Source organism: Tyto alba, unplaced genomic scaffold (genome assembly GCF_018691265.1).
Source record: "Tyto alba isolate M040663 unplaced genomic scaffold, T.alba_DEE_v4.0 Super-Scaffold_1000006, whole genome shotgun sequence".
Classification (NCBI taxonomy): Eukaryota; Metazoa; Chordata; class Aves; order Strigiformes; family Tytonidae; genus Tyto; species Tyto alba.
The window spans coordinates 11,420,284-11,564,462 of NW_024881272.1; the positions used below are offsets into that span (position 1 = coordinate 11,420,284).

Here is a 144,179-nt window from a genome sequence, read left to right on the forward strand (position 1 = left end):
ATATAAATATATATTCAAAACTCGATATCTACAGGGAGAATCCCAAAACAATCAGACTGCTATCTGAAAAGCCTCCACATTCTAACTGAAAAGCACACACAAACCCCCAGCAAGTCCTTATGCCGCATTATAGAAGTAGTTAGTGCCCATTCTTAGGAAGGGATGAGGAGAGCACCTACAAAAGCTGTCAGGGAACAGCAAGGGCCAGCTGTACCCTAAGAGGAGACAAACTGGGAGATAACATAGACTGGGTAGGGAACTCACCAACAGAGCGCAGTCCCATGGCACAGGAGCTAGTCAAGAAGAGCACTGACAAGTCTTACCAATGCTCCAGTAGTCACTGAGTGAAAGCAATAAAATCAGTCAGATCCAAGGTCAAGCCAGTAAAGTCCAAAGAATAATTCAGGAACAGATCTCCATCCAGCACAGCTCAAAGAATAAGCTGAGTCACCAGCTGGAGCTTAAATGAACCTGTGGGCCTGGGAGCAGGGAGCATATGAGTGGGGGCACAGGTGAAGCTGATCAGGGCCATTAAGGCCTATTAGTGACCTTGGGGCCCTGACAAAACTTCTTTTTATTTATCATCCTACTATTGCTCTATTCAATATCCCTTGCTGTGTATATATACATATATATATTTGTAATACAGTATTTTCCAGAGGTCATGATCAGATCTCCATCTTAATTGTACACTGTTGTCTGGACCACTGAAAAGCATTTCAGTTTAATGGGAGGGTAGGCAGTGGTGACCAGAAGAAAGCAAGAGTAACAGTTTTAGGATGAGAAAAATGTGAGTTTGCAGTTAATAAGGGTACCTGAACATCTGTTAATATTTCCTGGTGTGGTAGAAGTATCCAGAAGTCCTAGTCTGAAACAAAGAACTTGGTCTGCAAGCAGAATGGCTGAAAAGGAGCTAACGATTTGCGTGCCACTGCAGGTGTATTAACAGACTGATTTAAAGCTGCTCCCTGAAAGTCAGGACTCCTCAGAAATCCCAGGTGTTACTGCTCACCTCATAAATATAGGTACTCCAGAGTCACCTGCATTTTTTACTGTGGTCTAAGCAAACAAAATAAAATAAGTATACTGTCTAACAAACTGTGGGTACATTGTATAAAATTATCTAAAGATATTAATTGATATGTCATACTAATCTATTATTTATGCAACTGCACTAGTAAGACTATGTTCTTGAAGGAACGAAGTATTTATCAGATCTTAAGTCTACTTGTTCTGTTTTTCACAAACTGCAATATTTACCAATAGTGGTGCCTAGATGACTTGGAAGACAATGAAAAAGCTACGTTTCTTCAGTGTGCTATATATGTTTATGAAATATATCCATTCAACAGAATGTATATGGGTTTTTATTATGAAGCTTAGATCTGAAATAGTTACTGTTCAGATTTCAGCATATGCCTCCAGAAAACAACCACCTTAAATTTTAATTTGCTACGAGAAAGACTAGTGTTCTGTTTAATTATTAGTGCTATAAACCAGAGCAATATTTACCTGCCTATAACAGAACTTAGGAAAATCCACTTATCTTTCCTGCCAGGTGCTACATTTCTCACAGTTATTAATAAAATTATCAGAAATCCTTATTTCTGAATGGCCTTTACTCCACTTTTCTCTCCTGTCCAGTGTCCTTCCCACCGAAATTCAGCTTTGAAATTGAAATAAATTGTGCACTTTCTCATTGGGAAGATAGAAAGAAGTGGAAGTGCTCCTCTGCACCAGGTCTGACCCATCTCTTGTGCACAAATCCCTGATTCCACCTTCCTCCCACTGGCGGGTGGCCCGTTGAGCGTGCATTACATACTGTTATGCAGTTCAGCAGCCTCCAGACATCCTTCTATTCCTGGTTCAATAAAAGAGTTTCAGTAAAGAGACCCCCTCTGCTCAGACATTCGATGCCACTCTGAACTGTTTTCTTTTGCCAGTCCTTCACCTTCCGTTAGCATTCAGCTTCCACTGACTCTATGGTCTCAAGCAAAGCCAACCCGTGTGCAGCATAGCATACATGCACCTTCCTTCAGGGGTAGAAATTAGTCAGAAACTCATCAGAACACTCAGCGTCTTTCAGGTTTTAGTTTTGTGAGGTAAGACTTGGTATTTCCATCCCGCCTCAAGCTAAGGTGCTCAGGGTTTTTTGGGTTGGTAGGGTGGGGATGATAACAGTGTCACCCCTGCATGTATGTGCACATCTTGAAAAAACAGAGAACCTAGCTACCAAATTCAAAAGGTATTAAATTCCACTTAAGATCCACTTTAAGACTCTTTCTCCTCTCCTCTTTCCAAAGTAATACATTCCTGATATTTTATTAATAGTGCTCTAAGAAGAAACTGTTTTCTGCTCCTGAGTGCTATGTGAGATGATGGATGAGTTCACAACACCTGTTACAGCTACATATGTGGAAGTAATTTCCCCCTGCCTGTTTCACAAAAATCTGCTCTTTTCTCACAAAGTCAAACACTCTGCTCCTATTTCTAGTAAATATCTCCTAGATAAGCTTTGAAAAGATTCCGTGAGTAACTAATTAATGTAATTTCTCTTTGTACGCCAATAAGTTAGATTATTGAAGAAAAGGAGACGTGCAAGAAATTAAAATTTAAGCTGCTTACATAGGTAGACAAACAGGTAGATAAAACTTGCCTATATAGCTCTTCTCACACCAAGAAAGTGTTTTATTTCTCCAGTGGAGAAAGCTAGCACTAAATCTGTGTCCCAACAAAGCTCATGACCATTAACTTCTTCAGTGAAGGCCAAAAGAGTACTTCTGTGATCCACAACTGTATGCTTCCTTCTGCACAGAACTGAGTTTTCCTCCTAAGCAGTCCTGAAGGTTTCCTGATTGCTCATTTAGCCTAAGAAAGTACTTACAAATGTCTGCATTTACCTCCTCTTCTAAATATTAATTTATTAGCGGAAATATTCACTGAAATAAATTTTTGTAAGTAATTATTAAGGAAAAGTCACAAGAAGCAATTTTATAATTCCTACAATTTATTATTCATCTCCAAATATGGTTTCTATTAAATTGTGTTCATCCAAACAGAGAACAGAAACATATGAGAGACTAAAATATTCTGATTAATGTAATCAGGGAAAACAGTTCTCATTTTGAACATGCTTCTGCTCACCAGAGTTGCATTTGCATATGCTGAAAATCATGAGTAAGGAGTAGCATATGCTAAAATGTATTTTAATATCATTACATTCTATTGCTGCATTGATAAACATAACATGTAAAACATATATATACGTAAAAAAACATAACTAACACAACATTTAATAGTGCAGTCATACCACAAGACCAAACAGGAACTGAGAATCAACTGATGGAAATAACTTAATAAATTAGAACTTTATATTTCAGTACTGTAATTACTTCACTGAAAAACCCAAAGGGTGAAGATCACCATGTATCAGATTCTCTTAATTTCTTTTACAGAACTACTGGAGAAAAGGCATAAAACTGTATTTTCAATGTCTTGGTTTTGCGCATGTAAAATAATATAAAATCCATGAAGGTGGAGAAAGTACACTGAAGCATCCAAAAGAACTTTAGATGTCTGTGATAGATCAGAAGGAATATTGGAATGACTGAAATGAAGAAAAGTTTTTAAAGGGTGATTTCCAGATCAAAGAACAGAGTTTGCAAATCTCTTTCCACCTAAGCAAACCTCCAGCTGAAACCAACTGGACTACTCTCAGGAGCAGACAGCTCATGCCTGGTAGGCGCCATGCCAGGGTCAATGCCACGTTTGCTCTGGACTTTCAGCAGAACGAGGATCGTGTCTCTCATTTGATGTATGCTGTGCTAAACACTTACTGTTTCTGAGATGTATTGATAATAAAGGTAACTATACCTTGAGATGGCATAGAAAGACAATAAGGAACATACTGGATTCAGAAGAGCAACATCAAAAATGTTAAAAGAAAATTACAAAATCCTGAGTCACCTCACTAAATTTACAGCAACGTATATAAATCAGGGATTAAAACTCTTTGAAAAGGTCACCGTTCATTCATCAGTCCATTTCCAGAACTTGTTTCTTAACATCCTTATGTGTCCACATGAAATGCCACTTGTGAAAATGCCCATAAGAAGAGAAATTCCTTCTGATTCCATGTTTGTGGTAAATGGTTGCAAAATAATTTGATGTGCAAGAGTCAAAGGAGGGATTGTTGCCAAGATTTTGAAATCAGGTACATTTCTTTGAGGGACATTTGTCTGAGGGACAAACATGGGACAATTTCATCATACAAGAACAGGCAAAAAAAGAAAAAAAGCACTAAAATTTTTTCAATTAATTATTTTCCTGAAAGATCTGAGACAGAAAAGCATGTGTGAAATAAAATTACCTTTCAAAATCATTGTGTCACCCTCTCAGGATGAAAAGAAGGAAATAAAATTTAAAAATTTAAAAATTAAAAAAAAAAAAAAAAAAAAAAAAAAGGGGGTGGGGGAGCTGAGAAACAGTGATACAAAATGAGTTTATGATGCTTCAACCACAGTTAGGAAAAGCTGCTCTGAATAAGATCAGTGGCTGCTTTACCAGGGACTTTACCATGAGAAAAGCTACAGTTCCAAATTCCTGACCAAGCAAAGTATTCATCCATAAACTCAGGTACCTAGCTGCAGTGGTACCACTCGTATGTCTCATTATATGCACGCTTATGTACCTTTTTCAGCTGAGGCCCAAGCATATCACTGCTAAACATATCAAGCTGCTGAATCACGGACTGATATAGATTGTCCTGGAGTTTCCCTATGACTTTATTTTCCCCCACTGGACTAGGTATAAAGAAAGGGAAAGAAAGTCTGTCTGGTTATGCACCTGGCATACATTCCTCTAGACATGGAAACAAAGTATCAGAAAGGGAAAAAAGAACATTTTTCAGTGACCCTGACATTTGATACTGATGCAAAAAAAGGAAAGGAATGACAGCATTTGAAGCCAAAAGCATGAATTTTCTTTATATTTCCTATGATTTAATATCTCTCTCCCCCACATACGGCAGATTCCTTTATAGAGACTCTTGTGTATGGGCCAACAGTGCTCCAGCAATGTCTCTGATGACACAGTGGAAAGTTTCTAACCACAGTATCCTTTGCAGCATTTCTAATTTATTTTATTCCCTGTACCCAAAGACGTGCCTTTTCTGATTGAAGAAATTATTGTTTTCATTTTTTTTATGAATAGTGTTGAAAATCTATTTGATGACCAAATGAACTAGAATAGACAGAGAATCAAATTCTTTAGGTTTGTATGAAATCTGTTGGAAAAGCTGGCTTCCAGCTTTCACTGTCGAAACAGATAAAAATATCAGTGACCCTGGACAAACACTCATGGTATCTGTTTAACCAAACTTGTAAATTATTTTTTTTTTCCTGTAATAAATAAGAAGATAGACTCACATAGCATGTTTTGCTTTTAAAGCATTTCATACACATTGCAAGCCAATAATATTCATAGCATCGCTGTGAGGTAGCTTGGTGCAGTTTGCTCACTTTACAAGTATAATTACAAGTATAAAAAAGTGGAAGAGATATCTGATTTCTGGAAGTTTGGGTACACAAATTTGTAGGATTTTGCTTGCTGCACGTATCATAGACAAAATGAGTACTTATGATTGTGACTTACTAATTGGCTGAACAAATGTTTGATTCATACACTCTAGCATGGTAAACAAAGCATACAAAATGTACATGGAATTGTTCAATAAGAATTTGGAAAATCAGGCCTTCCCTCTACAGCCTGTCATCCTTGCTACAAGGGGATCTAGAGGGGGGAAGTACTGCACAGGCCAAATGATAATTCAGGGGTCCTGGCTGCAAGGCTCAATCACTGCACAGTTTGCCACATCAATTCCATTTTCAGACTGGCTCTCTAGCTCTCATCCTGGCCAGCAGAAGCCTGAAAAGCAGTCCAGTTAGAGCATGAACTAACCTGTCTGCCACTTTACCATCAAAGTCTAACCATCACGATGAAGTATATAAAAGAGCATTTGATGCTTTACAGCCCTCTGCAAATTTAAAGAGAAAAAACTCCCTCTGACTTCAAGAGGCTTCAGATCTAGCCCACAGTGGAATAATCTCACTCTATTTTTCAAGAGACTTGAAATATCAAATATCATCTTATTACTCAGGCTTGAGCCTGATCTCACAAAGTGTATGCAGACTTAATCTACTGGGCTACAGCCACAAAGGCTGCCGGTGGCACTGCAGTGCAAGGAGAAGCCACACTGAGCTCAGGCTGCTGTAAATGCTGCACGGTGTCACCGAGGGAGCCGGCGGGCCCCTGCACTTCCTCTGGTGGGTGTGAAGGCAGAACCTGACCCACTCACCACTCAGCTGAAAAATCACCCAGTCACCTACACAGCTGCCCACCTTTATAATAACTTTTGCAGCAAAACACTTGACAGCCGTTTGACATGCTGTGAATACGTATTGTACCTCACAGCCTTAGAGCTGAGCGCAGTACTGTCTATGTATCATAATCCTGGGATATCAATGTTTAACCATGCTGTAAAGCTCTTTACTGAGAAAGTAGTGTATGCTTTCAACTAAATGGCTACAACCCATTTGGACTAGAGCAATAAAACAGTTTTGTCTGACAAACCACCACCAGTGATTTGCTGGTGCTGTTACTCAGAGTGTAGAATCCCAAGCACGTTCAGAAGCCTCCTTTAAGGACCTAATGCTTGCTTGTTTTGCCATCCAAAGAGTGTTTACAGAAGCCAAAACAACCATGCTTGCTGTCCACTGTGCAAAGAGGTGATGACATCAAGAAGACAGGTCACAAGTCTGAGTTTATAGTCATTACACTTATGTTGGTATGGCTTTTCATCCACTCAGTATGATCTTATGACCCCACAACTTTACAACCTTCCACTCTCTGGGCTTCATAGCACCTCTCCGCTCTAGGTTAATCATTTCTCTGCCATTATCTGCCAAGAGTTCTTATCTCTTTTGCTGTCACTTTATAACAGGGTCCTCTTATCAAGCTGTACAAAATCACGTGACAGTGCCAAACCTATCACAAGTTCCAATCCTTCTGATTAGAGACTATCATGAAATGGGATACATGGTTTACAGCAGGTCACTAATGCTGGAAAAAGTACAGAGTCCACTCAAAGACACGCTTGTTACTTTCTGAATTCTTGGATATTTTTTTTTGTTGTTGTTCATCACGCTGACTTTCACTGAAGGTTATTATAGCCTGGGTCTCAAGGCCAGAAAAGTTTACAGGCTGCACTTCTTCTGTACTCAATGCTGTACACCTTGCACCCAAGAGTACTGTATATTTACACCTAATAATGTCTTGTGGTTCCCACACAGCCGTCATACAGGAATCTATAAAACATGGACTTACATCAGTTGGTAAGTAACAGTTTTCTAACTGTTTTAAAGACTCTGCATAAATATACTAGACTCGGGGATGTCCAAACTGAAAAAATCATTACAATTGGGCAAAACAACAAAACTGATGAATTTGCATGTGTATTTAGGCAAAAAAGAACTTTACAATACAATATAAAAATGTAAGAAAACAGCTGATAACTCAGTGAATAACAATTTTCTCCAGAAATAATGCAATTATCAAATATATAATCAGATAATTAATGGTATCTTTATCTATTACAGTTGCTAATAACTGTGGAATTATATGTGTGTGTGTGTGTGTATAAACATTAGCAAAAAATAGATTTAAATTACTTCTGGCCTGACTATTCTTGTTGAAGAGAACCTCAGGAATGTTTTAGGGTCTTTTCTGTAATGCGTCAAAAGCAGATTTTTTTTTATAGCTAAATATTCAGCTATATCATCATTCAGTTTAGGTGGGCTGGATAATAAAAGCTGTTTAAGACTTAAGAGCAGCAAAGAATTGAATACTTCCAGTAGCATATGGAAACAGCACCTGCTCCCCATCAGAAAGCTGGCAGGTGCAAATTGCTCTGGCTCACAGGAGCGAGGGGCTTTGCACAACCGGCTGCCTCAGGCTGCCAGGGCTGTGGCCGAGCCCCAGTGGTTGCCTCTGCCTGCCACCTCCTCGCCCTTCTCCTCGCACTTCCTATCTCAGGTCAACCTATGTCTTACCAGACACTGAGAGTGAAGTGCCTTGCCCTTGGCAGGGCGATAGCATGCCCTGCCCCATCAGCCTGTGCCTGGGTCAGGGCTGGGGCTGAGTGGGGCTGGAAAAGGCTTGCCAAGGGAAACCTTTCCTTCACAGAGCAGAAGGCTCTTTGCAAGCCAGCCCAGTAGCACTGCAGGTTCCACAGTCCAGGGTTTTGCAAGTCTGTGCCTTGGTGCAGCAATTTACAGCAAGGATGAAAGTGGAGAGCCTTGGCCCACGTGTGGGAACCAGGGCTTGCTCTCTTCCTGCCCCCAAAGTGTGTCATCATATGGCAGGCAAGGCATTCATCCTGATGCTGGCTGTGATGTGGGCACCTGGCCATCAAGGGAGGCTTTGGGACATGGAGATGGAGGGCACAGCAACAGCTGCAGGAAATAGCCTCAAACTTAGCTGAAACCTGATCTTGATCTCCTGGGTGGAGCTGCTGCTTCTCCCATGGAAGGGGAGGGCACCCACAGGAAGGACTCCCACCTCAGACCTCACTGTGTCCCAGACAGCTAGCCCCCAGGGACTCCCTTCCCACCCCTTTTACCTGCTCTATACCTCCCGCACCAGAACCCTGCCCAACACTGTAGCGAGGTTTTCTGGCCTGCAAACAGATGGCTGGAGGACTAATGCCCCATGGATCACACCACCAGGCCCACGGCTGCCTGCCTCCCGGCCAGCTGTGCCTGATGCCAGCCCTGCTCTGGGGTGGGCTCCTGCTGTCTCTCCTCAGAGGGAGCCATGTGGTCTCTCTGGCAGCGTTGTCAGGGTATCCCGTCCACAACAGCCAGAGAGCACAGGGCACTCTGGAGCTGTTGGACATGGCTGTGACCAGGGTCAGGCCATACCTAGGCCAGGAGGGCTGATCCAGGCAAACCCATAGAGAATTCAAAGCCAGAGACCCTCTGGTGCTTCTCTACAGGTCTAGGATGCTCCTCCGCACAGCTCTGCCCCCAGAAACACATGGAAAAGGGGGGCAAGTCCAGCTTCCCAACTGGGCCTCACTCTCTTGGGCCTTGCTCTGACTTTTTTTCTTTCTGGCTACCAGGGAAGGAAGGGTGCTGGAGAAGCCTCTGCTCCTCTCAGCCTTCAGCATGAGATAGCAAAATAATAATATACCTCATGTATCTGAAGAGTGGTCTCTCAGATAAGGTTTCTCAGGGTGAAAAGATACAACCCAAGGGGAAGAGAAAATACGACACGCTTATCTGTCATATTTACACCAACTAAGTCCCATTTTCATGGTTTCCAAACAACTGGCAGGTCTGGGTTCCCTAAATTATGTGGCTATGAGAAACAGATTGGTGGAAGACATAAGTTAGCAGAGCACTCTTGTCACCATGCCTCCAAAATGCACTTATACATGTGCTGTATCACAGATATACCAGGACAGATTCGCAAAGCATGGGCCAGAAAAAGCAGATCTAAATCCTGCGAAACTCTCCCAAATCCTGTGTGCTCTGGGTCAGGGGGAGATTTCTGCCCTTGCATGACACAGCCCAGTCAGAGCCCATGATGGCATCACTGAAAAGCGCATCTAACTCAGCATTGTAAATGGATCACCCTTTACCTGTAAGGGTTAAATGTAACCAGCACACCCTGCAGGCCTCTGCTTCGAGGGGGGGAAACCAAATAGGAAGGAGCTGGATTCTGTTCTTATTTGCACTTGGAAAGTAATTCTTTGGAAGAAAAAGCTGTTCTCGCTGAGTGTAAGTACAATCAGTTGCAGGGCCAAGTGCTCTTAAGAGTAAATCCCATTCCTGGACTTTCGCTTTTGCCCAGTCCCCTCCAGTGCCTCCTTTGCTTTTTCCTCTCTGACCAGTGGCAGAGTGGGTGGGCTTGTGAGGGCCTGCCATGGCCTCCACAGCCTCAAACCCGCCAGTCCCTTGGGCCGGGGGCATTTGCTGCTTCCCACCACCAGGGCTGAGAAATGCCCTTGTCAGGGAGCACCTGCTTTGCAAAGATGCACCCAGTGCATTCACCCACCTGATGATAAATTAGTTTTTGGTATAAATCAGTGACGTGTCGCAGCAAGAAGGACCCTGTGTTCTGCCAGCAAGGAGGGCTTCATCCAGCTTCCATGAATGCAAATCAGACTCCACCAATTTAAACAGCAGTGGATCTGTCCCTTGGAGAGCAAACACAACCAGCCTGGAGCTAGAGTGAGTGGGCACTACCTGTTGTTAACACTTGTTTTCAGGTTTACAGTCATATAGTCAGAGGCATCTGGAATTCACAGAAATTTAACAGTACACCCTATCTTACAGATGAAGCGCATCATATGGACTTAAGAAATTTTTTATGGAAGTGCGATGATTTTTTTTCTTTTACCAGATTCTGGGGCAATACAAAGCTACTTGACTAGTTTTATCTTTCCTCTAATCCTCTTGTCTTAGTGTCATCAGGGACACTATGCAATTTTTATAAACATTAGCTATGATTATTTAACAGAAACAACTGTTTCATTAACTTGAAAATATGGTTATATAAAAGGAAAAATAACTACTTGTAGTTTCTTACTGTGAAATTTTTCAGCTTGTATAAGATTTACTGACATCTTAATTTTAATGTATGTCCTCAGGCAATTTACAGTATTGTAATTAATGCTCTTGAATTTGGCAGGGTTTGTTTTTCTATATTATTATTATGCATATATAATGAAACTTAATGTGATTAACAAAGACATCAAATACTATCTTTAAAACTTTGGATTAGGATTTTGGCCAGCAATGATGCAGGCAAAACTTCCACAGGAATGAACAGTTTGGGCTGTTTGGGGACTGCAAGCCATGAGCCATAGGTGATTTTCTTATAACAGTGAACTTTTGCTGTTATTCTTTACTGTTACCAATTTTCTTCCTGTTAAATACTTTTCTCATCATTTTACTGCAACTGAGCTGTCTACAAAAGAGGCAGTATTTCCGTTTACACCTGTTTTTCTCCAGTTAGTCTGATTTTAAATGCCCAAATACGAGGCAAAGTAACAATGATGATGCCTGTGGTCTGCAGTGGGAAACCTCCAATGTTGTCAAACGCCTCCAGCCACTTGTCCATGTGCGTAATTTAAAGGTCAGATCTTAAACTTGTCTTTATATAGGGTGAAAGGGAAGAATTATCTGCAGCAGGAGTTCAGTTTGGCTGCATTGTGGGGAAAACCGTTACAACTTCTTATGCCAGATTATTGTTAATGTCTAGAATTTACTCACATGAGTACATTATATATGTTACAGAGATATGCAACCTTATATCTTAATATATGTTAATACATTCTTATATGCAATGAACAGACATGCCTATGTACACAATCCTTATCAAGATTTCTCAATATAAACTATGCCTAGTTTATGTTCTCATGGTTTGCTTTATGAATTCATGCTTCTGTGCAGAGAAATCTTATAGGAGATTAGTTTAAACTTTTTTTCATGATAAAGATCAGCTATTAAATAAAGTTTCCAAGCTTCAAATCATAATTGGGTAATTGGGGGGAGGGGGGGAAAGCAGACCTAAAACATCTTTTTTTTTTTTTTTTTTTTTTTTTTTTTTTCCCACCAACAGATCAAGGTCAGTTGTCTCAGCAAAAGAAATTTCATTTTTAAGCCTGTCTGTGCAGGATAGAAATCAATTATCTCTTATGATACAGAGACCGGTGATCAGCCCTGACAGGAGCCTTGCTTTATATACAAATATATTTGGAGTTCTATTTCCAGACCAAGCTATAGCCTTTTTAACTAGATGTTCCACACTCGGCTCCGAAAGGGCAGTACAGGCAGAAACAAAATAAAAGTAAATAATGATCAGTATTGGAAAGGGGCGGTGGGTTAGCGGCGGAGGAGCGGTGCGGCGGGACCGGCCGCGGCCTCGCTTCGGCCGGGCACAGCCCTGCCGCGGCTCCCGCCGGCAGCGCGGAGCAGCGCGGAGCAGCGCGGCGAGCAGCGGCCCCGCCTCGGGCGGGCGGGCGGGCGGGCGCGGAGAGGAGCCCCGCTTTTGGATTCGCCTCCCGTGAGGAAGGGGCCGCCGCCAACCCCGCAGCGGGCAGGGGCGAGCGGGGCGAGCACGCCTTCCCGCCGCCCCGTTAGCGGCAACAGGTCCGAGCAGTGGGCGACTAGAAGGCGTTTTCCCAACGGAACTCATGTAATTTATCGGGGGAAAAAAAAAAAAAAAAAATTCTAGCAGAGTTCCTGTTTGCAAAACTGGATCTTTAAGTGTCCTAATGGGAAACGGCAGCCCGGTGGAAAAGGCTGCGGCTCGCTGTCGGTGCTGCTGATGCAGGGAGCCCCCCCGCCGGCTCCCGGCAGGACTCGCCGCCTCCCCGAGGGCGCCCGGGCTGACTCGGCTTTCGCACCTCCCCGGGCCCTCGGCCCGTCCGCGCCGTCCAGTCTGTTCAGCAAAATCTCCGTCGGAAAACTGCCCTGCAGCGAGAACGCGTAACCGTCCCTGCCCACGCCCACGGTCCCGTGGGAGCGGGCTCGCCCCGAGACGGGGCGACGGGCGCGATGGGCACGGCGGGCACGGGGGGCACGGGGGGCACGGGGGGCACGGGGGGCACGGGGGGCACGGGGGGCACGGCGCCCCGGGCCGGAGCAGATGGCGGCAGGACGAGGTGAAGTCTTACGACACCTCAGTGATGACTCACGGGGCAGTAAAAGCGAGGCGGTCACAGCGGCGCTTTCCCACCCGCTCGGCCAGCAACGCTCCGCACGCCGGAGACTCCGGTAGTTTTGCATCACGCTGCTGCCAGGGGTTTATAAGGCAGCCCAGCGTTCCAGTCTGCACCAGTAAGCTTGGCCGGGCTTTAAAAATAGCTTCTCGGTCAATAATTGACTGTTTGGAAACGGTTCTCTATTTCGGACCAGAGAGGATCTACATCTCCGTAAGGCAACTGTGAAAGATTCGCAGCTGAACAAAGGCAAAAGGCTTTGGAAAGCGATCCTCTGTGGTGTGCGTTTTACTACAGAAAGTATTTCAGCCCGGAGCACCCACTCTGTTTTGCTGACAGTGAATCAAAAAAAGATACGGGGGGGAAAAAAAAAAAAAAAGTATATTTTTGTGTTTGTGATGGGAGTTCTTGTTGGTCTTTGTTTTCAGTTCTCTACAGGGGACAGCTTACTTTCTAAAGCCTGAGTTGCAGGCACTACCAGCCTCCACTCAAATGAATCCCTGGGAATTAAAAGGAGTGTTTCCTCAGCAAACTGATGAGAGGAGCCCACTGGCTACGGGGTTTGGAAGGTTTTGAGGTAGTGTAGGGGTGAATTGTTTATGGCAAGGAGCAGAGGGGGAAAGACATAAGATGAAAGGGGAAGAGAGGAGAGGAGAGGAGAGGAGAGGAGAGGAGAGGAGAGGAGAGGAGAGGAGAGGAGAGGAGAGGAGAGGAGAGGAGAGGAGAGGAGAGGAGAGGAGAGGAGAGGAGAGGAGAGGAGAGGAGAGGAGAGGAGAGGAGAGGAGAGGAGAGGAGAGGAGAGGAGAGGAGAGGAGAGGAGAGGAGAGGAGAGGAGAGAAAAATGAAAGAAAATTAAAGGGAGGGGCGGGGGGGAAGAGCAGAACAGAGCCTGCATTGGATAGACTCTCCTGGTGTAAACAGTCTCGTAAAGTTGGGCGTGAGACGTGTGTGAGGTGAAGCAGCAAACTCGCGTTATAAACTTTCCCAGCTGCAGCGAGGTGCTGTGCCAGCCGCACTGCCACACGCTGCTTCCCCCGGGGCACTGCCCGGGGCCGCCCAGCTCCGCGACCGGGGCCGCGCCGGCCTGTGCCCGGGGCTGTGCGGGCTGTGCCGGCCTGTGCCTGGGGCTGCGTGGCTGTGCGGGGACAGGCTGCGTGGCAGCGACTCTCGCCCCGCGCCTGGCTGAAGCTCGGAGCGGCTTCGGGGCTCAGGGCGGCAAACGGGAACGCGCAGCGGGAGAGGAAGGCGGGACAGCATGCGGATTTCTCTCCTCCTTAAATAATTCCCACTAAATCTTTTTGATCGGTTTTGGATTTAGGCTTCCCAGCAGAAAAGTTTCAGTCCTCCGGTTCTTTCTTTCTTTCACATGCTTCTGGGAAGTTTGTCTTGAAATTCCCCTCCCATAAAAGTTCACTTTTGCTAGTTCTCTGGGAAAAGAAACCTCTGACACTTTCCGACACAAAGCTAGAACAGAGCGTGCTATTTGTTGCTCACGGAGCAGACCCTCGGAGTCGGAAATGTCCCTGCTTAGGGAAAAAGGCTTTGAAATTTGCCCAGGTTCTGTGGCCTCTTTGAAGCTGTAAGAAATTGGAACTTTCTTTGAAATATCATCATCACACAGAACTCTCTACCTTGAAAACAAGGAGGTAGAAGAAGCTTCGGATTATTTAAAATTAGACCGTGTTTTTTTAATGTAAATATACATACATTTAAATAGGGAAGTGTAAAATATTCCAAGTCTTGCTCCTCGTACTAATCAAGGCTGTTGGAGGCTCCCCGAGCCATCATCTTTTATAATTATAATTACACGCGTCAATCAAGACCTTCAGGCAAAGTCAGAACAAGGCAGGCAAACTCAGGAGAGAAATCACATTAAAAAAAAAAAAAAAAAAAGTTTGGAGAACTTAGTAAGGAATGGAGAAGAGATTAGAAGAAAGGGTAATTAAGGTTGCTCAAGGCAATCTTGAGAGCTAGAACTCCATGTTAAATTAAATGTAGCCACAAGGGACCAGGTATCATTTATAATATGTACTGGCCTAAACTGTTACTTCGGAGAAATGTGGATGTATAATAACCACTCCAAAGTATTTTCATCCATACCAATAGCTCGCGGAGTGGCTTTGCGATGGACAGTTTGAACTCGCTCCAAACCCTTCCCCGGCAGAATGACATTAAGCCCACGAGTAGGAGGGAAGAGCCCGGGGGCTGGTGCTAGGACCGTGCCCGAGGGCGGGTGTCGGTGGGGGAGAGCCGGCCCGGGCCGCCGCCGCCGCCGCCGGGCCGCGGGTTGCCCGGGGAGGGCCGCAGCCCGCCCGGCCCCGGCTGCGCTCGGGCCGGTTTCGCCCGCCGTGTCCGGACGCGGGGTTTTCTTCCCCGGCTTTCGCCTAATCCGCGGGTGTCTTTCCCGGAGCAACTAATAACGAGAGCGGCGGCACGGAGCGTCCCGGCGGGGCGTCGCCAAGCGGCGTGACCCGCTCGGCGGCGAGCAGGAGGGCAGGCACCGGCTCTTTCCCCGACGGAGCTCGGCGGGCTGCAGGACCCAGGTCCGGCGGTGCCCTGCCGCTGGGTATTAAACTTCCCACGGTCTGCTGGAAATGCAGCCGGAGCTCTGCTCTGACAACGCTTCTCCTTCGGGAAAGGGCTGCCAGGAGGCGAAGCTCCTCTGCCAGCCGCCCCCGGGGTCCCCTGGCCACCCGTCGGGCAGGCTGAAGCGGCCCGGCTGCGGGCTCGCAAGGCGGGAGGGCCCCGGCCCGCAGCCCCTACCCCCTCCCGGCGGGCGCCCGCGGAACGGAGAGGAGCCGCCAGTGCTGAGCCACTCGGGCTCCGCGCAGGGCGACGGGACACGGCGACGCCTGCAAGAGGGGTTGTTGGCAATGAGTGTACCTGGGAAGAACTTCCCAAGGGCCGAGACGGGGTCTCAGCCCGAGCTACTTCTGCCTAGAAACGAGGGCATTCCCTCGGGATGGTTTTCAGCCACCTCGCCTTAGCCATCTTAGCCGCTCCCGCAGTTGACCATGCTGCTGTGCTGAAACCTAGTCGCAGGCGAACAGCTAAACTGTGAAATTTTAACTTCAGAAATAACGTGTTGATATAAATCAAAATCCCGCCTGCTCGCACTCCCGCCCGAAGGGGAATGGGGAAAAGGTGAGAATGGAAGGAGCCCGAGAGGTCTGAGACTCTGCGCGTTGGGTCCATCCCCAAAATGTTAAACCCTGCACAGATAAGGAAAGAAAGAGACATCTTCTGCTCCAATGGTGCCGGTGTTGAGCTGGCTCGGGATCTGCGCTGAATTTAGCAAAGGTCTCTCCTCCCAGTTGCTGGATGCAAAAAGTTTAAACTGCCTAGGAAAGAGCACAGCCGAGTCCGCTCTCTGCAGGTGGAGGGCTTGTCCCACGGCTGGTCACCTTGCGACCGCCACAAGTATTTAATAAGTTACAACCAGGGTCAGTTTTCACAAACTCACTCCCAACCGAAGGGAAATGCTATACCCTGCGCTGGAGCCAGTTCTGCGCCTCACTTTCAATCGGAAGCAATTTTCACCGTCAAATATTTTCAGCTTTTAATATACACAACGGAGATGTACGTGTCAGAGGAGTACGGGCATCCGAGCGCTCGGGCGGGGGGCTCGGATGCTTTCAAAGGTGCAAATGTCTCTCATCCCACACCGCCCAACCTACGCGCCGCAGTGGGAGCGGCGCGGAGCCCTCAGGGCGCTCCCAGTGTGGGATTGGAGGGCAGACCCCCGGCCCCCGCCGCCCCGGGACCCCCCCCAGGGCCCGCGCCACGCGGGGCCGCCCGGCTCCCGCCACTGAGGCACCCGCTTGCGAGAAACGAGTTATTTGGGACAACTTGGAAACGAGTGCCGCTCGCCGCCCCGTGAGCCGGGGAAGGGAGGCTCTTGCTCAAGCTATGGCTCTGCCGGGGCATTGGCTTTTGTGCAAACGATGCAAGTGGCACCGACAGATTTCGCAAGAAGTTTAGGGGAGGGAATCCCAAAAAGCCAGAATAGGTACAGCGAGCTCAAGCGCGGCTCCCGCCCGCTGTTCCCAGGCTCCAGGGCTGCGCGGCAGCAACGTGGCAGCAAGGGCCAGGGGGTCTCCAAGCGCAGGGAGGCCCACCGCCTACCCCCGCCCGCCCGGGGGGCTAAGCGAGGGCCGGGGGTCCCGCGGCCGAAGCTGTCCGGGCAGGGGGATTGCCCTGCCGGCTCCGAGGGAGCTGGAGCCGGGCTGCCCGCTGGCAAGGAGGCACACCGCGGCAGGGAGGGAGGAAGGGCGGGCAGGTGCAGCCCGGCTCGGCGCGGCCGGTGGCCCGTCGGGCTCCGCTGGGGCGGGGAGGGGTGGCTGCAGCCCCGGCCGCCACCCCACAGCCCAGTTTAACAAGTGGGCAGGGGGGGAGTCCGCTGGACAAGCGTGTGTGTTTCTGTGCGTGTGTGTGTGCGCGGGGGGTGTTGCTCATCCCGCCTCTGCCTTATTGGCTGCAAGGGCAGTGTCGGGGGCCCCCTTCGCCGGAGCCCCCCGCGCCCTGCGCCCCCCGGGCTCCGGGAGCGCCTCCCCGCGGGCCCGGGGCTAGAGGTCCCGACTCGGCACCTCCGCACTTGTGGCGGGGGGAAGAGGGGGAGGAGGAGGAGGAGGAGGAGGAGGAGGGAGGAAGGGAGGAGGGGGACGGGGGTGGGAACCCTGTCCAGCAGCACCAGCGGCGGCAGAGCGCTCCTGTGCACTGTGCCGCTCCGCATGGATCGGGGCGCCGGGCTGCCGCCGCGCTGAGCCCCGGGCGCAGCTGCTGCGGGCTCCGGGGGTTCCTCCTTCCTCCCCGGCACCCCCCGATCTTCCTCCTCCTCCTCTCCTCTCCGCCCCCGCTGCCTGCAGCCCGACTACCGCTCCGCGGCTCCGCCAGCCGCGGGCACCCGGCGACGCTTCCCGGCGGCCGGGGCCGCTCGGTGCTCCCGCTACATCAGGGCAAGGGCTGGCGTGGAGCAGAGGGAGGGAAGAGGAGGAGGAGGAGGAGGAGGAGGAAGAGGCAGTGGCCGCGAACGCCCCTTGCTCTAGCTAAATCTGTGCTGCCGTGTCCAGGTGCTGGTGTCGCGGACGGACACGGAGCCCCCAGCCCGGCCCCCAGCCGCCTTGTCATGCTGCCCAAAGTGGAGACGGAGGCCCTGGGACTCGCCCGGTCGAATGGGGAACAGGGGCAGATGCCGGAAAACATGCAAGGTAAGGGGGGAAAGTCACGGCGCTCCCGCTCCGCGCACGCTCGCACACACACACACACACCCGGCAAACCGCCCCTTCGTCCTGCCAAAAAAGTTTACGGCTGCTGCCTGCGAGCTCCGCCGCCGCGCCCCGGCGAGCCCTTGCCTTCGCGGGCCAGCTTTCAGCGGGGCTCGGGTGGGCGCGGGGGGCCGGGGCACCAGGGCCGAGGCGACGGCAAGGCCCCGGCCAGGAGGTGCAACCGCGGCCAGGGAACCGTCCCACATTCTGGCCGGGGGACTGACCCCGGTCGGTCACTGCTCGGGGACACCGGCCCCGACTGCAAATTCGGGGGATTCGGGGGAGGCTCGGCCTCGTCCCCGGTCCGCGCAAAACTGACTCAAAACTTATGGCAGGGGGAGTTAGTTGGGGAAGTCCTGCCGAGCACCCCGTGGACCACATACCGTCCCGAAACGGGGTCCCCAGGACTCCTCCCCGCGGGTGCGGTGCCCGCGGGTAGAGCGCAGGTGGCAGCGGCGGCGGTGCGAAACTTCGCAGCGGAGAGCCCCGACGCCGCGGCGGGTTTGCGCCGTTGCGGGGTACTGGCGAGGGCAGCGGGATGCCCCATCTGGGATGGCGCTGGAAACGCGTCTGTGGGACGGGACGGGGCCATTCCCGGTGCCCCACTCCGGGCCGCGGTGCTGCGCGGAGGGAGCCGGCGGAGACCCCGGCCGATGGGCCGCAAGGGGGGGGGAGGGGGGGCGGCTCCCAGCCTCGGAGCCGGCAGCCCGGTGCGCCGGCACCACCAGCCCCGCTCTGCCCTGCCCTGCGCGCCTCTCCCGGGGCAGAAACTCGCGTCCCGGCTGCTCTTTCGAAATTACCCCCCGCTCCTGCCGGGAGCTTGCTGGGAAGCAGGGGCGGGGTGGGCCAGGGGCCCCGGAGGTGCAGAGGGCGGCCCGCCCGCCCCTTTCCTCGCTCGAGGAGGAGGCTCCGTGCCAGGGCACGGCGCTCGGGAAACCCCTGCTTTCCCACTTGGTTTTTCCTGCGAGGAAGGGGAACTTTGTCCCAGCGCCGGGCCCTGGAGCCGCGGCCGCGGGAGCAGAGGGGAGGGCCGGGCCCTCCTCCTCCTCCGCCTGCAGCCGCCCGTGTCCGCCCCACGACGCTGGCCGGCGGCAATCCCCGGCCGTGCCGAGGTCGCTCCGGCCACGTTTGCCCGGGTGTGTGCCGGCGGGTTAACGCTCCCCGGCAGCTCCCCGAGCGCAGCCCCCCCTTGCCCTGGCGGAGGGGCGCGCAACTCCCGCGCCTCCAGCCAGGCGGCCGACCGGTCCGGGGGCTTCGGGCGGACTCCCACCGCCTCGGTGCCCCCGATCTATGGCAGCCGCGGGGTTACCGGCAAAGAGGCGACATCCTAACTGGCGCCGCTGCGACGTCCGGCGCCTCCCGCCTCGCTCAGGAGCCCTCCGCTGCCGCTGCGCTTGCCGAGCGGGTCTGAGGTTTAGCAGCAGGGAAGGGGAAGGAAACCGGCCCCGCGGTGAGCGGCGGGGTTTCTTTTGGGGAATAATCGGAGCTGCTGACTGGGCTCTTTGTGGGGGGAGCCCGGCTCAAGTGACCACGTTCTGTACCTTCATTCAGCCTGTATATTCCCCCCCCGCCCCCCCCCCCCCCGTTCCCCTCCTGACGGCCGGCTCCTCCCCACCTTTTCCCCGAGTGGCAGAAACTTCGGGCGGCTCCGGCTCGCAGGTTTCCCTCCAGCCCCGGTACCGGGGGGCGCCGGCTAAGGCAGGCCCCCCCCACCAGCACCCCCGGGGACGGCGGTGCCGGCCAGCTATCCCTCTGCCCACCCGCGGCGAGCCGCGCCGGCGGGGGCTAAAAAGCGTCTCCCCCGTCGCCGCGGGCCCGCTGCTGCGAAACCCGGGGGCTGCGGGCACGGGGCGCTCACCCCCTCGGCTGGGGCGGGGGTCACCCCGAGACAACGAGTTTGGGGGCGCGGAGGACGTTGCTTTAAGTTGGTTTTGCAAAAAAAGTAACGCCTTTAACGCGGCGCAAAAGTGCTGGGTCTGTAAGATACAAGTTTAGACTAAGTAAACATCTGCAGACTGATGTTGAAAGAAAACTGTAAAGGAAACGAACTGGGTTACTTTAAATAGACAAATGACACTTACTCTTTTCATCCTACTTGTCTAAAGCTTGCCCCTGATAATTTTCGGCTTTAAAATAATTCATTTAGTTTGCGATTCCATAAACACTCTGTAAATGCAAATATTCAGAACATAAAACTGAGGAGCTGATGGGGTTTGCTTCACTCGCTAAGCATGCAGATTTGCTGTTGATGAAAAGTTGCATGTCTCAATGCAAGCTGTGTTTTTAAAATTAAAACTTTTTTTTTCCTCCATTTTGGAGTGGTATGTGTGTTAAAGTGAGCTTTCTCTCTAGATGAGAACAGTTTCAGAAAATTTGAGTTATTAATGTAAATTCTAACTGAATGTGCTATTTCTCCTTTCCACAGTGTCTCAGTTTAAAATGGTGAATTACTCTTATGACGAAGACCTTGAGGAACTGTGTCCAGTCTGTGGAGATAAAGTGTCTGGGTACCATTATGGACTTCTCACTTGTGAAAGCTGCAAGGTTCTGTACTAATTACTTCATACAAACACAAGTACAGCAAAAAAAAAAAAAAAAAAAAGTTTCAAATATAAGCAGAAAAAATTATAATTAAAGAAAACAGATGTGAAGTAATTTGGCTTATTTCTGATATGTTTCTTTTTACATTCATGTAAAAAAAATTAACCACCAAAAGCTTTAGGATTCAGAAGCCTCTTGCAGAGATCTCATCTGCAGAAATGGAAACAACTTGGACTGTTTTGCATTGTAGTTTTGTCACTGCTTTTAAGTATTTTGCTGTTGTGATGTAGTTCTAGAACAACTTTCATTCCTAATTGCCCTAAATATTGATTTTCATTGATTTTTATATATTCAGAGTATTTCTGTTCCTGGAGGATAAAGTAGGAAAAGTATCCCCAATACAGATCCGCTTTGCAAAATCTAATGCAGCTTTAAGATTTTTTCATCCTTCAATATTACATATATATTTCTGTGACTATAATGACTGTACACTTTTTGCGTACAGACTATAACTGTCAGAGCTCACTTGACACACAAAGTCAAGTAACATATGATTTGGTTTTGATTACTCATTAATTTTGAGAATAAAATATTTTAAATACAATTTATCATATTGGAAGTTAAATGTATCTTCATGGTTCTATAATACTGAAAGGGTTTAAAATAATTACACATTTATGACATGTAAAATTTGTCATGTCAAATTTTTTTAAAGTTCTTTACGGTTACTTAAGTAATGCACTGTAAAGGAAACTCCTTTGCCAGAACATTGCAATTTAAAACATTTAGTTGCATGGAAAAATTAATTTAGCACATTATATTTTAACTTTAAAATAATCAATGAGAAATGAACAAGCACTTATTATGCCTTTAGCATGTACCACTGGGATGTACAGTAGCCAGAGGTACTCTGTATTTCTGTTATCTTTGCAATGGTGTGTCCCTATTCACCTCATGTAAAAATAGTTTAAAGGGAAGACTTTAGTAATTTTTGCAATGATTCAAGAATACAAAAGGAACTGGTCAGCCTCACTGTTTCTGCTACCACTGTTGGGAGCACAGGAGACTAGAGCTAGTCGTACCAAGCTTTGACATAACTCTATAAAACAAAGCACCAACACAAGAAAACCTCCTCTGCAGTCTGGTGGTTTTCTCCTGGGTACATCTCACTGTAATTTAAAATAAACTATTCAACTTCATAAGTGCTTAAGTGGTGTCTGAAAACATATGTTACAATGATGTCCATAAAATAAAATGCTGAAACATGATATTCAGGCAAAACAGGCTAACTTTTGTATCTATTATACAGGGATTCTTTAAGCGAACAGTCCAGAATAACAAAAGGTACACATGTATAGAAAATCAGAATTGCCAGATTGACAAAACACAGAGAAAACGATGCCCTTACTGTCGATTTCAAAAATGTCTAAGTGTTGGAATGAAATTGGAAGGTAAGAGCTATAGTCTTGCTGATATTGTTAACCATCCTTATAGATTAATATTGAAAATTATAGGATTACATATGTTATTACATGTTATTTTATTTTAAAAAGCTACATATTTATCATGGTTTTGAAATTATAGTAAAAGGTGACTTTGTATGCTCAATGAAATTGTTGTTTTATAAAAAAAAAAATCTAATGAGTAAATGGTAAATCACTAACTGGCCAAAACCATAATCCATTTTTTTCATATATGTATATAATTTGATATTTCAGTATTTTAGAGTTTGCAAATGAATCGATCTAGGTAGAATAGTTTTGCAGCTTTTAAAAAAGACTTTATTTAGATTAAACATAAAATATGTAAGAAGTGTCCAGATTAGAAAAAAAAATAGTCATTGCTATGGGAACTGATCTGATTTTCTTTATATTTTATCTAGGGTTGCTTTTTTTATATATAATCTTCTGACAATAAGGCAGAAAACAGAGAAACAGATAAAACAAGGGTTCTTCTCACAGTGACTTGCCTTTGGGATTAAGGAACCAAATTATCTCTAAAGTTGTGTCCTATATTTTTATGATACTACACCTGAGATGCTGTTACAAATGAAAGAGAATAAGGCATTTTGAAGCATACTTATTGACTCCATTTCAATTTCTCATGTACAGAGAACAATGAAAAGTGTACAATACCCATTGAGATAACTGAATGCAAAATTATCAACTCGAATTTGAGAATCATACACAGTTCATTCTACCTTTGATATATAAAATATTAGCATTCAGATTTCACAGCAGATGACAATTCTGCTTGACCAAGGAGAAGCTCCTAAATTCCTTATTCTTATAATTGTACTGAAATGGCATTCACCCTAGACGCTTAACCATCAGGCCAAGGAGGGAAACCATAAAGCATTAAGGGAGCCATAAAGGATAAGACCCAATCACCTGAATCTGACAAAGGAAAGCTGTTGATATAAATGAAGTTAAAGAGAAAAATCAGCCTCCTGCAGTTTGATGGATTCAATGCTATTCTATTTGCCCACAAAACTGAGCTAGCACTGACACATTGAGCTAAACATCCTGAATCTCTGCATGTTCTTCCAAATTCAAAGAGTGCAGTAACAGGACATTCGGAATCTTCTCATTGTTGATGCTAAGAATAAGAGTAAAATCCATTTATCTGCTCCTACTTTTAACTCCTCTTAGTTGCTAATGATACAGGACCAAATTTTGTCTTTTGTGATTACATGCAGTTCCCCCTAATTTCAACAGGAGTTCCCCAAAGCATTTGCTAATCCAGTTTGGCTCACAGGTTTTTAATTGTAGAATACCTGGAAGGATGCTATGTATACAGATTTAAAGTTAATTACATTTACCAGTATGGAGATTTAATTATTTTAATTTCCTGCAATTTACTCAAAATCAACATTCAACAACAATATTAGCAGCAGCATTTTTTACTACAAATTTAAGCAACGTGTCTGTAGTTTTAAATATACTCTAGAAAAATGCACTTTAGCTTCCTTATCCACACATCCATACAACTTCTTTTCCTTTGTTTAGAAAAATGGAAGAACATGTGCTTCCATAATTGTAAATACTTGTGACATTTGTATGTGTATTTCCCTGATAGTGATATATATGGCCTTAAAGTCTAGTTCATAAATTACTATGGACCAAAAAAATCATTAAACGTTAAAGTCCTTATGATAATGTACAGTATTATGTGTAGCTAGCATTCGTAATAAATTTTTAATGTTCTACTAATCCCTAAGATAAAAAGCTCAAGAACTTAACCTCCAGCAATCTCAGCAGTCTCAACTTGTCACCAGGCTGTCAGAGGTTCCTCTTTCAATCTAATTGCCGTTGGGCAAGGTGGGCTTGGTGAGAGCTCCTTGCTAGTCCATTACATATATACCATGGTGACAGACACTGCTGTGACAGAGACCACCAGTATGACTCCCAAGGCAGCTGTTGAGGTGGATTTGTTTTAATTATTTCTAATTCCAGAGATATTACAAGCCAGAACAGTGTCGATAGTTTCTGTTTCACTTCCACCTTCTGTGTGGAAGGCAGCAAGCTGACAGCTTTCTCTCTGCACATTCCAACTACAGCTAAACATTTCTGTAGAGCTGTTCAGCTAACTAGAAATCACTGAAAGTTTTACACCAACCTGAACAGAATCATCAAAAGGAAATATTTCCTTTTTGCCAAGAAAAACGTATTCCCTTCTGTGACTACTGAACATTTTGCAATTTACGTTTCAGATGTTTTGTTGCGGTGGAAGGCAGTAATGGAATGATTATAATGAGACAATGTGGTCTGCTGGATACGTCTCAGACAAATTCTGGACATCAGCCTTTGTTTCTTAATGACATAGTAGCTTGACATAAAACCAAATATACATTGAGATCTCCACATGATCCCATAGCAGGTGTGAAATTCCTGTAGCCAACCATTGTGTTTGTCCCTGTGTCCTAATCAATGTAAAGAGAAGTCCTTCTATGTTAGTAATATATGCATGTGATACTTAAATTACCAGGAAAAAAAAAAAAAAAAGTGACATTTGTTAAATCAAAATAAATCTTTTTCTTTAGGAATAAAAAGTACAACTTTGAATTTGAAAACCAAACCAAAACAAAGGAGTTACATTTTTACATTTCTGCCCTGTCCTAATTTATGTTTCATTAAAGAATGTTGATTCCAAGTTTTAATTACAATTTACTTTCTCCTCTCCCCTGACAGCTGTGCGAGCTGACCGAATGCGTGGCGGTCGAAACAAGTTTGGACCAATGTACAAGAGAGACAGGGCACTGAAGCAGCAGAAGAAAGCTCTCATCCGAGCAAATGGACTTAAACTGGAAGCCATGACTCAGGTGATCCAAGCAATGCCAACTGACCTGACAATATCCTCTGCAATCCAGAACATCCATTCTGCCTCCAAAGGCCTACCTCTGAACCATACTGCCTTGCCTCCTACAGACTATGACAGAAGTCCCTTTGTAACATCTCCAATTAGTATGACAATGCCGCCCCATGGCAGTTTGCAAGGTTACCAAACCTATGGACATTTTCCAAGCCGTGCTATCAAGTCTGAGTACCCTGACCCTTACACTAGTTCACCAGAGTCAATAATGGGCTACTCATACATGGATAGTTATCAAACAAGCTCACCAGCAAGTATTCCACATCTGATATTGGAACTCCTGAAATGTGAGCCAGATGAGCCACAGGTCCAAGCTAAGATCATGGCATATCTGCAGCAAGAACAAGCCAACAGAAGCAAACATGAGAAGCTCAACACATTTGGGCTTATGTGTAAAATGGCAGACCAAACCCTCTTCTCCATTGTTGAGTGGGCTAGGAGTAGCATCTTTTTTAGAGAACTTAAGGTAGGTAACAATTTTACATTGTATTATCATTCAATCAAGAGAAAAATACCATTTGTTACAATGTTGTACTTCAAGTGAGAAAGCATGGAGTTTTGTTTTTTGGGGGGGTTTGGTTTGTTTTTTTGTTTTTGTTTGTTTGCTTTTGTTTTTTTTTTTGTTTTTGTTTTTGTTTTTTTTTTTACCCTGGCATCTCATTCTTTATTTATTTGGCTTGAAGTAGGCAGACTATTATGAGGAGAAACTTGTAGTTGTCTTCCACCTGAGCCTGTAATTAGCTGTAGCAAAAAGATTTAAGTTTCAGTTCAGCTCTTCTGTACTTTACTATTCATCTCAACTGTCATTAACCTCCATAAGGCCTCGCATAAATTTTATTCCTTCACTGTCAGTATTGCTTACTGACTGGCTTGTATTCAGAGTTGTAAGCATGCCTGTTACTTCGTTCTACGTTCATTTATGTAATTATTTTATTACCTCATTTAATATATGGGGGAATGCTATTTCTGTCCATCTCTGTACACTCCTTATATAAGCCCATTTTTGGAATATTCACTTTCTCACTGGGATATTATTTGGTGCATTCTTGTGTGGGTAGCTAACCATGTAGGCTGAATCCTAAGCAGGGTATACACAGAATAGAAAGCAAGGAGGAAGAAGATACCTTAAGGACTCCTTTTGGTTTTCATCACCACCAATACATGGGAGATTCGTTTAATCTACGCTGGCTACAATGACCTCTAGGCTCTTAATTTTGTTGGAGCACCCAATAAATCCACATGCACAGTTCTCTGGTGGCCAGAATTTCCCCCATTTACATTTCTCGGACTTTTTGTTATGGCAGTTTTGTGGTCTGCTGTGGTCAGGTCTGAAATTTTAAGCCAGAAATTTGGGATCAGACAATAGAGATAAACTACGGGTTTTAACCACTCTCTTGATACAGAAATTATCTCTGGAATTAATAAAAGATCATCTGTCTCAAAGAAACCCCTCAGGATGATGAACTCAAAGCACAATTGAATTTCCCTATTATATTTCTATTTACTGAATCTTTGTCTGCTACAGAGAGATGTTCTTGCCACAACTTTTTGCTGCTGAAATCTGTAAAGTTTTGTGATTAACTATAATTTCTTGCTGACTACAGTCAAGCTAAGGGAAAATAATACAATATCCAAATACAACAATTACTGTAGATGTTCACTGAGAACTGAATGTACATGAATCAAGAGCACAGAGGGAGATCCCATTAAAAAGCTGCAGTCAGGATGTTTGCCACCACAGTATTTCTATCATAACCATAATGATATGGACACATGAAATAAAGCCTAATTACAAGAAAAGCAAGCTGTATATGTTGCATATACAACTCCAGCTTCCCTCTAATTTTTCATGAGAATGGTTGCATGAACCATTAAAAACTCAGTCTATATAAAAAAGAAAGGAGGAAGTTTACTCAGAGGGGAAACAGAAAATGGATTAGAGAGAAAAAGACTGTCACACCTTTGTTTGCTAAATTGTGTACAATTTTATAGTAAGCTGTAAGCCATGCTACCCATTTTAAATAATTTAAAAATTAAAATTGTAAGCATGTTACATTTCTAGTAGACGGTGTCCTAAATATCAGGGACCAGATCTTTCGACTCATACAATGAAGATTACTTTAGTCTGGAGTAACCATGTTAAAAATCACTGAGACTTGGAGAACTACTCTTTAGTGTAAGAATTTTGAAGTTAAGATCTGCCTTAAAATTCCAGTTATGATTAAAGTGAGAATATGAAAATATATTCAAGCAACATTTACTTTTTATGGCTTCATGGCTTAATCAATAGGCAGATTTTATAAGCATTCAACATGTTATACTGGGAATAGTTTCAGAGATGGTCTTTACACACATGTGTTTACTAGTATGAACACAAAAGTTGCAGGAATTTGTTTCATGAAAATGCTGACCAACTTCTCCTGGCTCTGGACATATATGTGCACTACCATGTATATACACACTTCTGGAAATACATATATTCTAGAAATTCATTACATATAGCCTTTGGCTAGTGAACTGACTTTCACACATTTTTAGAAGGCATTGGTTTCATCTTAGTATTTGTACCCTTTACATCTTAGAAATTTAGCCTTCAGGCAGTTTCATACCTTCTGACATATTCAGATTCCCACCCCACCCCTTTTTTTTTTTTTTTTTTTATTCCTCATTTCAATTGGACAAGATCAGTTAAAACTGCACATCATCTCAGAAAAACAGACTTGGAAATCCCTTCACATCCAATATTTAGGGACCAGATTACATGCAATGCTAAGAACTTTAACCTTCTAAACTTCAAAAAAGTGAGGTGCTCAAAACATGTTTAGATCAGACTGCACACTGTAAACAGCACCAGGTAACACCATCTTTCTTTGCAGCTGAGAGGAGAGGAGCAGAATTAAACAAAGGGTTTCCAAACCTTTGCTGAACACAGCTCTCTTCTATCCCATCCATGGTTTCGGTCTCTTCTGATAAAGGTAGCAAAAGCAACTGTTTCAGATTGCTCCACAGAATATGAATACCTAGGGGGGAAATAAAACAAAAGAAGACCTAAGGATATGACAGAGTTTTTAAATGCACAAGGAAGAGGCAATTATGATAAAGATCCAATTAGACTTTCAGAAGAGCTAACTTTGTTCTCTACCTATACACAGCTGAGAACTTTGCTTGAGAAGGTATTTTCTTATTCCTACTTGTTTAAATTTAACAACTGAATTTTGAGATGTCTTTCAGATAATAGGTACATTAGCAGATCTCTGGGACTAAAGTTTTAAATTACTCGAATAATTAAACAGTAAAAAAGTATAAGAGAGATTAGTATGAAATCCATCATGATTTTGTCATAAGTCATGCCTTGCACAACTGGCTGTGAGTTATTAAGCAGCATGTGTGCAATTCTTTACTGTATCCTTTCACTTCATTCTATATTTAGTCTTACACCTTTGTCTCTTCAGTTCATATAAAACGGCAAACATTTTCATTTCTGCTACACCTAGAGAAGGACATAAAAACAATGCCATCCCAGTCCATCAGTGGTTTAGACTGCATTTACCCTAAAGAAAAAAAACACCAGTGAACTACATTTCTTAAGTTTTCTCTTTTTCCATTTATCTGAAAATTAATTTTTTTTTTAAAAGATAACTCAAGTGATAGCAAACATGTTTTAAAACTTTATTTCATTAAGGTTTTATCAGATTATGCTTAACAGAATTGTCTCACTTGTTGCTCTACACATTTTCAACACGTCTTTTGGAATGTTATATGTGTTAGCATGTAAAAGGTAAAAATATTGACTGGGCACAGCATGCACTGCCTTTTACAGGATTTGACGTGTATATGAAAGTATGTAATTTAAGGTTAATGTTCATACTTGCTAAGGAGCAGATCCTACAATCTTCATGTTGGATATCAGAAACTAGTGGAAATATTAATGAAGCAACCTACTCAGGATTAATAATGTCAGAGAAAGATCCAAAGCAGCCAGTTGCAATCCAGTGACTGAATTTAACACCTGCTAAAATATCAAACATACCTATCTGCCTTGTGAAGTCAGAAAACTTTGTAATTAGTTATTACATCATAAATTCTGGGTTTTGACGTCACATATTACTTTCTTATTCATAACAAGAAATGTTTCTGTATAGTTCTTTATACACAGATTAAATAAGAATAGGGAGATAACCTCCCAGTAGACTCATGATGAAACTAACAGTAATAGTAAAGAAGGCCTTTGTTTGCTATTCTGAAGCTGTTGAAAGCTCAGTAAATATAAAAGTAAGATATATCCATCTTATCCTCAACTAAGAAAACTCAGGAATGCCCTGGGGATGCTAGATTTGTAGCCAGCTGTCTTAGTCAGGTGAAAGGTCTTTGTGCAAAGCTAAAAAGAAAATATTGCATGAGTTTCTAGAGTCCAAAGGTTACCTGGCCCCAAGAAAGGATGCAGACAGTTCCACTGGACTGGTCTTTCTTCACCAGCCCGCATCAGGGAAAATTCAACTTTTTCCAAAGCTAAGTATTCCTGAACCCATAAAAGAAAGCAGCCTCTGATTGGGGCAGGAAGAAAACAGGACCTGCACTGTAGAACAGTCCTCGGGATACTTTCTCCTGGCTGAGGAACAGAAAATTAACTAAATGTTGACAGTTACAAAAAAGGCACAGAAGGACTTGTGACTCACAAAAAAATATTACCTTGACTTATTTGGCTATTTTAGTGAGGATGTCATAGGTCAAAGTACTATGTGAGCACAAACCTGTTTAGTGAATGATTGCAGGAAGAACTGGTGTACTTCATGTTAAAGAAACTCATCCTAGAACTATTCACTGAGTCTGCAAATTTAGGCCATTCATTGATGTCAGACTGTATCAGTTCTGGGACAGATTTCTTGCTGTAAGTAAAAATTTGTCCATGCTTACACTAACTACAAATGTGGCCTTCAAAGAAACATTGGTTTAATTATGTATCTCAAAAGAACCCTATCTATAGAACTTCTACTATACATGGTAACACAGATGTTTTAGCAGCTAATAAGCCAACAGAGGCCTAGTTTTGTATTACATATTCCCCATAAACACAACTAGATTAGCAGAGTTTCAAATTATATCTTAAAGCGGTGCAAATTTAGTGTGACTAGGATTAACAGAACTCCTGGAGTCTTAGTTTTTCTGTAAAATGTATTTAGACAGATATAGTAATATATCATTATCTTTAATTTCAAATTTCAGTTTTTAGTAATTATCAAGAACTGCATAGAAAATAAGGAATTACAGTACAGAAGTCCAATTATTAGGCTGAATTAACATAGAATAGGAAAAAAACCCAGAGGTTTTGGTTTGGGCTTTTTTGAGGAAAAAATATCAGCAGTGGAATACCTTAAAAGATCTTCTTTAACATGATGAAGAGTTGATATATTATTTAGACTTAAGTAATCAAAGGCAATTTGTTAATTTGAAGTGCTTTGGACTTTGTAATATGCATTTATCAGGACAGGAAACGTAACTAACATAGCTGATGAAACAAAACTTCTGCAGTGTTCTTTCAATCAGGGAAGCTGCCAGTAACCTTAATATCAGTAATCAGATCAGTTAATATGTTGTCATGTGCAGCTGTTGATTTTTAGTCTGGTTTTAAGTGTGTCTGGATCTGCAAAAAATATTTCTCAAATATTTAAAAAATGTTGGGGAAAGAGAAAAGTATTTATTTTACACAAATAATTCTTTGCTTTAGAATCACTAATTTAATTTCACGAATAGTAAAATCATTGCTATAGAAAGAAGCCTCAGCAGAGAAACCAGAGTTTAGTGAGGCATGGGATTATACCTGCCACATAGCCGAACCATGTAATGGAACACTCTGTTGAGAAGTTAACTTCATGATCTTCTGGCATTCCTCTGAACAAAAGATGTGACTAAATGCTGGATTTCATCATGTGGGCATGTCATTTTGCAGCCTTTCTGAACAGTTTGTTCAATGCTAAGCCTCTGGCACTTTTTCTAGGGGTAAGAAAGATGACATTCTCCTATGCCCTTTCACATCCAAGCTGGATACCTTAGTTTCACTCTGCTGTATGGTGTTAACACCTCTAACAGCAGGAGACTTGAGTTCAGTATCTCTTGATTTAGTAATTTTTCCATCTCACACCCAATATTCAGTATCATGCTGAGGCTGAGAAACATGCTTCATGTAGGTGTTCTTTGGAAACACTGTCACTTCTACACTTGAGTGGATCTACAGTCACCAGTTCACCGTAGCAGACTTACCCAGGTTCCCATGAATAGCCATGATGCAATAACAATGTTTAGTTACTTATTATTAGAGAGTATTTGAGCAAGTGACAATTCCAAATGTTGTCCAGCCCATCCTAATGCTAGTGACAAACAGAGATAGGATAGGCTGTAGTATGGATGGGGGGGAATCCCATAGCTACAGCCATTCGTGCCCCATGGCCTGGAGCAGATACTGCAGCCTTGATGGGAGGGAAGAAGCCACACTTGCATGTTCATCTGTGAATTGGAGGCATCTGTTCCACAAAACAGAAGTTTAACATTACAGTTTAATTTTTTACTTCAAAGTGTAAGTTTCCAATTTAAGTTTGACAATTGTCAGCAGTGACAATAGAAAGATTACTTGGGTGCATTACCAAATAAATATATATATCATTGCTGTAGGACAAGATGAAAAAAAAGTGCTTTTTAGATCTTGCATGTTATGACTATTCCAAAACAAATTCTAATAGTGACTGCAGTACTGGCTAAGAAACTGAACAATGAATGCTCAGTTTATGTTAACATAATCCAGACCACTATTTTTAAGTGTTATTTTCTAATGTGAGGATTTACTCTTTTTGCCAAATGATAGAGAGCTTTGCACATTAAAAATTAAACAATTCTAGTCTCCTGGAAAATCATAGTTTTGTTTCCTGGTTTTACTTAAGAAAGTCAGTTTTCTTAGTAGAATGACAGCTCTTCACTTGCAAAGAACTCATTTTTTTTGAGATTTCTGCCACAACAAAGGCCGTTTCCCCTCCTGAAAATTATAACATTTCTTACAACTAGGCAGTAAATCTTGCTACAGGAAGAGAACATGTTTCATTCAGATCCAGAGTTTTTGTACAATACCTGTATCATTCAGATCCAGCATTTGTGTACAATACCTTATGATACTTCTGTTCTATGGGATGGCTCCCAGTTACAGTAAAAGTTTGCATCTATAAATCTATCAAGGCTGTTCAGATTTAAGGATGCTCTTCTGTTAACCTGTAGCTTTTGAGATAATCTACAGTAAGGATGAAATCCTAGCCATATTGAAGTCACTTACAGACTTCCTATCAGCCCTGCTGAAGCCCTATAATAAATGTATGTTATTCTATACCTCCATTTGTAGAGGTAAGTTGCTCCAGGTCAAGGGATGATCATCTTTGTGTATACAGCACTGTAGAGTCAATAGCTCACAATCCACTCAGCTCTAGGGCTGAAAAATGCTGAAAAATGACAGGAGAAGCAGAGGAAAGTGTGATTTATGAAGATTAAGAGATGTGAATATTCATACCTTGACGAAGCAACAAATATAACCATATGGCAGCCATGTAGAAGCACAACATCGGAACAAAACAAAGACCTTGGAGAGTGAGGAACTGTGTTCTACCTGTAGTAGCACCAATAAGATGCTTTCCACAACATTCAGTCAACAGACTCATTATTGGAGAAAAGGCCTAAAACTGAGAGCTTTCAAATTGTGCTGTTAATTGCAAGATCACTCGGAACAGGTTGGATGCACTATACAGCTATATAGGCACAGTAGCATACTAGAGGACTTAAGTATTTTTCATTTCCAATTTTAAAATTATTATAAAGTGGCATTTCAAATAGAGAGAGTAAAATCAAGAGGCAGACTGCACTTAAACATCTATTTGGTATCTCTCTACTTCCAAACTTTGGCCAGTATGCATTAACATGCAGATTTTCTGACTTCTAAAACAGAACAACACATCCATTGCCATGGAAGCATGTAATTTTATGCTAGCCAAAAACTTAGCCATAGTTTTAATTTTTTTTGGTCATGCATCCAAGCTATCACAGTGTGCTCTATTCCATAGCCTGAAGTTACAAGGCTACTTCTAAAAGGAAGCAAAGAAAAATTCCATGTGCTGGAAATAAAATTCAGTTGCTTATTCCTCCCACCCTTCCTAAGCCAATACACAAAAATAGCAACCCCCAGAAAGGATGAGTTTTGGTATAAGAGGAAAGAATAGTTTAAAAAATTAGTTTAAACCTGAATGCAGTTCAAGAAATATCCAAACGAATGATAAGCATTTGGTTCAAACTCCATGACAGCCTATGTGAAGGCAGTGGCAATAACCAAAATCTGCTACTCTATTAAATGATTGCAGTACAGATCTTTTACTAAATTGAGATATAAAGTAGCTATTTAACCCCTCCCACTTTTCCCATGCCTGGCTGGAAAGAGCAGTCAAAAGCAAACTGAAACGTAACATCACTACCTTTAGGACAGCCTGTAACTGTTTTCTGATTTTTTTTTTTTTTTTTCCTAATAAGAATCCTCTTATTTATCACATTTAATTTCAACTCTGAATAAAAAGCACAGTTTTATTCAGAGTTAATGTCAGCTGAATCACCACACACTATCTTGCCACATTATAAAACTGATCTGAAACATTTGCTCTCCACACACCACAGAAACCGACAGGTGCTGCAGCCCCCGCCACCTCAGCCTGGCTGAGGGACACAGGCCTGCTGCCCCTGTGCCCAAACCAGGGCAGGCCCCAGGGGTGCCAACAGGACTGGCCCACCCCACCACCCTTGCAATAGAGCCTCACGAGCCCCAGGAGCAAGGTATGATTTGAAGGACCAAGGCAAGGGCACATATAAGCAGCAAGGGAGCCTTCCTTACCTGTAAGGCAGCCCAGGGAGGGCCAGAGCCTTGGCTGGAACTTAAATGGCGCCTGAGTGGGGGCCAGATGGGGCCGTTAGTGCCTGCAGGTGCCCTCAGGGCCCTGCATCAGGAAGAGGAGCTGCGCCCTGCACAGGACATCACCACATAACTCTGGGAGCAGCTAACTCAAGGGCTGTGGCTCTGCCCCTCTAACACATTCCTTCTCCCTGACCTGAGACTGACTCTTTGCTGTGTCAGAGGGTTATGGGTGGGCAGCCTGAGGCGCTGCACGAGGCTGGACGCTGCCCCTGGGGCATCCATTCTTTCTGCACCCATGTGGCACTCAGACCCGGCTGTGGGGCAGGGTGAGGCGTGCATCAGGGTTGGCACCCAACCCTGGGCTCCAGATGTGTACGCCCTGGGAGGGAGCAGGGCTGAGGGGCTCTAGCAGCCCACCCGGGAAGAGACCACCCCTTCCCCATGCCACCATTAGGAGTGGGCTGCAAAGGGCTGCTCTGCCCTTCGCCAATCCTGCTCTGCAACACAGCTGGTGTTTTAAAATGGAGATGGGTACATCGGGGCGCCAGTGCACTGAATGGGCCGTAGCTGTTGGGGTTTGTCCTCCACAGCAGTGCAGCACCCTTTCTTTGGCCTGTTTGTGTCTGAGTGGATGGCAGATAGCAGGGAAGGAGAAAGGGTCTCTGCTGGAAGGCAAATTGCCAATTAATCTCGCACTTTAGTATTTCCCCAAATGCATCTGCTTTCAGTAGAGTTGAAAGATACACACCACATTTTTCTCTAAAATGTTCTTTATTTGCTGTTTTGAAATACAGACTGAAAGTTCTTGCTATTGGCATCACTACAGGTACATTTGTAGAGCAACAAGAGAAGAAATAAAAAGATTTAAGAAGGAATTAAGGAAAACTAAAAAAGAGATAAAATACAGTGCTGGTGGGGAAAGCGAAGCTATAATTTTGGGTGGGCATCCTCAATGTCTTTTTTCCACTTCTGTGACAGGTAGAAGTTCAGTTATAGGTGGTTAGGTAAACATCAGGGCAGTCTGGGCAGACAAAAATTTAATACTGTGTCTTGCAAACACCCCAGTCATTAAAACAAACATTACAGACAAAGAAAGATAAAATAAATTAGTAAAAGAAGATACCAAATAATCATATTGTCATGAAAAAAGAAATGTCATTATGTCTAATTCTGGAATCGTCTGTCATACCCATCACTTGGAGAGGGAAAGAAATTAAAATCTGTTTTCAGAAATTCATAAATAGAAAAATGCTTTTTACATCTAAATACGGATCTTGCATTTGTTGAAAGAAAAGTTACTTTGATATTTGTTGCTAAATAAAATCTTGGATCAAGTAAATTTAATTTAAAATATTAGTTAAGGCAACAATAAACACAGGAAATATACATGAATAAAGTGTTCTAAAAGTCAGGCAACTCTTTTAAGACTATAAATATCACCTAAGCAAGGCCACTATAATTAGCAAAGGGTGAACAAAAGAAGACATCCAGAAATAGATGGGGAGGGGGGAGGTTGGGAGGGTGAAATGTCTTGGTTAACCTTATTCAAGTGTTCTTTCCATAGCATAGGAAATGGTTCCAGCTAGCTCATGAGTTCTGTTGGTATTAACTGATTTTTAAAAGGACATTTCCACGTTGTCTGTATGCCAAGGAAATTCTTTTACTGGCATGTTTGTTGAATACAGGAAACATCACCCTGACTAAGTGACACTGGATGTGACGAAGAATTGTATCTTTATTCTGGTGTTATAGTCAGCAGTGTCTGTTTCATCTGGATACCTTTTGGTATTTATTGGGGAATACTTACTGCAGTCTTGCAATTTGTCCTGAGTAATGAGCAAACACAGTGACAGGTGGTGCTGAGTCATAATCCCTCACCACTCCAGAAGCAACTTGCTGCAGGTCTTGTGCACCAGCTGCTTATTTAGTCTGAGGGCTAATCCAGCACTTTAGGGGAGGTAGAGACAAGGCTGTCTAGTCATACCTTAATCTACTTCATCCCTCTTCAAGGTATGTGAAGAAAAGTGTAACAGAGTGCTGGGGACCATCCTTGTCTCCATGCTATGTCCAGAATTCCCCGTACAAAGAAATAAATGTGTACCTATAACAGCTTACTCTCCTAAATAGAGAGCTGAACAAATCAGTCTTGCATATAGTAATTTTCAGAGTAAGTCAGGTTGTGCTTATGGGCCCAGTCTTGTACTGCTTATCAGAAGAAAACTTTACTGAAGCCAATGAGAATTTTGTCCAAATAAGAAGTGGAAGTTAAGATCTTGAATACTGTATTTCCAGTTTCATGAACAGCATCTGCCAGTTTCCTGTTTTCTTCTGTAAAGCTGCCTGTGTCAAGTTTTCACATTTCATTTGTTATGTGTTATTTCTAAATGTCATTTTAAAATTTGTTTTCTCTTATTTTCCTTTCTCTTTCTCGGAAATAGTACCACAGCCACTACATAGGAGGCAGTAACTACAGTTATTTGTGGCTCTGGGCTCCACTGACCTATCCCACAGAGATCTTCAACAATAGTCGGTGTGTTTCAGTGCCAACCCCACAAACTCCTTGTCTACCCTTTTGGGAAAAGGTGAAAATCTTTTGAGAAAAAGGTTCAGAGTGGGTGAGTCAGACAGGCCAGCAGCCTCCTTTCCATCTTGCTATTCCTGGCACTCAGTAAAACTCACAATAAAACCATAAAGATAGTTAATCTAGACTATTAACTTTCCTTCAGGTAACAGCAAAAACATGTAGGGAGAATAACAGGTGACAATTGCCCAAAATCTCTGGTTCTACTCCCATTTGTCTGTGCAATAGTTTTAGGGCATAACAATGCTGATGTTAGAAGGAATTGTGGGAGATGGTAGGGATGTAGTAGAGAGGCTGCTGGGAGGTGTAAGACTAAATTAGGTGGTGGTGAAAATCATGTAGTGTGCAGGTGGAAGTCAAGGCTAATGCATAGCTCATACCCAGGTCACTACCATGTAGAACAGTTTCAGCTTCTTTTGTAACCACTCCACAATCACTAATTTTCCATCTATTTACGTATGGAGAGAAGAGAGGGAAAGAGAAAGCAAGATAATCGCAAATATTGTTGGAGTATTGTTTGTGTTAGTACATATGTAAGTACGTATTACACTCATGAAAAGCAAGATCAGGCAATTTTCTGTATTTAAGGCTGAGACCTAGAATCTCCCAACAGTAATTTGAATATTGGCCATATTGCTAGGTTTTTACCGAGACTTTCTATTCTTTAAAAAATCCAAAAGTGCTATAAGGAGTAGCATCAAAAAACTATCTTTCTGATGCAGGACTTGGAAAACAATGGTCACTGTTTATAATAAGTGAATAAACAACAAGAATATTAACAACTGCAACAACAGTAATAATAACTTCAAGTAGAAATAAACACATAGCTATTACTTTACTTTGGTTTGGACCTGTCATTCATAATATAGGCTGTCATTCAGCAAGCGTGGTCAAGGACAATGTTCTCTCCTGACTAAATGAACTTTTAGGGGGAGTGTTCCCAGTAGGAAGGGTTAGGCCTCAAAGTCAGTGTTTACATGTCTAGCTCATTTGGTAATGTTGAACAGCATATATTTTTAATTTGCATGCTTTTCCTTTAAGGCAAAGCCTTCCCCTCTTGACTTCAGTGGAAGCTCCACATGTTTTACATTTGATTCTCCTGCATGCTGGCAACTCTAATTAGTGTTAATGGGGGTTTCAGCGGAGTTTCTCTCCTTCCTTTTTCTGTAAAAGAGGATAGTTTTCAGTAGTTTATCCCAGCACTGGCTGGTATATTTACAGGTCAGGAGTCAGAGCTTTATCAAACTGGCACACGGTGCCTATCAAGAATGTATCTTAATTTCTTTTCTGTTCCTACCAAAGCGGAATGTTGCCTTTTTCTCCAGGATGAATAACAAATGATGGCATGGTATAACTGTGAGAAAAAAATTACATTGGTCATTCTAGCTAACTTCCCTCAATTTTGAAAAGATTGCTTAGCATTGTCTTTGGGTTTTTTAAGAGTAATAACTTTCACTAGTTAATACAACCTTCCTCTATAAGTTGCTTAGTGCAATAAATATGAGTTAGAAAAGATCAGTTCTTTCTTTGAGACTAATGTTCTCTAGGGCTAGATCCTGCAACCCTTACTAAAACTCAGACTTCTCTGCCCTATAGAAACTGTTTTGAATTTCAGAGATATTTTGTAAAGGGACACAGTACTACATATTGAGCAAGACTGGGAGAATCTGGTCCTTTTTTGCAGCGCTGCTGGTATTATTAAAAATAAACAACACCCCACTCCCAAACACTCACCACTGAACTTCACATCTTGAAAACAGAAATACCGTTCCATTTTGAGATTTTCATCTCAGACTTGCATACCCACATGTACTGACAGAAACAATGAACAGGAGCCACTTTTCTCCTTCTTCGTAAGAACTATTACATATGGCTTTCTGTGCTAACATAACCCTCTTTCCAATATTTCAAAAGACACAGAACTTCCCAGCATGATGATAAAGTTTTCCTGTGTTCCAATAATAAAAGTTGAACGTACCAGTAATTTCCAGTTCCTCTGTGGTCGGGCAGCCTGTGAAGACTAAATCAGAAGTACCCAACCTGCAGTATCAGTGTGGGAGTCGGAAACAGATGTTCACCGGACAATACAATTTGTTGTCACTGTCGATACTATATGGCACTTTTCCCAACAGAAATTGTCTGTAGCTGGAAAAGAATGTAAGGAATGATTCATGCTCCAAATTATTATTTTTAAATGTTAAATACTCCTTGTTTTTTTTTCTTTTAAATGACTGGAACAGGGAGGCATAAGCACTCAAAAATACAATTAACTGGACTTGTAGTGCCTGTGTAGTATGTCAACCATTTAATTTAAGGCTTTTTCCTCAAAACATTATGTTATATTAAACCCAACAAGAGTCAAATCGTCTTCTTTAGAATCAGGGTGCTGTAACCTTTAATCTTATAAAATATTTGATGCTCAGTAGCTATTTACACAAAAATCACATGGTAGGAGGTAAATGGGACAAATAATCTCATGTGTATCTGAATGTGTATTTATAAAGATTATAATTTACTATATTTGTATAATAGTATTTTTATACATATAATAACATCTTAACATAGTTTCTTTATGTCTTGGAAGTTCTAATAGGCCATTTGGGCATTCAAAACTCATCAAACACTCAAATGAGCAAAATCCTCTATTAGAGTGACATATGATGCCTAGCCTTGATTTCCAAATTTCATGAATATTACAAAAGCAGATGCACTAGATCATACTTACTGTAAAAGGCAATGGATTAGGCTAGGTGCTTTTTAAATCAAATATATTATAAAAAAAAAAAAAAAGTATGCAGAAAGCCTAAATTAAATCAGGCCTAAATACGAATTAATATATTCAGTAGGAGTATCAAAGAGAGCTACAGATCTGCCTGCCAGAACTCTTGGATATATCACCTATATTTTACATCAAAGAGTAACACTCTAGGTATTTCCAAAAATGAAGACATCTGGGATCTGAATTGAAGTTCACTGAAACCAGTGACAAAACTCGCATGTAATTGCTGACAATTGTATCTCTGGCAGGCTTGCCTTAAAGATATTAAAAAGAGGAAAAGGTGTGTGTAATCACAGGACCCAAACAAGAGCAAAAGATTTTAGCACTGTAAAATCAAATGAATGTCTTATTTTTACAAATGCATGTGATAACACTTCCCAGTAACACTTTTTTAATATTAATTTTGCATTTACTGTGTTTACTGTTGCAGTGTTCTGCAACAGAGTCATTTAATGCTCTATGTCAGGCTTTAGTCAGTGGGAAACATGAAATGATTTTCAGCTGTGCATTTGTTCATAACTACTGCATGATTTAGACTCAAGTCCTATCCATAGTTCAGTTTTTGTTTACGCTTTTAGATTTAGTGAATTTAGGTATATTTTTGTAGTGGAACACTACCCCCTTCAAATGATTTTGGGTAAGAGCTTGAACTTTGTGCAAAATTTTCATTCAGCATGTGATAAGAGAGAATAAAAGAGCTGATGAGATAATGTTTAGCACACTTGTAAGCAATGTGCTGAATTTGTGTGTGTGTGGCTGCATATGTGTATTTTTATATACATCCATGGGTTAAACTGAGTTTTTCATCAACTAGGTGTTGGCAAGTGCCAAAGTGATTTAGGATTAGAACAGGATTTAGGCTGATCTAGCTACAGTTGTATTTTTTATTTCATCATCATGACAGGGATTCTGTGACAGTTCTGTTTTTTTTTTTTTAATTTATGAAATAGATAAAATTAAATGTCCATACCAGATATACCGTTAGGTTATGGGGAGTGAAAAAGAAACACTACATTAGGCCTTATTCTTTTGTTTGCATCCAGAAGAGAAGTCCTGAATGTACAAAACAGCTGGGAAACTTCCTATGCAGCACACAGCTTGAAAAATGAATTCAAGATTTCTAAAAAAATCAATCTGGTTAGACTTTATTTCAAATGATTGTTATGCTGGCTCCGTAGTATATCTCTTTGTAAAATATGAATCAGCACAGATGTGTGTTATCTGGGTACATGACATAATTTTTAATACTAACTCTACTATCACTTTAACCATCATGACAGTTGAATCCCAATAAATGTTTTAGACTTTGAAGACTTTGCAATACCAGAGACAGCATGTGCTCATGCGAAGTTTTAGTATTACTTAGCATTTAAAAAATTACTGGATTAAAACAGACCCATTTGCAAAAGTGACTATTCCACCATTTTCAGTTATACTGCTTTTTATGTGTTAATTTTTATCTGCCGAATGACATTTTGCTGTCTCTCCTTGTCAATTTAATTATCTTTTTTGAAAAAAAAAAGAGGCTTCAGGAGGAGGCAAATTTTGATGTTTAGGTTACAGGAAAGATTTCTGCAGACATGAGAGAAAAAGAGATTACTGAAATTAGAAGGAGCGTGGCCTGCCATCTAGCAAGCTGAGCGAGCAGTATTTGGAAGAGAGGAAACCCTTGGCCACCGCGCAGCACGGCTGTGTACACCAGAGTTAGTTAGAGTGCTCTGAATCTCATCTTTTGATCTCAAGCGATATTTTTCTCTGTTATGTCACAGAGGTCACCTGGCTCATGTGTGACAAACTGCCTGCATAAGTCACAGTGCCAGTGGCAGAGATTTGTAACCATGTCCCTGGTCCATTGCCTTTGAATTATTTCGCAGGCCCTCTGCTTTACATTTACACTCTGTCGGAAGATGAACAGGGGAAGGGAGTAAAATCAAGGGCAGGGTCTCATCCTGAAGGACAAGGGGAAACAGGTGGAAGGTTAATGGCCCTGGAGCGTATCCACAAGCCTCTCAGGCTTGATATATGGGCCTCAGGCCTAAAACGGGCATTGGCTTTCAAAGATATATTATTTCATTTGAGGAGAGACATTCTGGAGTTCCTGCATTTGTCTGCTGATAGATGATCCTCTGTCCACAATTGGTTATGGCGTGTGAGTTTTCCTTGGGCCTGCTCCCGTACATAAAAATTTTGCTGAGCTCTCCAACCTTTCGCATGCCTGTGAGAATGGGACGTGTGCGGGCCTTTTGGCAGGCGGCTGGATTTTTGTTGCTGCTATTTTCGTAGTTCCTTTTGAAGCGCCAGGCAAGTGGGGGATGAAAGGCGCTTCTGTTCATTCATACACGGCTGGGCAGGGGCGGCCTCACGGGGACAAAAATGGGGGAGAAGAAGATGTCAGGGATCCATTATGCGTACATGTGTCTGCAGACCAGGCGGAAGTCGCTCCATCTAATCCCATATTTTATACTGGCACATGCCCGCAGAAAGATAAAAACGGGGAAATCTTTTGCATAATTTTTCCAGCCTCTCTTATTGTATTTCAGTTCTGTTAGGGTTTTTGCACATGCTTCAGCTTATGGGAAAAAACTAAAATAGTACTCCATATTTTAAGATTACATTTATTGGAGCCCTATCCAGAATAGTTACCTCGCGCACCTCGTAAAAACGAGGCACTACTACCCACAACTTAGCAAAGCACCAGAGCACCCAGAGCCAAATCATGCTTTCACATGATTGTTAAAAATCTCTAACGGGTTTAAATGAGTAGGGTTAGATATAGAGGTCTAATTCCAGTAAGTGTGATAGGACTGCACTGCCGGCAGGACAGAGCATTGGCAGGATCTGGCCCCTGCTCCTCCTGATGTGCCCGGCTTGAGGAGGCACCTAGGCGCACACGGAGTAGCTTGGTGGCAAAGGCCTTGGTTCAGAGAGGGAGTGAGTCCTGGATTCACTGCCACACTGGCATTCCCACAGCATCTTCTGTCATTGCATAACTGTCACAAATCATGGGAAAATCTGTTTAAAAACCAAAGAGTTTAAAAAACAATTAAAATCCCTTAACATATATTACAGTTTAATGTAGCCTCCGTAACAGCTTGTTAAGTTATTCTCTTGATTTTAAAAATATACTTGCAGTAACTCTTATAGGATTGCATTTCTAAGACCTATTCTTCTATGACAGCACGATTTAAGGAAAGTGGAGTGTATATTATTACTATATAAAGTGTATTCATTTAGACTTGTTTTAATAACAAATAACTGTTCGGTTTCAGTGGATAGATTTGGCTTGAAAGAATTCACATTAATTATACTTAAATAACTCCCAGGTTTTTTTTTTTATTTTTCCTATACTACTAAAAATGCAAAGGAATCACAGTATATATGCCATAAGTTTCAATGTTGTTTGTTTGCTTTGCTTTTGTTACAGTAAAATTTGTACATCTATAAATAAGTAATTAGTAGGTTAGTAGGTTAAATTTAAGCCTAACTCATGTCTCAGTCTGAAATTGTAATTGAAGTGTTATATCTGTACGGTGTTGTTTGAGTAATTAGGATGTGGTTTTGCTATCACTGAACTCAATTGCCAGGCTTTCAGCACTCTAGTGTGAGCAGGACCAGGCTCATTCTGCATTTCAGTCAGTTCCTGTAGAAAATGTCCTGTTGTAATGCAATTATTCTCTCTTCCTTTAGTGTCCTGCAGAGTTTAAGTTAGACAAGTGAGCTAAAGACTTGCGAGACATATTTAGTGTCTCCTGCAACAGTAGGAAGGAAATCTGAGGACTCGTTAAAAGGAAAGATTTAGAAGCAGAAATTCTACAGGGAGAACTGAACAGAGTGTTAGCAGGCAGGAGGATCTGCTTTTCCACTTGTTGCTTTGATAACGGATAAAAGGCTGTCATGAGCTGCAGGCTACCAGCTGGGAGCAGATAGAGTAATCCCGGCAGAGGGCTGGCCCCAAACTACACAGGCATTCTTTTAAATCTTCAAGACCATAGGAAAGTTGTTTATCCCCTACCATCATCATCATTATTCATGATGATGTTTCCCACCCCAATTTAACATGCTGGTCTAGTAAATCTACTTTACAACACTTCCCTGTTTGAAATATAAGCAAATATCATGTAGACAAAGATATTTCAGCTATTACATTCAACTGCCTAAAGATTCCCAAAATAAATTCCAGAGAACTGGATTAGGCATAAAATACCACTGCTGTAACAAATCTCTGTTGTTTGATTGTAAAGGTATATTGTGCCCAATGTGCAGATAGTCATAGGAACAATTTGTAATGCATGTCTTCCTGGTAATCAACACACTTGATAAATGAAATCTAGGGCATGTATTACTTGTAAGAGAGTAGCAACAGAATGTCATTAGAAAATGAGCCAAAGTGACCCCTGCATGGTACAAACCCATGCAAACACAATGACAGACAGAGCCCAGCAAACCCATGCACGTCTAGCCTTACTGGTGTGCATTGTGCCACCAAGGTCATGTTACCAATATGCTTAGACACATGCAGGATTGGGCCAGTAGCATTTGCTAGAATGTGTACAGGTGCTTGACAACCTGCGTTGTTTCAACCTGCATTATTGCAGAGAAGGAAAAAAAAAAAAAAAGTACTTAAAGCTCTGATTGTCATTCTATACTGTTCATTTTAATGATATATTTAGGGGCTTAGCTTACTTTGTATTCTTATGTGTAATTACCCATATAAAAAACCACCACTCATTAATGTTCTGTTCCACTGACTTAATTATAGCCCTTAATTAAATCTTGACTAACTGGGGGTCACTGCAGTGTCAGTGGGATTTGTCACTGTTTGTCAGCAGGTGTCTGGTCACATCTATTTCTGGTTTCCCTGTTGCTGTATTCTGTTTAAGAGCATGGTCTTTTCTAAATACAAAGGACAATTATCCATTACCTTACTGTGTTTTGAGCCTCACAAATTAAATGAAACAGCAATGAATCTGTTCTGTAATACTAGCACTCTCCCAGTCTTTACATACAGGAGGTGGGGAATGAAGCAAATATAAACCTTTTCAAAACACAGTTCATTACCTCACTTGTGCTTCTTTTCAAAGACTCATTCTTCCTGCACTCAGAAGCCATGGTCTTATTAATTTATCAGATAATCTTGTGTTCAACAGGCGTAAAAATATATTGCAAATATCAATCCAGGGATACTTCTTCTTTCCCCTACCTCCTAAACATGAAATGAATTTGAAACATGACCAGCAAGAACGAGGTAAATCAATATTACATGCATAACAAATACAACATGGCATGTGCTGCTATTGCTGTGTTGCTCAGAGTCAGAAGACCGAGCGAGGCTCCCGATTCAGTGTTTCCTGAATAATTCAGTGGGAGTTCTGCATATGCAATAAGTGCCTAATAGTGCCATTTCTTTCTGTTTCAAATTTGCATGTTTTGGGTTTGTTATTTTAGAAAGTTACTTAGGGGAAATATAATTCCCATGTTTATACATATAATAGGCACCTAATGTTCATCTGAATAATTGATTAGTCAAGGCAGGCTTTCATAATTAGCTATTGGCTTTCCAGTATAAGCCCACAAAACACTTGTCAATCTACAGATATTTTTAATTTATTAATATATATGTCATCAAAAGAGCTGCAGTAGTTACCTAGAAAGCGTTTATTATTTATTCTGTCGAGGCTGAGGAAGAGATTCAATTCTAGACATGTATTTTCAATCTATTGTAACTTTCCCAGAAGATTATCTTTTTGTTCTGAAAGTTTTCATGAACGTTCTCTGCCTGTAAACACTTGCTTGCAGTGGAAAATGGAAAGACTTTTTTTTTTTGTTTTTTAAATCCATTCAGCCATTCCTATGTTACACAAAAGCTGGTGACATGTTTCATTGATTATAAAACAATGTGTATCACTTATTTGTACTCAGATACCTAACAACCATTTAAATATATGCCACTAGCAGATATACCTAATGCAGCCATAGATTCTGTGACCAGACAGATGCATCTGTTGATAGCATGTGTGTGACAGTGATATTGCAGTTATGAGTTGTGGAGCTATGTGGTAAATTGCAGAATTATAAGATAAATTGTACTTATCGTGAACTGTCATGACCTCATTTGAACTCTACCACTAATCCATTTTTGATTCCTCACTTTCCTGACCAGTTTTCAAGTAGTTGTTAAAGAGAATAAAACATTCTCCCTACTCCAGAAACTGTGCATTTTGAGCCCATGGTATGAAGTTTGTAAAACAAAACATTTGATTGTGAAATCCAGAATGAAAATTGTTCAGTAGTTACTAGAAGTATGCTGAAGACCAAATAGCTGATAAAACAACAGCACTAGAAATTTTACTGGTTTATTTTACTGGGAAACAAACTTCATATTTCCATTGGGAGGCAGCATTTACTTCTAGCACTTGTTGAGTGTGAGACACTGAATTTAAAAAAGAGATTATTATTATTATTATTATTATTGTTATTATTATTATTTTTATTATTATTATTATTATTATTATTATTAATGGAAAAGGTATTTTAGTTCTGCATATGCTGTAAGCTCACTTTTCCTTGCCCCTATTCAGAAGATTCACCTTCATTTTAGTGAAAATACATAAGCATCTGCTTCCCATCTGTGAGATCAGGACAAATGCTTCAATAAACTTGTAAGATGCTTTCCTGAATCAAAGTCCTTCTGAGGCCTGTACTATTGGATGTGTATTAAGTTCCTTGCTTTGTAAGTGAAAAGATACAAATATAATATCAGAATTCTAAAAGCCTTTTAAATCCAAACCACTTCTATTATAGAATAGCTTTTTAATTTGTTTGGAAAGAACATGATGTAAAACCCACATCATAGTGGTACAAAAAAATGTATGCCCATTTTGGTGGTGTGATTTATTTAATTGTGGTTCACCACTATGAATTATGTGGTCTCACAAATTCACACAAGTCCTTGAGCAATACTACAGCATCTTGTGTACCATACACATGTATGTATTATGCATATACACTCTCTCAGTTTCTACTTAAAGATAGAAGAAATATTAGAATCATTCTCTTTAAAATAAATTTGATAACATACCTCCCATTATAAATTGCAAATATATCTTTAAAGGTGTTATTATAAAGTCCCTCTTCCATAATACATATATCTTGTCCTAATATAAAATTTCATTATCTGTTTCTATACCCACTGCAAAATAAGAGAAAATTAAATGCTACACTGCAAACACAATATCTGTGTAGGATTCAGAGCCAAGTTTGCAACTGCTGTTGTGACTTTCTATATAACATTTTGTAGAGTGTTAAAATGTCAATCACTGTTATACTAATATAAGGATTTTCTAGTGGGATATTTTTAAACATAGAAGTTTCCACCTGGAAAATATTTATAATTTAGGCTGGTGGGCTAATTAAGGATTTGAGCTGTGTGAGCATTAAAACGTCCACATTCTCACTATTAACGTGCAAAGTTCTTACCAGTTCCCCTGCCTATTAACCTAAGAGTTCAGAAACATTTCCCAGTGGTATTGCATGGCTAGCTCGGTTCTTCCATTTAGACTTTGAAAGAGCATTGTTTTCAAAAAGTGATTTACAACTGGAAATAGATGTATCTGCTAAACAGATGCACATTTTCTTGCTTAGACAGGTGATATGATCACAAAGCTGAAGAGAGATCATATACATAAGCAATGAATTAAAACCCTGAATGAGATTTCTAAGTCTGTTTTTCCAGGTTACAGCTAAATGAGAGCCATTATGTGGGCTTTCAGATAAACTCACGAAGCTCTTATCTGTATAAACCTGATAGATCTGCCATTATTCTTAGTGACTAACAGAAGTTATATAATTCCTTTTCATTAAAAATGTATTAATCCTTTTTTAGTAACCTTCTTCTAATTCATTGATTCAATTATACGATGAACAATAAAAATGTTTGGTATAATAAAAATACAGTATTAAAATGTGTTATATACATAAATATTTCATTGCAATGAGATTATTTGGGGTTTTAAAAATATTAACAATATTAATAACATGTTCTGAGCCAACAAAGTGTACATTTTTTCAGCATCTCTGAAGCTATATATCAAAAAGCTTAGTCTTTAGAATGAGAGGTCTTAAATGGTTGCTTAGAGCATTATTTGCAGTCACTTCGTGTACAGACTTCTTACAAAGTTGTTGACACTTATCAGCATAGGTTGATTAAGGGACAGGAAAGGGTTGTAGGATGTATGCATGTATTGCTCCTAAATATTGTGAAGCCAGGCTTCTCTGATCAGATCGAGTCACTGGCCTTTGGCCTAAATGAAAACAGGCTAAGACTCCCAGGGTTGGACCTTAAGTTGATGCAAGTACTGGGAACATTTTGCTTGGTGGGCTGTATGCTCAGTATGTGGCAGCATTATGAGCAACCTCCAAGCAGTGGCAGCTACTGCGATCCCAGTTGCACCAGCTAAATCATTCAGACCACCAGGACTCCAGAATAGCTCTTGATCGGGCAGTTCATGTAAACCAATTGGAGACTTTAATCAATTTCAACACAGCTAGTACTTTTTATTGTTTTGTATTCGGTTTCTTTTATTAATTTGTGTGGCAGGAGAGCAAAATATCATTGGTTGTATTATATGTGTTATCTCAAATGCTGATAGCCAGGCACAGCTGAGCAGGTTTCTGTGTGAGACAGACAGTGTTGCTTGTTGCTATGAAAAGCTGGTGTGCTTTCTGCAAGCATTCCAAGACTAGAGAAGAAGAAAGCACTTCATATTTTCATTAGTCATCCCTTTACAGATTTACTTTTAATTCTTTCAGCAAAGCAGATTATTAAAAGCAATGACCTGAGGTCTTCATTCAGATATCAGACTTGCAATCCTGTATAATGTGCGCCGCAGGGCAGAGGTCACACTGACGAGTCTGTTAATGTAGTCACTCTGGGATAAGATCAATCTCCATACTTCACCATATTGATCTAATAGCTCATTGGCACTTCCCTCTTTGAATTGATTAGCTCATGTGTGAAAAGAGATTGATGGGTTTCTGACCCTGAGGAGTCTGTCAGGGGCACACCCATGGCAGGGGAAGTGGATGTTTTCGCTGCTTCATTGGGGTGGCTCATTATGTGGATGCCTCATGGGGAATAAGGGTCATAACATTGTTTTATGAATTATTTACAACAAAATATCAGGTTTTTGCTTCGTTTGGTGCCCTACCTGTACTGAATCCACTCTAAACAGAGCATGAAGAAATACACATGAATGGCCAAATGTACCAAATATTTGCGTAACGGGAACCACCACATATAAGTGACCTTAAAAAGCAATTTTACTAATATAAGGTAATCATAATAGATATGAGGGTAGGAATAGACTTCATGGGTCATCTAGTCCATTCCCCTTATGCAATGACAGAATATTGATGATAGCTGGAAATTAATTACATTTTAATTGCATATTCTAGATAAGTACTCAGTGAATCTAACTCAGACATCTCAGGGAACTTCATATGCACATTGCACTGTAGAAAGAGGCAATTTGCATGCAACATGTGAGCTAAAAAATAAACCATGCACATTTCTCAGTTGCTTATAAAAGTAACCTAAAAAGCCCAGATTCAACTCCATTTATCAAATAGTCATATATTTGCAAAATGCATATATTTGACACAGTAGATTGGATCTTGGTGCTGTGTGTGCTCATGCAAGAGAAAATATAAAAGGAGCTGTCGCCAGAAGCTGATTTTAGAAGTTGGTTTATATTAGGTTGTACTTTAAAAATGTGTGCATTATCAGAGCCTTCAGAGATATAAAGCAATGAAACTAAGGACCATCTCCTTGAAGTCTTCCGTTGAAGCCCAAGCATTTTTGTATTTCTGCCTGCATATGAATTGTAGAATCAGTCTCAAAGACATGTATCATTAAATAATTTCTTATATATCATCCAAGATCAGGATACTGTATAATACCATAACTAGGATGGTGTTACATAGGATGTCAGGTCATATAGTTATGTCACAGTACAAAAAATATTAAGCAAAATATTCTGCTGTTGTTAAGCTGATGCTTATATTTATGTAAGGAGACAGTGCACTTCACTAATAATATTTTGTTGTATTCTTTAACTGGACATTCTGGGTTTATTTTGGGGGCTGGCAGTTTAAATTGAAAGGTAGATAATTTTATTTACAGAGGAATGTCCATGTATGCTACATGTAGTCAGGCAACCCTTTTCTACTATTAGATTTATGGTAACAAACAGGTACTGCATAAAAACATAGTAATAGGCAGTCCCTTCCCTGAAGACCTTATGTTCTAAAAGAAACAGACCCTCAGGCAGATTAGTTAAAAAAAAGAGAGCCAGAGAGAATTCAATCCATTACCTGTCAGTGAAATGATGCTGAATATTTGTATAATCTTGCATTCATTTTTAATTCTAAATCATTCAGGCTATTTTACATACCAGGAAAATTGTCCTGGTATAGACTTACGTAGTCATATTAAAAGAAGTTCTGATACTTCTCAGAAAAAATGAAAGGCAGAGTCTTGATGCACTTTCCTTTGATAAATATGCGATAAATATGGGATTAATCAATAAATCTTCTTACATTTGGGTATCAAAGTGATATTTTAGTCATGGCAAATCTTCAGAAATAAAACTCATATTAAACTTAATTACAAACCAAAGTAACTAGTACTCAGACCTAGTTAGTAGTAGATTGCCAGACACTTGAATGCAAGCTATGCAAAAAATTATTTTCTGAAGAAAATGTTGCCTGCAAACTCTTTCCCATTGACCAAGTTTCTGCCAGTCCGGTTAAAACTTTGCTCCGCAGTTGTGGTGTATGGCACACTCATGGATGAATGGGAAGTAATCAGAGCAACCTAATTCTGTTGTTCATCGGCCCCGCTGTCATTCAGAAATGAGCGAAGAAAAACCTAATAAATTATATGTACAGATTGTCTCCCTCTTTCCTAAACTCACAGCCAATCTTCTATTGCATACAGACATGTAGGAACCCAATTTAGAGACTCCAGATTTTGATACCCATGTCCATCTGTGACAGCAGAGAAAGTCAGAGGCTGGCTGAGCTGTGTTGCACTCCACAGTCATTTTTACCCATAAGGTCCCTGCTCATTCTGTTTTCTACTGCAAAAGTTCCTCTCTTCAACATAACAAGCAGCCCAAATAAAAGTGGTTTCTTTAAGGATAAACATGAATGTTAATTCTAATTGTGGTGCTAACATCTGTATGGGACCTGGGCAGAGTTGTGAAAACCTTATTTTAATGATACTTCAGAGATTTCCAAATTAGAATACAGGAAACAGGAAGTGGGAAATAAATGAAACCAAGCTAAATGAAAGGATAAATGGAAAAAACATGTTAATACATGCTTGACTATTCCTTAAACATTCATTCAATTAACACGTCCTGTGGTTTTTAATAGCATGGCTCTGTCTGCTCTTTTACACTTGACTTTGCTGGGAAAGGAGCTAATTTTTTTGAAGATGATGTTCATAGTTGAAAGGATTTAACTAGATGGTAGTGGCTGCATGCCGAGAATCTCCTGCAATGCTTTTAAAATGCAAAGAGAAGTACTACATCTTTTGGATCATTCCCATGTACAGCAGCTCATTGGATCATGCATAACTGGTTCTCACTACCTCTCCACAACCTTATTGTATGACTTCAGCTTCCTTTGGTGGTATTTTTAAGCAACTTTTTTTTGTCAGGTCAGATGGATACTGGTTTAATACATAACAACCCCCATTCATAATGCTGAATTTTCTTTCACTTTTTCCCTTATCATTGGATTTTCTTTCTCATTTAATCTCTGCCTCAGTGACTTACGATTACTGCTGCAGCCCTTGGGATGCAAGACAACCTTTCTGTACTTTTTTTCTTCATCACTATACCATTTCTTTTCACATCTTGACTGAAGATACTGCTCCTCATGATCTCTTACTGCTTTTGTTGCAGCTTTTTTTGGCTGTTCTATTATACAACAGAGGAAAACACAATGGAATACATTTGTATGGCGAGTGCAGTGTTTTACAATAACATCAGCCTCTATTGCCAAAGGTGTGCTACAGGTGACTTTCTGTCCTGTTTAGCACACTGCAGATCCCAGTCTTGAGTGTTCAGATCCTTATGTTTCAGTGATTCAACTATGGGCAGAAGGAAATACCTACTCTTACATAATTGGATGTTTGTGCAAAGTATTGAGGACTAGGAAAAGTAAAATATAAACCAATATATTTTAGTTCATGAAAAATATTGCAATGCTGTGCAATCACAGGATAAAAAAAATTAAAATACAAAACTGCTGACTTGATTATAACTAGAAATGGTATGGAACATCCAATGTATTAGATTCTTTGTGTGATTTATCAGTGTCCAGCCCTGGGTATCATTAATCCTTACCTGGAAAATTATTGTTTTCTCATTTACACTGCTGGGATGTTAAAGTAACTCTTTTTTAGTCATGACATCAGAAGATTATTTGCATATCCCCATCCCTATAACTGTGAATACAGTCCTATGCTGTGTACACAAATTAACCTTTGTAGGTGTTACCTGTTAAAAGAATTAAGAGAGTAAGGTTATACTTTTCTTATCGCTTGCCCTTTTCCCATACTCCACACCCCCTTGAATAGCTGTACTGGAAATAAACACAAACCCTATTAAACATAAGTTTAACCATATAGTGTAATTTATACAAGAGCCAATTTAAGTAACTCTTGTGTTAATGCATGCAAAAAACGCCAGTGTTCTGGGGCATGCAGCACTTGAAAGAACAGGACCCTAAGTGTGTTGAGAGATTACTCTGCCTACCTGCTGCCATAATAAAGAGTCTTTCAAAAATTAGCATGTCTCTTGTGTCACAAGTTAAAAATATTTTCCATATTATACTTAGTTGACTGAGTTTTAATAGAATACTTATTTTGTGGAACATAAATTTCGTTCTTACTGGGACTTTGTCTTTAATATTAACAATCCACTCCTGTGTGTTGTATTGATCTCTGTCAAAATTTCATGTTGCTGTTTTCTAAGAAATTTTACAACTGAGATCTAATGTAGGAGGTAAAGTTTACCTATTGACTCTTAAAATAAGCATCAGCTGGAAAAATGGGGTAGCTGTAAAAAAACAATGAAATCATAATTTATCCAGTAAATCACCAAACAGAAAAGGAACATTACATATTAGAAATCCTTTCAGATAATACTAAAATATGTGTGACTTGGAGAAGACCACAGAGACTTTAATTGAAGGCTGCTCTACAACAGAGTGAAACTGCTGAATCAATATACTGAGAATAAATTCACCAGCAGTGCTGTAAAATTTACTAGACTCAGTCTTGTCTTCTGATTCTCTGGAGGACATAATTGTGCATCCTAAAAAGCAGATCAGACCCACAAGTCTAGTGGTGAATTGGGTGGGCCTAATTCTGATTTTGTGTATGTGGAAGTCAAAGGACTTATGTTCATACGAGTTAAGAGTTAAGAATATGGCCCAGCACATTTCTGCTGTTAGTTTGATGACAGCAGAAAAAACAGGTGCGTTTTTTGGAGTAATTCAAGGGAACAAATCAGCTTTAGTACCAAAATTTCTACACAAACTACATAGCATTATCTGATTTTTTTAACATTCTAGACCTAACTATCCATAAACTTATGCTGTACTAACATCAGTAGAGATACTCACAGGAGTAGGATTTTGGAGGTCAGTTCTTTGGGCCCAGTCTTGGAGAAGACACCTCCTCCTTCACCCTGTGAAACAGATGCTGTGAAGAATTAATTTTCTTCTTTCTTTATCTTTGCATTCACTTTGACAGGGAAGAAACACTGCATTGTAAGCAAAATACATGGGACTAAAAAGAAATCCTTTTCTTATTTTCAGTTAAAAAAAAAAAAAAAACACCCGAAAAAGAACCTAAGAAAAACACATTTATAATTCATCAGAAATAACGCTGACTGTGAAATACTAAGTCATTTTCATGCAGTTTGCACAGAGATAAATGTGAGGAAAAGGAGAAAAAATAGGAGCGTTATATGTTACATTTGATGCACTATATAATAGATATATACACATACACACAGTTTATTGTAACTGCCCTTACATCTGATGTTTGAAGAACTGAGATTTGTCATTTACCGTCTCCTTAATAGAGGGGAATACTCTCTAAATAGAGTCCAAAGATCCATAAAAGAAGAGGGGTCTTATACTTTAGTAGGATCACCTTCTGCTGCTTGCCCATACTTCCTTCAGCAGTCTGAGGCCCCTAGACTCTTGCACCGTGTGTTATACTCTGCAAGAAAATGGGATGAATGTGAACTGATGCTCAAGGCTGCTTTTTCTTAAAGTATTTTGGATCAGTGGAAGATTAGCACTGAAACAGGGAAATGGCTGGTCAGTCCTGCTTTGATCCCCTCTTTCACAGTGATCTTACACATCGCTGTCCAGGGGCATGTGAGGGGAGAAGCTGTCATCGCTCTCCCCATGTGCATTTGCTAAGCAGGAAACACCACACACCATTCAGAGCACGGGCACCACATATTCATTGCTTCACATTTTGGAGAGGTAAAAGCGTGGGGAATTTCAAAGGTATACTATTGCTTTGTGCTGTAAATTCCTTATCTACATCCTTTAAAAAACTGAAAAGTGGTTTGATATTCCAAATACTAATAGTTTCATGATCAGGGAGTTAATGAAGCGTTTTAGTCCTTCTCTCTTCCTCTCTCTTAGTTCTCTGCTGTTGAATAAAGGGCAAGTGTATCAGCCTTTCTTTCAGCATGGTACCCAGCAGTTACTTTCCTCTGTCTGGATACTGATTCACATGAAGCATATAGGAACTTAATATCTTGGATAGATGAACTCCCTGTTGAAATAAGCCAACACTGACTGATGGATTCAGAAGTGTCTTAGTTTGGGCTGAAATAGAGTTAATATTCCTTTTCAGGGACTAGATGAGTGCTGTGTTTTGGATTTAGCTTTGGATTTGGTATGGGAAGAATGCTGATAGCACACTGATGTTTTCAGCTGCTGCCGAGACTTCAAGGACTCTCCGACTCTCCATGTCCTGCCCGTGCGCAAGGGCACAGGGAGGGAGCACGGCCACAGCACCTGACCCTAACTGGCCAATGAAATATTCCATATCATGGAACGTCATGCTCACTGTATAGAGGAGGGGTGGTTGGGAAGGAGCTCTCTCTCTTGCTTCCGGGATTGCGATTGCGGGATCTTGGTATCTCGGGGTCGCTGGCCGTGAACGGGCTGGATATTGGTTAGCGGGTGGTGAGCAATTACTCTGTACATTGCCTGTTTATATATCTCTTTTTGTTTTCCCCCATCATCGTTATTGTTCTCATTTTATTGCCATTATTAAACTGGTCTTGTCTCAGCCTGCGAGTCTCCCTTCACCCCTCTAATCCCTCCCCCATTCCCAGGTGGGGAGGGGGAAGGGAGGGTGATTAGCTGCGGTGGTTGGTTGCTGATCAGGCCCAAACCACAACAAGAAGTTATTGAAGAGATATACACACACACACACACACACAGGCACACACCATGTATAGTTGCACCTTTATAATGGCCTTTTTACATGCTGTAAAGTAGCGAAAAAGACACACTCTGAAGTATTTCTATACTTCCTTTCATTCTTAAATTATGAAAAAATGTACAATGCTACTAAACTTGGACAGATTTTATACTCACTTCACACTAGAGCTAGGTGGCAAAGGGACCATCATCTTACCCAACGTCAGCTTGTAAAGATCACTCCTTGCCTTTACCTAGAAATTTTATGTAGCACATAGGTTTCTAGTAAAGAGCTGGAACAATCATAGTTAATATTAAATCATTTTTTCTTGAACTTTATAGCATTTTATTACTGAGGTTATAGGTAGTAATCACATTTTATTAGGGCATTCACTGATTCTGAAAGTTCTGTGCATTTGCTTTTAAAACCACATTGACTGTTACACACTGCGTTTTGACAGCAACCTTGCACAGGAGGTTTCCCACTGTTAGCAGCAACCCATCTGGAGAGTCCAAATCCTTCTCTACCTATGTAACTATTTGGAAACTGTGCATGCATTCAGGAGTAAAAATTAGCCTCTGGAGTGCACTTGTCTTATAAAACTTTGATTTGGGGCGATTTGCTTCACCATAGCATAAAAAAATGGAGTAACAACTCGAGCTATATGTCTGCAATGACTTGTGAGTGATCTCCTAACTACATTTGAAAGAAAGTTCAACCATCCCTTGAACCAGTATGCTTCAGGCTGAACAATTCAGACAGATGTTTAATCACTTCATATTCACTAGGAAATGGCTATTCAATGGCTGTAGAATTTAAAAGTGGCACTATGAGATGAATGCTTCATGTTATTTCTATATTGGCATTCCCTTTTAGAAGCATAAGTAAAAACAATTCAGCTGAATCCAACACAGTTTTATCACATAAATTCCAATCATCTTTTTTTTTTTTTTTTAAATCATTAGATACCCTTTTAAATTTTTAGTAGCAGAAAAGCCCAGAGCTATAGTGCAAGTTGATGCAAATGAAAAGACATGAAAAAAGATTCTCCAACTTCTCAGAAAGGGAAATGTAGACTGGGTAAAAGGTGAGTGCATTGTTTAACTGAATCTGCAGCAATAATTATAAGGAAAATATTTAACTTAGAGCAACACAAAAAAAAAATGACCCCGAAACTTTCAACAGGTAATTCATCAAGTGTCAGGCTGAAAATGCCTCTTCAGAAGAAAAATTGTAATAAATCTGCAGTTGTTGGTTACAGTATGCTAAATATTGTGAAACACTTTCCTAAAAGAAAGACACGGCGTGGTTTTGATAAGATTAAGGTTAATTTCAGCAAAGCATACACATTATTCTTCATTTTACTGTTGGCAATTTCAATGTTCTTCTACAGAGAAAACAAAAGTTTATAATGATTAACACTCTGTGCTGTGGGAAGCATACACTCTACAACAATACTACTCTTGTGTTGCACTAGCCTTCCTCATCTATAACATCAGCACAAATAGTTTTTCAGATGAGTAACCAGCATTTTTGAGATAAGTCCTTCCTTTAACTACAATTGATAATGTGTGATTGTGTATTGCGGTGTCAATGGAGGCCTCAATGAGCCTGACAGACTTCCACTAAGTCCTGTACCAAAAGCTCAGGGCCCAGATGAGTGGGAGTCTGTGGTTTAGCAGACAAATGTGACGCTCCCATCTCAAATTCCAGACCACCCTTTTGTCCTGCAGAGAGATAGTGTCACCACAGTGTTCAGGATTAGACCTTTACACTTCAAACTGAGAGTCTATTTCCTCCACTCATGGAAATATCCTATGTGGATTGCACCATATCGATAAGATAAATTATGCAAGCTAATAGTTGTATCTGAATGTATTCTCATGCCTGCCTGTTTTCTAATCCTTGTTAGCAGAACTCAGAAAAGTGATTTAAATTCACTTCATAATTCCAGCTGGTAGTGGAGGAACTTGGGCATGCTGCCAGGGAATTCTGTGTTCAAACCTGTATTCAGGAATTTAACAGTATGACGTTCATTGTGGAGATGAACCATACCATGTGAATCTTTCACAATGGGCACAAAGAAATGTCACAGTTCCACCAGGCTCCATGGTTCTATTAAACCTCTGGGAAAAATTGTCAGTGGACTTGGTGGAGGGGGCACATCTCTTTTCACAAATCTGATTTTTTTTTTTACATTTTAAATAGGGAATACTACTTTGTAGTGAAATTGAAGAGTAAGCTAATGTAGGCAGCACAGCGATCCTCCCATGCGTGGGGCATAGACTCCTCTACTGCACTGTGACCCACCTTCATCCATTCCTATCCCAAGACACATGAACTCCTCCCAACCCAGCTGTACAGCAGTTCTGTTCTGGTGCTTTACTAGGAAGAGCTGGGATGGCCAGTGGCTTCGACAACAAGGGGACCACGCAAGCTGCAGCCAGGCCTTCCTGAGTGCTGCAGCAAATAGGCTGTGCAAGTAGTGATTCCTTCCTGGAGTGGGGGAAAAAGAGAGAGCGAGCGCACCAGAGGTTTCTTTCACAAAGACTGTAATAATGAAATATTGTAAATTAATACTGATACTGTGCACATTTCTACCATGAAGTCACTGAGGTCATGTTTCCAGCTCAACACAGGAAGGACAAAGTTTTAGAACCTTATCAGAATATAGTGCACTGCATCCTGCCATCCGCCTGTACACAAAACACCTGTCAGGGGATATTGCACAGGCAAACTGACTGCACAGTGTCTCGGTTACCATGTCTACTTGTTTACCCATCAGCATTCCGGATGCCTGTAGACCTTATTTGCATAATGACTTATGCTCTTACATTAGTTTATTGTGGCTAGCTTGGTAGTTAGTAGGCAGCACAGTGGTTAGTAGGTGCTGGGTGGTTGTGGCAATGACAATTTGTCTTCCAGTTTATGACTTGGGGAATATACTACAAGTAGTCCAAACAGCATGAGATACAAGGTTATGGATGACTCCAAATTCTGACATGCTTCCTTGTCCTCACTGTAAGCATAGGTAAATAGGATTTTGGTATAGGAAATAGGATTTATCTTTTGACATGTCTTAATGCAATCAGAAAGCTATCTTTTGCTCCACCTTTGCATTCCAACTGTTTCAGTAGACAAGACACATGCCTGCTTTCACCTCTGGGGCTTCTGCTTGTGCTGGTGACAATTGCCATCCTCTGCTTCTCTAATACAAAGTACTTCCTCCTTCTCTGCCCCAGCAGCAATACTTACTGTCACACAAACCCTTTAAGTCTGCATCTCATCCAATCTCATCATCCTTACTTTCAAGGTTTTACCTGACATCCAACTTCCCTTATGTCTTCTCTCACTGCACTGCCTCCCCCTTTCCCTTCGTTAAAGCCTCCTCCTAAGCACTATCTTTGCTTTGCTTGTCACTTAGCAGAAGTTTTACAAGTGTGGTGTTTTACTCCTTTCATACACATAACATTATTACTCTTTCATGCCACTCTGCACGCTGGAAATGGTCTCCTATTTCTTTTGAGTCACACACCCTCCCTTAGCTTCCTCCACACCTTTCCTTAAAAGCCATTTCTTCAGCAACTATTTCCCCTTATGTTATCCCCACCACTGTGTCTTCATCTGAATGCCACTGGCCAGAAAGGACCTACATTTAACCATCTGGGCACAGTATTCATTCATGCTTTTGATTGAGGCTAAATAGCTGTCAAATGGGTATCTTGTTTGACAACTTGTTTAAGTAAGACATGGGTTACGTTATCCTTGTGTCAATGTTCTGTTATGGGAAGGAGCAGCTGCAAATTTGGGGAGTGTTCTTGCAGCAGCCAATTGTTTGCTGTGGGATGTTCAATCTTTATATGCATTTCCACTAGCTGGAACAAAGGGCACTGTTTGTTGTTGTTGCTAAAACACTGATAATACTCTTAAAAATCTCCACAAACTTAAAAACCTCAAAATTTAGCCAGTAGTACAAGTTTATGAGATTGTTTCTAACTCAATGTATACCATGACTGAAAATTATGTTGACTATAGGGAAGTCCCAGACTAGAGCTAAGTTACGTTGGTGACAGAATCTTATATTTTCTCCTGATTACCCTGTTAATGGCAGACAAGCATGCTTTGGCATCAGAAGACTGAAGTCCACAAGGTGCTTTTTCTGCAGAGGACCTTCCTCTTCAGAACTCACTTTTCACTTTTGCCACCAAAACTTAAGCTTCTTTGCCTTCAGGATTAGTTTAAGGCACATACTTGTTTCGGCAAAAGGCTGATATTTTCATTTTGCCAGATAATATGCTTCTGCAACTCATTTATTGACATGCCACAGAAACACAAATGTGTTTGTGTTCTGGCTGAAGTTACACGTCATAAAGTTTACCAGCTCATTCTAACATAAGAAGTCATGTGTTACCATTTGTGTTCAGTGTGGTCTATGCTGTTTTCTATTTTTCATTTCATATGCATTAGCAGACATAAAGTATGTATTTCTCCTCATCTACATGCCTTTCAGAAGTAGGCTGGAATTGATCACTTGCCCTACATCTATGACTGTCCTTCAAGTCATCTCTGTTTCTTCCTAGTGCAAACTGGGAAGCATTCTGCTGCCCCGCCAGTTGTCTTCAAATGGCAAAAGCAGCTGGATCTTGCCTTCAGAGGACTATTAGTCTTCTGAAGGCAATACTATGTTGCGGGTGTGCACTGTGCTTTTTATGCTATCCATTTTATAGGCTTTCACTGCTTAAATTACGGTGAATACAGAAAAGCAGATTTTGTGAACCACTAGCAGATGTTCACTGTTGCTAGTTTTATGAGTCTTGTAGAACAGCAGGAACAGACTATGTGCAAAACATTTTTTTGTGTGTGATTTTGCCATCTCATACTGTTCTCACAGCACTGGCTCAGTAATGATATGATAAAGCTTGGGAGGTAAGCTTTGATTGCAAACTAGCTGCTGTTGGGGCCTTCAGAAAGCCATACCGGTAAAGTGTAGTTTGTTTTCAAAAGCTTGTGGCTGAGACAGATGGGTTAACTGGAAATATGTCATTTATAATATAATCAAATGCTTAACCTCTTATTCAGGTATTAGTTGTTATGACATGGATGCTGAATGTTTAAACTGGCTCGCAGTGTTTTTCATTCAGATGTAAGCTTTGTGTGAAATGCTAATTTTGGATTAAATTATCACATTAGCATGATTTATTTGATTGTTGTAACACCTTGTAGTATAGAGGAGAAAACGATCACAAACCAGTTTCACAATAAAAGCAGAAGTACTAGAATCTGTAATTTTCAAACATTTTCTTCAGGTAATGCCTTATTTTAAACCTGGCCCAAGTTTTGGTAGGGAGTGTATCAATGTGGTAATTTATTGTCCTCTCTTGAGCTAACAAGTCACTTGGCTGAAATGGTTTTGTAGTCAAATACATGTTGTGGGCAGAGGAAGAGATCTTTAATACAGAATCAGCCTTGCTCTGTGATCTGAACAGAAATGAATTATCATGGGCACAGGCAGCATAGGGACAGAGCAAGGCTGAGTTTGTGATAGCACTAGCTTTACTTTGACTTAGTAATATATCCATCTACGGAGTCCACACCTCTTTCCTCCATCTCTATTGCCAATGGATATGTAGCTTATGGGAGTTATCTGAGCATATATGTATTAACTGTGCCTGTAGGGAGAACAGCAACTGTGATAAAACATATTCTTAACACTGGAAAGCCAAAGCATGCAAAACATTTGAAACAGCAGGACTAAGAGTGTTTGCACAATACTAATTCAGCCCTATTGTGTCTATCCATTAAAATCTATTATAACACAAATGCAGATTGAAGATAAAATAAGAATAGGACAGACAATCTTAACAGAAGCATTAACTAATTCCACAGCGCTTAGAGTTTGCAACCTTAAGATATGATTTTGGTACAGATACTTGGACATCGTTTTCCTTGTTCTTTTTCTTTTTTCTTTTAAAGAGCAAAGGGCTGGTGATATAAAAATAATGTTACAAAAACCCAAACCAAACCAAAATCCCATGAAAATGACATCGTTCTCTACGTAAAGCAGTAGTGGAGGGAATGAGGTGTGCAGTTCTTCAGCACGGATACCTGCTGCAGTCACGGAGTGGGCAAAAGCAAGACCCGAGGGTCCTAGGGCAGGCTGTGTGGGAGAATGCAATCTGCTGTGCCTGAGGAGTTCTACCCTTTTCTCCCCACTGGCTTTGTGCTAATATGCTCCCTTTCTCTCCTGATTTCATTTGCTTGCACAGTCCAGCAAGACGGAAAAATTTGAGACAGATACCTAAGGGGGAGAAACTGCAACAAGGACAGTTGGGAGAAGACTGAGTGGGGAGGAGGGAAGTTAAGATGAATGAAGGACGCAAACAGAGACTTTGATGTCTAAGATGTTAAAGTCTGATCTGTATGGCAAGTGACTGGAAAGAGTGAGACAATACTAGGTAACTTTCACATGTGACACTACAAAAATCTATTAGTACAAATATTACTTCCTTCTCTACCACATAATCAGAAAACAAGCTTGAAAGAATAAAGTTCAAAAGTTCATTAGTTTGTAGCTGATAAAAATTGAAAACATCTATTTCATTATCTAATTCAGCTCATGCAAGATTGCTCTTTATAACGCAGTTTCCCATGCATTATGAAATGTAGTTCTAAAGCAATTGAAATTAGAACCCCTGAAAACCAATTCTAATAGTTCTGTGTCTCAGAAATTCTAGGCATTTCTCCACTTTAAATATTATCTTAGCTTATTTCTTTTTTTACTTCTCTTAATTCATATATTTTTTTCTCTGTTCAGCAATTGCTATCTCTGCAGGTTCTTAGAGTCCTTTTAACTATACACAAGCTATTACCACATCCACACCAGACACTTAATTGTGGCAAGGCTAATGTATGCATCTCTTAAGGCTTTCAGGACACATGTCTGAAGTCAAAGACTTTGTTTGATTTTAGGAAGAAATCATTAAGTTCAGTAACAACAGGTCTAGAGAATCTTTATACTTACAATGACTTAAATTCATAGTCTGTCTTCCACTAATTTGTGATTTTTTTTTCTCCCCTTTCCATGGAAATCTTAATTATTTTTCAGTCTTTGAAGTGAATAAAACTGAATGCAATCCAGTTGCTATAGGTGTCAGTTTAGTAATATAATATGTACATCCCAAATAACATTGCACAAAAACTTAATGTAGATTGCTCGTGCTGAGTGCCCACAATGTTCCCTCTAATACCAAATGCAGTCAGTATCACTGCTCGCTACTGCCTGTGCACAGCTATTTCTTGCCCTAGCAGTGACACGTGAAGCTGCTCAGCTTCTGTTTATGAAGAAGCTTTCTTCTTTTTTCATAGTACCACAACCATTCTTAGAGGGAGTGTTTACCTCTCTCTTTACTTTTTCCTTTGCAAGGCACCTATCTCTGACTTGGGCTTGCTGCAGCAATAATGCTCTTGAATCTGCAGATTCCTTACTATTTCCAGAAGCTGAAGTTCAAGAATGAGGATTATGGGAAAGTTCCATTTAGTATTATTTCTGCTATTCTTGTTTTGGGTAAAAACATTATCCCATTTCCATGAGCATTTCATAAATATACTATTATTATCACTTTGCATAACAATGCTTTAGTCTTGTTTTCCTAGAATGTAATCAGTAGTAAACATTCTATACATTTTACAGATAAGGGTTTCAGCAGTGCCCTATTTATTGAGCTAAGAACAGCAATTTTGTGGATGAATAATTTTTGATAGCATTTCTGTTCTCATGGCATTAGCCAGATGTTTGAAAGACTGACTCCATAGTGTGATGTAAGACTTACTCTCAGAGTGGTGCCACCAATGTTCATGTTTGCTTTACAGGTTGATGACCAAATGAAGTTGCTTCAGAACTGCTGGAGTGAACTCTTAATTCTAGATCACATTTACCGGCAAGTGGTACATGGGAAAGAAGGCTCCATCCTTCTGGTTACTGGGCAACAAGTGAGTATGTGGGCTCAAAGAAGTATTGATGGCTTTTTAATAATCATTTTCAAAATAGCAGGAGTTTAACTAGGTCAGAAGCACTCCTGTGTTCTCAGAGATTCTGTACAAATAATGTAGATAAAATGACTTGTGCACTCTGTTCCTAGTCTGCTGATTACAGTTAAACTTATAAAAGCAGATATAATCATAAACACTTTTCTTTTCAAATATACTTGTATATTTCAGTGATTGAAAAATAGCAGATGAGAACTGTTTCTCGAGAAGTTGTATTTCCTTGGAGCTAAAATGCTTTCTGACAGCACCAACACTTCCAGACCTGATGCTTTAGGTGTAAGCAATTATAGCTTACTTTCCCTTCAGAATTGTGATTTACTCAAAAGAATCACTAGCTGAGTCAAAAATCTAGAGAATCTGCATCTACTACCTTGGAAATATCTTGCTTTTAGAGAAGTATGAGAACGTGTGAGAAACTGGGCAGCTGAGACATCTAATTTCAGGAATTCAGTCCATAGGCTATACATGCAGGTATTGTCTCACGAGCTGTCCCAGGGTATGCACCCTGCAGTTTCTGCACAGCTTTCCAAGGGTTAATTTTCTTCAGATGTGAGATGCATACATCTCCCAAAATGCAAGAGCAATAATTTGGCAAATATTAGCAAAACGGTGAGAAAATGCAAAGGAAATGGAAAGTTTTGTCTCCCCCATGCTTTCCAAATCACAGAGAACTTGACAGTAAAATAAGAACCTTATTCATAAGATTCTTATTCTGATTTTAATAGAAAAAAAAAAATCACAGTATCAAAGAGAAGCAAAGTGTACCTGTACATTACGTTCCTGATTCAAACTGAAAACAAACGATAGCCCATTAGTATTTAAGTAGCTGCAAACTGAACTGCCTCAATTTATACACATATGGGAAAGACCTCCTTTTTCTAAGATATATCATTTATGTCTGCATGTTGTGGAATCTGCTTACAGCTTTTATTATCATTTTAAACCTGTAGCCATTTCTTAACACTAAGAACAAGTGTTTATAAGAATCAGAAGGAGAAATAACTGCTTGCATTTATGGTTAAAAGGTGTACAGTAAAAGGGAGAAATGATTGACTTGTCTGAGAAAAGTAGTGGAAAAATTTAAATTCTAGCTATGGAACTGACTCCTGTACCTTCATGGAAAGTCACTAACCTATCTGAAAATTGTACTCCCTAATTATATGAGCAAAAATTAGTTGCATTACTCTTGATTTATATTGGTGCTATTGAGAAAATTACTGATCCCCTTTCCATTTTATCATCTGCAAAACATGGACAATTGTACTGGCAATTATTTTATTTACCACATGGGGTGCTTGCTTATTCCTTTGTTTATAAAGCTATAATATATTGACGGTTTTCTGTTCCTGAGAGAACTGCTAAATTAGCTAGTTTTTAAAGGTACTGAGTGCCTAAGTCCCACTGAAATAATCAGACACATCTAAATACCTTTAAATTCTAGCCATTGTCCCCATTTTTCCACAGTAATAATTCTTATCTCATTAGCCACTTTTATCTTCTCTTGCAAAAGTCCCCAGCTGTACCTGATCTCAAGGCAAAGCAGAGCATTTCATCACTGCTGGACAACAGGTAGCAGGATGCTTATTAAATGTACTGCTTGCAAATCATCAGCTGGTTTTGGAAGCTGTATATTGCCAGGCAGAATTATAGTCTCCAACTAAATTAAAACCTGGCTAAATTGGACTGATTGCATCCATTTTTGCCCCAGGTCTCTCAAATAGGTTTAACATATCCTCCTTTCAACACCATTTCACTTTCCTATGCCAAAGTTTGTAATTTTGAAGTCAGTGCAAGCACCCCCAGAGTCTCCCATCATCTATAGTTTCCTCTTCACCCTTAGGCTGTTTGGAGAGCCATATTGTGAGAACAGCAAACAACACTGCAGTCAGTCCCTTTCCTTCTGGGTGGGCTCCTCCCCATTTCACCCTCACTAACAGCTGGAGAACATACTCCCATGTAGGCACCACAGGTTCTCCTTGAGAAATAGGGAGACACCAGACCTGAAGTAAATATGTAGTCTCTGGCTGCTGTTTTTGAAACTGGAATGAGTCTGAAATCTATGTGTAATGCCACTGTAGTGTCCTCATTTCATTCCGATCTGGTCACTGTCATTCTAGATTAAAAGCCAGATTGCTGGCAGGAGTGGGCATAGCTGCACTGACTGCGCCGGCTCTCGCTGGGCTGTGCGTGGCACGTGTGCACACGGAAAGACCACTGGTAGTTAAGGTATTGCAGAAACACCACTACTATACCAGTACGCAAGTTGTATGCAGTTTGTCAGTCAAAATGATTTAGTTTAAGACATCATCTATTTAAATGATTTTCATGAATGAACATCATTCATGGAAGAACCTCTTTTGTTTAGATGGACAAAGCTGGGCGATCCAAAAAGAATTGCCAGAGCCACAAATCTGAAAATCACAGAATAATCCAGGCTGGAACAGATTTTAAGGAGCTGGTGGTCCAACTCCCTGCTCAGCTAGGTTCCTCAGGGCTTTGTCCAGCTGGGCCTTGAAAACCCCCAAAGATGGAAACTGCACAACCTCCCTGTGCAGACAGTGCAACTGCCCAACCATCTTCATGGGGAGAAAGTTTTTCCTTAGTTCCAGTCTAAATCTTTTTTTTTTACAATTTATACCCGATGTTGGTCAACCTTTTCCTCCCTGAGCCCTGCTGCAAAGCACAGAGCCTGGGAAATCTTGTTAGTAAAAACTGAGGCAGAGTCTTTACTTACAGCCCAGTCTGTGTTTGCTGTCACTAAATCACCAGCAGCAGCAGTCTCACAGTTTCCTTGTTCATCCCCTAAGTAGCAATTTTACATTGCTTGCACATCTCATCTTTAGCTGAACACTAGCTTTTTTAACATTATCCCTACATGCCTGGATAGTGCTTCTAACTTACTTGTTCTGAGCCGTTCCTGGCTTCAGCTGCTGTATACTGACTTTTTTGTATTGTAGCTCAGTTGTGAGTTACTTATTTAGCCAAGCTGATCCAATATAACTGCTTATTTTCCTAAGTGTCAAGATGGACCTTCTTGGCAGTATCAATTCAGTCTGTTGTCATTCTAAGGACAATTATGACTGAGTCTGTCTTCCCTGTATTAACTGTAAAATAATGCTGGAAAGCCACACTTCTAGACTCAGGCATTATGAGCCTTTGATATTGCACTAAATGCTGCATACTTTCTGATTGCTGCCCTGATCCTTTCAGTTTGTCCAGTAGAGAAAGGGAAATAACCATGCCACCATCTCATAAAAATTAATTGTTTAAGGTTCGGAAAGCACTCTGACACTTCTGATGAAAAGTGCTGGAGATGTTTTTATTTACTACTACCAGCAAAGCACTATGAGCAAAATTACAGTCAATCATCTGGCTTTCAAATATATTAACTTTAAACTGAGGACCTGAGCTAGATAGCCTTCTTTATTACTCGAGAGATCATGATTATTGTCACAAGTTAGAAAATTTAAGACCTCAGAAGCCTCACTCCTTGCTTTCCTTAATATATTTCTCCATAAAAGCTACTCATAAACACAGGCCTTTTTACAATAACAATCAAGGGGGAATCTGTAAGGAGGGGAACTTATCACCACTTAATTAGAACATACCTGCTTTCTCCACTTAGGCTGCACAGCTTCTGTTCCTCAGACACAAAAGTCAAACTTCATCCAACTCTCCAGGGCCATACCACTGTCAGTTCTATACTAGGCATCTAAAATGGGCTAGCAGTTAGAAGCACACTCAATAATTTTCAAACATATTGGCTCAAAACCCATTACCTTAGGGCATTCCTATCACATTTCCATACATCTGCATTTCCCTCAAGCCATTGGCTTGTGAGTTTTACCCACTGTCAATCCACTGTTCCCACTTCAATGGGGAAAAAGTGCAGTCAGCAACAAAGTAGTAAGCATTGGCCCTTGCACAAAAAAACCTGACTTTTATTTTGTTATTTGTTTGGTTGGAGTTTCATAAATGAAGCTCTTTTGTGTGTATGTGTGTTTCAAGAAAGAACTCTTTTCAGATCATCACAATTCCTCACCAGTTCCTCAGAAACAAGTTCCTCCCTATGCTGCACACTTCATTCTCTGCACTAAGTACTGCCCCTCAGCAGTAGCAATTACCATTTCAAAAGGAAATAAAGTAGCACAAATGCATTTTACAACTCTCCCAATTTCATAATAGAAAACAGCTAAGGAGTGATTTGCAATGTGGTGGTTAATTGTAAATCATTGCCAATGTGCTCTCCACACGCCAAGTTTTGTAGGCTTGCCATGTGGCATGTAATTTTAACAGACCATTTCTAATTATAGAACTTCAATTCCTCCAACTTGAGCACTTTCCTTTTGTATCTTCTACACCAGCAATACACTGCCAGCTTCCAAGACCCAGCACACACAGAGTAGATACTAAAGCTCTGTACAGAATATCATCGGTCATGCATTTTCACGCAGCAGTCAACACACAGCACAGGAATTGTAGCCTCGACAAGCTGCTCATTTTGTTCATACTTACACTCTACTCATTGTTGCCAAATCTTCCCCTTGCTAAGATTGGTCAAAGCCTTTCAGATTAAAAAGGCCATGCAAAACTGTGCCTAAATCTCAGATTTTTTTTGAGATTGTTGAAACTACTGATTGAAAGTCATCACAAACGTCTTTTCACCTGGATTTGTATTCTAAAGCATAGTACCAGAGAAGAACATGAGAGATGACCAAGGTCTTGACAGGGTTGTGTTTTGAAGCAAATAAAAATTTAACTTCAATTTAGATCAGAATTTTGTGGCTTGAACCAGTCCTTAGATGGGATACTTTGAAGATCTTTCAGCTGTACTGTGTTGAAAGGGGGCGATGTGTGGCCTTGGGAATTTTCTGAGGCAATCTAATCTCTGATCGACTTACCCACTTGCAAAGACGGCTTCTACTATCCCAGCGTAGCTGTATTTGCTGAGGTCTTTGGAGAATCTGTTTGTCTAGGGAACAGACTTGCAAGGTCAAGAAAAGATCACCTTGCACTGAAAAGGTTCTCAAGAGGCAGCTGAACTTGCAAACTGTGGACTACAGATGACTGTATCACAAAGAAAGATCACCCTTGCAGAAATATCACTGCTGTATAAAAAGTTACAAGAGTGTTAAAGAAAGAAGTATCTCCAAAAGACAAGAGAAAGGAACTGGCAAAAAAAGTAGGAAACAGGCTTTTTTGATCATCCTAAGAAATGGCTAAAAATACATACATTAGTTGTTTTTTTTTTTGGGGGGGGGGGGTTGGTTTCTTTTTGGGTTTTGGGGGTTTTTGTTTTTTCCCCATTAGATTTGTGATTGCAGTCAGTGAGGCTTCATAATTGTACCTGGCAGAAAAGAGGTACTGGTATTTGGGGAGCCAAATCTAGAAGTCCTTACATATGCAAACGAACACAGGATTTAATTCAAGGTGGATACAAACAAGGTCAAGCAATCATTATTTTGCTGTTCAGTGAAGTATCTGTTCTCTTGTATTCAGGCTTGCACAGTTCCTCACTCTAGTGGTTTCTGCCTAACGGAAAACAAACTTGTGCTAGTTGTTAAAAGTGCCTCACGCCTTATGAAGATATTGCGCTAGCTGCTTTTTGGGACTGAACTAGATGTTCTCAGTTAAACTAGGTAAAATACATCAAGATTCCTTTATAATCATGAAGTGCCTAATTCAAGTTTGTCCAAATATTCATTAAACATTTTGAGCATTCCAAGTAGCTATGGACATACCTGTGAACAATCTGATCCCAATTTACATTTGCTTTGCTATGTTGCCATGAAACCATCGTAGCACTATGGTTTTAAGTCTAAAATTCCAGTTCCACTCAAAACTCATGGAGAAGGCACCTAACATGAATCCTTGAACATCAGAACTATTCCATTTCCCACATGCTAACTCTGTTGTGTTCATAGGAAACACATTTCTTTTGTATTCTGTACACATTACTCCTATAAAGAGGACAAAAGCTATTTGCCTGGAGTCTGGCAGCATTTCTTCAAGGCTGCTAGTCCTCCATACAAGTCCCATACTAGTGAACTAATTTATCCATATAAATTCATGTAAAGCCCCTATTTGATTTTAAGCTTGCCCAACATAAAAGGCAAGTTGTTCAGAGACCCAACTCAAAGAAGAAAGCACATCAGTCTGTCCCAACCACCTACTGAAGTAGTGATATTGATGGAATTCAAAGTGAGCACATACAGTCTTCCATTGATGGGAAAGGATTTAAGATAGTAGAGTAGAAATTTGTGTAAAATAAGAAGGTAATAAAGGGAAACTTAAATGGTAAGTTCCTGAAGAAACAGTCTGAGTTAGTACAGTCCTTATGATGTTACCTTAACATTCACAAAAAATTGCCAGAGGTGGTCTATCATCCAATGAAGTTTGTGGATATTCAGACTTAGCAGTGATTCCATATCATCTCATCTCTATATAAAAAACACAAAGTGCATTGCAATACTTTGGTAAAGAAATGGATTGTATTGTATTCTAAGTTAGCTATGTTCTGCACATCACCTCAATGTCTTCATAATAATAATTTGAAGAACCCAATAGCCAGCATTACTAGAGTGGAAAATTTAATAGTATTGATTAAAGTAGCTATCTGCATGAAACTTAACAATACTTTTATGATTACGTGTTTTATAACATACCTACTATAAATGATTCTATATATGATCAACTGTAGGACATAGAATTTTTCTAGTCTTGGTGTTTTTCTGAAACAAAGTTAGACAAAGTAAATTCAGTACTTTGGAGTGTTACTATTTGCATATTATAGCTAATTAGCAAGCACAATAACATCATCCTAGGGGAATGGTCCACTGGCAACTTAATTCATTATCTTCTATTATTGTGTATCATGTTAAAATGACAAGCATCTTACGCTGTATAAGTCATCACAATTTTAATTAATATATCCAAACCTGATATAAGCATATCTGCTGATTTTGTCCATGCTGAGTCCTCCTCAATTTTTGTACATAAGTGTCTCTTCAAAGTGTTTTTCCATGTTCATTTGCTTAGAAACGTAACACAAATACTGCTTTAAATGTTTTTAATGAAAGTATTAATTATATGAAAAGCTCAAAGGGAGTTTAATAACCGCCATAGTTGCCACTGAAATATGTATTTCAGGAGACAATGGAAGAGTAATTATGGTTGTGACAGTAAATTAACTTGCTTGCTATATACTGTGCTGAATGCATCCTTCTGAAGGAAAGGCTCATCCACCCACATAGCCGTACGCTAGAGCCAACTCACTGGCTCTCAGCAGGGTCAGGACTTCAAAACCCAGGGCAGACCTCTGCAGGGCACTCCCCAGGCTTTCAGCACAGTTTGTAAGTGAGGCAGGAGCGGTGGGGGAGCAGCCCCCCAGCAGCAGCAGCAGCCAGCTGTGCTGGCCAGGGTTACACACAGCAGAGTGGGGAGGAGCAGGATGGTCCCTTTGCTGCATCTAGGTACCCACTGCCTCCTTTGTCTTCGTGCCCCAAACACACTGTGATCTAATTAATTAAATTAAATATGAAATCAATCTTTCACTAACTTGAACTACCTTAGTCTGCTAGAACATTTGTTCATTGTACATGTATTGTATACAGCCATGGCAGGGGCTTTATTCTTTACTTGCACAATTCCTGTTCTGGCTGAAAAAAATTATGTTCAGTGCCAGTTGGTACTGATAACAGCCATCAACAAGTAAAATCACTCTAATCCTATATTCTGGAAACTGTTTCAAGCTTTCAAGGGACTGTACAGTTCTGCTCAACATTTCCACGTGCCATATGACCCCGCCTGTCATATCGTAAAAATGAAACACAATTTACTTTTAGAAGGAAGGAAGGGACCTGATTCCACCATTAAAAGTTAGGCCATTTTGTGGGCATAGCGAGCGGGGAGTCAATACCAAAGACCACCACCTGACTCTACCAGAAAGTTTCCGTCTGAGCCCAGTGAAACCAGGGATTTGGCTTCAAGAATCATTCATTATCATGATAAATCATTTGCAAAACAAAAAAGCACAAGTGCTCCCTACATTTCTGGCCTTCAACTCTAGCATTTATTTAGCCCAGAGTATAGTTTCATGTCGTAAAAAAGGTTTGTCTTTTGTTCTTCCTTGAACAATATCTCACTGTGTTAAATGAGACCTTCATGTGAGAAAAAACCTGAATAATCAGTCACTTCTATCTCTCTTACCTCTCTGTTTCTCAGTAGAGAAATTATTTGATAGCTGAATATCTAAATGCTGCTGAACTTCAAGTACTTTACTATGATATATTGTTTTAAAGTAGCGTTTTCATAAACATTCAGCACTGGCCTAACTCACTTTCACTGACAGTAGAGGGATTTTGACTTTTAAGTCACTCTCAACTGTATCAAGAAACGGATTTAGAAAAAATATGCAATATTGCTGTGTCTTTCTGCAGTCCCATTGAAGTTATGACCCTCCTGCTAGTACTATAATCTTTTTTCTTTTCCTCTGCTGCTAGAGCCTCTGTACTGCCCTGCCCTCTCACAGAGCCTGCAGCCTCATCCCCTGGGCCCTTACCACAGCAATGCAGGGAGCAGGGAAGGCCAGCAGCAAACTAGGTGATAACTGTTAAGAGGTAGCCTTGAGAAGTGCTGAAAAGAGAGATGTGACATGAATGCTGCCTGTCCAGGGGACTTACGCACATGTTTTCTACTTGGGATTCCCAGCTGGAAGTTCCCTGTAGAGTTAAGCACCAAGCAAATCCTTCTTCTCTAAACCAAGCCAAAGATGACCCCTCTTTCTGCCCAATACTCATGGTCAGAGAATATCCACAAGATGTGCCAGATTTACCTGAAGAAACTAGATACTTCTCCCTTTCAGAAAGATACCCCAGTTGCCAGGCTATAGACCTATTTATTTCATGCACTCTTTAGACTGGATTTTTGACCCTGGTTTTCCCATGCCTCAAGTGGCTTCAGCCACTGGCCTGCTGAAAAAATCCTGCCTTTGGCATTTTTGCTGCCTTAGGTAGATAAAAGCCACATAGTCCATACATCTAAGAAGAGCTGTATCATGAGCTGAACACGCAGCTATTTGCCACTGTCATGACGTGGGTAGTCTCAGCCATGCCTAGAGGCAGTTTGGCACCCAAAGGCCTGGTGCAAGGTAGAGCTGAGGACTTTCAGCACAAAGTTAGGTGGCAGCAGAGGTGATGTTTTGAGTATCTAATTTTACATTTAGGCACTTCAGTTAGCAAACGTTATACTACAGCACAGCCTGTGGTATAGCGGTGTCCATACTAACCTTAAACATGCCAGTTTACTCACCAGAATGGCGAGAACATGCAGCAGTGTAAATCGGTCAGCGCTGTTCTGTCCGCATTGCTTTGGTACCAATTAAGCCTCTATCATCACTTCTTCATCATGACTATATTCATCATGCAAGGTAGCACTGTGTAGTAGTACATGAGAAGTTCACATTTCCATTTGTCTGTGCAGCTGTAACTTTACACCAGTCATTTTACTTCCAAATTAAGTTATGTGGAAGCTTCACCAAAGCTTCTGTTTTCAAAAATGCCAGTCAGCATACCATCCTCAACATCAAAATCAATGGTGAAATGTAATAGTATTAATTGAGAAGCAAGAATAATTTATTTCCATTGTGGATTTGATTTTACCAAATTAAATTTATGGTACAATATATAAAATAAATGCTAAGACTTCGGTATGCAATTAAGAAATTTGCTCAAGATCCAGGCTGTTTTAACCTTTGTCTTTTAAAAGCGTTTTTAATCATGAATTGGAGGGTAAAAGAATGAATACACCTTTTAGTATCAATTTCTGCATACAGGACCAAGCAAGCAGGACAGCATACTCTTTAATGTGACCACTTTTTCAGAATAGACATTAACGGAGGCTTTTTCATGCACAGTTGATTTTGTATAAACTGATTGACACCTTTGGGGGTCATCTTTCCACTGACTCATAATTTTGCTCACTCTTGAAAAAAGCCTTCTGCACACCCAGTATTCTCTAGTTAAAGCTGAAAATTCAACTCATCATATTTACACAATCAAAAAAAAAATCCATTCTGCGTTGTTTTTAATTGCAAATCCTACTCAAGGGACCAATTCTCCTGCTTAGGAGGCAGCCCTGTGCCTTCTACTAGAGAACCAACTGCAGTCAATTATGGTAATGAAATGTCAATAAATATAAAAATTTAATACAGCCTGCTCTTGGTGAGTGGCAGATGAGGACTTGCCTCCCAGACAAATTTGCTGGTGCTGCAAATATTAAATGCACCTGAAAGAGTAGCAGGTTGCCTGAGAGCTCTCCAGTAGAGGGATGGTGGGAGATCCAGGCATCTACTGGGTTTTTCCATTATGGCATAATCACTGCACTAAGGCCACTGATATTCTTGACATCCAGACATCTTAACTTCTTATTATGATGTGAATAGCATATTTCCCCCACAAACTGGAACCTCAGTGAGGGACTTTGAGCTTTTCTCCCCCCTTAACAATTACAAAAGGGAAATTAAGTTGTGAAAGTTGATGTTTATATGTGACCAGTTTCTCAATATGAAATAGTTGAATCATGTCACTATATTAGACTGCTCTTCAAGTAAAATGTATTCGAGGTATGTTACATTATTTTTTCCTATTATTTATATAAGTATATATACTTATATATGAAGAAATATGTATAAATGTAGGTATAGAAAGAGGGGGAAATAACAGATGAACAAGGAAGTAGTTTATGAAAGATGGTTTGGCTGGGATTTCCAAAGACCAGATCCTAGTTTTGTCACGGATTTCTTTGGCCCTGAGTAAGCAATTTAATGTCACTACTTCAGTTTTCCCAGGTGTAAAAGAGAGCAATAAAACCTACCTCACAGGATACTTAAGCATATCCATTGACTTAACTGAAACATTAGCACAATTTTAAATGCTTTTTAGAGTTGGAGCAGTGTTATTCTTAACATCCGTACAAAAAGTGCAACTTCGTTTTTCTTGTACAGTTGCCTTCAGTCAACGTCTTGGGAGCACTAAGAGTACATATAAATAAAATGTCTTACTAAAAGTCAGTAACCTACTGATTATATTAAGGTCATCACTAGGAGAACTTATTTTTAATTCCTTTCAGTCATCTCTATCTTTCTTGGCTGAAATTTTATCAGTTTTAAAGTCTTTGGTGTTTTTTTTTTTTTGTTTTTTTGTTTTTGTTTGTTTTTTTTTTTTTTTTTTTTTTTTTTTGTTTCCTTGCTTTACAGATATTTATACATGAGAAAAATTAATTCAGTAGCTTTAAAATAAAAGACAAAACAAAACAAAACTACAAAAAACCACACCAAACTTATTTCAAAATACATGTTTCTCACTAGTTTTTTTAAAAATAGATTTTAAGGGATCAGTGCCTGGAAAAACAAGATTTGGTCTGTTTCTTCTGGTGGTACCTGGCTGTTCTTTATTAACTACTTTATTACGGGAGACCTTAAAGATGAGGTTAGAGCACTGATACCTTTATAACAAATACTTAATCCAAAGTGTGCACTTACCATTGTGCTTAGTCTTAGTTTCAAGCCAGACTTCACTTATGTGTGCTTACATGAAGTATGGTGAGCAATTTCCCTGTTGTTATGGAGGCTCCTAAAAGAGGAAGGTGTTGGTAATATTAGAGCAGACAGGCAAGAAAAGAGGTTTTTTTAAATATGTCAATAACTCATTTAGGTCTCAGCCAGTTGGCCAGGACTGGAGCAAGCAAAACATCTGGCCATTTTCAGGGGACAGTGGCACTTGTAGGGGATGTGTAATGCACTCTGATGGAAACCAGGCTGAGCTGAAGCAGTTGCACCCTGCACCACCCTGCTGTCGCCGTGCTGCGGCTGCCCAGCCTCACAGCCTCCAGCCCAGTTCGAGCCAGCTCAGCCCAGCCCCAGCCCAGCCCCAGCCCCAGCCCAGCCCCAGCCCCAGCCCCAGCCCAGCCCCAGCCCCAGCCCCAGCCCCAGCCCCAGCCCCAGCCCCAGCCCAGCCCCAGCCCCAGCCCAGCCCCAGCCCCAGCCCCAGCCCAGCCCCAGCCCCAGCCCCAGCCCAGCCCCAGCCCCAGCCCCAGCCCCAGCCCCAGCCCCAGCCCCAGCCCAGCCCAGCCCCAGCCCCAGCCCCAGCCCAGCCCCAGCCCCAGCCCCAGCCCCAGCCCCAGCCCCAGCCCCAGCCCCAGCCCAGCCCCAGCCCCAGCCCCAGCCCCAGCGCTTCACCTTCGCATCACGATGTTCCTGCAGGCTGTGGTAGCCAGGCACTTTTCCACTGCTCACCATCGCATGACAAGGCACGCAAAAGTTAACGGTGCACGTCTTCACCATCTGCATGGAAATATCCCCTTAATGGGACTGGCATTAGCTAGAAAAAAGTTTCAGTGTGCAAGCAGTGGGGAGGTTGCCAGAGATTCAAGGATCGCTCAGGGGTGCATCAGCTATGAAAGGCTCTAAGTATACTTTGCTTGTGAATATTACCTTTTTTAACATGGTGTATTAATTCCAGCCTTCTGTTGGATTTCTCTATACAAGTGTCACTTTGGAAAGCTGATAGACATGTCAGCCTCCCCCAAGAACAAATGGGCAGCATGACAAGGGCAGTAGACCCCCAGAGCAGTTCTGCTTTTTTCTATGCCCCAGAGAAAGTAGTTTCATGCACTGCAGTTGCTGCTCAGGTCAACACAAGTGCAGCTGGCCTGTCACGCACCTGCCTGCTCCTCCTTCGCTACCACGGGAGCGCTCGCCAGAGCAAGTCCATTGGAACCAACTCCAACAATTGCCAGGATTTTGTGTACCTAAGGAGAACAGAAACCACCAACACAATGCCTCTGTTTCCTGTGGGAATACACCATTTCTGGACTTGAATAGTTGTTTCTGGCCAAGTTACAGACACCGGACCATTTCCCATGAATACTGCTACGTCCCACTGGACTAATACTCCCAGTGTAGGCACGAAGCTCACTTCACCAGACTTTCTTTGCAAGATCATACAATTACAGTGAGAACAAGGGTGAGAACCAAATGAATAAAACAAACTGATATGGGGACAGCTACCAATGTCTTAAGCAGTTTTCAGACATGCTGCATCTAAAAAAAAGAAAAAAAGACAAGCAGACACACCAGCGTTCATAGTGATGTGACATACCATTAAGATATATGGTTTAATAATATTTTCAACATATACCACTGTGCTAAAATCAGTCTCTATATAAAATCATCCTGACTTGATTAAATTGAGAGTGATTTTTTTATCCAGGAGTATCCCGTTTGTATGCAATTGCTTGAAACATCCTAAAGGCGTTCTGTGGGTATGACAACCAGACAAAAATACAATTCTCTTTTACAGGTGGATTATTCTGTAATAGCATCCCAAGCTGGAGCCACCCTCAACAATCTTATGAGCCACGCACAAGAACTAGTAGCAAAGCTTCGTTCCCTGCAGTTTGATCTACGAGAATTTGTATGTCTCAAATTCCTGGTGCTGTTTAGTTTAGGTAGGTACATTCTACTCTTCGTATTTCATAGTGTTCTTATTTTTTTCTAAAAACATTAAAATATTTTGCTTTTCTTAATTTTTCCTAAAAAACATGAGTTTGAAATATCTTTAATGAGGTTCACAGCAATCTGAAGTTTATTTTTTAATTATCGCTTGCAGGAAAATTATATATAAAGATTAAAAGTGGGTTTCTATGGAAATGACTCCTAAAACCTACAGAATTTAATAGAGTCTTACAAGCTTTGTGTATTTCTTTGTGTGATTTCTGAATATTCCAGAACAAGGATAAAATTCTATTAGAAATTCTAGAGAACAGTGGAAAATGCAGATGACTATGTTTTTCTATGATACTCAATATAGTTACGTAAAGCAGATGGAGTGGGGATATGGTTGAAATATCCCTCTTTTTCAAAGGCATCTGTGGTAAGTATAAACAATCTTCTTTGCATATGATGGCTGTCACATCATAACCCATAAATCAGGAATGTATCTCCGTTTTTGAAAAGTGAAACGAGCTCTTAAAGTGCAAATTAATGAGAACAGCTTTATGACAGATCTGGCTAGGAAATAACCTCTAAAGGGAAGACTGTTTTGTACCAGTGGAGAGGACATAGAATGGGAAAGATACCTATGTAAGACAAATTAGTTAAGCAGTGCCCTCCAATGAATCAGTCAAGAAAAATCACTAGTGCCAAGAATAAAAAAGGGCTTAGGGAGATGGATTCCTATTGACTTCATAGGAACAGATTTTTCTGCCTGTCCTCTGTTTCAGGTTTGCACTTTGTTTACTTAATAAAGCTGGTCTAAATAAACTTTGGCCAAGTGAATTTTTGTTTACTGGTAGGCAGTTGAAAGGAGAAACTTAAAAACATAAATAAAGTCAGACCCAGCCATAACTCCATAGCCAAAACTGCTATTTTACTCAAAAGGTATTTTGTCTACAAAGAGAGTGAACAGTTGGGCCAATCACAACAGTGAAAGAAATATCAGCAGTGGTGACATTTAGTAATGTTTTTCTTTAATTTTCAGTTTTAAAAAAAGTCCTCTGTAAAGCAATAAAATTCTACAAATATATTATTATAATACATTTGCAATTAGACTAAAAGGAACAGGTTTGGTTACACTGTAAAGCATCAGTTACTGTCTTAAATGTGTCCCTCCATGTGGTGTTTATAGAATTTGAACCTGCTTTGGAAAATTTTAGGTGAAGCTCTCTTTAAATACAGGGAGCAAAAAAGATAAATACTTCAGAGATAAAGGACAGAGAACATGCAGGAGAAAATAAGAATTATTTTTAAAAGTAGAACACTGCTACCAGAATTAACTGTTATGAAGTACATACATTCTGAATCCTAGGAAGAGAGGTGGATTTCCCTGGTAACTATTAACATTTCGTATTCAGGGCTTCGTTGCTTTCCGTTGCTTTTCCAGATTCAGAGAAAGAAAATCAAGCTATCTGTTGCAGAAATTATGTTTTATTAATTAATCAGATGAATAACAAGAATTCAGATTTCTTAATTCCCAACAAGTAGGTTTTTCAGTCATTAGACAGTGGCAAAGAAACGTCTAAAGAGCCTGTAGCCTTCCTCTGATAAAATATTTAGAGAATTCATCTCAGTTCAGTGATAGTTTAAATTAGCTGAATAAGTGAAGTGCATTTGGAAAATTGTCACATTTAGGTGGCCTTTTTGTTTGATTGCTTTCATAGGCTCTTCTGGTACTTTAGATTTAGGAATTGTTCTTACACCTTTAGCTCTTCTGCCAGGTAGTGTGCTCAACTTCTGAAGCAGCTGGGCAGGAATACTTTGCAAGCTTGTACCGAGCCAAGTTATCTAGTTTTCTCTCATTTATGCTACTATAAAAAGAGCTAATTCTGCTGCTAATAGGAGCCTTGCAGTCACATCACTTGCATATAAAAGTGATGTAGCTAAAAAAGTTCAACACCTTTGAAACCAAGTAGTTCATTATTTAGCATACTGCATAATTCCATTTGCTAATAGTCATGTTACTCTGCAAAGAGTAAAATGTAAAGATGTTACCACTTGGCCCACAGGACTGAGGCAAATATTTAATGAGAATGATGGCAAAACCAAAATTAAACACACTGATACCCTTTCCAGCTAAGTACTTAAGTCTGTGCCCAGAAGTGTGAATGAATTGTCTGGTTGAAGTTAATAAGATGTCTCACATCCTAAAAGTGAATCAAGTTTTTCAAGACACTGAAGTGCCTAACAATGCTGGTAGGCATTCAGTAGGGCTGTCAAAACTAGCTAAGCATCAAATTCTATATAAATAACTGGGAGCAATTATTGTACCTAAGTAGGTGCATCTGACACATATCTACATCTCTTAAGCATCTCAACAGAAAACTGGTCTTAATACCAAAAATATATCACAATCAAAAAAAGATTTCAAAAACCTCAGCTGGCTCTTGCTGAAAATCTGGCCCTGTAATGTTTAATGGAATAAAAAGTGCTTCAAGACATACCAGCCTCTTTACATTTCTAAGGATGTTCACGCCACAGTGTTAACCAAACCAATGAAGCCTTATGCTATTGTTCTTTAGTATAGTGCTTGGTCGAAATATAAATGTCTACTATAAAACCTCAAAGGCAATACTAAGTCAATAATCCACAGAATTAATTTATTGAGAACAAGCTGTTTGCTTTTTATAACTGTACAGATCTGCAGCTGCCTTGTAAAGGTGTTTGTTATTCACGGCGGTACCGTATCGTCTGTCTCTTCACAAGGTGGCAATCTCCTTCAGGGCAAAGAACTTGGTCTCTGCCTTTTTTCCTAACATTTCAGAAGTGATTATCTTAGTAAACTAACAGTAAAATAATGTTCAAAACCCAAAGTACTTGCAGTAATTTTTCAAAACACAATGAAATTGTATCAGTTTTGCTTGCTACGTTTTAGAGATGTAACTGTTTGTTATTTACTTATCAAAGGTTCCAAAAGGTATATAAAGGAAAATGCTTTTGACTGATGGTAGCATTAGAGAAGATGCTGTTGAAGCTTAGACAGATGCATATTTATTGTAGCTTTTGTGGCTAGCAGTGCACAACTCTTCCTGCAGTCAAACAGCATATACCCACCTCAGTGAGTGATACACCCAGGCACAGCAGCTCAGCTCCTTTCTCCAGTGGGCCATCTAGTCTGTCTGGGTCCATCTAACCAACACTGCCAAGTATATAATGGTACAGTTGACCCAACAATTATTCAACAAACCAGAGTAGTTTGTAACTAGTTTTTTAAGTGTGAGATCTCTTTAGTTTGATGTAGTATTAATATATGTAGAGTTATGTAACTTTTCAATTTCCTCCATCAGTTGTAAAAAGCAAATGCCTTTACAGTTAGCTAGTTCTTACCTGTGTACAAAAAAGTTTTCTTTCATGTCCATGGATCTTCACACTTCAGTGGTTGTCTGCCTACCCTCGGTGGTTCCTCATGCCATCCTTCAGTCCAGTCACTGCCAGTCTCTGGGGAGGAGCAAGGCCATCACACCTGGACTATTGTTCTCAGCAGATAACCAGTTCAACTAAATCAGACCTTCAGCTCTTGTGCTCCCACAGGTTAAAACGTCAGAGAACAAGTCAGTCCCTAAAACCAGCCCAGTCATCATGATCACACTGCAGATTACCATCTTGTGCAAGGTTCAGGCTCAGCAGTATTTTAGATTAACAAGAGCCTTTACTCATAAGGACATTAAACCACCAGCAGATACCCTTTCCTTCACAGCTTCACTGCACCATCAGTGGTCAGTCAATTACTCTGTCAAGACATAGGAAGTTTGGACTAAATTTAAAATTCCATCACATTACTCTGACCCACTTACATCATCTACAGATCTACTACACTAGCCCATCAGGGTTCCCTTAAAGAATCACATTCCTTCTGTGAGTCAGTCCTCTGTAACAATTCCCTCACTGTGTATCTCTTTACTGCATATAAGCAAACCTATATTGCTTTCCTTTCTCACTGCACACCAGAACAGCATTACACAAATCAGCCAGTCTAATTGACACCTGAGATCACAGTGAAGCAAATAGAAACAGGTCCTGTAATCCAAATTGCCCTTCACAGTTTTGGTTGTGTAGCCTGGTATAAATGCTAAGCCACCTTCTCGTCACTTCTTCCACTACTTGATCTGATGGGCATGTCTGAATTCTGTACCAACATCTGTCTTTGCTGCAAATGATACAATAGATGCTGATTGAATGTTTTATTTGAAGATGAGCTGGACTGAAGATGAAGCCAAAGCACTTTATTGCAAAGTAATCCATCTACCAGGATGATTAATTTGAAAGAAGTCTTCTGTTTAGGTGGCCCAGAAATAGCAATTTCTGTTATCAATCTCCATTTCAATTATCTTGAGCTATTAGCTTGCTTTGAAGTAAATCAGGACACTGGTTCTGATAGCAATTATCCTTGCCAACCTTTCTTTGACTGGGTTTACATCATATTTGCAAGCCTCAAAACATGTGTCTTTTCTGGGGCATCATTCCTGTGTTTTCACATATAGAGGTATTCTCCCTTTAATTCCATCTAAGGGAGTGAAGGTAATCAACATACCAAACCACAGTTTAACTCGGGTATATCAGCCAATTTTTTTGTACACAGTGTGAAGATATGTAATTTCCACAGTGTGAAGGTAAAAAAATCAGTAGCTCAAGAGATATGTAAACCTGGATTTTTCTCGACTACTTAGTTGCATTTGACAGGTTTCTTTCAAACAAAGAACCAAGACAGAGCCATGACAATTCAGCGACTGTAATCACATTGTTGATGGAAAGTTAGTGGCCAGGCACACGCTGCAAAACTGGGAAAAAACAGAGAAATCTTTGACAGATTTGAGTGTTAAGCCTACTTTTAACACTACTTCATGAAGTCATGTCCAAAACATGGAAAGAGTACATCTGAGAAAGATGCTGTTCACATAGTTGCATAGCTGTTTATCAAATTTACCACTAAATGAGAATAAATATATCTGGCTTTCCCAAAATTGGCCGGATTGAGAATAATGCAATTTCTTTACCTTAATCCCAGAGTAATAATGCATCTAATTTTTCTATAGCATATAACCAGTATAGCTCACAGTACACATTATCAAAAGTGGGTCTAAAAATAAATACAAATGGTTTCTTTGTCTTTGATAATTGCTGGTTTGAATCAAGATACACTACAGATAGAAAAAGCATGTGTCAGTTTATCAGCCTCTTTGAATATTCATTAGTAAATTTGACATTAGTTTGGAAATGCCCTTCTTTGTTTGTCATAAATCAGAATTTAAAAAACAAAACAAAACCAAACCCACAAAGAAACCTCACCCTACATGGGCTGTTGAATTCCAGGGCTGAAATAGATTGGCATGCTCCACTGGGGTGAAATCTTGTCCTCACCAACGCCACAGAGAATTTCACACTCTTTTTACTAGAGCCAAAATTTGTCTCACCGTTTCTTTGATTTGCTTCCTATCACAGAATAAAATTCAGATCAATTTTTCAGCAACTAAATTTGTTAAATGAATAAATTCAAATGATGCTTGAAGAACCAAATGAGTGCCTTACATGGGATACTTTCTATCACCTTCTGATGCAATAGAACTCTCCATTCTACCATCCAATAGCTTTACAGACTGGTCACTTAACCTGAAATCAACCATTGTTTTCTCTTTACCAAAACTTCCCATTTGTCCTGCTAGTTTTTATTATCTGAAGTCAGCAAGGATGATTTGTCAAACCTCCCATCACAGCAGTTTGTAAAGTGAAATGCCAATAGGAAGAAAGTTAGACATCATTTGACCCACATCCAGGCACTTGTCTGCCTGTGGAGTTAAATGCTAGACTACGCAGCGGCTGACTGGTACTGCTCCCTTATCATTGTCAGGACACAGATAAATGTACTTCATTTAAGAAATGAAGGCTTTATCAATGGACAAATAATTGCAGAGCCACTATTGATCTCACATCTCACTTAACATGAGACAAGAGGGTCCTGTAGAAATGGTAAACATTTAATCGCTGTGGATGGCAAACAATGGTCTCTTGCTTAAACAACAAAAAAAAATCTCAAACAAAAAAACCCCTCCGTTTTCAAACAAACCACAGCTTTGCTTAAGGGTTCAGCAGAAATCCATCTGGATCTGCAACACTCCATTCCCATTTCTGTTAAGTAAGAAGAATATTAGAAAATTAATCTTTCCTTGCTTTTAGTCTCCCTAAAGTGTCAGAGCTGAGATGGGAGGAGGTATTGGAGGTACCAGGCTCCACCATTTGCACTTTTGGAAAAGAAACATGCATGTTAAGATCTTCATGAAGATGAAAGAGGCTGCAAAGAATCATTTTCAAGGCAGACTCTACCACCACCACTCACAGGACTAGAAGGAGCTTCCTGCAAACATGCACCCAAGGAGCAGCAGCACAAAGCCTGCCTGCACTCCATTTCACCTGGTTCCAGTAACTCACATCAATGTAGTTATGCAACATGCTGGAGCTGAAAAAGAAAAAAGATTTTAAATTAGCTATTGCACTTTTTAATATACTTTATGTAACATCATCGGTCTATTAGATTTACAGACTAACCAGAATCTCTGCCTCAGTGAGCTTGCAATCTAAATACACAGGAAAGATAAGAAAAAATACAGCAGCAAACAATGATGAAACATGGGGCTGCACATATTTTCTCTTCCACAGTTTTTGTTGAAGGTTTAATTTGGGGTATCATGTATGCAGATAGGAAAATAAGTGTATAAGCATCAACTGGACGCAATATAACAAGGAATATTGATTAAATTTTTGTAGTACTTATGATGCTTAAGGGCACACAAACAAAAAGGAGAATGAAATGAAGGAATTAGTGAGGCAGGAGGTTTTATTAGATGAAAAGAAAAGAGGAAACAAGACGAGAAAATTAGACAGGAATGAATTCATGTAGGATTATAGACACCTAGGTGTGATACAGACATAAAGGCATAACCTAGCAAATTTTGGCATGTAGATCTTTATTACAGCCTTCCTAATAATCACATTATACTTTCAACAAATATAGATCTGGCTTTTACACTCTCTGTTTAATAAGACTGCACTAGCTTCTCAAATCACAGTCCATGAAACATGGTAACTTACTAAGAACAAGAATTAGCCAGAAAGCTTCTTCTTCCTCCCATCATTCTGGTATTTTAGTATCAGAACAAAACTAATCAAACTAGCAGATGACTGGCTCAAAATTCAAGAATTCATTCTTCAGCATGGCATATTACCCAACTCTGGCACTCCTTGCTCCAACATGTAGAAGATGCTGAAAGTTTTTGTGGTTACCAAAGTCACCTGGAGAACCTGGAAGGAGAATCCATTGAAAGCTATGAAATACAAATCCCGCTACTTCTGGCTGTTGCTAACCTCCAGCTGCTGGATCCTGAGTGGCTGCTCCTGGCACTATCACCCCATGCTTTTCTTCTTCTTACACTGTTCCCCTAGGGCATTTGCTCCTGGTCACTGTCAAGGATGGGACAGTGGCCTAGATGATCCAAAGTGTCAACACGGCCATTCTCATGATCTCATTGGGTAGGTGTGAGCCATTTGTAGTTTTCTGGGACTCTATTCTCCTTCCTATAAAATGGTCCCAGTCATTCTTTGGCAGGATACCAAGAAGCTCACAGAGAACACTACTTTGTCTTGACAAAGCACCTTCAGTCCTAGGATCTGAAGTAGGTGCTGTGAATTTGAAGCAAAAGTATCACAACAGTCTTCTTTGGCAAGCCGGTAATGGAGCACTTATCCAGGGACAGACTTGGCTTCACAAATGTGTTCACTTCTTACCTGCAGTGACAAACAGTACTTGAGGTGTAACAGTCTTCTTCAAAGCAGTCATTCTAGCCGTCTTTACTTTTGGTAGTTTTTAAATATACAACTACCTTTACACCTGGGTGGGGTTTTTTATATATATGTTATTTATAATACTCTTGTATAACTGAGGTGGTTAGCTTGTATATATGAGGTGGTTTTGTTAAAACCATTGGCAGTTTTCTTATATTCATCCATTCTGTTACCCAAATGTACTTGTAAGATTGCACCCGGTAAACACAAGTAAGCTAACAGTCAAGGGGTTCTGTACAATTAGAATTCAGCCCGGGCTTTCAGGCTTCCCCACATTACATTTGAATTTAGAAAAATACTTACTGCACACGTGTGAAATCGAGGCTCATATGTCAACCCTAACGTCTAACTACAGTAAGCATCAGAGGATAATACTGGCAAAGAAACATTTCCTAAACTTTATGTAATCATTTAGAATTCAGGAAGGATTGATTGGTATTCAGGAGATGTGACTGCTCAATATTTATACCATAGAGACTTGGCAGAAGCAAATAATGGTACATAAAGCTGATGCTTGTCTTAATTAAATGCAGTATAATAGGTGTTGGGGATTTTTTTTCTTAGTGAAGAGAGCAGTTTAGCAATGACCAGATATAACTCATTCTGAAGTTCAGAGTTTAAAACTAATCAATATGTATTTATAACAAGGAAGGGAGTGAATATAATTTATTATTAGCTGACAGCTGACTAATAGATAAAACCAAGATTTATTTAAGTACATTTTTCCACATACTAATTTCTGACAAAATATTTGCCCCCTTGGATTCTTGATTATTTTTTGCTGTACTAACAGTATTTCAAATAGACTTTTTGAAATGAACATCTCGTCTGCAGATAGGTTGGGAATGAAACCAGAGAGTGTAGAATGAGACCTCTAGCTAGGACCAACCTTCCACCGTGACAAACTTAACAGTAACATTTCCTAATTTTATCATTATGAATTCTTAATGGCAGGTGATATTTTAAAATGCTCCTTTAAAGTATACAATCTACACATGTGATGATGAACACGTGTTGACTGGCAGACAATGCAAGGATGACAGGCACTATTCCAGCACATCTACAGCCCAGGCTTGTCTCAAATATCACAGCAAAAAGTTTTGAGAGGGAATATGAAGAAGGTGGATAAATACATCTGGCATATTAAGCATAAGAGGCAGAGCAGAGAAAGCAGAAAAGTACTTGGTCTGGAAAGGTGGTGAGTGGGAAAAGGAGATGGCATTCTGGGCAAGTCAAAGGCAAAGGATGACCTCGTGATGCTGAATGACTGATGACAGGTGAGGAAGGAACAGCTACAAGACTTCAGCAGTGAACACAATTTATGTCTGATGTAACAGGGAAAAGGGAAGATACAAAAAGATGGGGAAGCAATGGGCTCAGAAGGGTAGCTTGGCAGTACCATTTGCCAAGTCAAGGAAGAAATGCTGTGGTAATTAAGATGTAATACAATGAAGCAACATGGTGTTTGTTAAAAGTTTAATCTAGTAAACAATGACTCCTGTGCACATCCCATGAAAGTCAATGGGAACAAATTTGCAGGATTAGCTGTGTAATATTAGGTTAGGGTTAATCATATTAGAAATAGATAAATTTGAAGGTGAAGATCACTGTCTTTTGGAAGACCTCATCTGTGGGTATAATGGAAGCTCTGTTTCTTGAAATCTGAAATCAAGATGACCGTTTCTCTAAATTATTATGATACAGCTCAATCAAAAGTTATAGACTTGATGTCCAGCTGCTGGATAGAGATCCATGGCCCACATTGAGCAGAAGGCTGAAGGAGGCAAGGATGATGATTATAATGGTCCCTTCTTGTCCCAAATCAGTGAAAGTAAATTTCATAGGCAAGAAGTTTAAATTTATCACGTGTCTTCTAATTTTACAGCTTTTACAAACTTTTCTCTGTTTGCCAAGTTTGAATTTGATAATTTCTAATGTGAGCAGTTGTCAGCAATCTTACACAATCCCTCGATGCTGCATGTCCCACATTGCCTTGGAAACTAGGGATAAATATCTAATTAGAGATGATGAGGGCCAGGAGAACAGTTAAATAGCCAGTCTGCTCCTGGAACATTTAATTCTTCTCTGGGTCTCAAGCAAAGCAGCCAGGCGACTCCACTCTGCCACTAGAAGAGCTATTCCACTTTTCTACTTTAATCCTCTGGGGAAGTAAAGCAAATGAATATGGACAAAACCTTATTTCAGAATCATCTCATGAGGAATGTTCTCCTTTCATGAAGCCAGCATTGCACAACAGAGAAATCAACCCTCTTGTCCCTAATTCTGCTTCTGACTCCATTACTGACTATGGAGCTTTGAAGTCTCTTAAATGATATCTCAACTACACTATCTAGTAAATGAAAACAATAGTTATCTATCTTTGTAAACAGTGGTGAAATCCAGAGTATTAAAGATACTATGTCAGGTACAACCAAACTGAAAAAATGTTGTTTGAAATACCTACAGATACTATAACAAAGATCATTGTTAAAAGAAATCTGATTTAAAATATCTTGAACAGATTTTGAGAAAATTTGATTCTTTCTTTTAGAATTTGATCAACATTAAAGTAGTTCCTTGCTGTATTTTCATCTTAGGGTCTAAAGCTTTGCCAAAAATTTGAAAATTCATCTTTTGAGAGACTATTTTTAGACATGAATTTTAGCATTTTAGCACATTCAGGTCAAAGAGGATTTTCTTTTGCCTGTTATTTCTCTGCTTTTTCTGATTTCTTTATAGAGAAACAAAAGCAAAGACATATTGCCTTCACTTTATCTGTCAAAACCCATAGCAAAGCCAAACAATTAAAAATCAGTCCTTAAATTTCTTAGAGATGCTAAATGATGATGGTTGCAGTGACGACTTTGATATACAGCCATTTACTCCTGAGAACACTTTTTCGGTGAGCTGACAGGTTTTAGTCCAGCCTCCCATGCAGGTTCCACACAACACGCAGGCAGTATGAAAGTAGGACAGTGTCTATCTTACAGGTTTCCATCTTCATGAAATTGTCAATCAATTATTTTTGTGGGAAAAAAACACATAATATAAAAGGAATAAAATACAAATGCTGAGGTTATAAGGTATAGTTAAGAATTATACCAGTATTTTGAATAAATAAATCTTTAATAATTCATCTCAGCCCTGGGTGTAGGAGTCGTGAATGATAAAATTCTTGCAGGAATTCCAGTTAGCCTTCTGTTTTGTGGCTGATTAAGGTTTTTTGAATAAACTACACTGAATTATAGAGGAAATTCAATAATCACAGTTGATTTGTCCTGATTTTATTTCATAAAATGCAATGAATGTTGCAAATTCATCTCTCGTAACTGTTGAGTACAATGGCATTATTTGAGGCATGAGTTTGATCCAATCTGATCATTACTGGTTTATGTTGTCTGACTGTCTGACAGCTGCAAGCCATGGGAAAAAAAAGACTGTCTTCAGCAAGTACTTTTCCTTTTCATGTTGTTTTTTTCTAAAATGCATATTTTACAAGGTTTTGAAATAACAATAGGATTGGATGCTTGAGAGAAAATTAGGTCATATATTTGTTAGATACAAATCTCGCAAGTAATTAGAAACATGGGTATCAAGCAATATTTGTATTCTGTTCTGCTGCCTTTGTGTGGAGACAGTGGGGATTTCAGAATAACCCAATCAGTGTTCACTGCACTTTTTCCCTCTCTAATATGTTTATAGAATACTAGTAAGTATGGCTTTTCAACAGCTCCTGTAAGGGGGAAGAATCACCTGCATGTAGCCCACATTTACATGTGCCTCCACTTTTGGAATACTTTTACGAAAAATTTATGCCCCATTTTTACTATACATTTTAGATGTTTAAGGCGCAAGTTTGAATGTATTACATATGTAACAAAGGAAGTATGGGACTATACAGAATCTTTGTAGCTGCTATTGGCAGAAGCGTTTAACATCAGCGGCTACTTTTGCTAGCCAAGTTTCCCAGCATAACATGGGAATAAATGGCTATATATTAAGATACAGATAAATGAATCAATATCATTAATCTTGGCATCAGTAAAACCAACCTATAGTCTTAATTTGAACATGTGCTTAAATGCTTCACTGAATGATGAACATGCTAAAGGACTATGATGGCTAAATTCACTTTGCAGTTGTAACAAACAAATTATTAAAAACTTTTAAAACCAGAATGTATAGACTAAAAACAACTGCTCATGTATTAGCTCATTATTTAACTGCTCAATTAAAAACACACATTGCAGAGGCTCTTACCTGAAAAGTTATATATGGGTGACTGTCGGCCATTTATTGTAGAGGCAATTTAGACTGTGCCAAATTCCCTCCTCTTATGCCTTCACTGTGCAAGATTGGACACTGGAAGAGAAACTAAAGCAATGGCTGTCTCTGAGGGATTTCAATAGAGAGGTGAAATACTGTAAAGAAACAATGAAAAAAAGCAGCAGGAGAATTAAACAGGAGGCCAGGGGAAAAGAAAGGATCTGCAAGAGTGATGGGAGAAGGGTGGCAAAGAAGAGGATATCTGGGTAGAGCAGGAGCCAGGAGCAGTCAATGAAAATGAGGGACAGTAATGATGTGGATTAGAGGAAGAGAGAGAGACTGGAGGGCTTGAGATAGGAAAGGAGTCAAGAAAACAGGGGGAAAAGGCCAGGAAGGAAAGAGAAACCATGGAACTGTGATCAAAGCAAAGCCAGAGGTGGAGAGGGAGGAAATAGAAGCAAACAGGAAAGAAACAATAAAGGATTATTCAGAAACAAACTTTATAGCCCAGCCTTGAACACAGCTGTGATCATGAATTGGGAGTTAGAAGGGGGCTGTGCAGAAACACTCTTTCCCAAGCTTGTAGCTTGGAGTGTGTCCCAATGACTTCGGCTGGCAGGAAGGGGGAAGGAGGTGAAAACTGCAACTCCTTAGGCTCTGGCAAAGCTGCTACTAAGACTGGATGAACCTCTCAGAGCAGGGGTTACCTGTATTGCTCTGGTCCTGTGCAGAGCCATCAGGCACGGGACAAACCGAAAGAGTAAGCCCCAAAACAGTCCCTGTGTCTTGCAAAGTTTAATCTGCACATTGCCATCCTCCTAAGGATATTTTAAGAGTTCTTTTTTATAAGATTGTTCAAAGATTAATAAGGAGAATCCTACATTTCACATCAACTCCAGTACTGGGAGGGTTTAATGTGTATTATAAACATATTGCACAACACCTCTGCTTGCCAGGTGAAGGAAAGTCTCATCTCAAGAAAAAGAAAGATTTCAACATCAGAATGGGGAATGACACTACATCAGCATCTTTCCTATCTCCCAATACTGAAAACTGTAATACAGAGCAGTGAACTGCTCAGGATGAGATAGAAAATGCTATCCAGTCATTCAGTGGGGGAAAACCCACAGCCTAAGCAGAACAAATGGTACAGATTGTTCTTCAAGCCCACTCTGAGGCAGGCTGGATGGGTGGTAGCTTGAGAAAGTCCTTTCATCTTGTCTAAGTCCATCTCTTCTGGGAGACATTTGGCTCTGGAGAATGGAGTCACCAGCAAGGTTGAAAAGGACAGATATCAATCTCACATACCCAAGGAAGTGCTGGAAAACAACACTGCACACTGAAAATATTCTTTCAGAGAGGAACGTTGCTAAGAGGTTACTGTGGGAGCGGTGCCATCTAGACTGCACACTGTGCTCCAGCTGGCCAGCTCTTACCTGTGCTTCTTCCTTCCTTTCTGTTTTGAGACAGGGAAAAAAGACCCTCACAATTAGTTAAAACCATAGATAAAAATACCAGAGAAGAGCCAGGGATCAAAGAAGGAACAAAGCAATTAAGAACATTCTGACTAAAAATTCACTATGCATACTGTAAAATTCAGAGATCATTGTGTCCCTTAAAAATGCAGAAGAGAGAAGCAGACACTTAAAAGAGCTTTCAATTACTTACGTGCCTTTGGCTCCCTTTCAGGATGCCGTGGAACTGGAAACAGCAGCGGCAAATGTATTTTCTCTGCATTTGCCTTTCTTGACAAAACAGCTCCAATATTTTGATCTCAAGAATAATCAGCTTTTTTGCCTTTCCTTTTCAACTAACTGCAGACTTTTGCAAGTTAAAAATTAATGACAACTTCTCTTCCTCTTAAAAAAAAAAAGAAACAAAAAAAGCCAAAAACATTCCGTGCTCTTTTAGTAAAAAAAAAAAAAAAAAAATATTTTTCCTAAACCTTTAAGTATTAGTCTAAACAGCATTCAAACCACTCTTTCTCCCTCCTTCTGCAGTAACACACAAAACGAATTCCACTACAACAAAACAACCTGGCTCGTGGAAACCATTATTTTGAAGATGAAACATTGTGTTGTGTCCTTTACCACTATTATGGGCAGTCAGTCTGTTAGAACATATTGGGCGATTATAGGCTAGTCTTTTCAGAAAAAGCCATGGGTTTCAAGTTAGCAGTAACCATCTATCAATTCTTGAGATTATGCCATGATTTACTGTCACAGCATCATGTATTCTCTGATTTTCTGCCTCCTGTGAAACATTGTGCTTTCCTTTTCTATTGATGTATCAACTATAATAGTTACAAGCAGCTACAGAAAAATCAATAGCGAACTTTCATTACTGTGCACATAAAGAGTACCATGCTGTGAGAGCACCTAGCTGTTAAATAGTCACCAGCAGTAAGGTACACTATAAATGTCTGTTATTTTGGTCTAAATGAAGAATGTCTGAATTTGAAACAACAAATATCTAGGATTTTTGACACCACTGGATTCTATGTCAAGTTGTTCCAGTATGTGATTTTTTTTCCCAGATGTCAGGCTTGATTTGTATTTTCTGTGCTGGGATCTGTGTGTTTTTTTTTAAACCTGAAGCTGACATGGGAAATTAATATCAAAATAAATAAAGTATTGCTGGGCTGTGCTTAACTGTAAGCTCATTAGGCTTGGTTGGACAGAAGTGGCAAGAATTGTGTTAATCTTTGTTGAACTAGTCTATATCTTACTAGTCAAAGCAAGCTGACTGATTAAGGTGAACAGACCAATAAAATCTGTGTTAAACACACAGATAGAATAGAGGTGAAAGAGGTACTACAGTGTTACCGCAGACTCAGATATGCTCCTAGGATAAGCAATGAGTTGCTTTTTAATGCAGTTGGAAAAAACAATAGTATAATTTTTGGTTTAAATATATTTATTTGCCTCTGGGAACACATTAACTTCCAATTAGTGAATGTAAACGAAGAAAGGCAAGAACAGTAAACATGTGAGTGTACTGCCTTGAACACGTCCAGGTCATTTGGCATTTCAGGCCATTTCTCCAGCAGTTGGGTAGGAGCCCGTGCAGGGTGGGTGGGCAGTTCTGCTGCAGGAGTTAGTGGTTACTTTGACATTTTGAGAGTATGGTGATTTACAGCTATAAATGCACTGTTCATTGCTGAATACCTTAGATTTGAAGGCCTGTGCATTTCCGTGAAACTAAAGCACAAGGACGCACATGTGTACTTACATGAACTGCATCCTGCCAGATGCATATCCCACTGTCTGCCATGGCCGCAGGGTTATAGGAAAGCACTATTTCTTGGCCTGAACATAACTTTCAGGAAAATTAACCTTTAAAATAAGAAATTCAAGTTGCTTTTACAGTTTTCATAGTACTAACTCATCTAACTTTTACCATAAAATGAAAAATAGAACAGAAATTCCATTCCAAATAGCAATTCACAGTCCTGTCTTTAAAAAAATACCTACAGGTGAGGAAACACCCCTGTTTGGAAGAGCAGTGAGATCTAGCTAGAACCAACCTTAATGCAATGAATGTTGATTTAGGTGGAGGTGGATCTAGAATCAAAAATCCTTCCAGATCTTAAGCAATAAATCCAGAGTCTAATTCAATAAGGCATCAAGGGACCCTGCAGTGTCACCGAGATCCTGAGGATGTGTATGTCACTGGCGGGGCAAGCCTGGCCAGGGCAGGAAAAGCGCAAACCTCTGCTTGCAGGAGCCTGAGCTCCTGATGTCCCCGAGCCCCTCCGCAGGCCAGCGCAGGAGACACGGTGCAGTGCCAGAGGCACGCTCAGCTCCTTCACCTGGCACGTGGCATCAGGGGACCTAAAACTACCTCTGCCCTCGTGCAGGGAACGTGAGGGGTTTGGCACAGCATTAGGGCCAGCTCCAGCTAGAAACTAATGGGGATCTCGAGCCCCTTAATTCATGCTCCTCATGTTAAACCCATGACTATGTTGTCTATGGAAACATCTCACCCACATCTGACCAAACGTTTGCGTCTGAGCTGAACAGTGAGCACAAATCTGGAGTTCACCTGACTTATTTCTGATGTTCTCCACTGAGCAATTGAAAAGTTAAAAATGTGCTGAGGCACTACCTTATCTGAGAGCCTGCAGTCCTTTCTGATCAGGGCTTCTTGTCAAGAAATCAGAGGCAACTGAGAAATAAAACTCTCTTCTAAGAAATGAAATGCAGGTGTAAGAGTATTTCCTCTATTCCACACTTCTCTACCCTGTGAGTAGCCATGTTGCCAGAGGGACTTTCAGGGGAGCTTTTCTTTAGCTTTCATATTTGTATGTTTAAAAGTATAAGCAATGAGGACAAAGAACAGCGGTATACACATCAAAGTCTTTGGGAAAAGAGTCCAAAGGCTGACACACACCCGGGTGCCTCTCCAGTGTTTCCTGCCTGCCAGCACTGACACTCGCAGAGTGCCAGTGTAGTTGCAGATGTCCCCATTTGGGCTCCTATCACTCTCATTTGCCAAACCGCTCCCACAACCAAGTGCAGACATATGTCACAGCAAAAAATGAAATTTGCAACTTCCACTCGGGTCAATAGGCAATGCCAGAAGCAATATGCTTTGAAATACTGCAATAGAAAATTACTTACCTTAGTTGTGTTTTCTGTCCATGAAAGCAAGACTGAGAGGTACAGAAAAACAAAGTGTTTCTTTTTTCCACCACCAGGAAATGACCTGGACCAGCCAGGGGAACAGGGGGGACAGGGCAGGAGCCCTGTCTCAGGGCCACCAGCTCTGCTGTCCCTCAGCGAGGAGCACCAGTGCATGATGCATTGCATTTAAGCAAATTCATGGGCTGTTGCAGTCAGGTGTGGTAATGATCTGATGACTGATACAGGCATGTATGATGGAACCAAACTCGTCTGCGCTTTTCATCTAAGCCAGCAAATTTTTTGTCAATCCTAATTTGACAGGGAATTGAAGCAGCATCTGAGAGACAACGGCTTCAGTGTACCATCAGTGGTCTCATGAGCTGTTTGCAGTTACATTTACACAGTAAATAACTGTAACTGCCCAAAGCAGAGTCTAGCTCTTCTAAATAATAATAGTAAAATTCAAATGTTTGGCTAATAGGAGTCACATATTTGTTTCTACTGCAGTTCTACTGCAGTGCTTTTAGCAATAAGCAATTAAATGAATGCTTTATATAATTTCATCACTTCAGCATTTCAATATAAGAAAATAGTCCTTTTTACTGATTTCCACTTCCCATATCTTACACAGGCAGAGGTGATTATCTTTTTCATGTTCTTTCAAAACTAGAATCAGCTTCCACTGATACAACTTAGTTCAATGAAAAGAAAAAAAAAAAACAACCCAAACTGTTAGTGCAAATATTGACACATAAAACTAGTAACATCATGTCTTTCCAAGTCTCAAAAAAGAGAAAAAATAGGGTTTTGAAATGAAGTCTGAAAGATGATTGGTTGATTGTCTCACACTAAGCCTTGTCTCAAAATAGTGCAAAAGACTTAAAACTGAACTATTTGTCAATTACCTTGACAGAAAGTCATAGTAGACTCTTGTACCTCTTAGATCAGCATATCATTAAAACACCTGTGCTTAACTCTATTTCCTTCTTTTAAGGAGAATATATTGTAATAATTTTTGTTCCTGTGGGACTTTGGATCTAAACAAAAGGATAAAGCCAAACCAAATTCACTAAGTAATAAAAAAGTGGTATGAAGTTCTACCCTTATTTGGAAACCACTGTAACGATATAACTGGCTGGTCTAATATTTTTAACCAAGTTCAAAAAAGTTTGAAATATAATAATTAAATGCAAATACAGTCCTGATCCCAAAGACCAGAAGAATGCCTTTAAGCTAGTATTTATAACAAGAGCTATTCGACTGAGGTCTCTTGTAAATTTTATCATACCTGAGGCAGTTTTCCTCAGTCGATTAGCTGGAAAGCTGAATATATCCTGAGGCAAACCAGACATCTAGTACAGGCTAAATTCAACTACTGGAGCTTAAATTTGGCTTAATATATCCCCACTTGGATCTGCCTGTTTAATTCTCTTTCATATGATAACGTTGGTTTATTCATAGTCTGGACTTGCCACCTGAACAAACTGTACCTCATATCTTATTCTAATGGAATAAGAAAACTTTGCAAAAACCACAAAAGTTCCTGACTGAAAATCAAATGCAAATTTGGGATTAAAAACTGTTTTGTAAAGTGACTACAAGATTAGTACAGAGAGATTTTTCCCCTAAGGAGTACTGCTTTTTATGATCATGCATTTTTTATACTCTACAGAGACAGATGGGCTTTATAAAAGGATACAGCCCGCTACTCAAAAGGGTTTCAGTGGCAGCTGCACTTCGGTGTTTTAACCTCAGTAGAAATTTATATTCGATATTTTTCCAGAAAATATTTATATTTCTTCTTTTAGGACTATATCACCCCTTGGTATAGTTCCAGTGGTGGCAGTAGAAGTACCTCTAAGATTAATCTGGTGCATTAATACTATTTTAAACAGTACTTTAGTAGTAGGAGAAGGATAGAAAGGGAAAGGGTAGACAATGTACAAGCTTTTCATAAGTGCAATAAATCCAATCATTCAGAAAAGCTGCAAATGTCTAAGCAAAATCAAAGCAAATACTGTCTGGATAAAAGCAGATCTTTCTAAAATTTTCATTCCTTTTTTTAATAAATGTTCAGCTTCTCAGCTAAATAACAGATTGTTTCTTGCTCCTCTCTACATTACACCGTACTGTCTATTATGGCAAGTTGCATATAACACCCTTTCTGCCTCAGTTCATAACTCCAAGGATTTTGTATGATGTCCCTATCACCATTCCCAGGAATTTCATAAATATTTATGACATCTTAAACTATTCACACCCTACAAATTGTAGACATTGACCGTCAGTTTGCTTAAAACACCAACAACCCTGTATTGTTCATATGCTATTGAATATTAAAATGATGTTTCAGAAATTAACTGGGAAAATTATTTGGATCAATAAGTTTACTATTTATTCTAATTGTTGTAACTCTCATCAGAAGCCTAGTTTCTGCTTTTATCAAATGTGATACTTTTTCCTGGTAACTAAGTGTGATATAAACTAGTGCTATGGCTATAGATTTGTCTGCATTTAAGCACATACGTATTTTTAAGCCTGCTGATAGCACGATAATTAACATACTGGGTTTCCTATCTATGCTTATTCCAACGGAATATTCGGAAGACAAACATTTCTAGCCCAGACATATAATATGAAGCTGGGATTACATGAGGAGTTCAGAAAAAATCAGTTCTGACTCACGTTCTTTCTCAGCCTATCTGTGAGACCTTCACTAAATCACTTCTGTCCCAGTTTATCAACGTGTACCAGCATACAAATATGATCATGGCTCCACAGGGCAGTGGTTGCAGTTTTTTCCTGGAAAAGAGATACTTGGATTGAGACATTTTTTCTAGGCTTGATCTGTCATTTACCTTAAGTGGTCACTAGGTCAAATACGCAAATAAAGCTGGAAGCAGGAATCACAAACCCATGTCAGCCCAGGCAGGTTCCCTCACCACTAGCCTACAAAGGCAGGCTATAAATTTGGGTTTAAATGACCTAGGATTATTTTTTTCAGTGCAGCTGAAGAGCTTCAACCCAAAGACTGGAGTACACCTTCCCTGAGAACAGCCTGTAGCTAGCAATGGCTAAGACCAGCCTCTGCCACAGTGGGAGACTCCAGTTGCTTGGGGAATTTTCTTGAAGACACAAGAGAGCAAGTGCTGTTCAAATTCCTGTTTCTCTGTCACGTCTTCAAAGAAAGCAGCAGCTACTCTCTTACATGGAACTTAATCCTATCAGTGAACACTGAGCATGGATTAAAATACCTACAGAATAAGCCTTCAGGCAATAGCCAGGCTGCCCTCAGTCCCAGATGAGCAAGAGATAAGCAACACATTGCATTGCTCACCCAAAGCAGGAGCAAATCTGGGACATCAGCAGGGGCATAACTCCAGGCACTGAGCAAGCCTCAGAACATGAGGTCGTACTGGAGTTTAGGCATGGCTGCAATGAAGCACCGGCAGTAGAACCACTGCTTGGGACCTGGTGCCTGTGGTCTGTCCCAGCATCTTCTGGGCTGGGCCATAGTTTCATCCACCTGCTACCCCAACCGGCTCTCCACACCCATGGCTGTGTGGCTGTGCCTGGCTGTGCTTTTCCCTCGTGCGTCTCAGTGAGAAACACTGGACTTTATTTAAGGGTGTAGCTGGTTGTGGACTTTGGGCCAGGACTTGAGAGCAGCTCTTCCTCTAAAGAGGCCTGGCAGGATCTTGTTTTATTGTGTTTTAATGACCACCATATCACGTATGCCTCATTTGCAAGTAATAAGGATGTTGGCTTCTGCGGTGCCAGGATGAGAAATGGTTGGAGATTTTGTTTGTTTGTTTGACTTTCAGGCCAGTAAAATCAGCCTGAGCTGTTGAAAATCAAGCTGTTTTACTTTCCTAAGTGATGACTTAGTAATTACACCAGTCAAAGATTTGAGAGGTCGGATTAGGCTTTGCCCTTTGTCTTTACTGGGACTGCAAGAAAAGAAACAGCTGAAATTTAGTAAAATAATTCCATAGTTACACGAGGAGAGGAATTCAGATTATTTCCCCATATCTCCCTTCCCACTGCAGAGTTAACAGCAGCAAAAGCAATTATAAAATTCTTCACAAAAGTCAATAAGCAAAGTTCTTAATATACATTATGAGATTATATTCTCAGTAAGAATCTGTCATTTTACAATCATTTTGGAATTGAAAAATCCACTTCAATATTTTAAAAAACACTAGAAAGAAGCCTACCACTATAAAACACCACCAAAACATGTTTTAGTTGAGTCTGAGTTGTCCTGAAGCAAACCAAAGGTTCTTCAACATTGAATACTGAAGGGATGATATAAGAGTCCAACTATGAATTACAGCTTGTTCTCTCATAAGCATCTTATTCTCGCTTTAAACATATACATAATTTTGTCCAGTACTTAGGTATTAATTAAATACATTGCTATAGAAGAATTTAATCAAGATTTTCCAAACAATGTGCCCATAATCTGATGTTATGTTCAACCGAAAATGAAAATTACTTTATGACCCTAATATACAGTCAGAGATCAATCATTGCACTGTTACAGACGGCTTAACCACTGCCAAAAAAGAATCCTTCTAAAGGCAGGAAAAGTTTTCTATGCATACAGTTTGGACTTGGGAGTCTTGAGTAAATAAAAGTGATTTCTGTTGTTATAATGTAAAAGGTTTTCAAGGTTTGAAAAATGCTAAATATAGTGCCTTACCACTGATTAACAAACACATCTATCAAAAATTGTTTTCCATGACTTCTAAGCAAATAATATTCAGCACAACCCTGCTGTAATAAAACTGAGGGGAATTTTGCAGCAAGGAGCTTATCTTTACCATAAATCTTCCTTCATTATAGCATTTTCTGTCAAGAAGGCTTAGCTATAGAATGGCATACATCTGCCTTCGTGACAGATGCGCTATATGGAACCGCTGTTGTTGCCATTAGTTTCAATGAAGGAGAATTGTGGGTAATTTTTCGAGATTGGCACTTTATCAACCATTACTACTCTTGCCCTCAAAAAATTTATCACATGTCAAAATCTACCTGTGTTTCAAACACCTGAAGTGGTTGCAAGGTTAGCAGAAAACGGGCAAAGAAACTAGGAAACAGCTGTGTTTAAATAGAGAAAGGTTTGGTACGCCACCTCCATCCTGGGTAGTCCCCCTTCTTTGAACTATTCTGGGGGAAAAACCTTCATCAGAATTAACATATTCCATCTTCAAGGTCAAACAGGAATCAGCCTCACACCAAAGCCCCTGACTGGAACCCCAGCTTCGGGCTGAGGAGGCACATTTTATCTTTCCCTGATAAAACAGCGTGTTTCTAAGCAGAGGAAACACTGCTCAGTAGGCCGTGCAGTCTGGCTGGGAGGAATAGACAAAGCTCTCAGTGGACGAGCCTAAAGGCCATCCCGGACAAAAATACCATCAGCAGAGTTTGGAAGACATCATATTTTATCTACACATTCAACAGTCATTCCAAAGAGCTGTTAAGCTTCGGGACTGGTTGGGTTTTAGCAAAGTCTTTAAATGATGGGGCTCATCAGCCCATTCAGGGCGAGAACCCTGGGCTGGGATCAAGTCTGTTGCCTGGAGTACCTGTAAGATTGTTTCCAGCCCTATGAAAGTGAGAAATTTCTCTCCGTGGAGAAGCAAAAACACAACCTTATTTCCTCCTTGCAATATCAGGAGTTGCAATGGTGCAAAATGCAGAGGCAGTCAAGCTGTGTGTGCAGGCACCTCTTCATCACTTCATGTAGGAAGAGTATCTAAGACACAAGCAGTGAAATTTAACTGGCTTTCTTTGGGAAATATTTACGCTGCTCCTAAGGAGTTACTATTTTTCAAATTTAAATCGTTCATTCTGTTTCATTTTTCTTTTCAAAATTCCCAGACCAAGGGAAGCTCTCTACAGATTAGTAGACCACCAGATCTTCAGTATTTCATGTTTGGAATATGAGAGGAAGAAAATCTCTCTGAAACCTAAATATTTTCCCCCCCTCTAAAGACCAGACCCATTTTTGGGGAAAATATGCAAAAGTGTTCTCCTCAGGCTGAATGTTATATGCAGTTTCAGCTTAATGCACAGCTTTATAGCAAATGTAGAAAATAATCAAAATGGGGGGATTTCTGGGAATACTGGCAGATCTTTACTGTGATCTGCAGAGCAGATCCTGACACACTATAATACCGTTTTGTCTTAATCATCAAAAGTAAGCTATAGAGAGAACAAAAATTCTTTGTTTGACAGAAAAGCAATTGCTATTTCTTGTAAAACATATAATATATTCCAGAAGACCTAAGGGTTTACTTTCCAATAAGGATAGAAAAAGATGCGCGCCCCACTGTGAGCTTACAGTAAGGCTGTTTCATGTAAAAAGTTGGTAATTAGTCCCTGAGTGAATAAAGTAGAAGAGATAAGAGACTGATACTTACTGTAGCAACACAAAACACTTTTTCTAGCTGCTAGGATTTAAAGGGTGTGTGGGTGGGAGGGGGGGACCTATTCCTACTCATTTAATTTACAAGCATCTAAACCTTGGAAAATGATTTCTTGCATTAAGCTTAAACATGTGTACTTTAAATTGTTACTAACTGGTGTAAAAATTGATAAGAGACAGTCCAAATCTAAAAACCAGACAGGAATGAAGTGTTACATGAAAGCATAAAAGACTGTTGTGCTGTACACATCAGTAGCAGATTTCATGCTCACTGTACACCACTGCCTTCAGCAGACTTACACCAGTATTGCTTGATGTTTCACCAAGTTAACTCATTAGCATTCAAAGGATCTTTATCAAAAAGGAAACACTTGGAAAACTAAATCATGTACCTTTAGCCAGAATTATATAATAAATACCAACAACAAAAACAAACCCAAAGCACAGGAAAGCAATCTACTTACAAACCAAAGTTATTAAGATAAATTTGTATCACAGTCAACTAAATACTAAGTACCAAAAGTGAAAACTGTATAGTGTTTCTTGTTCTACCTACAGAACTTGGAGCTACTGGAAATAACTTAATATTCACATGGTCTCCTTTGTTGTTATTCATCTTCAATAGAGTTAGAGTTTGTTATTCTCTTTCAAAAATAACTGCATAATTTATATTGCAACTATGTGTTCTACAAATCTCTTTTTTAGCAATACACAAAATATCGTAAGAGAGCTTGAGATATGACAATGGAGCTTTACACCCTGGTCTCAGCACATATCCTTTGACTTCTCTCTCTGCTCAATTTGTCTTGTTTGCTTTACTGAAGCATTTATGGTTAATGTACATGAGGTGAGAGCAGTTATCAAAAATCGTATCCAAGAATCTTGGTTACTTCATGAAGGCTCACTCCAAAATACGTAACTGGTCACCAGCTTGCCTCTACATCACCACTATTATGATTGCAGTCCTGGAGAGATCTACACACAGACAAATTGTGTAGTGATGTCCTAAACTGCAATCATTTGGACTACGAGCATCTGATTCAGTATAGAAACAGTCAGGAAAATTCTACGTATTTTCACTGGTTAACTAATAACATTTTGTTTACAAACACTGAGCCTCACCATAAATATCAAGCATTTATGTAGAGGAAATACAGGCTGGATGTGATATAAAATCCCCAGAACTACTTTTTGTTTAATCTCAGTGTTAACTGGACTCGTTTTTACATCTGACTTCAGTGCTTATGTTGCCACATGTGAGTATTTAAAGACCTGTCAACTAAGATGAGAAAAAAAAAGCAACATAGACCTTCTTCCCCCGTAGTTCTGCAACTTCCACGCAATTCAGGCAGGCCACGTAGCTGACGAGCGTATAGGAACACCTATAGAACACACAAGTACGCCTACTGCCAGAAGCCACCAAACCTGTATATGGGGGTAATATAGATAAAATATTATGCCTCCTTTTGACCCTGACTATGATACCAATACAGCTGAAAACAGAATGTATCTCTATAAAACATACATTGAATTCACCACTTTTGCAGGGAAAAAATCAGAACATTTGCAATTCTCAGATTTTGTTTCTTCTTGAACTTTGTGAAAATTGTTTTTGTGATGTTGCCAGTAAATATATATTGCATACAATAACATTTAGACAGAGAAAAAAATTAGAATGAACCTGGTTTTCCAAGAAGTCAGCCCAATTTAATCTCATGGTATGATTCAAAACAGACAGACAACAACTGAAAGATGCCCTTTGAATTTAAAGGGGGTTGAATCAGCTGCCAGTTTCGAAAACTTTCTGATGTTTAAGGTTATTTCTAACAGGGAAAAAATGTTCAAAATATGGATTCTGAAATTGTTATACATTTTATCTTGCTGTTTAATGCAGTTTAATCTCCAGCATAGTCCTTGTTTTTTGTGGGAATTTCTTATGTTCTAACAATTCGTTCATGATTGCATTTTGCATCTGAAAGCAACCTATTTAAAATAATTATGATAGTTGATACTGTTCCTTTCTTAACTTCACAAAAATATGCTTAGAACACCCAATTTTTAAACCAGGTTACACTTGCTACAGAGTATCTTGGGAGTTTTACGTACATATATAAAGTAATAAACAGCTATATTTTGTGTGAGAAAATGTCCGGTTTAATACACAAAAACATGATTACTCAAAGATCTCCAGAGACACTGGCAAAAAGACTTTGGATAAATGAGTTTGAATAGCTAAGGGACCACGCATAGCAGCTTTGAAATTTCCAGCTCTCCTCACTCCAGATAACACAAATTTCAGTCGATTCTTGTTGGACAGCCATCATAATTTAAGTGTTGGTAGCGAGTTCCTTAAGCCAGCCAGCAAAATTCGGACGGAGGTCATGTCCCCAGTTCCCAAGCAAGCAGCACAAATCCGGGAGCCACTTGCTTCATTTCCACAGCGAAACTGGGACAGGAAGGAGGCAGGCAGGAACGACCACAGCAGGAAACCCTCACCCCAGCTCGTGCAAGAGTGACCTGAAGTGCAGCTGGCAGCCAGCGCGCTCCAGAGAGGCTCCTGCTCCTGCTCCAAGCCTGTGGCTCAGGGCCTGGAGGCCGTGCGTGCTGCCCTGGGCTGCCATTGGGATCCCCGGCATCCTTCCTATCCCCTTGTCCCAAAGAAAATGTTTGCCTCCTCCAACCATTTCCCTCATGTTCCAGCACACAGTTATGTGCAGGAACCAATATTTAAGGCACTTATAGGAAAAGGTGCAGCGAGACCCAATTTACACAGCCTCCCAGGCTGCTGATGGATTGGGGGACCAATGTGTGTTCCTGTTTTTCAACGGAAAACACTCATTTCCCCTCCAATCAAAGGCTGGCATTTACAATGAACCAAATTCTGCCAAAATCCCCGTCTCCTGTGCTCCAAGAACATCCATAGAAGAGCAGATTTATCTTTATTCAAAGTGAATTAGCAGCATAGTTATGCTCAGTATCTACCGTGCCTTAGCGTTACAAGAAACTATGTTGCAGTACTCTGCCGATGGTATAAATGATCAAACACCAACCAAAACAAGTTCCCCCAGCAAGACACTTTGATCACTTCACTCTTCCTGCATTATAGCAGCACTCTAATTTGCAAGCTTTAGAGTAACTTCTGCATTCTCCAGACATGTCGAAAGATGATGCCATCAGAGTAATTTTTATGCAGGGAAGCAAGTAATGAGGAGTTAATATACTGGCATTTATCCCTGACCGGCATTTCCAGAGCTTGGACTTGCTGTATAGGCACAGAAGATACTCAAACAGAGGCAGAGTGACCAAACTGTACCTACCTTACTGATGTAAATGCCCCTGCTGTCCAATACAAAAAAAAAAAAAAAAAAAAAATAAAAATAAAATAAAATAAAAAAAAATCAGTGTTGAACTTCAGAAACCATATTGAGGTTAAAGGGCACCATTCTTATCTAGTATTCCACCCAAAGGACAATGATTTCATTTTATAAAGATCATTAGTCAGTGAAATATATATTTTAGAGAGTTTCTAGTAGGGAAGATTATTTTGGCAGTCACTGGAGTGTACCAGATGGTTCATTAACATAGGCTAGACAAGTCAAAGGCTTTCAGAATCATTTAGAAAATGTCAAACAGAAACAAGAACCCTGTCACTTTTTATTAGAATTAACTACATCATACCCTGGACATAGATTTCACCTTGGGTCAGAAAAATTAATACAGAATTATATGAATTGTGTAACATACTAGGTTAAAGATAGGGCTTCCTCTTGGGACTCATTTGCTAGCAATACATTATGGTCTTCTACTTTAGGAATCCTCAACCTTTCTTTTTGTAAGCTATGAAAAGAGCTGACCTTGCTCAGACTCCATTGGTGTCTAATTGATTTGAGGTATATGCAGAATTTCAACAAGACACTCCGCTAAAGCTCTTTTGTGATCATTTTCCCAGGAAAGTTGGCAAAAGGGTTTACTGAATATTCAGCAGCTTGTAAAGTATGCTCTTGTCAGGAGAAAAAAAAAAAAAAAAAAAAACATCCATTTAGTGAAACACTGCCTTCATAAACAGGAATTAAAATGCAACTGAATTGTTGTTACTTTTTGTTCTATTATCATTCAGATGTCAAAAATCTTGAGAACTTCCAGCTTGTGGAAGGTGTTCAGGAACAAGTGAATGCTGCTCTGCTGGACTATACAATGTGTAATTACCCACAGCAAACAGACAAATTTGGGCAGCTTCTCCTGCGACTACCAGAAATCCGGGCCATCAGTATGCAGGCCGAAGAATACCTCTATTACAAACACCTGAACGGGGATGTGCCATGTAATAACCTTCTCATTGAAATGCTGCATGCAAAGAGAGCATAAATTACACCCATTAGAGCTTCTGCTTTCAAGGAAAAAAAAAAATATTCTGAACTGCTCCAAGCAACACTAATTAAAACGTGGTTTTAAGACTTTGCAAAATGGTATAATAATCAAATACTAATAGTAAATAAGTGATGTATCAGGGTATTTGTATTGCAAACTGTGAATCATATGCTACACAACCCCAAAGGACTCTACATAGGACTTAATACTGGAGTGAATTTACCAAGTGGATACTACCGCCAATGTCGACATGAAAAAGGACAGAATGGTTCTTGTATATTTAACTCTGCTGATTGCCAATATGAAGAAACTTAGGAGAAAAAAAAACTGATCCGTATTATCGAGCTAAGGTAGTGGGGAATTTGAGTGCACTAAATTCCTTCGCTGTATAGCAGGACTTCTAAAACAATTGTAATAGATGCAAACCTGCGTCTATAGTATCTTCTGTCATCCTTCCAAGGACCCAACACTTACTACTTCTGTGATAAATGATGTGGCATCCATTCAACAATCTGTAAGACAGAGCTGGCGTGGGCCACGTGCTATGTAGTATCGCCACTGGGTCCTGAGAGGCTGGCTGTGACTGTCGGTCTCTCAGGCCTGCAAATCGCTAATCTGAAGAGTCTGTTATCCAGTTAGCTTGGCATTCTTACTATGTTCTGAAGTTCGTTTTGTCACGTGTTCATGTTGTTCTACCAGGCAGTATCCCTCTTCTACTACTGCTATTGGATAGCTATTAAAACAGCTGAGATAAATATTCCAAAACAAATTAGCCAATTTAACTATATACTTAACTAGAGCACTGGCTAAAATACAGCTCTGCTATATATTCATGGCCATTTCCAAATAAAGGAAACAGAGATATTTTAACTGTCAGAAACAATAGCTTATTTGATTAAAAAAAAAAAAAAAAAAATTAGGACACCAAATACTGATGTTCAAAACCTAAAAATAAAATTTAAAAAAATGCATTTAGTGATGCAAGAATAGACAAATAAATTGTATGACCCAATGATGCCATGCAGCTTGTTAAGAAATGATCTTTAAAACTGCCAGTAATTAAGAAACTAAATTTCAACTCAAACATCCAAGATCTGATGAAACATTTTCTTTTTAAAGTTAGGTAATACACAGCTTTTACGCAAAGAAAGAAGAGTGATACTGCTATGTCTATGTAGGCCAAAGTCTGCTGCAGAACAAATATTAGAGAAGAACAAACAATTCTCTCTCTGTCCAAATGAAGATATCAGTATTAACATGTAGTGCCACAGTTATAAGTCTTGCCTTATTTCATTACCCTTAAAGGTAACTGTGCAGGTGTGGATCAACATAAGTTTAAAATAAAGTATTAATCTCTAACATTAACAAAAACATAGTGTTTACATTCTTTAGGTCCTGTGGGGAAAAAACTGTGATAAAATTGCAGAGCAGTGATTTCCTTATTATTTCTTTTAAATTGGTAATTATTTTACCAGTACTTAATTACTGTATGTCGTGAGACACTAAAATCAATAGGGGTATTTCATTTTGACTTTAATTTTTGAGATTATCGGCTGCACAATCACTTGTAGAAACTGTATAAAATCCTAATCCTTTAATTTTTTTTCATGAAGATTGCTGGCTTTTGAATAGTTTATTTATATTGTATATGATAGTTTTCACTGTAGACAATTATGATGCTAATTTATTGTTCTTTGGTTTCATCTTTATATAAGATATAGCCAGAATGAAGAAGCCAAATATATGTGTTTACTGTAGCATGTCTTCAAGTTAGTGGAACATAGTTCAGGGACACACAAGCGTCTTTACAAATGCAAATCATTCGCTTGATTAAATGTCTGTAAATCTTCATAATCCTAAATGTAGTTTATTTAAATCTATTGTAAATTATGTGAGTTATAACTTTTTTTGTTTCATGTGAACTTGAAAAGGTGCGTTTCTCTTACTTTTTTCCAACCATTCATACATTGTATACCAAAGACATCAGTTCCTACATCTGCATTAGTACAAAGCACACTATTTTAATCGCCTGTATTAATCAGCTCTAATATTCTGTCCATGCATAGGGTACAAACACAGCAAAGCCTAGTGTCTGCAACTCCTAGATGCCTGTCTTATATCACAGAACACACGTACTGTCGTACGGACCAAAAGCAAACCAAGCACAGCTCCCTTAGGCATCCTACACAGCCGACATGCTAGCATTATTTAAATAACGGCGTTCTCCTTCAAACAAACTAAATGAACAGAAAGTAAGAGGCGGGTGGCAGCTGACAGTGGCTGTGAAATACGTTTACCCAAGTGTACAAGATAAGTGTGGTCATCCTTTCCTTTTTGGAAGAAAAACAAAGCATATTTCAAGTGTTTGCATTCCGCATTTTCTCTTTTTTTCCTGTAGAAATGCTACAGTGAATCTCACTGAATATTAAGAAAAAAGCTTAAAAAAAAAAAAAGTTGCTAACTGTGTTCACAGCACCATTATCTATATACAGGACGAAAGAATGAAAAGAAGGATGTAGAAGAAAAGAACAATCTTTCATGCAGTTTAATGGAAACAATTTCAGATAAACTAATGTATATTTGCCCACATCTGTGGTTCCAAGAATCCCACCAGATTGCCCAAAGTACGCGAACAAAACAAAACAAAGCAAAAAAATCACCAGATAAAACCCCCCTCATGTTAATTGTTAACTACTTTGTAACCAGACATTTACTTCTGACTGCCTTATTGATTACAGGACATATTAGTAAAAGCAGACTAAAATTCAAAGGGTTTGGCTTTGGCTGGTTTATTATAGTTGTTCTGTGTTTGTAAACAGACAATCTGTAAAGTCTGACTATTTGTATTACAGATGTTCTGCAGCTGCCTTGGATTTAAATCCATGCAACTCTTAGAATGTGCAGTGAGTTACTTGTTGAAGTTGAAGTTCTCTTACTGTATCGGTGAAATACATATTGTCATGTCAGTTCTTGCCAGGAGTTTCTCATCGCCAATGGAATTTTTTTTTTTTCAGTATTTCAATAAATATTGATATGCCCGTGCTGATTACTTTATAATTGTCTTTATAATAACATCATTCCACTGAAATGAAGCACCAGTCAAAAATCAGTTACTCAGAAGAGGAAAGTGCAGGAAAAATAAGAGCATCAAAGAGAATTTGATGCAGAGCAGAAGACACAAATGCAGAGAGCGACACCTTCAAAAGCTCAGACAACGATGGTGAAATTGCCTAGGCTGAAGCAAAATAAACACAGCTAAACAGATCAGAAAAGCTGAATCTCTAATCAAAAATGAATTTACTTGTTAATGCTTCCAATTTAATAGCTTTCATCTCCTATGGCACACTTAATTTTCGCTTTACATGTTACCCATAAAGAGTTAAGCAGCCGAAGCATCAGAGAGGGAAAATGACAGAACAAAAGAAAATCAGGTAACAGGATCCAGCGGAGCTCAGGATAACCTCTCAGCAATGTAAATACACGGCAGGGCCAGGGGCAAACCCACAGCTTCCAACACAACTGCCAGCGGAGGCTGCCAAGGAGGCAGATGTTACTGCTACTAGAGAAAAATATTTTCCTAAAGTTGCCCCCTGGCTCATCTGATTGCCATTTCGAGAGCAGGAGGTGAAGTGGTCCAAGAGAGCTTGTCAGCAGTACCCTACTGTGCTGAGACCGAGTCCACCGCTTCCCCCGAACTGTCTGGTAGCTGAAAAGGGGCTGTTCTCCGAGGTGCCAAATGTTAATGCTTCAAGGGGAAAAAACAGGGCTATAATTAGTTATTTACAAATCCTGTGCTTGAACGAAACAAAGCTGGTTCAGTGTCGCAATAAAAACAGAGTAAAGCAAATAGGATTAGGTGGATTACAAGTGAGGAAGGATTATTCTAACTTTTAGGAATCATAACCAAAAAACATGATTTTGTGTAAGACCCAGGGGAGATATTAAGGTTGATATATTTTAGATAGTTTTCCTTTTGAGAGATATTCTTCGGCGATATATTTAGTATATACACTACACACTTAAATTATGAGGGGATTTATTTTTAACCGAGTTTGACACTGGTTCTGGAACAATCTGCTGTATGTTTTTATTGGAAACATGGAAAGAGTGAGTTCAATGTAACACAGGTCAAGTCGGTACAATACTTGGTGATCTTGACAATTTCCTGGAATACTGAATAACACTTTTTATTAACCCCTAATTTGAAGCCCATAGTCTAGATACATCACAACAGTCCTAACAATATTTCTACCTACTCTGATATAGTTGCTGTTGTTTTCGAGGGAAATTCTATATAGGTGCATCTGCTGGAATTTGGAATGGCAGACAAAGAGCATGAAACTAGCAGCAAGTCAAGAAACTACAGAAAAACTTTTAGGGGCATCAGATTCTAGAGCTAATAATAAGCCTGCGATGCTGGCATGAGCCCAAATACTCCTGTGCCAGTCCAGCAATTTCAGTTGCATGTAAGTCTGTAGAGAAAATATTAATTTTCTAAGAGAATTTGCCAACAGCATGAAAAACTTTTGCTGAACAATAAAGGCAGAAGAGGGCCTGACGCTCCGGTGTAGCACAGACATGCCTACCCTGATGTCAGTGGGTCTAGGCTGAAGAGAGCAACACTAGAAGCTACTTGATAGACACAGTCTGGTCCAGCACACATCAGTGGGACAAGACCCTTCATCAAACATACTTCCCAAACCTCTTATTTTTGCTCCTCTGCAGAACAAAGCCCTCTCCAATTTATTGACAGTCGAAGTCTGGCATGCAAGCTTGGACTTGCAATACTAGGTGAGTTTTCACTATTGCCCTGAGAAGGTCCTGACCCCCATTTCCTATTCACTGTAACTTCCTTTAGGCCTAGATTAACTATCGGGCTTATGGCAGCTTCTTGTATGTACGTCCCGTGCACACCCAAGGGGATAATTCAGACACGAGGTAAAGCACGATGGAGGAATGCAGACTCCCGGTGTTGTCTGTATTCATGGGGGCTCAGCTGCAGTGCCCTGCTCAGACCGCTGGTGCCCTGCCTCAGCAAGGGCTACAGGTTTTAACATCAGTTAGTAATAAGACACGGGCTAAAAAACTGCAGGAAAACCTAGCGTTGGAGTTACAATTTTGTCCATTCACACCTTGCTCCTCCTATGCTTCAGGATCAGTAAATGCCCTGTAAAAGGGTGAAATGACTCAGTTTGAGATGCAGGATGATGGAATGCTCCCAGTCACACCAGTTGTTAACCATGCTGCTGCAACCCAAAACCTTCACAGAGCAAGGGCCTCCCCCTGTGCGGCATTCACATCAATCACCCTGCAACTGATGCTGCTGAATGTTTGCTGCATGCTAGCAAACCAGGCTGTCAGCTGCAATTATCTAGTAAAACAGGCACTCTGCACCAGAGGGAATAATGTGTTTATGGGAAGGACCCCAAACGAGTCACTGTTTGCACAACAGGAACTGCTGATGGCCATTCAGTAGCTGCTGGCACACCTACAGACACATGCACACACGCCACGTGCCACCGATGGGGATGCCTAAAGCACATTCAAACATCCAGTACTTCTGCTCCTATATTAAACATTCCATGAGGCACCGCTCCCCGGGGGACACCGAGCGCACGGCTCGATTCCTGTTCCGCAGGGGTGCTCTTCCGCTTGTGTAAGCAGAAGTGTTGGGGCAGAAAAACAGAAAAGTGAGGCAGGCCTTTCTAATCAATACAGCGGTGTTGGTATCTTGCACGACATCACCGTAGCTGCCCAGCTCTTTACAGCTTGGTCTTGACCTACATGTATCAAAGAAGGGAAGTTCTTCAAAGCACCCTGCTTCCTATAGCAAGGCAGCACATCACAGCTGTATGTTAAGCGAAGGTCTGTAGGACTACATGCGTTTGAATTCCAGATTAAGAAATATGGAGTATTGTAAATGTCTACTATGATCAGTTCATAAACTACAGTAGAAAGTAAAAGACATAACAGGGGAGGAATAGCTCCAAAAGAAAATAAAATAAAAAGGAAGCACATGGACATGAAGGAGACACGAGGATGTTTATGTTTCATAAATATTTAATCTTGATTCACTTTTAATCTAAAGGAAAAAACCTAAATAAAATATGCTGGATTATTATCATTGCTTTGAAGTATTAACAAGGCCTGAATAAATTATCATTTATGTATTTTAGAGGCCTGCCAAAGTAAGTGATACTGGTTTTAGTTTTCATTTACTAATCATAGTTTTATTTTACAATATATATAAATTTCAGAGAACAAACATGGCATTGAATAATTGACTGAATATGTGTAATCAATTAATTCAACTCATGCTGTGAAAATGGAAGCTTATCATCGGAGTATGTTTTTATTTAAAATCAAAACACTACAGCTGCCTTACGCACTATGTCAAATTGTTTTTTCACTTAGCAAATTCAGCTGAAATATTCTACAGCAATGTCCTACTCTTCCTACGAGTCCCACAACACCTGGATTTGCAGTTGCAGCCTCCCCCCAAGCCCTGCCTGTCTGCACACACAACCTCAGATGCTGAAGCTGAGAGGCGCTGACCCCGAGAAGGTGTGGCTGGGGCACATCTCACAAACTTTGTTTCTTTCTTTCTGTTAGTCACCCTCCTCTGCTCACTGACATTACTGAAAACCCAGCTGATCCCCCTACTCCCTCCCAGCGCCAGCCCTCCTTCTTCACGTGACCCTCTTGCTGCCTTTCCACTCCTTTCGCACCACTCGGTTTCCCTCCACCCCAATTCATGCTACACATTTCTGCTTTATTTTTCCTTTTCTTTGTATCACAAACAAAACTCACAAGTCAACTTCACCTAACACATCAAGATTTTCAGGAGAGTTACCTTGATGCTGGGGAGGGGGCAAGCTCAAGGACACAATATTGTCTGCATGTTTCAAAGCAGCAAAGTGACCACAAATGTCAAAACAGGAAAGCGACTGCTGGACCTGGTCGGATCAGGCTGAAGAAACCCCAGCCAAAAGCAAGACAAGGTCACCAGTCAGTCCGCGGTGTCTTGGCTTACAATGACCAGCTCTACAGACCTAAATAATCAACAATCCTTACCAAACATTGTTTTCAGAGGGAAAATAGGAAATATCCAAGAATTTTAGTTCAAGTACAGCACATAAATACTGATAGTGGAATCTAAACAAAGGAGTGGCATGAGGGCTATGATTAAATTATTTTAAGACAGGCATTTTTGCCCCAATACCACATCTAGCAATATTCAACATAACCAAGAAAACAGCCTTTGTAAAAAAAGAGTAAAGGGAAAATTTTTTTTTTTTTTTTTTTTTCTTTCTTTGATATATCAGACTTTGACACAACTTTACGCCTTGGGCATCCCACAGGGAAAAAAAAACTAAAAAGAAAACCCACTGTACTTTCTGGGTTGACAGATTTAAGGCACCTTTCTTTGCTGTCAAAAAAACTGGCTGGTACCTCACGCAGTGTGCCGGGGTCCCGGGGAAGTCTGGCCAAGCAGCATCAACAGTGTCTCAGTGATGTTTTGTTCAGGATGGAGCAGCAGCTCCAAGGAGGCGACAGGCACTCGCTGGAGGTGGGGGCTGCACAGCCTGGCGGCTCCGCGCACCATGGTACAGCACGCTGCTGTCAGGGGCTGCCTGCCTGCGAGGAGGGAGAGGAGGGAGGTGTAGTGACCTTACCTGCTGCTTTAGAACTCTGTGCCCTAGTTTATATCCTTGGAAGTAGTTAATAATGCAGAATCATTGTCCATTTATTGAGTGTGGGAGTTGTGAAGGAAATAGCAGAATTTAATAAGAGATATTTACAAATATTTAGACTACAATTGATTTATTAAAGGATCATCGTACTGAGGCTATGAGCTTCACCCTGACTCACCTCTCACCTAATTTGTTAAATTTACATTTTGGCACTGTTTGGAGGTTGATTTCTTGTGAATAACTACACACAGAAATAATATACACAAAACAAGAGAAAAAGCTCCAGAAAGGAAGTTATCACTTTAAAGTGATAAAATCGAGGCCAAGGACACTAGAAGAACCCTGTTTTCTTCCTGGTAGTTACTTTATAGTTGTTCTGCTTTATTTTAATGCCTTCTCATGAAAGCCATAATTAATACAATACAAACTAATGTAGCCAGGAAGAAAATGGTAAATTGTTTGTAGTTTAAATAACTATTTTAGAAAAAATTGTATGTACAGACATACTTGACATGTCCCAGAAGATAGATAAAAGAGCAAAAATTCTTGCCCCACTTTTTTCTTAAAAAAAAAAAAAAAAAAGAAAACAAAATACATTTTTAAAATCTATTCTATTTTGATAGGTCTGTTAGTCATGAGGTATTTGAGGCTCAGGTCTGTAGTACAGCCTGTATGAGAGAGGCTTCCTGGAGATCCAGAGCAGACAGCGTGTGGGAATCCCTAACTCTCTTCAGTGTCAAACTCCCCTGTAATCCTGGAAAATCCCCAGGATGCGCTGTCTCCATCTTCCCACCTGTAACACGCAGCCCAGGCTGACCTACATCCTGCGCTGTTCCAGAAACATGATTATTTGTCACAATAACTTTTAAAACCTGTAATAAACAGAATAAATAGTCGGTAAGTGCCATCAGGATATGGGGTGCTACTGGTGTGTCCACCTCAGAGGGAGACTGGCTGCCTCGAGAGCACCCAGGCTGCTCCGGAAGGGCACACCAGAGAAGCTGGATTTACCCGGCAGAAGGCAGCTTTTGTGCACATCTCCTGGTTTTCACAAATAAAGCCTGGCTTTGGGGATGGTGCTTTATTGACAGGCTCCCCCAGTCCCAAGGCACTAAGGAAGGAAAGAGAAAGAACCAAAGTACGAGGCAAGCTCTCCCGGGAGGAAACACAAATGAGGACAAATTCCCTCTTTCCGTTTCAAAGGATTTCTGTTCAAATTACTTGATATCATTGCAATCAAACATAAGCAGAGATTTCAACATGTTTCTTCTGAGAGTATTAAGCTCTATAACAACTCTCTCAGTCTTTCTCTCTCCTCTGATTTCCCCAAATGCACGATGTGCAGTCATCGGTATGCTAAGTTAAGTGTTCCTCCCTTAGGTCATTATTTCCACTCTTTAATTGTTCTTTCAGCCTTCTGTAGTATTATTGTTATCCAGATTGTGTTGTTGCTGCTTTCCAAACACAGATGAGTAACAGTTCCTGCCCTTAAGCGTGTATATTCTCGAAATAAACCTTTCAAATTCTCCACCCAAGACAAAACACACCAATTACAGCTGTAATGGTCTTCAAAGGTTTTTCAAACTCTCTGAATTCCTATTTCTGACATGGAGTTTTATTAACATAAAACTAAGTGGTGTCTTTTCCAAGAAACTGAGCTTGCATTACAAAACTGATCTTAAGGCTGTGAACTTCCTTGGAAATAAAAAGCTCGAGTTTTAGACCTTTGCCATCCCTCATTCCTGTAGGCACCATATACCTCAGAAACTACAAAAGGATGGCCATGCCTCAGCCCAGGTTGGTTTATGAGCAGCACTCACGTGACACGTGCATGACGGGTACAGCCGATGAGACAGTGCTGATGGAAATCTTCCTCCTTTTATAGGATGAGCTGTTAAAAGGTAGTTGGCAGACCTGTTGCACAGATAAGTTAGAATAGAAAAGTTAAAGGGCAAGGCTTTACGAGAAGCCATGCAAAGCCACAACAGAAATGCAACCAAAGTAATCCATTCCAATTAGAGCAAAGAAAGAAGCTGAAAATTACTCAGGGCAGTCAATTCACTTATTACACAAAAGTTTATTTCCATAGCCCATTCACATAACATAGTTTATTTGGTTTCTAGTCACTCTAACACACTGTAGAATGTAAACTCCACAAACCAGTCACTCCAAGAGTGTGTTTTTCTTCAGGAGCTAGGAGGGAAAAGGATGGCATGGAGTCATTAAAAATAAAAAAAAAGAAAACCAGCCCAGGTAGAACTGCATTTACAAGAACAATCACCTCCAAATATAAAACTTAGCAGTTAGTTTAGAAATGGGCCTAATTCTCTATTTGCCGTTGAAGTTCTGAACACAGAGATGTGCTTGGTGATATCAACACACTCTGAAACACCTCTCTTGAGCACGCTGATGGCCAGTTATTACCCTTTGGTCTGCGGCCACTGATTCTCCTGATTTGTTTTGCTACTGTGTAATTTCTTCTAAGCTACACTAAAAAAAAAATGCCTACTCGAGTCACAGGAGAACATTTTCACAGCACTTGATGTGCAGAAAGTTTTACTGCTGAGCTTTCAGAGGCACTTAGCTCACCATGCAGATACTCAGTCTATTGGGTCACTGAACTGTAATAAAAGACATCATTAAGTGAAACATTTGATGGAGATACTTGGCTCCTTGGGTCAGTGGTTACAGTTATAAGGAATTCCTTGTGAAGCTTACAGATAAAAAAATGAGCTCTTCTGATTTCCAAGACCAGCCTCTCTTTTTAAAGAGGGATACATGGCAGTTTCTAGTAATACAACTAATAACTAAAGACATTTCCAAGACCATACAGTGCCACTGCCAGAGCTGCAACAATACTTAGGTCATTGGCATGCACAACCAGCACTGACGCCAATAAACTTATGTTACAGAACTCGCTGGAACCCTGCATTGTACTATTATGATGAAAGTGCTGGCAGTTTCACTGATTTTTAAGAGTTTGCTCTCCAAATCCACTGCAATCTTCCAGTGGAGCCAGACAAATCCACTGAAACATACCAGTTATGGAATTTTTTCCAAAAATGAGACAGTGTCCTCTATAAAGTTATCATATGTTTGTGCTTCTCATTCTTCCCCTAACCTTCATCCTATTAATTCCCCACCTACCTGCACCACAACCCCTGTATCCTCGCTCAGGCCTAACTCAGTGGCCAACAACATCAGTTTGGTTTGATTTTCAAGCTTTAAATGGAGCATAGCCAGCACTAGAAAATTTGGTATTAGCTGGACAACATGCAAGCCCCAGTGCAGCTGCTGACTAGATATTTCATTACTACAGGTACATCTCCAAGTAAGCAGTCACAGAGGCTGCCAGCCTCTTCCCCCTGCCCCACCTCCTCTGCTCCAAAAGGTTCCCCCTCCAGGAGCCTGCCTGGCTGTCCCTCGCCAGCGCCGGTTGGGACAGCGAGTGGAGTGTGACCGTGCCCAGCTGTAGCCCAGAGCCACAGGTGGAAAGGAAATCATCACATAGCAAACATGTTAGAAACTTTAAGCCTGTGAAACCAGAGTGAAACGTAATGGATTGTTTTACAATATTAAAGCAAATGTGTTGACAATGCAATAACTAAATCCAGCTGTAGGAGAAGAGACAGGGTCCTGGAACACAATTTCCAACTTTCCTTGGAGAAAGGAGACTAATCCAGAAATACAGTCCTAAGAAAATTCTGCTATGGATCTCCCAGTTCAACTACAGGTAAGAATAAGACTCCTTTCTTCTTTGACAATACCAAGGGTTTCCTGATGAACTAAGCTGTGGGTGACGGAATAAACAACAGAATCCCCGGGGAATACATGCCTCATGTTCGGCTTCCTCAGAGAGGAATCCCAGTTTCAGAGGGACACTTGACATTTCAAATACACCCGTATGGACTGGATCGACCTGTGACTAGTGGCATACAACTTAGTAAAGGGTAAAGCAACAGACCATAGCTCTTACAGCTCAATTATTGCTATTTTTTTGTCTTCACAATAGTGAATTTCAAACATTGAGTACAGTGTGCTCACACTCCAGCTCAGGCTGATGCAGCACATAGTAAGTACATTAAAAGTGAAGAAGCAACGTGCAATGTCAAACCAGATCCATGAGTTTTACTATCACCTTGCCTTAGCAGTGAATTCTTTTGCATTCAGGGAGGTTGAAATACAGCATGCCTACAACTGGGAGGTACTGCTCTCTAATAACATCACTGATGTTATCTCTAGGATAGTGTTTTGTTTTTTAAATCTACCAAATTGCATCCATTGTGCAGAAAGCTGTGTGTTTATCACTAGGATGACAAATCCCTGAGCTTGCTGAGTACCTAGCTGCTACCACAACACGCATTTGAAAAAGTTTAATGCTTACAAAAGGAACAGCAAGCAAGAGGCAGCACTCTTCTACTTCTCTACTACTACTCACATGAAACAGTTTGGTTGCTTTGTTGCCTCTCAGGTTTTCAGGCTCTGCTACTTTAATTCTTATGCTACCTCCTGCCTTAATTTTAATCAGCAAAAACTAGATAATTATCATAAAACAAAAACCACAGTTTTCTGAGAATCCATTTACTCATCTGCTCCAAGTCTGGTGTCATGTCACTAAACCGTCATTAAAATAACTGCCTCTAAAAGCAGGGTATAAATGTTACTTCAGCATTTATATCAACAAAAGAGCACAGCTACTTGTATAAAATACACTGCTATACTGGAGGAACACAGGCATTGTTTCTTCAAATTTAGGGGGGGAAACCTTCCTAGTATATTTAAATCAGCACACTGCTAAACACTGTGAATCCATTATAAAACAGTAGCCAGCAAGTCTATGCACCATTGTCTTCCACACGTTATTTCTGGGGGTGCTGCAAGTGCAATCTCAGCTGTTCACTGTTAATTGAAAAGTGTCCAGTAGTAGGAATCTGCCAGGTAGGTTGGGTCAACATTTCTGCAGCGACTGTGCAGTATCAGTAAAGACCTGAAAACTCAGCACTTGGTATGGTTTTAGCTCTGAGTACTTGAGGATCTTCTTGTCTGGTTGGGCTTCTTGAATGGCAGGAAGGAAGATGGGGGCCATTGCAGGGAGGAGGTGTGAGCATTCTCCATCTCCTCCCCACTCACACTAACAATGTCAATGCCATCTAGTGGTCAAGATACTTTGATGTAAAAAAGTGGGTAAAGTTACGCAAATAAAGTTATGCTGGAGGTGAAAAACAGAGAAATGCAATTTTTTATACCAGATACTTTATGCCTCTCATCATAAAGAGCAATTTATACCAGAAAAGTTGTTTTTCAGTACCTGGAAATGTTCCTGAACTTTCCTCTCAATGGGTTCAGCCAAGAATGGTGTTTTACTTTTGACTCTGCATTCTGTTTCTAAACATGGTAGAGAAAAAAAATATCAGTAATGAGCAAACCTTGTACCGAGCTCTATGAATGGCAAAAAAGATATTAATTAAACACCAGTATTTAAATTTAATAAATATATACCATTGCAAGACCAGAGCATTTGTGAGCTCAATTTTCAACAAAATCAGGCAATAAGTACAGCCCATTCAAGGACATATATGTAGTCAATAACATCCACTACATTACAGTGCATTTAAAGAAGGCAAGAAATAGAAAGTTCAGAAGGACAAACACATACTGCACCTAAAGTCTTTCCGTTAGAAAACAAGGAGATGAGTATTTAACTTCATCATCATCAGTATTTGACATTTTTGTTATAGCTTTTGTTAATGTTTGGTGTCCAGTTCAGGGTGAGGGGGATTTTTCAGTGTGCTTCAGAATGCTTCTCCAAAGCTTGTCCAAAACTGGATATGTCTGGAAACGTGGTAAAAACAAACGTTGTTGAAGGACAGTTACTGCTTACCAGAACTTACCCTACCTTCCTTTCTGAAACCACAAATGGCTGATATACACAACAAAAAACTAATAAATAAAAGCCAAGGCAAAATAGCTTTTATGTCCGCATAAAACCCATTTGACTTAATTTTCATAGAAAATATGATAGCAAATTGTAAAGTGTAAGGCAAATTGCAAAAAGAACTCTGAAAAAAAATCATGTCAAGACATTTCATAAAAATGCTGAACTTGTTCATGTATTATATCACATTACCTTTTGAAAGGGAATGAAAACTTGCCATTGGTTCCAATAAAGGCAGCTTCTCCTCCCCTCCCTGTATTTTCTGTACATTCAGACAGATTTTGCAAACGCACAGCTCCAACTTCAGTTTTGGTCCCACCCATCTCAACCCCCTCTCCAGAAGTCCCTGGTTTTCAGATCTTCCTAACTCGTTCTTGCACATGCAAGATTTTTTTAAGTTTCACTGTAGGTTTAGGTACAGAAACACTACTTCATACACACAGATGCCTGTGTGCTAACCCAACAAATTGGTAATGTTTTGAGTAATGCATCATAAGAGCAATGGCACCTTAACGATGTATTACATTAATACATCATCAAAGCTATGACACTCTTATGATATATTAGTTTAATACATCATAGCAGTGCCGTATCTTGAAGAATGTATTACTCCAAAACACAGGAACAGCCAGAAAGCTCTCAATATAAGTTTTGCATTTTTTTCAACTTAATTATATGCATTTGGGTTGTTTTGTGTTTTTTTTCTAATTTCTCAGAAATAACAGTGTTCACTAGCGAGAGAGACTGGAGTTACCTACTGATAAATATCAATATTCCTAACAAGCTATTTCACAGTCCACCACCCTAATCCAGAGCGTGGATTATTGTGCCGGTGCACAGATCACTGGGGAGAAGGGAAGAGCTGGCACGTTACCTGCTTTCTGCCTTGAGCCCTGCACATGGTGCTAAAGGAAGGGGAAACGATGATCCATGTTGCAGTCACACTGAAATGTTGCACGCAATCAGCTCCTCCTTAAAAAGGCCAGCAAAGGCTCCAGAAAATGAAGGGTTTCTTAAAGACAACCTTTTTCAAAAAGGGTTGTTGGAGAAGAGATGGGATTTACTTAAAAAAAAAAAAAAATGCTTACTTTTAAACACTGCTCACATTTGCAGTGATATATCTAAAAAGCCACCAGAACAGTGAGGTGCATACTCACCATATTGCTCACGTGCCCTGCACTACCCACAAGTCTGTCTCGTCTGCCAGCAATCTGCGGAGAACCTTAATGAAATGAAAATGTAGTCTTTTAGCTACTCGTTTCATAACAGCAACATAGAACCCAGAGCATACTAGTGAGCTATATGTTAAATTACTAACAGATATTATTTGCAGAAAGGCGGGGCGGGTGGGTGGGGAAACTGTCTTAAGAGAGGTCTTCCACCCTGTTTCAATACCTTTAAGAAAAACTTTAACTGATCATCTGTATCACAAGTCTTTCCATGATATTACAAGAGTTTAGTCAGTGCAGACAGTAACACCAATCACCTGGCAACACAGGCAATGTTTTCACAAAAAAAAATCACTTATTTCTCTGATATAAAAGAATGGCATTCCACTGTTCACACAGAACATGTAGGTCTCCTCTAGATGTTTTCTTGCATTATTTCCAAAGCCACACCAAAACAGTCTGACCAATGAGTCTACACATCTACATTGTAAATCAGGTTATGTAGGCATGTGTGGTTTGAGAAGGGATGTTTTGCAAAAGTTTGAAGTTCAAAACCAGAATACACGCTGAAACATAACAGAAGAGAAAGTAGAAAAGTTAAAACAAAGTAACTGCAGCAAAATAAAGACAGAAAGAAGGAAACAAAATTATCATCTGGAAACAAACAGGAGAAAAAAAAATCCTCACAAATAAAAATAAAATGAAGGTAAATGAGAAAAGAGTGCCTTCCTCAAAAATCTTTCAGAAAAACTAAACCCGAGCAATATCAACAATGGAGAATTTCAGACCCATGATTCTCTGTTGCTGTCACTCCTCTAGCATAAGCCAAAGCAGAAACTAGAGCATGGATAGAGAGCTCTTAGAAGCATCAGTGATGGTGAACGTTGTATCTGAAACTTCCTCTTTCAGATAAGATGTAAGATCTGTAAGCTTTCACGTATTTTGATATTTGCTTGCCTCTTTTTTGAGGGACAAACAAATCCTTTTCTCCTCCCTCTCCCCTATGGGGTTTCACAGGAGGCAGTGCAGCAGAAGCCCAGCAGCACTTGTCTCCCAGGCCCAAAGACGTGGCAGAAGGGAATTCCGCACAGGGCCTGAACGAGGAAAGGGGCCTGTCACTCCACAGACTAGTGACCCACACCCTGACAAACAACTGACCGTGAAAATTACACAGTAAAAAGGAAATAAAAATTAATGAAAGCAGCTTGGTTGTTTTTTGGGACCATGGAGCCTGACACACAAAGGCAGAAGTTTAAAACCTTAATCCAAAGTTATTTTAATGGCCACGGTGTAAATCTTCCTCCTATTACTTAGTCATAAATTATTCATTAATTTCACTTAAAGCACTTCAAACACAGTCATGCAGGTGCTTCAGTTACTGCAGAGAGCAATAGTAACATATAAAAAGACTTCAGCTGAGTTCCCTTTCCTCAGCCCCACACTTGCTGGGCTCCTCCTTTTCTGCCACCAGAGAAGTTAGGTTAGACACAAGCCCTCTACATTCAAAGAGTGGCCCATTTCCTAAGGGCACAGCTCTTCCCAGACAGGAAACAAGAACACATTTAATTTTCAGGTACTTGGCTGAAGTCCCCATGAGCATCCCCAGGGCTGAGCCAAGAAGCCCCCTCCTTAGGGACCTTCCCCCCACCCACTCCACACCACGGCATGTCCAAGGCAACATGTTTCTGCCACCAAAGCAGGCACAGCCTATCTCCAGGTACGCACTGCTCCCCATAAGCTCCAGGCTCTTTTTGCCCTCCATCCTCCTGCTGCTGTAGCTTCTGCTGTTGAGAAGTGGCTGCGTTTGGCACACAGGTCACCAGAGCGCGACAACTCTCTCTGGTCCTTCCCACTACCTGTGTGGTGTGTGCTGATGGTGCTGGGATCTCCTGCAGCCCCTCTCAGTGTCCTTTGTCCCAAAAAAGAAAGCAAGACGGACAAGGCAGGGAGGTCACAGAAGACAAACAGAAGACAAGAAGTCAATGCAGAGGCTTTGGACAGAAATCAACACTTACATTTGCATGAGTGTTTGGAGTTAATTTCCCTTGGATGAGTCTGGCTGAAGACAAAAACACTAAACCCCTATAAAGAAATCCATTTGTGCATAAATAAGCCAATTTTATGAATGCCAATTTGTTTTTTCTGGTCTTATCTCTAAGATTCCCCACAATGATATTTTCCAATGGTCTAACGTAACCTGTAAGAGACACTGTTTTCCCTGCCTAACACATCAACTCTATTTCTGAAGAAAAAACACATTTCTTATTATTCATGCGCAGGATAAAGTACATCATTCCTAAGCTACAGTTAAGTTACTCTCTATTAAATTACATTTGTACACATTCTAATAATTTACAGGCAAATGTGAGTCTGGATTCAATTTTTATTTCCCTTCATTTGAATACATTAATATTCTTCTGTTTCTTTGGTACACAGCACTATATTTTCCCACAGTGCTGAATCCTTCAGAAACATAAAACGTAAGTAGTCATAACATTACTGGAGTGGGGGGATAAATGCTACTCATACATATTTGAAAATCACAAGTCTTTACGGAGAAGGAAAAAAATAACACACATTGGCAGAGTAAGAGATTCATGAGAAAATGTAGCCAAGAAAGCAAAAAGGGGTGCTCAATTTTCAAAGGGTGGAAAAGGCCTCATAAAAATAACTTTGATTGTGTACAAATTCAACTGCCATATAACATCTGAAAAAAAGCAGTTCTTTGCATATATACAGTTCCTTTCCCCATATGTCCCAAAAATATTTCACCTAGGTGAATCCCCACCTTACGGATAGAAAGAGGCAGGGCGAACAAAACCTATCCAACCTGCGTAACTCTCGGGAAAGGTAGAGAGCAATTTTGGGAGTGCACAACAGAAATGGAAAATAAACTGTTTTCCTCTCCTACCTTGCCCAGTAGCTTAGTCCGCAGTATTCAACATGCCTCACAGGGCTAGGTGATCCACAGGACCCGGCCCTTCCAGCTACACCCGGGTGCAGAGCTGGAGCGAAGGTGGGAGGCAGCAGCCCAGACCTGCACCATCCACCCACCAGTGGGCAACAGAGTCCTGTCCTCCCTACCCCCTTCCTGGGTCCCCCCCAGCTCTGGAAGATGCCTTTTGCTTGGTGAGCCACCTTGGCTTGCTGACACAGCTAAAATACCACTCCCTCCAGGGTGATGATTTTTGAAACCTGCTACCCAGCTCCAGGTATTAACCTTTGCACAAATACACTCTATCAAAATAAATACTAATGGAAACATCACCAAGACACGCCTCCATGAAGGAAATGTAGAACAAATCAGATGCCTAAGTGCTAACAAATTGCAGTCTTAGCAGCAACAGATATTGTGCAAAGATCTAGAGCCTGACATACATACTAGATAAACTAAAATTATATGGAAACATTTTAAATATAAGATACTAATTTTTAAATATCATCACCTAAACCACTGCTGGACTGTCTTTCTGAAGGTACAGACAGGCAAGGTTATAGAGAAAATAACCATTTCACTTGAACTATAATTCAAAAAAGAATTCCCCCCTTAAAAAATATTGTACAATATACAAACCCCACAAATTTAATAGGTGAACAGAAGGATTTCAATTTAGTTTTTAGAATAAAAGATGACCTACAAAGAAAACCTAAACATTAACCCAAGCACAGAAATAAGTTCTGCGCACCAAGGGTGAGTGCAGAAATAACCTCTGGAGAAGAGGGAATTTATAGCTCCTGCAGAATCCTCTTGCTAGTTTTGGATTCATACTTGACACTTTGAGTGCATCACTCTGGGACATAGCTGTTGCACTGAAGAAGTGCATAAAGCAAATAGAGATTTGCCTGTTTTTTCATCTATAGGACAGCAATGAAGATGATAATAGAGGGGAACCTTTAAAAACTGTATGCCATACCAGAAAATGCAGAATTTTTACTGGTGACCCTCTAGGACATTTCAGTACACTAAGGAATATTCAGGTGTCTTTGGTGTCAACAGCAAACACTGAACTAGCTAGAGGACTTTATTGGAGCTATAAAGAATGTTTTCCAACGGGTTTTAGATTTATGCACTGAATTCTCCTCTCTCATACTGCCCAGCTAGCAAGGGAGCACAAAGCTCATTTTTCAGTGTGTTAGATCCACACGAAAGTTGGTGGTATTGGCCATTTTTAATAGGATACTGCCCCATGCCACAAAACCTGTGACCAAAACTTATTAATGTTCTCAACAAACTATATTTTGTGATTTTGAAAACAAAAGTAAATTCTACACCTTTTCATTAAGTCATCTATATAGTACACGTGACACAAAAACTTCAGCTAAAAATAAAATTACTTTTACCGTATCCTGTATCTAAAACATCGTTTGATAATGCTAACCTGAGGATTAAATACGGCACCTTACTTGCATTAAATTCTATTCCTAGTGAATTTGGGAGGAACATAGCACACACCTTCCTGAAAAGCTGTATGGAACCACCACCACAATACAGGCATACAGACTGGAATTTAATGAAATCCTCATCTTACCTCATGACACTCCTAGCCCAAATCCCACTGAAGGCAGTGTATGTCTTTAAAGGTGGGAATTATGACATTTTGAGGTGGGCTTTTTTTGCAAAGGAGATAACGAGGCTAAAGAGAGGCAAAGGGAACTAATCAGTCCTGGGGTACTTCAGTGGCAGAGTCAGGCACTAAACCCAGATTCTGAATCCTTGTGCTATTCCCTTCATCTGAGCAGAGCTGCGCCGAGTTCCGGAGTTCAGGGTGGAGAGCAAAACCAGGCAAGGCACCGGCCAGCACTGGGAGGAGGCAAGTCCTAAGCACGGGAGAAAAGAATAATATGCCTCCTGCAGCTGACAAGGGAAGTAAGGGCAGCCAGACACAGACCCCCCAGGCGTAGCCCCCATGCCCACTGGAGGTACCCAGGTCCCACACCTACCCACCACCGTTGCAAGGAAGGGCTGTGCAGCCCCCGGAAGGGAGCTGTGCCCACCCTAGAGGCATCCCCTCCTCAGTGGGGACGGTCACCGCACATACAATAAACATCCTGTTCCTCTGCACTCTGCAAGCTCAGGGAACAAAGTTAAGCCATAAAAAGGTTTTGCTGCTCATGAAAAATTCACATCCTTGAGGGATGACTCCTCAGACTGACCTGGCCAGTGGTCAGCCCGTGCCTCTGGCCGGCAGCCACGAGCGCAGCAGCAGCAATGTGCCGCACGAGGCTTCCCCCACCGCTGCTCAGGGCTGCCAGGCCAGCACAGAGGAGGGGACGGGGCCCTGGGACACCCTCCAACCTACCCAGGCTTCCTGCAGGGGTGTCTTCTGTCTTGTAATCCCGGAGGACGTTTGCAACTGATGTACCATTGATTCTGCATTTTACCCAGCCAATTTTTAAATGTCATCTAACTCGAACTGCAGCCAGCTCAGGGAACTTACTAGACAGTTGTGCCCCAGACTTGTTTAAAAACTGTAGCACAGCTGGAGCCTCACCTGGTTTGAATGTATTCATGCAATGTTAGTCAACTATTTCAGGGGAAAATGGGCAATAAATGAAATTATTTACTCATATGTAAATCTGAGGTTTCCATTTTTGGGTCAGTGATTCATTTATTTTTCTGAGATCTGTTGCCTACTACAACAGTTAAGTGCAAGTCGCCTCTAAACAAAACCAACACATAAACAAGGAGAGACATGCAGTGTTATAAATCCCATAATCTGAAGTCCAATATTCAAAATTATTAACCAAAAAGTTTTGAGTCCTCATTACCCTCCATATAATTCAATGTGTATTTAAATTCCTCTGGTGTCAGGTCCTCCCACTCAGTCTTGTTCAGATCACCACAGGAATTTATTACAAATATTGCGAAGCTTTTGACCTGTATCATCTTATTAAACTTTTATGAAAAATCAATGGGGTTCAATCATGTTATGAGCTGTTCTTCACACACGTGTCAGTGGCAAATGGAGAAGTCTGTCTATCCCAAAGCCTAGAGTGAAAATGTTGAATCGGATACAAGTCTCCAATAATATGTCCATAGTGCGGAAGAACTTAAAAATCTAAGAAAAGAAAATATATGCAACATTGGAGAAAAATATGAGACCGAGAATCAGTGTTTTTGAAGGAGGGGTAAGTTACAAGCTACATAAGTGCAAATCAAGTCATTGCATCAAAAATGTTTCAAATAGACACCGTAAGGAGCTCTATTTTGATTCAAGGGGAAATAGGCAACTTGATCACATAATTATATCATTAGCATCACTAGGAGAAAAAGAAAAGATGGAAGCATACTTTCCCCTTTTCTTTTTTACTCAGATTGTTTTCCATAGTGCGAGCAGGGCGGTGAGGAGCTGTTGGTGCCTCTGTCTGGGCTGGCGCACCCCGAGGGCAGTGCTCCCCGTCACACACTGCGCTTCTGCTCGGCACCAGCAGCCCAGGACAGCCCAAGCACCTCAGGAAAGACTTGGCAGGAGAATGAGAGAGGCCTCATGCATTGAGGGTACAATGAACACACACGACCAGGCAACCTGACATCCCCTGTGCCTGCCTGGCAAGTCCCGTCAACGCCTGCATTGGTAGGGGCACGAGGAAAATAAATTAGTAAACAGATTGCCTCTCTGTATCAACTATCACACCCTGAATATGGACTAGTGGTTCAACATCATATTTCAGTTGCAAACACTGAAATAATTAGGAGCCAAATTCTGCAGAAACTTTCCCGGGGAAATTTCCATATCTTAAGCTCCAGTATATTGAATAATCAATGCACAACACATTAAGCTTTAACAGAAAAGATAGTGTCTCTTGATTGTTCTATTTCTTTATTTTTCTTACCTATTGTTTTGGTTTTAATTTCCGTGAGTAAGCAGTATTGGTATCCTGCTGGCTTCCTGCTAGCCACAGGAGAAGGAAGGGGAATTTTCGCAATAATTTAAAAATACACTGGAAGTATGGAAAGGTTAAGAATTGTTAAAAAAAAATTTAAAAATGAAATAAAGAAACTAAACAAAGGTAAAGCAACCCAACAAAATCAGCCTTTATCAAATAATAGGAGCTGGTAAGAATTCCACAAAGAAGCTGGTAAAGCTTAGTAAAAACATGCCTATGATAATTTAAAACAAAACTATGAACATAGGTGGGTTTGTTTGCCTTCCTTTTGTTTGGCTGTTTTTTAAAGTAACATTTTGAGTGGTCTTCAGCAAGCTATCCCAAAGTGCCTAAAAGTGAGATTACTATTCACAGTTCTCAACTAGAGGCATAATGTAATATTCCACTGCAACTAATGACAATCTTTCTGTCTATTATCTTGCCAAATCCACAGCCTATTTGCTTTTATGTCAGCCAGGTTTTTTTCCAAGAAAAGGCAGCTAACATGTAGGCAAAATGGATTTTGTGATAAATACAAGAAAAAAAAAAATAGTGAAAAGCATAAGGTGAAAACAAAAGCCATGTTTTAAAATTTTCAAAGACAAATACTTCACACCAACTCTTCCACCTCCTAAAGAAAGGCATTAGGCTCACATTGATATTTGTTACATTAACTAAAACATCTGGAAAGGCTATTTACATGCATTCTGCATTTAATTAGAGCCTGGGACCTTTCATGCTGCATGCATACCTCAGCAGAGACTTACAGGTTAGAGTGGACGAGGGTCAGTAGGCCAGCTTCGACCAGCAACAAGTCTGAACCTAAGGAGCTTTATGCATAGCAACACGTTTTTGCTAAATTAATCTGCAGTCTTGTACTTTTTAGTCTGGCTGCCTTTGCTATAGGGAACTGAAGTCACACTACAATATATGGCAAAAAGGAACTAGTACCAGGTCTTAGTATTTAACAAATGTTGAGTTAATTTTGTTGCTGCATCCTCTGAAGGGAATGCTGTTTTGCTGTCTTCAGCCTTGATTACTGTGGGGAAAAGCCCTAAATGGGATATGCTTTTGGCCTGATAGACAAAACATGTGTGTTGATGCATCTCATAATGTGAACACGGTTATCAAGGGAATTGCTGCTTAACCTTTCTAAAGTTAACTTGAGTACTGGAGAGTGTTTTCATGATCTTAAGTGTGCTTAAAAGACAATTGAGGAAAAAAGGTTTAAAATGTTATTTTCTGCAATTTACATCAAGCATATCTATAATGTAGGAAGCAAACAATAAATGAGGATAAAAATAGAAAATTATAGTCAAACAATACTCACTTTGCTCAAGATATAAATACTCTCATCAGCTGTTTTTTAACAAAATTTATCAAGACAGCAGGGAACGTCTGGAAGGAGACTCTGACCACCCTTCTGACTTCAAATAACATAGGAAATAAACTTGATTGCATTTAATGATTAGTTTAACATCTATTAAAACCAAATTTCTAAACCTCAGCTCTACTCTATCATTAAATATAATCATCCTTTGGGAGAAAAGGAATTCATTCAGTTGTGTATATGAATGATATTTTCTGTAATGACTTTTCCAAAGCTGACTTGTGGCTTGGGGTGGTTTGTTCGGGCTTTTTTTTTTTTGCTTTGGGCTTTCTTTCTGCTGGGGAGGGAGGGAGATTTGAATGGGGACAAAGTTCAGAACAGAGGTGTCAGGTGTGAATCTTTGGCTATTACCTTTGTAGGATGAGTGGCTGAGTCAAGACTGGAAAAACAAAGGGCTTAACACATCTCAAACGTTTTTTTCACTAAGTTACACAAATCACTACATAAAGTTGCTCAGTTTCAGTCTGTAAAATGCGAAAAATGAGATTTTTCTGCGTCATCGTGCTATCACTAAATTAAAACCCATTAATCCTTGGCAATTATTTAGATACCATACCACTATAAACCATATTAATAAGCCAAGACAGTGCTACCAAGTTTAATGGAGTTATTCACAAACAAGGAATAAGTGATCAAAGGAAGAACTTCTTAATTTTTACTATGGCTGCTTAGATATTTTTGTCAAATTCTTTATCAGTATCTCAGAGGTTATATTCTTAGATAGTGTAAAGGGAAAGGGGGCCATTAACTTTAAAAGCAGGCCAGATGACCCCAGGTGAAGATCATGTTCAATCCTGCTCCTCCTGATTACAGTGAAAATATGACTCCTCCTAATTCTGTCAAATTTGCAAAATGCTTTTTTTTTTTTACCTTGTAATTATAGTCATTCAACATACTCTGACTTTTTATTATACACTTACTCTGCTCATGCTATATATCAGTTATTTTATGGAAAAGTCTACCGTTAGATTAATAAAATCCCTTCCAACTTTGATCTGGTGCTTTTATATAAATCACTGTAGCATGTGTTAAAGATCTAATTTCTAATTACAGTAAAGCAACAGAAGAGGTGCAGGAAGGAATATGTAGTTCATTTTCAGTCATTTTATCAAATAGCATTCATATTTGCTTGGAAGTAACGCTTCCTCAGTAGCTACCTCCTCAGTAATTACCCTCCTTTAGCTTTTAAGCCAGGCATGTAGGTAATTAACAGAAGCTCCCTACCTATAAGAAAGTCCATGAAATTTAGTAAAACTTTAGCTTTAAAGAAAGGCATGACTTAGCCAGTGCAGGAGAACTCTGACGGGGCTAACCTGGCTATAATCAGAATTATTTCTCATTGTGCTTCAATTTAGGGGAAAGGACAAAGCACAGTGAGCTATGCCAGGTATATTTGGTTTTCAGTTCATTTTACTGGTGGGGAGAGGGGAAGACAGACAACTACCTGTCCATGGAGGAACTTCGTAAACATACCAAGCAAACCACTCTGCTAAGAACGTCCCTTTCTGGTGCAAATATGTTTAATTATTCTTATGACAGATGGAAAAATGTAGATGTGTAATATACAAAAAGCTTATTTTTAAATTACTAGACCAGGTTTTAATTGCTGATAACCTCAGGTCAGATATACAATAGGCCAGGCCTCTGTGAAGCAGTAAACTTGGCAGCAGTTCCCTGCATTCAGGCATAGTCTGATCAGATTTTGTTTTGCAAATGTCATTTAATTAGTAGTATCAGTAACTCTTACTACCTTAACATTATCTTCCTTTAGCTAGTGATACCATTTTGCATGTGCTAAGTAAAACAGGAATTAACAAAATTCCAATGGCTTACTTAAATGACAAATAACAAGCCATTTTAAGGAAGAAATCTCCTAGGGAGTGCGGAAAAACCTGCAGCTGAAGGCGAGCGAGTCAGGATGTGTAACTCTGCACAGGCATAAACAGGAAACGGAGCAGCTTGCATTTGGATTGACAATCTGGCTCCAAATGCCTCATCTACAGCGGGCACAATGCTTGACCCCTGTCAAACATGAGAACCGTGGTTTTGTAACAGTTCTCTGTCCTGATACCTCTCACGATTCCCTTACATAAAGTAAAACCTTTCTTTCTCTATCATTCTGCATGGTCAAGAAAGGTCTTGCTTAATGAAATAATTAAAATTAATGATGTCACCTTTATTGTAAATTATTTCCTCTTGCATCCACTTCCTATAGTTTTGGCAATAAACCCCCTGGAATGGAAACATCAGCGATTAATCATTTTGTAATGCAGAATAATATTCGGTTCTTTTATCATCATGTTCCAATATAACATAGCAACTAGCTTGACCTTCTAGACAAGAAGTCTAAAACACTATGCCCACTAGTGTCACCACGTTTTATCCCTACTTTTTCTATATTTTCCTATGTTTCTGACACACTAACCCCATAAGAATTAAACATTGTGCAAGATCATTATGCAAAACCTTACCCTGGTGTTTCTGGAGCATGTGTCCTGCAAGCAAAGTTCACCATAATGCCAGGAGACGATCTCTGTGCGGAGCAGTGCTGTATACCTACTGGGTTCAAGGATTTGGGGGACAGGAAAATGACAGAAAAATTCAGGACAGTGAGGTGAACCATAGACATTTCACGACAAAGATGTATCAGACCCCTTGCATTACATTCCACAGATAAAGATGCCTGTAAGGAGCCATTTCATCTCTGAAAATGATGTGGGCATTGCAGAACTCAAAGGGAATTACCAGCAGTAACTTTATTCCTAATGATGTTTGTCAAGCCAAGGATTTGGTCTTTGTACAAGAGACGTGGCACTAAGGAAAGGAGATTTAGCCACGCAATGAAGAAAAAAAAAAATAGCAAGGAGAGCATGAAAAAGCTGGGAGTTTGTTCTGGTTCTCTGAAACATGTTAGGAAGTAAAAAAAAGCCCACAAACAAGACTTTCAAATCAACAGCCTAAAGTTAAATATTTTACTAAAGCTCAGAATGAAATGGAACTGACCTGAGAAAGTTGTGCATACCAAATCTGGATCTGGGAACCTCATGTTCAAAGCTTCTGAAAACAGGAATTGGTCTTGTATTCAACATAATGATTATCAGCTAGAACACACCAGGAAAAATGCACTGTTTGCCATACCACCTCTGCAGCTAATAGTGAAACCAGATATTAAAATGTAATATTTTTATCTTATACTATAGTCACATATTGTTGTCAGAAAGGGAAATGGCTCTGTAAAACATTAGGTTTTATTACAAGTTCCTCTGTTTTCTAAGTTTTTAAAAACACAAAGCAAGATTGAGATGGCTTCCATTGCTCATTCAAACATTTATAGAGGCAGTTAAAATCACACTTACAAAGTAACAAATCACATCATGTTTCTCATTACTAAAATAAAAGTCTTGTAAGTATGCAAACTCTTGTATTCAACACTGCAATTAACAGGCTTAGAGTGTAACAACTACTATTTGTAAACAAGCAAAAAAATTTGTGTATTACATATTATAAAATTACCGTAATTTTTACTATTAATAGCTTATTAAAGAAACCTCCTGAATTCAGAATGATAACTTCCTTAACCACCTTGCAAATGCACTACCTTTGAGAATTACAATACTTCAAAAATATTCTCCATGGTATAAACATCTTTGAAAGAATATCGCTAGCATACTCCATATAGACCTTCAGAACATGCGCACAGTAGCCCGGTTTCAATGCTGCAGAGCTCTATTTATTCAAAACCTATAAAGTGTGACAGGATTTCTCCCTCAAAAGAAATATGTACGTTTTTGTCCATTTTGTGAAAGACAGTGCTACCACTAACATGCAGCTGAATGACATATGCTGAGATAAATACAACAGATACTATAAAGAAACAGTGAACACCAATATTAGACTCTTGTAGTTTAAAAATGTTTTTAAAGTTCCTTTTTTTCCATTTTATTATTTGTAACATGGTGACCAGTTACAGCTAGGTCTACAGGGCACAAACCAAAGAAAAAAGTTCTTACTTGAAAAGGCTAAGGGTCCAATTTGATCTTCTCTAAGACCTTAACAATCTGATGTTTGTGGGGAGGAGGGAGGGCTGGTTAGGTTTCATTTTAAAACTAATTGAAAAAACAGTAGATTTGTATTTTGCAAACAAATACTCTGCAGATGCATAACAGCTTGCACGTGATCTTTCATTCATACATTTGCAAGAATATTATATCTCTCAATTCTTTAAATCAGTGCAATTCAGTGGGTTTTTTTAGTGCTTCAAGCACTTTTGGTCACTCTTTCAAGAATGGTATACAGTTAACCAGAAACCATGCTTTCAAAATACAGCGCTGTTTTGGAAAGATTTCCTCAGTCACCGTCTTCTTAAGAATTTAGTTGCAGCTTCATGAAAAACAACAGACTGAGCTAAGCTTGGGTCCCAGCAAGTAATTTATTCTAGTGAGTAGAAGACAGGGATCTGGACTTTCAGTAAAGTGGACACCAGGGACAAGGGTCAGAGGAAGGAGATGTAGAATGTCCATTTGTCACTTACACATCCTAATCACTAAAAAGACAGCAGTGGATATCTCGGGGTCTTTCCGGGAAGCAAGCAAACTACGCCACGGACAAACATCCCCATTGGATGGCCGCGGAGCACCGGTGGCTCTCTCTGCTACGGCAGTGGCCCGGCAGCGATCGGCCGTGTGCCCGAGAGGAGCCGGCACGGCGCGGGACAGGCTCCACGCACGCTTGGTGGGGAGGTGTGGGGAGGAGGCTACACTGGGGGAAAAGCAAGGGGAAATTAGATGGGATAATCAATTACAATACTTGAAAGCGTGTGATTAGCATACAATGACCAATTTCCTATTTAAAAAAAAAAAAATAAAAGTTCAGTGGCATGTACTTAAGGCATGTTCAGAATGTTATTTTAACACATAAGCAACAATAGTTTAGAAATCCCTGATACGAACTGAGGACGGAGCTAAGCACCCCAGTAGTGACACAATATAAACTTCAGCACATGAAATACTGGAAGTTGATGTAAACAGCTTTTAATAGCAGTGAACATTTGTTTGCTTTGTTTAGACCATCTGGATGTTCCATTGTGTTCAGTTCAACACCGACTGCTGTCGGGTGACAGTTGATATATGTTAAGTACAAGCAAAGTGCCTCAGCCCACTCCAGGGACCCCGAGGAGAACTTTTCAGCGTTTTGTGGAATATGCTGTCAGACCACAGCGCAGTTGCCTGCATCCTTAATGGCTCTGAGCCAAAGTCCTCTAGATTTTTTTTTTTTTTTTTTTTAAATCAAAGCAGAGTTTTGCTTTTACTGTTTGAAAGGTTAGGCAAACTATGCCAAAGTTCTTCCAGGCAGCTTGGAGAGCATCAGCTGACAGGAATGATTTTCAATATGGAGCAAAGAATAAAGAGAACCACTAATCCTGAGAGATTCCAGGTTTCACTCATTTAACATGCAACATGGCTAACAGCCATTTCAATACAACAAAAGAAAAAAGTTACTAATAAACACAATGATGTAATTATTCTGAAGAAAAGATAGGAAATCAACAGTTCAACCCACAGAGATTGTTTCCATGCCTATCTAATAACATACTACCTTATATGCTGCTTGCCTTTTAGATAGCTGGTGATGCATCCTGCGCAGGCGATCAAAGCTGTCTTTCAGGCATACTGGCCATTTCATGTTTAATCACTTATTGGGAAATGCTTTGACTCCTGAAATTAAAGGAACTATGTAAAGGAGAATAGTAGTAGTAGTATTATAGCTACTATTCTGCACCTTCACTTAACCATCACTTCATTTCAGCCTTATACAATTAATACTTTTGGGAAGCAGAAAAGGCAGGAATCTGAAGGCTTATTTGGATGCATTCACATACAAAAAAAAAAAAAAAAATTATTTTCAATTTTAGCGTACAAAACTGAAATAATTTCACTTAGCCTTCCTTTAGGATGTTGATCATGTAGCACAAAACTATTTTTCTATCTCCGGAAATATTATTATTTAATAAATAATGTGATGCATCTGGAATGCCAGTGAAAACCTTAATATCATTCATCTTTTTTTTAAAATCTCAAATCAACAGGAACAATAGTATTGAATAACATGGAAAAAGACGCCCTAGATGCTCACAGCATATGATCTTCTCTTTTTTTGCTTTCCGCTATAACTGTTACTTAACCTTTTAGTCACTGGCTTTTTTCTGCAAAGTTGAGCTCTTTTAAGTTTGATGCTTACAAGCTGTTGCAGTAACCTCTTTATCCACCAAAAAGGTAACACACAAGCAGCAACATTCCAAGGTTTCTCACACTACACCTCAGCTCTGACAGGGCTGAGGATATGTACCAGTTTCCATTCCACTTTGTTTAGCAGCCTCTCACGAAGGCTGTTCCAAAGGCCACCAGGCACTACCGGCTGTTACAGAGGTATCTGTGTTAAACCATCCTGCAAGAATCAATCTTGTCTCATCCACTTTGAAGCTACCAAGCAAACACTATGTACATGGCAATTTCAGTCACCGTTTGAAAATAACCTCCTCTTTCTTTCTATTTCAGTCTAACCTGAAAGAAATTATAGTCCAGGAATAGAAATACCTTCTTTTAAAAGGTTACAGAAAGAACCTCCAAATTATATTAAAGTCTGCGGAAAATTGTCCCACAAATTATATGCATTTGAATAAACGTCATCCTTTTCAAATGTAATGAAAAGAAGCAATGTCTCCAAGTGAAGTCAGCAAGTAGTAAATTCATTAATTTAAAGAATGCTTTACATAACTCCAAAAATATCCACATCTTACAGAATCAGGTCAAAAAATAGAGGTGATCAACACATTCTGCATTCAAGCTCAAAAAGAACACAATCAAATTACAACATTCAAACATAGACCTCTACTACTGTAAAGGAGTCACTTCTGTGGCTGGAATTAATATCCAGCTCATTTATATCGGTCACCTAAATCAATAGAACAACTCAAGTTATTCAACTGGATTTCTGCTGGAAGACAATAATATATCTAACATTTCCAAGGATAGGTAGCTTCTAAACCTTCTCTTCCCTCACTGCAATATGCTAGCTTTTATAAGTCTGCAAGCGGAACATTTAACAAAGGATTGCCTCTTTTCAACATTATTTCCTTTTTGGAGAGTTTTTAGAAAGCATAATGCACAGTCAATTAAGCATGAGCAAATGTTTATCAGACTTGCAATTTGAATTTATATTTATGCCAGGATTTCAAATAGTTTTATAAACATTAAATAAGTGCTGCAAGTACTAAACAGTAAGTTTTATCTAATTTCCAGAAAGATAAACAGGCACAGAGAAGGCAACTTAGTCAAAAGGCATATGATGCTTGGCTCTGGCTCCAGGCAAGAGAACACCTATCCCAAATGCTGGTGATGCTCAGGCACTACCTTTTTCCAATTACTACTTGAAGTTTTTGTCTTTTTTAAGTTTAAAACCATTAAGTCCCAAACTGCTGCTTGAGTAAGACTTGGGCGGAGCTACAAACACACCACACAAGCTTTCAGTCATCTGATGACTAGGACTCACCTGTGATGTTAATGGAAATTGAAGCTATTTTATGCACAGGCCAAGCAGTTTGTGATCAAAAGTTTTCCACATTTCTTTCTAGTGTTCCAAACACGTATTCCCCATCCTTAATTACATTACATGCTTAATTTTCTTAGTTGTTTTGACTCCCTTTTTGTTTGTTTTTTTGTTTTTCTTACACTGTCTAGTCAGAGTCACCCATCACAGCAGGCTTCGTAATCAGTAGTATACTCTGTGTACTGTACAGCACAAGTACAACAAATGCAATACACTGCTATTGTCTTCACATAATATTAAGTTGAGAAAAAAATATCAATTGATTAATATTGCATCAGACAAGAAATCTTTTGTAAATTAATAAATCATGAAATAATTTGCTCCTTCAAAACCAATATAATCAATAATCCTCATGCTAATTTTATACCATCATGTAGTTAAGCAAAAGAAAAATGCAGACATTGTTAAAATGTCTTATCTAGGAAAATGTCTAAAGTCTCTGCTTTGTTTTTGAAAGAATGCAGTGGGTATCACAAGTTTATGAGCATTCACACACAAACCAGATGAGTACTTAATTTTTCGTGTTTCTGTAGCAGTGTAATATTTCAAAAGAAACAGAATTTAATCGGATGCAGTAGAAGTTATTCAATAGCTGATAAATGGATATATTGTAAAATGTAATGTCACCTAGTTAAAAAATAAGAGAGAGAGAAGATGCTAATTCTGCTGATGAAGATATTGTTTTTCCCCTCTTGTGCCCTATTCATTATGCAAGGCTGCAGAATATGAAGTGCAGTGTGTGATCCGGGCGATCTAATGATCTCCCACACCTGCTCATCTGGTACAATTTTAATTAACACTCCAAGGAGGTTTGTCAAGAGTAATCAAAAACATTGTCGCTTATAAAGCTGTGGCAAGAAATCAATAGTTTTCATCAGAAAAGGTAAGGTCTGGCATAACTGAACCATTTAATTGCTTCATTCCAATAAACAAAAACTGCACATTTTAATGACTTGATTTTGGAGATCAATATCTAACCACATATTGCATTAAACAGCAACATGTGGTGGGATATTCACAGTCATTTCAATTCAGAATGAAGCATTCCTCTTTTTTTATTTCATCTCAAATGGCAATAGGTTGCTGAGCCTATGCAGTGCTATGATTTATATCAAATAAGTGACCTCTAGGGCCGTAAGACTAGAACGGGTGACTAGTTCTCAATGGTAAGCTACTGGCACTTGACAAAGTGCCTGAAGCAGAATGAATTTACTTCTCTTTTCCTCAATCATCAACAGGCTCTGCCCTGACCCCCATACTGACTCCTATAACAAGATCTCCTGTCTCTGACTGAAAAATTTACTGTCATGTCTACTTTTCATTGAGCTCAAGTGAGTACTTCTGTCACCTTCAGTGAACGGAGTCTGTAAAAGATTTAACTAAACACCAGACACAGTTTAAAAACTAAGCAAGGACAACTCATATAAAAAATACTGCTTTTAAGCACTTCTGTTTCTTAAAAGTCCAGGAACTATGCCTTTTTATTATGATTTTACTTCTTTAAGTGTTTGTCATTAAACTGTTAAAAGCTACTGCTCCACAAAAAAATGAATGAAGGACTCACAGTATAATGCAGGTATCATAACATTAGCAAAATCTAATAGTGCCAGAACACTCCTCCTGGACACAAAGGCAGCCGAAGTTTAAATGCCTGTGAAACATGAAAGTTTCAACAACCCAAAATGTTATGTATGAAGAGATAGCAACTATAAACCACACAGCCATTTGAATTAGTGATCTGATTTGTAGACAATGTACAGCATCATCATGCTCAAAATATGCCTACATACAGTAATGATATTAACAATTTTTTTTTACTATTCAGAGATTTTTAACTTTAAAGCAATACTTGTAAAACATTTTTCCCACACACTTTCAATAATGACAGTTATCATAGAATATATGATACCTAGCTACACATAAAAGCATGCACGGTATATCTTAATCATTTTAACTAGTATTTTACTAACATTTTAACTTTATAAAGCAATAAAACTTAATATCACAAGAACCCTGCCTATCAACAATAAGGCAATTAAAAGAATGACACTTGATGGTTTATTCCAACATCTCACTAAAGCCTTATACAAAATTTTCACTCCCTCTTTAATTTTCAATTCTTCTACCCTCCCTGCTTCACAGCTTCTGGCTATTGGCTTTTACAATCTGTCCCTAGAGAGTCAGGAGTTATTACCCCTGTCGATGGAAGAGAAAGGGATGTTATTCCCCTGTCACCCTCTCCGGCTCCAGCAGATTCCTAGCTCTGATCTATAGCCTTCATTGGAGAAAAGCGTCTGACATGCTGTTAGTTCTCAACCCTGTCAGATCCATCTACCCATGCTACTGGCATTACTTACTGGAGTCAGAGTCACAGAAGTCAGACCAAAAATTTGAGAAAAAAAACACTATATCCACTTCTATTTGAGTAAATATAAAAGAGAAACGTCTACTGCAAAGCATACAGGTTTTCAGAAGGCACTATGTGCCACGTACACTTTGAAACTGAGCTTAGAAAGAGCTGAAGTAGTATCTGAAATTGTTCGTGTTTACAATAGAAATACTGCATAATAAAGGTAGCATCAGATAAACCCAGAGGATACAGAACAGTTAACAAAATGGACTTAAGCAAATTTAATAATTCCTTCAATACTGTTTTAACAAACTACTGTTTAATTTTTTAATGCTTCCTTTTAATCGACATTCATGTGGCTGCTACATAGAATGGGCACCTTTGCTGGCAGGCAAGAGGCAGCATGAGATGGTTACCACTCACTTTACTTGTATGCTGCCTGATGTCTCACAATACCAATCTATACATCAGCGTTTTGCATGAATTATTTTACGTGACTTCAACAGTAAATTAATCTTTAATCGTAAAGTATCAGTAAGGTGACTGTGTAGATGGCTGGTTTAGCTCATCTTATACTCCATACACTCAGCAAAATGAACTTATCTCCCCACCTCACACAAGCTGACCAAATAGCGCAGGGCTTGGCTCTGACCTCTGCTACCTCCCCTCTGGTCAGATATTCCTCTCATCAGGCTAGAGCCAAAACCATCGTGCATGGTGTGACTGTCAAGCAAGGGGTGATGCTTCATCCCAACATGAAGCTTTTGCTCACAGTATTAGCAATATAGGCAAAACCAGGAAGAAGCAGAAGTCCTGCTACAGCACTGCTCAACCCCTCTTTAGGCAGATGGGTGCCATCATGCCCCCCTCCTCACCAAGCTCCTGTGGGTAAAGCTTCTCATGTACCCACCATTTGCTGTCTCCTTGCCTTCCCCCACTGCCCTTTCTTTCTTTCAACAAGGCCATGGGAAGAACAGATTTTCTTCCCCTTTATAATTTTTACAGAGCAAGCTCCCCCTTTCTGTATTTCGTTATAAGCAAGGAGGTTGAATGGGGAAGGTCTTGCTGTTTCCACTTCCTTTCTCTCCCTGTACTCAATGAGCAGAAGGAGCAAGTGAGCTTTTACTAGAGCAGATAAGGGATCAGAGTCAAAGCAGTGCCTGTAGATGGTGCAGGATGAGAGCCACTGGACATTACCCAGGTGGCCCAAAAGGCCAACAGCATCCTGGCTCGTATCAGAAGTAGCATGGCCAGCAGGCCTAGGGGACTGATCATCCCCCTGTACTCATCACTGGTGAGGCCACGCCTCAAATACCGTGTTCAGTTTTGGTCCCTTCTCTACAAGATGGACATCGAGGTGCTGCAGCACATCCAGAGAAGAGCAACGAACCTGGTGAAGGGTCTAGAGCACAAGACTGGTGAGGAGCAACTGGGGGAACTGGGGTTGAGTAGTCTGAAGAAAAGGAGGCTGAGGAGAGACCTTATCACTCTCTACAGCTACGTGAGAGGAGGTTGCGGTGAGGTGGGTGTCAGTCTCTTCTCCCAAGCAACAAGATAAGATGAGAGGAAATGGCCTCAAGTTGCACCAGGGGAGGTTTAGATTGGATATTAGGAAAAAAATTTCTTCACTGAAAGGGTTGTCAAGCATCGGAACAGGCTGCCCAGGGAAGTGGTTGAGTCACCATCCCTGGAGGTATTTAAAAGACGTGTAAATGTGGCTCTGAATCGACACGGTTTAGTGGTAGACTTGGCAGTGTTAGGTTAATGGTTGAACTCTATGATCTTAAAGGTCTTTTCCAACCTAAATGATTCTATGATTTACTTTTCCGGGTTAGAATTGGTTTTGACCAGGGAAATCAGCAAACATTCTGTAAATTGACAGGTAACAGCTAGAACATAGACAGATGCCAAGATTCATGTTACGCAAGGGAGTGTCCCTGGAGAGGGAAACAGTAGGTAGCAGAATAGGATTCTGATCTTGAATGAGCTTCTGTTGAAATATAAATAATAGGAAGTCTTCGCTTTTGGTGTCCCTCAAAACCCAAACACATGCTCCCTACAAGCTCTCATTCAATATTAAGAAATCAGCTTTTAATTCTGCTGTATCAGCTCTTCCCTGTTTTTCAAAAGTTTCCACACTCATTCTGATCCCAATTCTCCAGCAGAAACAGCCATGCCTACAGCTACACAGGACATATTTCCCCACTGACAAACAACAAGAACAGCCTGAAATATCACAGGACAGACTGGTGAAGTTTTCCAGATAACTAATGTTCGGTGCATTTTGATACAACCATATGCACTTCTTTCACTTTCCTGAAGTACAGAGCTATAACCATATTTGGTTTTATCTGCCAAAGACAGCAAACAACATATTCAAATTATTTAAACAGGCACAACAGAAGTTTTAAAACTCAAGCAAATGGGATCTTACTCAGAAGGAAAAGAGGATGGCCAACAACAGTATTCCTTAAGATATTCTGTGTGAGGATATACTAGGTTATCCTTTCTAGTGTGAGGAGAAATGAGAAATTATTTACTGCATTTAACCAGGAAATTAATAGTACTCTGCTTATGCACAATGGTAGATGTTATTTTTTCTTAGAGGCACTGAGGCCTGTCAGAAAGGATACAGATTGCTTTCTTACAGCAATTTCACTCAAATTCATTTATTTATCCTCCTGAAAGTGAATAACTTTTTTCTTACTGAAAGAGATTATAACTGTAAAAGATTATTATTAAATTATATTTTAAAAGCAATACAAATGCTACAAGGCAACACAGCATTTCAACATCTGCACTAGCATACATTTATATTATTTGGTGTATTTGTTACTTCCTGAATGTATAAAAACATATATGGCCTCAGATGGAAGCTATCCCATACTGCCCAATTTAAGAATTTTACTTTCAATGCCTAATACCTTTGTATTTCTTCTTAAAGCCCCAGCTCTTCAAACAAAGCAATTCTAAGAGCAGCTTTGACATTTCTTAAGTGAAAGCTGATACACTACATTTCTACCTTCATAGGAGTGTGTCCACATTGGAAAAAGGGCGGGTGGAGGGTGTCAAACTTAACTGTGATTCAAAAATAATTAACACATGGCAAAACTCTCCTGTGAACAAGAGTCCACATAGTTTTCACACCCTTTAGCAGTCAGTGTAAACTGCAGCAGGGACTTCACTCACTACAGAATGATACTAACAACTATTGGAGAGGAAAATGTTCTATTATAAATACCAACCACAAAACTCATCCTACTTGGAATTCTAAGCAAGCAAGCACATACTGCTAGTATACCACTGAGGCATTTAGAACCAAAATATGAGTTTTGCTTTGGTCTTGTTTTTATTTTTAAATTTGTATTCAGTTCAAATAGATGGCATTATAACAGCAGTAAGGTGATGCCAAGTATGAGGAATAAACATTGAAAAGGCTCTTAGTTTCATGTATAAATCCCCCTAAACCTTGGAAAATCAACATGAAATGCATTTTAAATCACTGGGAAAAGGTCCCAGCACTGCAGACCTCCAGTAAGCTTATTAAACATTCTCTGTTCTATTCATTGATTCTTTAATACCAATTCAGAATAATCTTTTTTTTTTTAATAAAAAAAAAGTAGGATTTTAAATTATTCCTAAATATGAACTATTATTCATAAGAACCTTTGACTGCCACTTCATCACTTTCCAATAACAAATTACAGAGGTGGAAAATTTCATGTTCAAGTTCCTGAATTGCACAGATAACCCACTACTTAAAACAATAAACCAGATTCTCCTCTTTTGAACTATTTTTTTTTTCTTTTTAAATACCATATAGAACTCTTGTTCTAACCTCCATGGGGCATGCAACAGCAAAAGAGAAGATGACCTTGAGGAGACAGAGGAAATAAGACAAGGAAATAAATACAGCAGGAAGATGAAGAAAAAACAGGGGACTTTGGGACAACAGCATACAAAGCAAAGGACAGTAGTCATGTCACTGGTAAGGAAGTTGGAAAGAAAGCACTCGATGAATCAGACAGGCTTTGGTGTGTCTTGAGGTACAGAATAAGAAAGAAAGATTTTGCACAGGCTCGAGCAGGACTGCAGAGAAGGGAGACCAAACTGGAAGAAGTGGTATTAGTTAAGAAAACTAGTTACTAAAGCAAAGATAGGCATCTTACTGCAGGAATTTAAATAAGAAATACACACAGGAAGAACCAACAAGGTTTGTCTACCAAGATAAAAGAATAAAGGCTCAAGAGTCGAGATCAATCCTTTAGCAATCAGTATTGAGAATGGTGATAACAAACAGTGATTGGGACTAAGCTGCAGGTAACAAGAAGAAGGAATGAAGAAATCAGAGATGTGAAAAGATTTCAGAGGGAATTTGGATGTCATCAACATGAAAATACAGTTCAAATCTTTAAATGCAGAAGCCAGTCACAGGGAAAATAGAGAAAGAAGGGATAAGAATTTGGAATTACTGCAGAGAAGACTGAACAGGAACCAGTAACAGTGAAAATGAAGGAAAAAGTGCAAAGAACAACAGAAAAGCATTGACTGAACCCTGGAAGCCCAAGAATCTGTTACTGAACTTATTCAAGGAAAATCTGGTTGTGGTGAAGAGAGAAGGAATCTGACTATTCACTGTGCAAAAATTAGCAAGAAAAGAAACAAAATCAAGTACAAAAGGGGCATGTTTATATTTGAAAGGTGTAGGAAGGAAATGGGAAAAGTATCTGGAAGCATTCATGAGGTCAAGAAATTTTATTTATTCTTTTGGACAATGTTGAGTATATTTGAAAGTGCATGGATGTTCCCATCCACGAATTTTATTCTCCTTGTAAATCCCCTCCTATATTACTTCAACATAACACCAGAAAGAACATAATTCTCCAAAACAGCAAAATCTCTGTCTGAACACTAAAACTTCAGCCACTCCATGGTAAGATACAAGGCAAACTGAAACTACAATTTTGAAAAGGCTGCAGAGCTCTAAATTTCTTCCATCTAGACAGTTTTCTTCCATCTGAGCTTAATTATCATCTCCTCTAGGATTTCCCTCCTCATTTCAGTTCTTAATCATGAGCTAAAATATCTTTTACACATTCTATGTTATAAACACAGTACATCTCAAAATGACAATTTCAAGCCTAATTGGTTAATTTCAACTACTCTAAACACCTAACAAATTATATTTCTCTGTTCTGCAGTCACATGGTGGAGTGTCCTCGAGAAGATGATCCTAACCAACACCAGCTGTGCCCAGCTGCCATTAACATTACAGCTCCAGCACATCCATACAATCTATAAAGAACTGACAATTTAAAGCCCCCTTTTAAGAGAATATCAAGGTCATAAAATTCAAACCCCATATTCTAAATCCATTCCTCATCAGACTTTACCAGTCACAAAAACATCACATGATTACAGCTGGAATTAAAATTGGGCCTTTTCCTTTAATCCAGCAATAACCACCATATGCTGCATTATCCTAGAAACAGCAAAGAATGGATGCATCTCCAGCTCAGCAACACACCAAATTAACCTGTTTCATTTCACATATTTTTTTCATTAAAAAAAAAAAAATGCAAACCAAAAATGTCATTATTAGATGGTAACATTTTTTTCTTTGATGTATGCTTGCTGGGAACCTTACTTGTCCCTCAGAGTACCAAATAAAACTATTTCTATTCTTTCCAAGTGCGTCAAAGCAGAGAAGCTGGTAACAAAAACTTTAAGCTTATTCAGTGTGCATCACAAAAGACACTGGTTTCAAATATATCCTCCTTGTTTAGGATCACAGAAAGTTTCACCTTAATGCAGAACCCCATACCATTGCAGAAACAGTTGAAGTAATTATTACCATGGCGGGTGGATGAGAGAGAGAAGTGAGATGAAAGGGGTTGGGAAGATAGAAATTGGATTTAACATATGACTTGATATGCTATCAAACAGTATCTTAATCATATATGATATATAAATAAGATATTATCTGATATATATTATTTTATATATAAGAATATTCAGTGGAGCTCAGGACAGATTATTCAACTCAGAAACTGGAAGAAGGAAGAAAAACCCTTTCCAGGGAAAGAAATCTGCTGAATATCAACAGGACTGGGATGTTTCAAAAAGAAGTGGGGCAGGCAGTGCAAGAGCTCGCGAGGATTGCCCCATCTGTTATAACCACCAATATGCCTATGATAAACATAAATTTTACTGGGGTATGCATCTCTCGTGCATCCTATGTGCCTGCAGACAACTCCATCCTGGAGCACCGTTCTGTAGGCACAAAAAACACCCACTAGTGGTTTCACTGCATTTCAGCTCTTCAATAACTATCAGAATGAGGTGGGTGATTTCATATGAAACATACAGCCCTTTAAAATAAATAGGTCCTTTGTTCCTCTTGAGAAATGTTTATTACCCTCAGATTACAAGGTCCCTGCAATATTACTCCATAAAAGCATAAAATCTGAGTGATAACTATTCTAATCACCATAAACCTCTGTCTACTGCTGCAACTTCTGTAGACAACACTACTTTGGGAATACTCTTTATATTTGTTATTTTGGAGGACAGGGGATGGGAGAAGTTAATCTATTCCTTACAGTATGATTATTTTGAACAAATTATACAATGGCCTATCATTTTTATTACTCCTTGACCAAGCCAAAAATATTTCATACTTTACTTATATTTTTCCAGCAAGAAAAAAGGATTAGTATAGGGTGAAGGTTAAATTCAACTTGTATGTCCATGTGAAGAGATATTACTATTGTCTCATAAAGAAGATACATAATTAAGGCTGTGAACTGCATGATCAGTTCCATCGTTAGCAGAAGGGATTTCTGAAATCTATATTGATTTTTGCCTGTGAATCTGCATTAGCTTAATCCTCATATACAAGCACTATGGATCCACAGAGAATTTACTTTTTCTTTTTCGTTCACAAAAATCTCACAGCTGAAATTTTTGCAAGGAAACTAAGGACAGGCCCGGGCATTTTCCAAAAATATGCATGTAAAAAAGTATCACCTGTAGGGGATTTTTGTGCTGCAGAACCCTTTTTGAATGTATCGTCACCTCTTCCAGGGAAATCATGTTTTGTTTTATACTACTCAAAGGGGATCTGAATATTATCCATTATAAATGTGTAGCAAACATTACATATGACACGCTACCAAAGATACAAAAAAAGAAGGGAGGGGAGAAACATAAAATATTAGTGGGTCAAATTCTGCTCTTAACTATACTGATGTAAATACCTTAACAAC

At 40.1% G+C, this 144,179-nt stretch overlaps 1 protein-coding gene across 1 annotated transcript; it reads left to right on the plus strand.

Moving 5' to 3' along the window:
• Positions 1–7,318: 7,318 nt before the first annotated feature.
• On the plus strand, positions 7,319–106,955 carry NR5A2 (nuclear receptor subfamily 5 group A member 2). Its single transcript, XM_033000809.2, has 8 exons — positions 7,319–7,391; positions 17,857–17,994; positions 20,477–20,595; positions 21,902–22,043; positions 24,783–25,429; positions 62,648–62,767; positions 76,183–76,330; positions 103,651–106,955. Exons 1-8 carry the CDS (start codon positions 7,328–7,330, stop codon positions 103,896–103,898), a joined length of 1,626 nt encoding a protein of 541 aa, XP_032856700.2. The 5' UTR covers positions 7,319–7,327; the 3' UTR covers positions 103,899–106,955.
• Positions 106,956–144,179: the final 37,224 nt, after the last annotated feature.

What these genes read in the sequence shown, in the direction of transcription:
- NR5A2 (XM_033000809.2), top strand. Translation starts at nt 7,328, where the DNA reads ATGTCTTGTGGTTCCCACACAGCCGTCATACAGGAATCTATAAAACAT. An exon ending in TCACTTGTGAAAGCTGCAAG is followed by an intron (nt 20,596 to 21,901) that starts GTTCTGTACTAA and finishes TCTATTATACAG; the next exon opens with GGATTCTTTAAGCGAACAGT. An exon ending in TGTTGGAATGAAATTGGAAG is followed by an intron (nt 22,044 to 24,782) that starts GTAAGAGCTATA and finishes CTCCCCTGACAG; the next exon opens with CTGTGCGAGCTGACCGAATG.